Here is a 124,816-nt window from a genome sequence, read left to right on the forward strand (position 1 = left end):
GTAAAACATGAGCAGTGCAGGTGTCCCCACGCCTCTCCCCCATCAAGTCCCACAGGGATAACAGGCCTACCTTACACTGATGCATCAAATCTGCCTTTTTATTCCTAGAATACAATGGTCTGAAAGCCTTGGCCCAAACTCAAGCTGGTTTATTTCTCTGTAATTTTTCTCTGATAAGAAAAAAAAAAGAATTATCCCCTTCCCCAGGCAGGTGAGACCTGACTGCATTTGCTGAGCTCCAGCTGACCACACTGATCAGTTTAAAATGGACAGCAAAGGTAACTTTTCAGTACTCTTTCTGGTGGAGCCAGAACGTGGCTGATCCAGGATTACAGGACTGACAAGGTCACCGACAGCTGGGTGACAAGCTAACAGAGCAATAATAATTAATTACCCCTTCAGAGAGGAGATGAGCACCACACTGGTCTGACACCATGCAGAAGGCAGAGCCTGAAGAGGAACCGCGTTGTGGCCGAGCTGCCAGCCAGGACCCAGCACACTGCCCGGTCAGAGTGATCTTGTTCTCCAGATCCACGTAACACTGGTGTCAGCTAGATCTGGTGCCATGATTTGTGCATGTATCTGTGTGTGTTCTGTAGAACAGGAGTCGTTACCCACCCGCAAGACACATCCTGCCAAGTTAACACATTTTTTGATTATACACCACTGAGTGGTTCTATGGACCACTCCACACATCTTTCATTTCTGGTAAATGAGTAAGAGATGAACAGCATATTATTATTATTATTTTTTTTTTTAGATCTGACTTTCCTTGTGGGTAGCGATTCAAGAAAAGTCTAAATGCCATGTCTTTTCATAATGGATCAAGTGTCCTAGATCTAATACTGTTAACTGAAGGAACATGGGAAGAGATGACGCTTCTAAACTAAATCCACAAAATCTGTGGATCTGTCACAATCTGCGACAAATCAGTAGCATGCCAGAACAAACCAACCATCTATTCTCTTTGATTAACTCAACACAAATCCCAGGAAAAGGAAAGGAACGTAAACAGCTGAAGTCGTGTCCTTGGTAGGCTCTCTGTTCTACAGAGCTCCACTTCTTCAGGTACACAAATCCAACCCAGCTGAGCTAGAGAAGTATGAAAGTTAAAAGTTGTGAAGTTGTTCTGAAGTGAGAGATGAAGTGTTGGAAGGTTTAAAAGGGAAAAAAAAAAGAATACAGAATTTAAAAAAAAAAAAAAAAAAAGAATTTGTAACAAAAGCAACTTTAAATAGAACATCTGTTCCTTTCAGCTTCATGGCACTTCAAACAAGCTGCCTTCACCAGGTACAAGATATTGATATGAGCAAGAAAAATACAACAACACAAAAAAAACCCCAAAACCAAACAAATATCCCCCCCCCCACCCCCAAAATCAAAACAACCCCATTCCTAAACAAGGAAAACTACTGATAGTCCAAATCTGTAGGCTTCTCCAGTTACAAGCACTTACACAATATGCCCTTAAACCATAATACCTTCAGCACCTCAGACAGGATGGGAATGACAAGATAGCGTTTTCACTGACAAAGCCACTTCCCTAATCCGTGCTAGCTTTCACGGAGCACTTCAATTCCTGGCTGTAACGGCAGACTTCAGTTGAAAAACCGCCCCAAAAAAATGTGCTTTTCAAGATGCAAAAGATTATAAGCCAGCAACAGAAATAATGGAAAGACAGGTTTTGTCAGTTGATACGCAAGAACAGGTGTACAAGAGACAGCTCAGTCTTTTAAGATGAAAAATACAGAGAGAGCAGGCTAAGTATAAGATACGTCGCATCTCGAAGTGCTTTTGTGCATGATACAAAAAACAAGTGGATGTGGTTTGCTTTTTTGCTTTTGGTAGAGTTCAGCAGTCTAAGAAGAAGAAAACAGAATATAAACCCGTGAAGAGATGTGTTAAAGTAATAAGAGATCTGCACGTTCGTCACTCAAGAACTGTGGTTTAACTGCTATTTAAAAAGCAACAGCAAATTGCCTGGCTTCCTGGAATGGCCATGTGGTGTGGTAAATACGAGGTTTCACCTGGAGCTGCCAACATCGTACCAGGGCTGAGGCACTATCAGATAAATACTCAGCCTGAGCAGCGCACGATCACAAGGGTGAGATGAAGCCCTGTCACACGTCCCACAGCTCCGAGCCAACCCAAACTACTGACTGCATCAACTGCGGCACAGCGCTCCCACCAATTCCAAGGAACTGCGGCCCTACAGTGCCTGCTTTCCCAAAGGCACTCTTAAAGAACGGAAATAAATGGGACATTGGTGGCTTATTCAAGCAAATATTCTAGGTATGTCCACAGCCTACCAAATTTGAAACCAACTGCTGCTGTTCGCATTGATCTGAGCTGTCATCAGCCACCTCCACACACAAGAAACTGTTTTCAAACTAATTAACCAGTTTCTCCAAAACATTGTATTACTGAATGCTTTCATGAAGTAATTACCAACTTCACATCCCCTTCCCAATTTGAATTGCTCTAGAACCTCTAGAGGTTTAATTATTTTGATCTATAGTTTACTGTATTATTTTTTTTTAAATAGCCTTTCTAAAAGTGCAGAATTCAAGATGTTACAAGCTGAACACAAATCTCACTTTTAAAACCGGTAACTGCAGCTTTTTCTTCAATAAAAATAGTTTATAGGCAAAATATGATGGGCCTTCCTATTCTTTCCCAACCAAAAAATGTTTGGAAAAGTTTAGCGGCAATTAGACCATCAGGTTTGGGGAGCATGCCAAAGTTATAAAGAACTGTAGATGTTCTCTAGAAGAACAGGGACGTTTTCACGCGGGGTTCTGCCAGCCCTCCATCCAATCCATTTAACGCGCTTTGGATCATTGATAGGGGCACACTTCTAGCTTCTTGTCTCTGTACTGCCACTATGATTTCCATCTGTAAAATCCGACAGTAATTACAAAGAACACAACAAAAAAAGCAACTGAATCTCTAGTTGGAAGGCACTCATTTACAAAGAATCTATAATGACTCACAGTTCAGTTGTTAAAAACTTAAATATGAAAATTAAGATTTAATCAAAAATACATTCAAAGAAAGCTCAGCAACATGAAGAAGGGCTATAGGAGAGAGACAGCTGAGGAAAATGATGGGCACAATCGATACTGAGTTGTTATTTTTAAAAATAAAACTATTATTATAGAATACTACTGTCCTACGTTACCTTGTTTTCCAAGTATGTGTCATCATCCACCTCCATCAAAGTTGTGACCCCTTTGGATGCCAATAAATACCACAAATGAAACAATCTCAGTACTAAAGATTGCTCAGGATGATGAAAAATGAGGGAACGGCATAAGCTGCGTTTCAGTATCATAAACTGATTAAAGGAAAATTAAATTAAAGCAGTTAAGTAAGAACAACCAGGTTTTAAAAGAACTAATTTGTGTTTTAGGAAAAGAATTCTGAAGCCCAAATTCACAATTTTGACAAATGCTTCAAAGACCACAACACTCATCTGGTGGCAATAAATAATAACAACAACAGATACAGGCTGAAAAGCAGCCTGTGAATCAAAGCATCTCAAAAAGCTCAGTAGACTTTTCATGGGTAGGAAGTTAAAACTTAACAGCATTGGTATCTTGAAATCCCATGCTAGGACAAGTGTATGTGTAAACTAACAGAAACGAGTAAATTTTGAAGCAGGAATTATTTAGTTATACTGAGATTAGAGAAGATGGGGATCTACTGGCTCTAACAAGCTACAGGAATCAGCACCACATCATCCAAAGGGAAAAAAAAAAAAAAAAAAAAAAAACAAACAGCAATCACTAACTTCACACATATTGTCTTTGGTTTTTTAATATCAAGAAATACTTTTTACAGAACATGTGAAGACTATTCCTTTGAATTTCATTCTGTGTCAGTATCTTCTCCGTGGCCTCTCTGGTAAACTAGAGGACAGGCTTTACTTTCTCTGAATTGTTTGTTGTTTTCTAAATTTTTATCATGTATCTCTTCAAAACTCAAATGCCTTTCATTTCCAGGCTTCTGTATCAAAACGGTACAACTAAAACAGACTTTGCATTGTATAGTGTCGGTAATTTTCTTGTGTTATAAACTTAGAACCTATGAAAACCATCTTCCACAAGATACTATTGAACTTACAGCAGGGTTTAGAGACAGGAATGAACACTTCTAATAGTAATTAAAAAAAAAAAACATTCAAAGTCACATTAGCAAGGACTAGACATATTGTCTCAAGATTTTAAAATGACTCTTTTAAAAAGCCTTGTAACAGAACGGAGTTATCAAGACACAGAGCTGCTCAGCACTTGAGAGGGGAGTGGGAGGGGAAGAGATGTTTAGGGGTTTTCCCCTCATTTCCTTGCTGTGTTGCCAATCAAGCTGAGAATGTTCACCATCACACGTATAATAAGTGTAAGAAATGGAAAGTAGCACACACTTTTAGTGGTATTTCAACAGGACTGTATAGAGTATCTCCAATGTCAGAACCAAAAGCATTCTGAATAATGTCAGGTAAAAGTTAAATTGGAAAAAAGAAACCAACAGAAAGGCTATTGATACACCTTTAAAAAGCGTAACACCAAAATAACAACTGATTTCTCGGCATGAAAAAGTTCTATACAAATTTTAAAAATTTTATTTGCAGGTACTAACCTCTTGAAAAGCTCACTCTGTATTTACACTAATTCTTTTAACAAGTTTATCTCAAATTAAAGCATATTTAAAACAATCATGATTGCATTAACTTTTCTACTTTAAATTATTACCCAATTAGTGCTTTATTCACATTTTAAAAACTTGTACAATTTATTACAAATATAAAACAGTGCAGTTTTTCCATACATTATCCCAACTCTGCGACAAACACTTAAAAGACATGGAAAAAGATTTTGATTTCTATAAACATAACATTTGCATTACTCATACCCCTTTCTTGGCTGTCCTCCCCTAGCCCCGATTTAAAAAGATCAAACATACAACATACTGTAGGTTTATTTTTATTCAAAAAGTTACTGTCTCAAGACATAAATACAAATCAGAAAACAGTACAATTAGGACAATAGAATGTGGAGGACAACAGGTTAAGGTAAATATATAAAACATTTTTAGCTGGTTGAAAACAAAGCTGTAAGAACTGCTTTCACAAAGAAACACTCCTTCAAGAGTAAGAAAAATCAACTTAAGTTTAAAATCATATATACAGTCCTCTCAGCAGTTCTATTAAATGCAGTGGTGTGAAAAAACAATATAGGCAGTACTTTTAGACATGAGAGTATTTATTTACGTAAAATGAGTTAGGCAGATCTAGTTTTGAGTTTGTTGTTACCCCATGACTTAGTAAAATAATTATATTTTATCGTGACCCTTTAGATAATCTATGGTTTTTGGCTACCACAGCCGAATGAATGTTTAATTTCTGAGTCTAAAAACAGGAAGCCTTTTTGTATTCACCCATCTGGGGAGATTCTTGTATTGCAAGCATATTAAGGCATGGAATGATTAAAATAATATACCTCAAGAACTGAGAGACAACTGACAAAAAATATACATATGTAATATAAGTTAATATTTCCTTTAAAATGATGTCTAGCTGCCTAAGCCTTGCAAAATGAGTCGATGTCAAAATGGCATAGATCCACTTTCTGTTTTAGACCAAGTTTAATTTATTTGTGAATGGACACAAAATGAAGTTTAAAGCTTAGCTTTCAAATAATATTATGGGTTGTTTATGAATTTCTATTATCCAATCTAATTTACATACAGAGGAAATGTACTGTAACCTGTTAGAAGTATCTTTAACCTGAAGACTGCTTGCAAAGACAGATAGATAAAACAATATAAAATACAAATTTAAAAATCATTTTTAAAGCATGAATTCTCATGCTCTTCTATTTTTAAACATTGTTAAACTTTCAATATATTTCTGAAACCTCATAATTTTAAGTTGGAATTTAAAAGTAAGAAAAAACTAAACAAACTGCGCAATTATAAAATCAGCACCAATTTATATATATATATAATTTTATTTAAAATTTAGATCCCTATTCCCACACTCTAATAAGCTGTATAATTTTTGTTTAGAATTTTTCTGCAAACATACTACAATAAGCTTCTTTTATTTGGAGACAAAATACAGTGGCACTACTGGAAGGAATTTCACAACATTACATTTTTCTTAAAGGACAAGCAAACTTTCAGGGTTGGTAATGGGCAAGCATGACTGAGATCTGTTACTTTCTGGTAATTCATAGTTTATGGACCTTTCTGAGAAGGCTCTAGCATGAAGCTTTTGGAAGAAAAGTGTGTTTTAGAGTAAAAAGCTGTTAAAATTCTGCTTTATGTATTTTTTTCCATGATTAATACAAACCTTCTGTTGCTGAAGTTTGCATTTAATTTAAAATACTGACACTCTTCTGGTTCTATCACTGTAAGAAAACCAATCCATCTATTATTTCAGTTCACGGATGTAAACAGCAATCCAGCAGAGCTCATGATTATTTAGTACAGCCAGCAAATGTAGAGAGAGGGGCTCACATCTGTACCAAACACCTCTCAGACTGTTAGATTAAAACTCAGAGGGAATACTTCTTATGATCCAGAAAAAAACTGATAGTACATAAATAAAATATTGATTTTTTTTTTCCCAACAAAAAGTGTAGCTTATCCTTAAATTGTTTACTTGTCCTTTACATTTCTTTTTTTTTTCAGGCAAACAAAACTGCCCCTTCAATGCACTTGATCTTGAAAGCATGTCATTCTCCTTAGAGAAAAATCTGTTCAGAATTTCACTGTATCTACCACAATTTTGTATTGAAAAACTTCCTCTTCCACTTAGAAAATGACTTCACCACTGATTTATTTGCTGCTCTGGTATTAAAACATTGACACCCCAAGAACCTAAAAAAAAAGTTAGAAATGGTGTCAATTTGTAGTTTGCTACACATTTAACAAAAAACAAAGCAATTAGTATATGATTTAAGATTAAGACACTTCAAGATATGTTAAGGCATTATAAGTTTATTTTTCTTCCAAACCAGATTCACCACACTTCTGATTTACGTAATAATAAGAAAAGGGAACCTCATTCATTAGAAAATATTTTTCTCACACTTCAAATTAACTAGATCCAGTAGGAATGTGAAAAAGACTGTGCTTTAACTATTTTCAGTTATAATTGCAAAATAATTTTTAGTTAGTTGCCTAACTTAGACTCCTTTGACAATACCATTCTATAGGCCTTAACTTGAAATCAAGGACGTAGTTTCCAGCCACTAAGCCTGAGACAAAACCCAGTATGCGCTGGCGGCTGCTCTATCTGCGTTCATACAAACAACAGGTTGGCTCGCCACAGCTAGCCAGGACACAATCCTAGTACTTCCTATTAAATATATCAACTGTCAGGAAGACAATGAAAAAATGAAACAATAATCAGGTAAAATCAAAATACTGTGCTACAGGAAATTGATTAAGTGAAAAAAAAGCTTTCCTGAAACAAAGAATCAGTTTGCACTTCCCATGTGGGAGCAAGCCATACAGTTTTCTATGTCAATGGAAGTACGTGTCGCCACTGATATGCCAAAACAACCCCCAGAAGATCCAGATCTTGTGACTGTCCTAGCTTTTATAGGACTTTATAAATCAGAACGAGCCATGAACGACTTAATTTCCCTGAACCTTAACAGTGCTGTCTGCATTTATCTGTTTACAAACCAAATTTTACTGTTCTTGGTATTAAATTCACTTTAGACGCATCATACATACGCATCACACCAAGACACAACCGCCTCTTGTGCCAGCAATAACTGGACACATCAAAAAATGAGCAGACTAAAATTTTGATCATAAACCACGTGCATCTGTATGAATTCAACAGCTTTGTTATGTCTAGGTCTATTAAAAGCAAGTGCAACAACTCCAAGAATAACGGACCTTTTAAATAAATGATACGAATAAAGCAAATTAACTTTATTCAGAGAAGGGTTTTTTTGCATTTATGGAATTGTGGTTTTTTACTTTTGAAATACAGACTGATAAATTCAGTTCTGATTTAATACAGCTTCATGTTGTCCCCTAAACTATTAGCAGAGGTTTCCCCATTTAGGCAGTTAAATTCATTTAGGCGGGGTTTATGCTAAAGAGCAGCTGTGTTCTGCGATGCAGCTGTTTCCTGCAGTCCTGCTTCCAGGATCAGTACCCTTGCTGTGTCCTGCCTGGGAGAAAGCTTTGCTAGATGGTGCCCCCTTGACCGTACCAGCTCGTTTCAGCGCATCACTGCTCCCCCCATGCAGAGGAGCAGCGCACAGCCTGTTCTGCCACCGATGGGCTCTCAGAACCGGCTCCAGAAGCTTGCAGAGCAATGCGACTGTGACCGGCTGCCATCATGTGGTGACACTCCCACACTGCAGCTAAGGAGTGCCTAGCAAATCCTGGGCTCTCGTGGGATCACGAATGAGAAATAAAGTAGTAGGAAAGAAACCTAGCTAGCAGTAAATATATTCAAACTATTCTTAATTAGTTGTTAGAAACTGAAAAGCTGAAAGGTTTCTGAAATCAATGAAATGCACCTGTAGAAAACCAAATTTTCAGTATTGTCAAAATAAAAAGTGACTGGTATTTCACAGATCAATTAAAAATCAGAAAGAGGAGGGAAAGAATTATTTTAAAACAGAGTATCAGCAAACAGATGATATACTTTCTTGGTGTTACTTCAAGAACAGAACACACAACGCACAACCTAATCTGATTCATTATTACTAAAGCAAAGGCCTACTGGTACAAAATATAAGGATTTGCATTTAAAACAGTATTTAAGACTTTTTTTTCTCCCATAACAAGAACAGGTTCACGCTGCAACAATACTGTAAAAAAAAATACATAACCGTCTTCCAAATTCCACCAAGCTGTCCAAGATTCCCAGGAAGCCTTGTTGTACTGTCCTCTGCTGGCTTGCTGCAGCTTGTTATTTCCAGTGTAATTTTGTACCAGCTACACAAGGTCAAAAATGGCTGCATACATTACAAGTGGTTCAAGACAGAAGGAATCCCTCATGCAGATTTTTTAAAGAGAATAGAGACTGCAGATTTATCAAGCCGGAAAAAAGGGCAACTGCAAGCAGAAACTACAGACTTCAGATGTTTTGGACCTAAAACTTCATATGGAAAGAAAAAATACCTCTCATCTCTATAAACAAATATCTGTATTATCTCTATTATTTATTTTTCTTCATTATCTTACTTATGCACAAAAGTAAATATGCCAATTTAAAAATAATTTTTAAAAAATAATAATAAAAAAAACAGGAAAAAACCCACCACCCAGTGTTAACAATTGGTAATGACATCAGAGTCATTCAACAAAGCTCATCACAACAAGAAACTTGCCTTTAATATTGTGTATACACAATTTTTTTTGTTGTTGTTTTTAAAGCTCTTTGCTACCAATTTCTGCAAGGGTCTTTTCCATACCAGATGTGTTTTTTTCCCAGATTTAAAGGCTTTTGATTTTTACATAGCTACATATAAAGTATTAAGAACAAAAATCCTATAAACTTAGAAAGAACATTGACTACCTTAGAATTTATGAAGCTGAATTACAGCATAAAATATTTCACTGACTGTATCAGTCTGCCAAAATAAGCTCATGAAAACAACCTAAAGATTGCATTCCTTCCATTTAAAACTTGAAATAAGATAGTATTGTAACCTCAAGATTGATTTTACATTATTTTCCTCTAATTCCTCTAATATAAGTTAACCTACCGATTCATCCATGATTGAAGCAGGGTCAAAGAAATCTGGTTTTAGCTCCGTTCTTTCTCTCCTGTTCTTTGATGGTGGCTTTAGAAAACAAGCAAATAGACATGTTAACTGCAATTCCGGAAAAAAACCCAGAGATTTTAAACTATAATAAATGAAGCTGAACTCTCAAGGGGCAAATAATTTACTGGGGATAAATGTTTATCTCTCACATTATTATTACAAGAAGTGTTCTTGCTTTTTACATGGCACTTTGAACAGATGGCACTTGTACACAGATAGTGGAACGGCCATTTAAGAATGCAGAGATCAACAAAATTATTTTTGTTTCCGCAAAAGGAAATCTTGATTCAAATGTCTGTCTTTATAAGCAGAAATACAAATCCAAAATTCACTAAAAAGATAAGTAAATTTCTTACTAGGTCTATGTCCATGGTGTCAAAATCCATGCCTTCATTGAGGTCTTCAATCCGCCCTTCTGATGACATCATCACATCTTCAACAATTGGCTCTTCATCATCTTCCATTAGACTTGTGCCACGTCGACTGAAATGAAAAGAAAAAGTATATTGTTTAGGACTAAATCAAGTTAAGTTTTATTTTAATATTTTAAAAGCTAATGTTCAGTAAGGAACTGCCAACAAACAATAACTCCCATTAGATAGAAAAGAAATTAAGTCATTAAATAAATGCCTAACTACTATTAAAGAGAGCTGATATTTAACCAGAAGACACTAAGAGAGCAAGGGAGAACAACTAACAAAGATCAACTTATGGAACTTTGTGGTATAGCGCTAAAATGAGTACTCTGAAAGGCTGCAGGAATTGACAGGCAAACCAAAACTACATCTAGTCCACAGATTTTAACACAAGTATTTATGCTCAAGTGAGAAATAACATAAGTTTTGCCATCTAAACAAAAATAGTTCCTGCCTCATGACAAGGCAAGGAGGAACATCTTTGTGATAAAGTGGATGCATAATTCCATTTTCAGACATTCCCACAGAGTCCTCTATTGTCTTTCCTTGCAACTTCTACATACAACATCACACCTTCTGAGAAAAGTAAGGAGTCATTCTAATTGTACTATTTGGTGCGGCTATATTTTAAAAAATAATAATAAAAAAAAAGACAACCCAAAACAACTAATACAAAACACTGAAGCTGCATTACATGAAGTACTAGTATTAAAGAATTAAAAACAAGCAGGGGAAGATGTAAAGCTCCCCAGTATATATATCCATGGTTTTAGTTTACAACCTGTACTTTTCTCCTGTAGAACCACACAGTCTCCATTAAAGCAGAGAACTGCTAAAACTATTCCTCCCCTCCTCAGCTAAACCAGCAATGGAGCATGATTTCATTAGCGTGCATATCAAAACACACACGTGATGAATCACAATGAAGTAAATGGCACTAGAGGAAGAATGTATGACCTCTGAAGGCCAACATTAATTTAAGAAACATTAGGCTGTCTTCATCTCCACTCACAATATGGAGTACAAGGTTTTTGTGTATTTGCGTTAGGAAGTTCTACAAGAACTGGTACTACAGGATTCCTCTCAACTTTGGTGTTACCTTAGGTCAGAGAAAATCTGCATCAATCACAGACATACTGAAGACAGCAGCTTCTTTAAAAGGAATACTTTTTTAAAAATAAAAAAAGTAGTTGAACCCTAAACTTACAACTCAGAAGTAAAAGGAGAACAAAATAGTAGAATTAAACTGAGCAGAAACTTTCTGCTTCACACATTGAACACTTATTTTAAAAACAATTTTAAAGTGTTCTGTTTCTAAAAATGACTCTGCAGTTGGGAATACATAAATAAGATGTTTCACATGTTGCATTGATTATATGTACCTGCCACAGATAGCATTCAGCTCAACAACCAGTCCCCTTTACCACAAAGATCACTACTATTGAATTTTTCTGGACTTAAGTTCAAAAGTAAGCAAGAAGACAAACACATTTATTCTGCTAAATGTATCACCATCCACTTTTATCATTGCTTTTCTAAAGCAACTTAGAATTCTAAGCCACAGAAAAACACTACTCAAGAAGCAGAACATGTATCCCTCTTAAAAGATACAGGAGTAACAGTGCATTTAATAAACCCTCCCTTTCCCAAACCACTGAAGGAACATTTCACTCTCACTCACATAGCGTGTTGCAAGTTGGTTCTCAGCTTGACGTAGTTCATCGCTGCCCTCTCCTGTTGTTGTCGCGCGGCTTCTTCCTGTTGCCTTTGAGCCAACATCCACGTTACTTGCGTGCTTAAAAAGACCATTATTCTATTTTAAACACAAACTGGTTTTGTGTATGAACGCTAACACAAAGCAGACCTACTCATCTACGTACTTGTAATCGAGCGGAGCTTGGTGGTGTTCAGGCTGCACAGGATAGACACCCATATAACCTTCTTCAGGTCGCAATCTCTTGGGCTCCCTCATTATTGTGGAAGTAAGCTGAGGTGTCTGCATCATGACTGGTGTGTGCATTGTCTGCTCCCTGTTCAGCCACATACTGTCACTACTGCTGCTTTCTTCAGCTGGAAGGGAACACAGGACATCAGTAAGTTTTTTCAAACTAGTCTAAAACTGAATGTCCATATATGACTTAAATGCATGTAATTCCTGCTTACTGAGAATCAATTTCTTTACTTTTAGCTACAGTCTTGCATATGCCCTCGAAGGCCTGGAGTTATAACCACTGGTTAGAGTATTTAAAATACTTTTATACTCTATGACTAAATGCAGCATAGTGCCTTTATTTCCTTTTGTGAATCATTGTTATGTTATATACGTGCACAGAAGTTATCCTGTTTTTAAAAATACATTAAAACATACAAATTCACTCAAGCTAACAACTAGGGATCAACGTGTGTAGTTTGTATGAGTATCTACTCTACTTATGATAAGAAAAGTTCTACCTTCAGGTACTTTCCGTTTCCCTGTTGCTGGCTTTGTCTTCTTATTTCTTACTGTAGATCCTCGACTACTAATTCCACTAATTACTGACATAGTATCATCATCCCCACCAGCTAATAAAGAGTTTCTGTAGGACATGAGAGGAAGCCACACATCTTCCCTTCGTAGAGACATCTGAAAGGTCATGAACTTCTCCAAGTAAACATACCTTTAAATGGAAAAAAATAATTACAAAGCTGCAAAATATCGATAACAAGATGCTAATATGTCAAAGTAAGTAACTACTGAAATTAACACCCAGTGTTCCTCAACTAGTTAACAAGACGACCTGACAGCAAATCCAGCATACGACTTCTGTTCATCCACCATAAAATGACAACAACAAGGATAAACACAATTTACCCTTTGTGATTATACTTGACTGCATTAGTGTAAAATTATCTTTATGTGCTGGAAATACCACTTTAGGTGAAAGCAACACACATACATACATATCCAGATGCATGTTTTCTAGGATTATCATTACAAATATTAAGAATATTAAGAAAATACTTACACTGTTCTTTTGTCTTGTCTGAGAAGTTTGGAGGAGAACTCACTCAGAATATCAAGAAATGCCAAATTTAACGGTGGGTGGCTCTCACCTTGTGGATTAGGCTCCTTAAAAGCAAATTCTATGCCATCCCTAAGAGAAAGTTAAAAATTAATTCACATAAAGCACAAACTAAAGAAAAAGCACCAAGAAAGCAGTAATTCAATGCTTCCATATTCTAGAAAAAAATAGTGGACACTATTCGTAATTTGAATCTGGGTGCACTCTGTCATGATGTTTCTACTTTGCATTTCAAGTTTTCTGCATGAGGCCCACGTGACCACCACTGACCATGAAGTGGATCATTTCTTACTATTATGGACAAGACATTGAAATCAATATAGCATCAAAACCGCTATAGTTTACAGGCTTACATAACGATGCTGAAGAATATCAACATCATTTAACATTTGGGTTTAATTAGAGACAAAACTGCAGTCATCTCCTAGTTTATAAATGGGCTATATCATCACTACTGCTGATGTATTTTGCATTAACAAACCGATTTTGAAAGACTGAAAAGATATATTCATGTTAGTCAAGAAGTGTTTACGAAAACGGAAGTAATATAAGCACACAATTACTTGTGTAACATAGCAATAGCTTCTCTTGTTTTCAACTGATCCAGTCCAAACGTTAAAGCAAAACGTCGAGCAAGTTCCTTTATGCCACTGAAAGTCGGTGATGATCTGTCAAAATTATAACCATTTTCTTGAATCATTTCATTGAAAAGCTGTACGAAATAAAAAGGGAGATTTTCATTTATTAAAAAGATTATGTCTTCGGACTAACTGACACAGAGCTAAATTTAAATTTAAAAAGCATTTTACAGCTTTTTTTCTTAAATTGACAACCCCAAAAAAACAAACATGGAAGTTTAGGAAAGCAGAGTCAAGGCTACTCTTGTAGAGTCTGTACTTCAGAGTTAGTCCTTGAAATGCACATATCCAAGCACACGTCAAACTATGTCGGATGACGGATTTCAGCACTTGCCTAAATGAGGTGCTCTGGAGCTGACAATACTAAAAATAAGTAGGATTCCCCAATACGTACACTAACAGGGAAGAAATAAATGTGGCAAATTCTCATAGTTTGTCAAACTACTATTTCCTTTTTTTTTTCCCCCTCCAAAATACAAGTATAAAATTCTAAAAGGGAAACGTCTTCAGGGAAGCTGCCAAAGACACCAGAAACTGCCATTGAGGATCAGACAGTTGACAAAGCTGAACCCTCTGAACTCTACAGTCTTTTTTTTCTTTGATCAATCCTTTCCTCATACTACTGAATTTGACTGTAATTCTCTTCAACAGTCAATGTTTCTATTATTTTCTAATTTTGCTTAACACACTCAGCCTTCACTCTCTTATGTAACACAGAACAAACTAAAATCAGATTTACTAGGGCTATGAACATTAACTTTTCATTTATAGATACATTTTGGCCTATAGTTGCATACTTGTCTTCTATGTTGGTGTAGCTCACTGCAACTTAGTTATACCCTTTATCCACTATGACTTCTAGTACTTTATCTCTGGTTTATTTTTAATAAGTTTTATTTTTAATAAGTTTTCCTGGAAAAAAATGCTAGTTACATGTTTAACTTTTCACGTGGGGTTGGTTGGTTTGTTTGTTTTAGAATACTTGGGTCCCCTCATGTTACTCTTCTTATTGCCATATTAGCATTGTGTAACTGCCTTGTGATTACATGCATAATTGTACTTACTAGATTCATTTTCTCTGTCTGCTTTTTAAAATATAAGGGGCTGGTTATTCATGAGACAGAAAAGACTAATAAGGATAGCATTTAACCAATATCACACAAAAAAAAGTGAACTCTGGTGAAAAGTCAGCGAAAACTGTAGGAGAACTTAGTGTTTAGCTGCGTATTTTATGTTGCAGTTCCACCAGCGACACAAAGTCATGCTGCTATCAAAAGGAAAGGCCTCATCCTCCCTTCTGCTGGCAACAGCCATATAGATATACCAGTCTGGTGGCTTCATCAAGGACTTTTGCAGGTCAGTTCTCAACCAGAATCAAGATCTAGATCTAGATCCACTATGTGGCTCTATGACCTCTAACACAAAAAAAAAAAAAAAAAAGTGTGGGGAGAGAGAGGACAAATAGGGGTACATTTTTCCTTTCAACAGCAGAGATCTAGATTGGATTACAGTGGCTTGCAGAGACACAGCTTTATTGTTCTGATCCTGTAAATAAGATTCATGCAGATGGTTCATGTGAGCAGATGAATCCGATTCTGACCTCGACTGAATTCATCAGGTCTCCACACAAACAAGCTCATTTACTGAAGAGAGCATTAAATCATTTTTTAATTTCAAAGATGGGTGAAGCCCCTACCAAACATTAAGAAATACTGAATTACTAAAACTTCCCATTACTTCTCAGAATAGTTTAAAAAAAAAAACAAACCAAAAAACAAAAACAAAACAAAAAAAACAACACAAACAACAACAACAAAACCCCATATCACCACAATAACAAAAACGCCAAAGCAAAACAAACAAACAAAACCCCCCACAAACACAAAATCCCACCACACAGGCAGGAAGTGTTTTTCCTTCTCTATCTGTTCATCAATAAGTAAAATAGAAGTTTCACAACAGGTTTCTGACTATATGACTCAAACTATTGTTTTAGAGTTAAGAAGGTATCACAATTACATTCATTTTGTACCTACTGGCCTCTCACATTCTCTTTCCATGGAACAATATGTGGTAAGTACAAGATGACTTCTGGCAGTTTTTCAAGCAACAGTAGAAAAGGTGTTTAAGTTTAGACCTATTTATCCCCACCTTTCATAAAAAATTCTTCATCTAGCTATTAAATAACTGGACATGATCTACGGTATGGAATTTCATGCATAAAAATATTGTAAATCATTCTTACCTGCTGCAAGCTAAGAATAAGGGTTTTAGCACATTGGATTTTGTCTATCTGTCTTGTTTTACTCATTGTTTCTTTAATAATATCACCATAATCATTGTAATACTAGAAAAAAATTAAGAAAAAAAAGGTTAACTTTCAATTTTAGTTGAAAACATTACAATTACTGAATTCTTCAGAAAATAATATCTAGGATTTGCCAGCTAAAAGAAAAATTTTTTAACACTTTCATAAGGAAAAAACCTAACGTGTTCATTACGACATCATCAAAATTATAACCTAAAACACCTTCAAAATTATTTTAAAACAACCCCTCAAATCAGAAAGAGTATATCCACCTCTTTTCATTCCTGTCGTTAGTATTACTTTAGAGGCAGAATGACCTATTTATCTTCAAGGCCATGACACATTTGTTAATGACACGTACTCATCCCTTCAGGGTACAAAATTAGAACCTAACCTTTTTAGTAACTCCTATTAACTCTGGCAGGGAGTTTTCTATTTTCTCTGCTGAAAGGAAGCACTTATGGATAGCTTCATAGCCATAATTTTTCCAAAGATGACAGCTGCCTGTTCACTTCTTTAAGTATTTCAGGTTCAATACAGACCCAATTAGTTATTTAGAGATTCAAAATCTATGTAGGGTGCTCAGATAGACAAAAGAAGGCTGCCCAAACTTAAATTTTTTTAAGGTAATCACCAAGGAGCAAAGCTTTATCATGTTCACAAAATTAGAATTCATAGTATTGTGCAGCTGTGAACCCCAGGGGCCAAGAAGGGGTTTTTATACTGAAATAAGATAGAAACAGATATAAAGATCACAGGAGAGGGTCGGGGGCGGCATAGCAGGCAGGTGGTGTGTGGAATTCACAAAACTTTTTTTTTTTTGCTCTTCTACAAAGTTTAAGCTGAAATTATTTGATGAGTCTAGACATCACAGAGTTGATCCCTGTGAGAAGAAAGCCTGCTCAACTAATAACTGAATTAAAAATATACCATCAATCAAGATAAGAAAATAAATATATTAAAAACAAAGTAAAAATCATTATCAAGTCTCCTTCCTCCCTATCCACTACGCAGACAGTGGAACTGTGAAATTTATCTCAGTCATTTTTTCCCCTTCGCACCAAAAAAGAACTTTTAAAGGCCTAAAAACTGTCAACTCTGGAGTTTTGGATTTTAATATTTTGAATCAGTTATCTTGTAAGGTAAAAAATAAATAATTTTAAAATATACAGCTATTGTATTCTAGTAGTTTTACGAAGTATCACTACCAGGGTTCAGATTTACCTTCATATATTGCTTGAAAATGTCCGCAGCTGTATTCATTTCCACCACAGTATATACAATGAGTTTACAGAAAGCTGCAAGTAGATTTCTTCTTTTGTGCAATGCTTCAATTTTGCTAGCTTCATCATCCTGCTGTCCATCTAGAAAGGGTTCAGAACATGAAAACCGTCAGGATTAAATACTTCATATTTAATAACTTAATATTAAGTTACATGGGCTAACGGTCAGAATTCAGAAAATCAAGTCTCAATTCTGATGGCAGGGCACTTCACTGACCACCGAGAAGTCTCTTTTCCTGATACAGAGACATGTATATTTGAGCCTATTAAATCAAACCTTTACCGTGATTAACCTACATGTCCCCAGAACATTAAATGCTTTAATTGGCTGCTGACATTTAAAAGACAAACCCACCTCTGTGCCCATGTGCACCTCTTAATGTCAGGGAAAAAACAAAACAAAACAAACCACACAAAAAAGAATAGGCAAATAAATCTATTAGTTAGAAGGCAAATAATATAAAGGAAACAAGTTTTGTACAAACCTGCACTATTATTATCATCATCCTGATCAATGAAGACATGATCTAAAATAAAACTGAGTAGTTCAGATTGCAATGAAGAATCAGGAGTGTAAACAAGTGGCTCCAACATGTCACGTCCTCCTGTCATAATCTGATGACTGAAGATCATCAACACATCACAAAGAATTGTGAAAGCCTATTAAAAAGAAGCCTTAGTAAATACTTGCTTGCAAACTGGATTTTATTAAGGATAATGTATTTCTACTTAGAGTCCAACAGTAAACACAGGCCAACTGGAAATGAAAACATGCATAGTTTCTTACAGAAGGTTGCTGTATGAAGACTGAGTCTCCAAATAAAAATACTGCACAGATGAAGCCAACTAAATATCAAAACATTGTGAGACTAAAACATGAGGAGCCCGAAACTCCCGAATTCTTCTACCTCACAGGTACTAGATTAGATCACTAGAGAACTTTGTGGACACCAACCATAGCACAGTCTCCTCTTTTCTTTGTCTTTTTAATTGTTTTGATAACTTTTGTAAAACATTTAACAGCTAAGGTCATGCAAGCCCTTGAAATCCTAAAGTATGTCTTGCTTCCAAAAAAGCAACCACCTCTTCATTTTGCTGCCTAACTTGTGCATCTAACATCAGATTCACTGTACTCCACCTCCACAGAAAGTTCAAATGTGCCAATACCTAAGTTGGAATACTTCAAACAGACCAAGGCAACACACTGCTTAGCACTGCACTTCATTTATTTGATTCTAATCTCTTAAGTACTTCCATTTTAATGAAAAGATCTGTTCTGTAACTCCTCAAAGCAAATATTACTAATTGACCAGTCACAAAAATACATATGCTCCTCTGAAGTCCCTTGTGCCCTTTGATGAGATTAGAAAAGGAAAGCAGAACCACGGTTATTATACTCTACACGACTGAGGCAGCTCTAGTTTCTACAGCACATTCACCTGAGCCCGAGGGTTATACAGCCTTTTAAAGAGACCTACTCAGAGCTTCAGTAGTTTTTGTTACTTGCACTTTCACACCCTACACCTTGTGATTCTGACACTAGATAGCTCTCTGACATAGAACATGCCTTATTCAGTTCCAGGAATATTCTTGCTACTGCAAGAGTTTCAAAAGCTGCAGTTGCATGACTCAGTGGACCAGATATTCAACTTCAAGCTCAACCAGGTTCTTATTACCTTTAGCAGCAAAAAGGCTCCTGGCTTTCTATTTGTTTAATTAAAAAGTATACCCAGAAAATAGTTCTGTCCTTCCCCCTGAGAGAGCCTTTTTTTTTTTTTCATTTTAGCATTCTAAAGGTTGTTCAAGGCACTTGTCAGTAACTGTGCTCTTCACTGGAACCTGAAATTCCTATGAGTGTCCAGGATAGAGAACTATTATCTGACCACAGACTGGAAGAGACTCGGCTGCTACAAATCAGCCTTTTCCTTTGATCCTGTTACCCTCAAAACTCAAGACAAGTTTATTTCCCAAGATGATGTCTCAGTTCTTTCTGAAATAGAAGAAAAATAAAAACAACTCCCAAAACCTTCATGCTTGCATTTTTCTTTTAAAAAGCCAGGATTTTTGTCTCCTGCCTGAAATGTCAGGCAGGAACTAAACATCTACATTTTTAAAATCCTTGAAATATCAAAGAACTTGGTTCCAGCTAAAACTCTCCCCCACAAAGAATAACTATTATGAGGGAATGACTATAAATGTAGTAAAATGAGAACTGCTCACATCTTCTCCGAGCAGTACATCATTGCTGAGGCTTCCAAGCACTTCCTAGAAAGGTCTCCAGTATCTCTAAGCAATATTGTTAACAACTGACCAGTGTGTGAGTATACCCAAGGTTGACCACAAAAATGAAATACCACTCCCCAAAAATAAAAATCCCCTAGGTTACAGCGCATATGTGTGCATGTGTAAACACAGACAGCTCATGTTGAGTAACCATTCTTTTTCTCCCGATTCGGAGATCCCCAAAATCCCAGGACTCTGAAGAACATATTCTGTAGGCAGCACCATGGTGAAGGAGAACAGACAGAGAAGTTGCCCCTCTACGTCCTCCCAGGTTTACAGCAAGAGGAGGAAAGCTATTTTCAAAGTTCTTGAGTGGATGGGCACATCATAGTACAAATGTGGTAACATAAAAGCATTCAAAGACAGAACTGAAAAATTAACGTCCCTCTTTTAAATAGCTGTCCTTAGCTCTTCCAGCTCCGAGTCTATGAATCCACGATCAGTTCCACCGGAGGTGTGTCATGACCACATGGCGAGCAATAGCTGTGAAATGGAACTCTCCCACTGAACTTACAAACCAGAAGGCTTCTACAGTGTGCCTGCCCAGTCATTGTTTAAAGAAACAAGCAAAAACTCTATTTGAATAAAAGTTTATGCTGCCTATTTAAATTTATACTGAAAACCTACCTAGATTACCTAAAAGGAGAGCAAGCATAGAAGTACAGTGTCTATTCACACTCAAAGGGCATTCAGCCTAAACATCTGAGACACATCACATTCCCACATAAGCACTAAAAATACTAGCAAAAGGAACTTCCCAACTGCTTTAAAAGTATGGTATTAGAAGACTACAAGGATAAAAAACAGCCACTAACCTGTTCCTTAACAGCAGTGTTTACATTGGTCAGGTAGTGTTGACAGATTTGACAGAATACTCTCATCTGCTTCTTTAGACGTAGAAGATCCTCCTTTAAAGAAAAGGATTTAACGTAATAGTTTTGCTTTTTCAATTTGATATTCACATTTAGTGTACATACTTCCACAGAGCTATCCAGCACAGACCTCATATGGAGTCGAAACACTCAAGTCCACTGCATTATTTAAAAATCACTATTACAAAATAAAAATAACAAGTAGTAATTTTGTCGATTTTGTCATCATGTGTACTGCAAAAAGAAATGGAAGTTGGGATGAAAAATAAGTGTGTTGCAGTAACTTCCAGAAATAAATTGTAAAATGCTACAACTACTACCCACGTGTGCAGCATAGTAGGTGTCCTAACTTCTAGTTACTCAACCATGTGAAGATTCTAGCCCATGTAGAACAGGGGAAGTCATATTACAAAAGACCAACTGTTTAACCAGCTTCAGTCCAGACAAAGAAGAAATACCCCTGAGATAAGTTTTAAAACTATCCATGCAATCTAAACCAAAACAAGCCTCTCCATTCAAGAATGCAGGTAGCACACTGGTACAACGTGTCATTTAATCTCAACAGGAATCACGAAAGCAACAGCTGTCTCTTGACTATGATTTTAAAACACCTTCACCACATAAAACCTTTTCCCTCATTTACCATTCTGATTACTATAGTGATATTAAGAGAATTACATATGGGAATATTTTCTTTCATTTTTACAGAATCATTTGTTTAAATTTTAATAAAAATTGAACTATTTCTAGTCTTTCATTTTAGCAGTCTACATTATTAAGCTAATTCCCATACTTAGTCAATCTGTTCACAAACAGCATGCAGTTAGCAGTTAATTTTGTCACAGAACAACAAGAAGCAAAAAAACCAAAACTAAAACAAAAGTCTTCAGGCACATTTCTGTACAGTACATTTCTGTCACTTCGGGTTCTGTGCTGCTACGGTCTGTTGGCAATGAACAGAAGTCAATGGAACTTCTGCACATACCTGGTATATTGGCAGCAGTCAAACAGTTAAATAAAATAAAACGGTTGTGGTGCAGACATTAAGCCAATGAAAGCTTTAGTTTAACAAATTTTATTATACAGGAGCAGAAAACAGTCTCAATAAAGGACCATTTTCATTCCTGCATTACAAGTCACATTTGACTGCAAAACAACCAAGTTAATCTTCATTTCTAATCTAATTTCTAAGTGTTCAGCTCAGCTTCTGCCATCAGGCTTGTGATAAAGCTTTAATCACTATTATAAAAAACTCAGACCGCTGTTTACCCTTTAAAGAATAACCTAACAAAGCCTCCAAATCCTTCACTCACATAAGTGGTTCTCAACAACCTATGTATCCACTTCATATCTGACATTTTTGGTTTTGAAAACGTTAAAAGCCTTTAAAACCTAGATGGCAAACTACCTAGCCAGCAATGTTGAAGAAGTTCGCATTTATTTAACAGACCTTCAGACTGTGATTACTGCATCAGTAATGCTGTATTATTCATTGGACTAACGAACATGACGGGGGGCAGGGGGAACCCAAAGGTGTTCTCTGTTATAAAAACCGTTAGTACAAGTTTCACAGTATGCTTTTCCACTCCTCTATCTACCAGAAGCTCATACTACCACAACCTAATATGAACAAAGAAACAATTTATACATCCTCAGATTAAATAAATTTATTGTAATAATGGATTAATAATTACAAATTATAATGTATCGATTATAAATTATTAATGTTGTGAGTTCTCTGTTTTCTCCCTAGTAAATTATGGCAGATGTCTTCAACTTCTTTTTCTTAAATTAATTTAAAGTATGGCAAAGTGTTTAAAAAATGTGAAAAAATGTACTTATTTAATCACGGACATAAATAAAGGTTGTGTTAAATTACTCCAACAGAGCGCAACTTCAGCATAAATTTGGAGCAAAAAAGTACAAAATGTACCCTTCTTACAGAACTGTAGAAAGCTTTCAGAAAAAGTATGTTTCATTATAACTTTTTTTAGTTGTTGGTTTTTTGGGTTTTTTGTTTTTGTTTGGTTGGTTTTTTGTTTTTGTTTTTTTTTTTAGTTAAAGAAACCATTAAAATGTTTCAGCACTTGAACTCCATTTAAAACTGCCCAGCCTTTCAAAAACCGTCGTTCATTAGGCAGGTCACACAGTAAACCATCCCATCAATCTCTTTCAACAATGCTGCCCAGTGGATACAAGAAACCTAAATCCTTCCTCCAAGATTTTTCAAGAAGTGAAATTAGAAAGATGACATCTGCCAAAGCTTTACCCTTCAAGATTACTATACATAGGATGAGAACAGGTCCTCAAATTATTCCCTGAGATAAAGTCTGAAGTTTAACTTAATATTTTCATGTCTTTATTTAACAACACACTTAAAAGCCTGATGAAGAGCAAAGTACAATTGTGACACACTGAGCAGTAAGAATCCTATGATAGCACGCGAATTCTTATATTTCACTGACTTGTTACTGATACTTCACAGTTTGCAAATGAATTCAAACCCACTACTTGAAAGCAGTAAGACTGACTATATTGTGTTTCGTAATTGCTGTTCTACCCCTCCTTAGCACTGTTACTATGCCAGAATACCAGGTATCGCATTTATTTACTACAATTCAAAATTCTGTCAAATTAATGTCAAATTTGACATTTAAATAATAAAAACATAACAATTTAGAGAAATATGAGGTTTAAAAATCAAGCATTCCACTATAAAAACTATGAATTTCAAAGAAGAAATGCAGATTTAGGCAAGTATTGGTATTAAAAAAAGAAATCCATTATCTTAATTTCATCACAGTTCCCACTTGATGACACTGCAGGTATTTACAACTGTTTATTTACTAATACAACTGGAACAAGGCATACCTTTGTGGAACTGCTTTCAGTAATTTTTGCTAGCTGCCAAAGGATTACATAATGAGTACACTGCAGTGCATGAATAACAATCTGAAATCAAAAGGAAAAAACGTGTTAGATGACAAAGGCCAACAGAAGATAGCAATAAAAGCTATTTATTGCTGTACCTAAAGAATACGTTTAACTACAGACCTGTTCTGGCATATCTCCATTTTCAATGCCAGTTTTCAATAACTTGTAGTTGCAGCCAAACAAGTCCCATCTTGATAGGTCATGAGCACTGGAAGCATTAGAAATGAAGCAAAGATGTAACTTTAACACTATTTCTGCCATTTGATGTTAACAACTACTAAAAGCTTAACTGGTCAAGAAAAAAAAAAAATAAACCAAAGCAAAACAAAAACCACAACACAAAAAACCACACACTAAAACCAAAAATCCCCAAACAAAAACACCCTTATCCCCAAAAAATGAACAGAAACACAAAAAAAATACCAAAGCAAAAAAACCCCAGAAGATTTCAGTTCTGTATTTTTCCATACATGCAAAATACATCATGTTCTGCACAACTGCCATTCACACTAAACAAAAAAAAAAAACCAAACCTCTCCAAGTTAGGAGATCTCAAATTAAAAACAAACAAACAAGAACACCCTCCTCACACCACAAACCCTGACAGATGTTTGCAGGAGCCTGCTTACTTGTGAAAAGCAGTGATTCTCTTCAGTGTTGACAAGACTTGATATGCATCATCTTCATCAGGTTCCTCCCCCTGTTTAATAATCATAGTAAGACATCCCAAGCAATGTATGCTAAGCAAGCTAGGGAACTTAAGGAGATTTTTTTAAAAAACCGAAACAATCATCAAACTCCAAAACACACTCCCCAAACCCAAACAACACAAGAGAGAACATGAGAGAGAGCGTGTGCATGCTGCATCTAAATTATTTATCGATGACACATTTGTTTTTAGAGGAGTTAAAGAGTTTCATAGAGAAAGTAGCAGGTTATGTTTAGAAATAGTTAGCAGCACAAGGAGAAACGGAGGAGGAGGGTGGGAGGAAGGAGAAGGTAAAAAAAGAAAAAGGTCTAGGATAGCAGAATACAATGTATTATATAGGTGCTTCAATTTTCTCTGAAGAATCCAGCAGAGGCCACTGTCAGACAATAGATACTGGACTAGACGGGCCACAGGTCAGTACTTCAATCTTATTTTAATCACAGAAAGAAAAAGTCTTTGAGAAAGGCAAGGGAAGTGGTTTTTTGTTCCAATTTTCCCACCAGTTTTGATAAACTTGCACTTGGAGAAAGAAAAGGAGTAAAAAGGAAAGGGTCCAAAAAGTATCTGAAAGTACCTAAACTAAGGTGACAAACTCCTCCTCCTCAGGGTATCAGAGATACTGCAAGTGCAATGCATTCTGCCGTTCTGTAGTTGCACAACCGTATCAAAGCACTATGGATTTCAACACTTTTGCCTAAGTATTTGCCATTTTTCTTCAAGCCAACTGTCTGATATTTAATGTCCTTGCTTTACCTTTAATTCCTTCCCTTTTCTCACAAAGCGGGAAATAAATGCATTAGTAGGCACATTTCTTACATAGCCCACATATGCCTAGGGTTTCTAGAGCGGAGTCCTAGTTCAGGCCAATAAGCAAAAGGAACAGGAGCAAAGCTTGAAAAAATAAATCCGCATTTGAGAAGTGTGGAGAATGAAGTCCTCAAAAAGATACTTCCCATGCTCCTTATCACAAAGGAGGAGAAACAAGTTTTGTCTGAATGTCAGAGATCCCACACAGTGAAGTTAAATACTGTATCAGAAAATTCTCACTCTTCAGATTAGCATGGTGTGGGAACAAAGTGATTTTAAAGCTATTAACTGCATCTGCTTGCATTCAGGTAGGGAGGGGGAGTGTTTTCTAGAGATTTTGATATTTATCAACAGCAACATACAATCACAGGCAAGACTAGCAACACAAGTATGTCTGAGGAGAATCCTAGTGGCAATACAATGCTACATCTTGCAAAAACATGAGCTTCAAAACGTAAAGGTGAAAAGTTTACATAATTCCATAGTTTATCTGAAATTTATCTCAAATTCCCAAGAGACGCTTGTCAAAAGGAGATTAAAGACTCACTGTCCTAATATAAAAGAACAGTCCAAGTTCACACAATCACAGCAACGATACTGTTGTATTATTGTGCTTAACAGTTTTGAAACCCAGAGGAAGTTCCCTTTTCTAACTCATGGACTTGCATAAGGCAGCAGAAAAATACATTGGAAATATTTACAGGGACAGGAAAAGTTGACCTTGCACATTACAATACCTCTTGCAAGAAGTCTTCAAGAAGTCGATTAAACTTGTCTGCCAATTCATCTATTAACTGACTTCTTGCAATGTCAACCCTGTTAAAGATTGTGAATTCTTCATTACAGAGAGCATGGTATGTTTTTGAACAGGCTTCCAAAACATCTATATCTGTGTGCTTCTCCACAATGTCCCGAATTTGTCGCAGTAAGGCATCCAAGTGCTACAAGAAAAATGAGGCATGGAAAAAAAAAAAAAGTATTCATACATATATATACACACACGTGCATGTACGTATTTTTAATAAACCTTAAGGAATTTTACAATACAAATTCAATGCATTACTTTTATAACTATGAGACAGAACACAAAACACTTAGCAAGTTGATGAAGCTTCTGAGTAAGTTAAAAATCTTTAGAAAGTTAATTCTCAAAAGTCATTCTCAACAAGAGCTACGATAAAGTCTCTCTTACACAAAAAAAAATGCACCTACAACAGTGACTGAAATTCCAGTGCCTAAGTTTAAATTCTGGGGTTTCCCTTTCGTATTAAGTGTTATTGAATGTTACCTTACCTTTTCTAATCGCCCCGTTGTATAAATTTCCAAATCAAAGTACTGTGGCAACTGCAATAAGTTCGTGACTTTTTCTGCATCTACAGAATACTGCAAAATTGACAAGGAAAAAAGCTTAAATAAAAAAAGTCTTGGACAACATAATTTGTTATAGAACAATCAAATATTACTAGAGACTAAAAGAAAAAATGAAGACTCGTGCAAGCTATACAGTTAATTACAGAAACTACACTTGTTAGTTAACATTTCAACAACAGCCCATCAGCAAGAACTGGAATTAAACCTACCTTTGCTAGCAACTGCGGAAGTGCCACTGCAAAAAGTTCAGTAATTTTTGTCCTGTCATCCAACTGGGTTTTCTTCTCTTTTGCTGTCAGCACCTAAAATATTGGTACTGTGAGGATTTTACAACTAAAAGTTCTGGTGCAAAGTTTCATTATCATTAATGAAATCACAATTAAATACACAGACCTTCTAATACTCCTGCAAAATATCAATGTTAAAAAGGCCAATAAAAAGTTCATGACTCAAAAAATCCAAAGTAACACCTAATACTATCAAGATTATCCTGAAAACAGAAGTGACAATCTACAACGAAAGGTTTACCCTCTCTGCAACAATACGTCATGATCAGAATGCTTTTCTTGACAATGAAAGCAGCAAACTTTTCAGTTTGCTTACAATTTTTAATGATATTTACTCATTTCATATCAAACTGATCATACAAGTTTTCCATGTGTACCTAAACGTGTTTCTTACCAAAAGGTGCAGTCTTGAAAGCACTTCTGTTCCCTGTTTAATGCCTCAGTAAAAGAGGGCTGCCTAAACTCTATATACAGAGGAAATCCTATTGGTGGACAGTTCTCCTTCTAAAGAGACTACGAAATATATTCCCTTCTTTCATCTTCCTCTTTCAAATCGCAAATACTTTTAGCTTTCCCAAACATTGACTTTTGTTCTCCTTTCCAACTAATACTTGTTCCACAATCAATTTTGGATTACCTTTAACAATAAAAACAAATACAGTAGTTGAAATAGTTTTAAGCACATCCCAAAGTCCAGCAAAAGTGAAACAGCCACAGTAGTCAAGACACTGGAGGCTCCAGAGACCAAAGCTGAATTTCTCAATTCAGTCCCTTCAGGAGCAACAGCCTACAACCTTTTCCTCTTCCCACACTGTCCACACATAACCATTCCCACATCTCTAGACAAGGACGTTTTTGCTTCCTACCCTTTTCCCTGTTCCTCTTCCCACGGGAGGATGACATTCAGCTGCTTGTCGAATTGTACAAAGCATTATTTCAATCAGTGCGCTTTCCTGTCTATCCGTTAAAGCTGAAATGTAAGAAACAGATATTAACGCACAGCTTGATTTTTCATTTTCCACAAGTATTAGTATCAAAATATGTTTATTCTTTAAAAGAACGAAATAAAGGTATTTAGGCCAATAGCTCATTTCCAGGAGTGGGGGCGGCACAGAGGGTAGAGAAAAGCACCTTATAAAACAACGTAAGACAATTTTTTAAGTTGAGGGAAAATCACTGGATGAGTCACAGGATAGGATGAAACAAATACTAAGTTTTATAATTATTTCAGTTCCTTTTCATTTTGCAGACGTCCACTTACTAAGACCTACGAATTACAAAATTATGTCAGAGGGCTGGTTTGGTTTTACTATCATTAAATAAATGACGGTATTTTTCCACAGGGTAGTTTTAACACTCAATAAATGAACCAGTTTCACAAGCAACTTAGTTTCTCTAATGTCAGAAGTGCAGCCTGAACCTGTGGAACAAGAGGGCAACCGGACACTGCATGTTTATTCCCTCTCCCTTCTCTCTCTTCCTCCCTATCTCACTTTCTCACTTCCATACCAGAAGTGATCTCATTCTACTCTCCTTCACACTTTATAAGTAGTATTAGGGGTTTATTAGAGTCACATAAGAATAGAAAATATGTGAGGATTCATAAACATAAACATCTTATTTCCTTATAAATCAAGACTAACAGAAGCTACATAGCAATATAAAGATCTACGAAAATCCCTTACGTTCTTCTCCGTTGAGAGGTTCCTCCAACAGAAGACTGTTCATACATTCCCAGTCCTTCAAGAGGTCTGTTGCACAGTCCCACATGCTGTCCACAAGGTAAGCAGCGTGTTCATGCAACTAAAATGAGAACAGATTAAGATTTTTTTTTATCAGCAATTAACTTTATTAAAGAACTTCCTATAACATGGGGCATTTTTCTCGCTTGGCTCCTGTCTGTAGTGAAAGCACTGAGAAAATTTTGCAAGCTCTCTGGTTCAACAGAAGCCTCTCTTCCCCAATTAACTTAAACAGATGAATCCAGACCAACTGCTACACAGAGTAGTGCTACAAGATCCATCAGAACCTGGGGATAAGGGAGTGAGGGTGATGGTTGTGGGTTTGGTTTTTTTCCCCCCCCGTCTCCTCTTATGAATCTAAATCACAATTTCTTTCCACTTATGTATTAGCATGAAGAATGACTGAAGAGTATTTGTTAGAGCCCATCTCAACACTGTGTACTGGACAGATCCTTCAAATAAACACAACCACACAGAACAGTCTTTCAAGCCTCAGGTTGCTCAAATAATAGAAAAACCAGGACAAATTCAAGGTTATTAACCAATGTGTGTGGAAGAAGAAAAAAAAATTTAAAAAACCAATATTAACACAAAAACAACAAAACCCACAAAAACAAAACACACATCACAAAAACAAGGATATCCCTGGAACTCAACTTACTTCACTTTCCAAAAAGAAAAACACTAAAGTCTTCACAAGATTAGCATTCGGGCTTTGTCTTCCCCTCCTTTTAAGTATTCCATCATCTTCAGGATCTCTGCGGCTGAAAAGTCTAAAAGAAAAATTGTTTCAGGACACGTTTCTTATTCATTGTCTTTGCCACAGTCAATTCATATCAAGATACTGGTTTTTTTACAGACATGCACTTAATACCTTGCTGCTTGGCTCCACATTTTATTTTGAAAGGAAGTAATTTGGGATAAGTATGATTTGAACAATTTTGTATATGCCAAGTTGGTATTTCACCAACTGTTTCCAGTGGAATGGATAATTATAAACAAACACCAGTGATAACTGCAGGTGCTTGAGGTCCTATGCTCCTCTTTAAAAACTATGTTTTCTGAACCTCCCCACATGAGACTTTAAAGCAGGAAAGACATACTGGAAGAAGGTCTGGAAAGTATTAGATGGAAACTCTATTTTGCTTCCCTACAAACCTGAAATATGTGTTGAATCTGTCTAAAAAAACAAAAAACCAAAAGAAAACAAAACAAGTAACCAGTAAATTAAACAGAAAATACTTTACAAAATAGTTGTATGAGCCAATTTGAGGCAGGGGGGAAAGAAGGATCTACAATTGGGAAAATATACGTTATGATCAAAGCACAAATTTTTGGTACAAAACCACAGAAGCATTTTAAGATGTTGCACAGAACACAGGAAGGACAGGAAGACAGAGGAATGTTTTATCATATTCCCCGTTGGTACGAGCTTTTAAAAAACTTCAAAACAACTCTCCATTTCCCACTCTGAGGAACTACAACAATTCAAAACCTACAGTAGTGTTACATTTTCTGTAAATTATTGCTTAAGGTCGCTTCATTATTCAGTTTTTCCTCCTCTTACTTAAATACACACATGAAAATTTACAAGAAGAGGAAGTTAACCACAATTTCTCCATCTTACTTTTTATAAAGAAATTCCCCTGCAGCAACTGCTACTGGTCGATGAGCTGAATAAACCAGGTGGTAGACATTTTCACAGTCTTCTGCTGTCAGAACTTCTTCACTACTCCTAGGGGTGGGGATGGGAAGAAGGAAAGAAAGAAAAAAAGCTGAGTCAACAGCTTATGGCTCTAATGAGGAAGACGGAAATGAAGCAGAACCTAAACCTTTTCCTTCAATTTATCATCCTAAAACCCAAATCAAGATACCTTAGTTCCAAAGTCTTCCTAAAAAAAAAATTACTGATACAAGTATGAGCATTCAAGTAGGTTATGCACAAAAGTTCAACTACTTTGTAATGTTCAATACATCTCATATTTCTTCAGTTCAAATATGCCATGATAGCTTCAAATAAGCAAGGATGAATTCTCAGTTTCTCGACTTTACGCTTACTTAACTGTTGGCAGATAAGTTAACAGTACTGTTCTAGCCGTATTACTTTTGAAATTCTAGTTTCTTCAAGTGTAAGACACGTAGACATTTCTCTAGACTTTGGGTTATCTAAATTCTGTCAAGCTGCTGTCCTTGGCCACAGGTATGTGAAATACCTTTAAGTTTTAATATTTGTTGTAGGTCAGATAAGGAGATACATATGTACTTACTGTAAAACAAGAGTGAGTAATTTTATTGCTTGGACTGCAACATCATATTCTTTGTCAAGAGTCATAGACACAATTCTATCCTAAGAACACAAAAGAAAGTATTATCAAAGAGAGAAGAAATGTAATATAACTTTACAAAAATTCATACATACTTAAAAATACGAAGTTACACTAACCTTGAACCGACTGGTGAAGAGTTCCAATTTGGAATTAAGCTCTTTATTATAGTAAAGCCCTTGCAAAGCAGTTAGGCATTTGAGTCTTACTTCTCCTTGCTAAAATAAAATTAAGAACTGGATTAAAAGTTAAGTATAGGATACAGATGTGATCTTCAAATCATAAAAGACAAGTTTCTTTCACAGTCTGAAATAATGCAAAGACAAAGATTAAACGTTGTCAAGATATACTATCAATAATCATGATAAAGACATAAGAATATGTCCTTGTTTGTAACAAGCCAATGAAAGGGTAAGTAAAACAAAAAAAACACCCCATATCTTACTGCAGTTAGTATCTCTTTAAGTGAAAATATACTTGTTTCATTCTTTAAAGATGCACTCTAAGTGCTCCAGATATTTCTAGGTAGAATTCTATGTGTTTCCTTTCACTTAAATTAAAACTGGCAACTTTTATATCATCAACAACCATCTCTTCTTAGATCAGAATTAGCAAGTAGATACAAAGAGAAATATTCCTCCTGAAGTACAAGATCTACTTTAGCAGAGAACATGTTTTAAAGTATACGCCCAGAAATACTTTTCAAAAGCCTAGGACAACTGACTTCACATAGTTTCTTGTCACTCCACTGCCAGAGGTTATTGGTTTAAATACCAAATCCATGAACAGTACAGCATGAGTGAGCATCCCTCATTTGTTTCACTTCAAATTCGATAGCTTGAAGTCTCCAAGGCAAGAACTGAGACAATGTGATGACTCAACAATGAATCAAGGAGTATTTGTAAACTCTATCTGTTGACCACTCCAAGCAAAGAATAATCTTTAGCAGGTAGCTGGTAAGTAACAGCTTGAGGCACTCATGAGCACAAAAGGGGACATTTCCCATGTTTTTTACAGGTAGCTGAGAATGGGAAAAGGTTCTTAACTTCGCAAACCAGAGAAACTGTTAGGCTATAGAATGGATTATTCCCTGTGAAATGCACTAATTTTTTAACAGTTAAGTATTACAAAGTAAAAGTCTGTATCAGTAATGAACAAATAGAAAAAGCCATTTCCTTACAAATAATAGTAACACATACGGTCTAAAATCATTCAGAAGATGCAAGTCTATTCTATATAGATGTTAAAACACCAGTGCTTTGAGTGATAAGAAAAGCAGTGACTGATTAAAACAAGAGATCAGAACCTGGTCTGGCAAGATCAACAACCAAAAAATGCGGACTTACGCTTCATGATTCTGTTTCTTTTCCTCAAAGCAGCTTACCTTATCATGCATAGTCCATCCTACGTATTTTAAGTAGCTGTCATTGAGAAAGGCGTCACTGTACATCTTCATCCATATTCCAATCTCTTCAATGCAGATAGCTCTTATTTCAGCAATTGCATCTCTGTGGAGGTAAGTGAGGCAGTAGGATCAAAAAGATTAATAATTAAAAATAATTCGTCACCAGCTTCCAAAGTAAACTAATGAAGCTACAAATTACTTACTAAGAGAAACTTACCGGTATCTATGCACAAAAACACCTTTAAATATTGCATTCATCATATTTTCTATTTCATCCTGATTTTCCTGAAGCTGAAAGAACAAACAGAGTATATAAACAGTGAGCAGTACTTTTAGTCTGATCAGATGGTGCTGATGCTAGGCAAACTAAATTAAGTTAACAGTTGCAAGTATGGTCATTAAATCCTTTCCTGAAACATTCACAAGTCTGTTTCACAATACAATATGCTATTATGTAAGGAATTGTATCTACCACAGCATACAAATTTTAGTAATTCTGACCACTGGAAAACTGTTCTTCAGCTGTCCCTAAGACACGTTAGGATTCTGCAAGCTCCTTCCTAATTTATTTACAGGAAAACTTTATTTAATTTTCTAGTAACTTTTTAAGCCCAATGTTCAGCCCTATTTTTAATACACTTACTAAGTTTTTATGAATCCATATTCTTAGAACAATACCCAAATCACATGAACTGCATTACAAGGAGTCTTTTCTGTACGCTACAGAATTTGTAATCTAAAAAGACAGATGAAGAACTTGGCAAACGGCCACACGAGTAGCATATACTCTGTTTTGAATGCTTCCTTCCTCCTCCTCAATTACTTCGAGAGGAAAAAAAATGCAAACTGAGTAAGGTATTGCAGAAAGAAAAAAAATAATTTAAGAATATAGAGCTGAAAAGTAACAGAGGAGACCAATCCAGTCTCAGAATAAGAACACTAGAGCAAGACATGCAAATCAGTTGAAAAGTCATACATGCACTATTTTAAAACACAGAAAATTATATTTGCTTTGAAAGAGCAAGAAAGTGAGTTAAAAGAATTTACAATAACTAAATATTGTCAGCAGACAAGTGTATTCTTTTGGCAGTCTGAACTATAAAGACAGGACAAATTGAGATAACGTTAATGAGAACGGTCAAGGACTGAGGAAGTAGACATTTTGGTCGATGAGATAAAACAAAAACAAACAAACAATTCCCCCAAGCCACCCAAAAATCCCCACTAAGAAACCACCAGAGATATTACCCAGATGAGGGGCAGAGGGGTGGGAGGGCACATTCGGGGAAATGGATACAAAAGGTAAAGGACCTCTCCTACAGAAGTTTAGACAAACAGCAAGAACAAACAATTTCCATAGCATCACAAGATCCAGGAATTTATGGAAAAAAGGAAAAACTAAGGAAATACAGTAAGAATAAAAAGACTAAGCAGCAGGAGAACAGGTCTAACAAAGCAAAATATTTAGCATGTCCTGGGTCTAAATTTAACATCTGCCCACAGTAGCTGCTGAAGTAGGAATAGGGGGAAACAGAAAAAATTTCAAAATATTAAAACAAAAGACATGCAAAAAGAATCAATAAATAAAGTTAATTTTAATACTGGGTAAAGCCGAGTTATAAATTAAACAAAACGTAAAATTAAACAAAAAATTGAGTGTTCCTTCAAAGCTTACTTTCATTTAGTAAAATAAAAAGAGAAAATAAAAAAAATCAGAAAAGCTTGTAATAAATCCTAAAAGCCAATACACGTAAGAGCAACTGAGACTGGGAAAAGTCTTGATTCTCACATCACTGCCTTTTCTGTGTATCTACATATTACTTATAGTAGGACTTGTCCCGCACACACATCTTGCACAACTACATTTGGCTGTTTAAGGGATCAGTCTTTAACCGCAGGATCTTTTTAAGATGAACAGAAAACAAAGCTGTTAGGTTATCTGAATTGTCAAGAAAGTCAAAACATTAATGGGTATCAGCACAAAAGTTGAAGAGCAAAGCTGAGATGCTCCCTCTCATCATGAGAAGGTTATTTCTAATGCCTAAAACAACAACAAAAACAAAAGAGAACCAGTTCCCCAAAAACAAAAATTTAAACCTGAATTAATCGGTGCTTTCAACAAGACAGCACTGTCAGCAATGAATCAGCAAGTCCCTTTTATGCAAAAAGAAAGAAAATAGAAGTAGACTGCATTTTCAATTTTGACAGTGTTTTCTGTAGAAGAAAAAACCTTACCTAAAGCCTTTAAACATACTTTCTGCTGAGATCAATACTGACAAAATAAAAGCGGTATTTTGTCCTCCATTCTTCTATAGAAGCCAAAAAGAGTCAACTTATGGGAATTTTTGTTGCATATTTGAAATGAGTTTAGTAAACTAATCAAGAATTATCTATTACTGATTGCAGTCTCTCTTGCTAACTTTACTAAGATGGCACTATATGAAAATTTTTTAAGAGTATCCATTTATCTCTCCTTACAGAAAAACAGAGTGAGAAGCACCTTTCAAAGTAATTAAGTTTTTCAAATATTAAACACGAACAACTTAAAATAATGAAACAGAGGGACTAATAACTACCTCGACAAAAAAAAACAAATTACAGAACAAGATTAACTATTAGTTGTCATTTATCAACACTCATGGTATGTCCACCAGCTACAGACATTTACACTAACCTCCTTTCTTTTTTGTAATAGGAGTTCCAGCCGATCATTAGCTCGTTTCCCAATTATTTTATTTCGTTCTGCTTCATACTGCCGTTGCGTATTGTCCATATTAATACTAAGATTTAATGCCACATTCACTAAAGCAGTCATCAGCTTCATGGCTACAAAAAAAGCGGGAAGAATAAGTATCATTTTAAAGGTCATCTGATCTAGGAAAAGTGAAAACAAAAATATTGACATCGTCGCCTGTCAAGCCTTTCTGTATTTAGGAAAGCTTATTCACTCTAAGTTTCTTGATATGCAAAATTCAGGACTTTAGCAGTGTTTTACCAAGCACTGCACTGATACTTATCAGTACAATAAAACACTGACATTTTGTTCTTTTCTTTCTGTCAGTTTTTTAAAACTATAAGCGTTATTGTTGAATTGAGACATAGGATACGCTTCCCCCACAAAATGAAGGTGGAATGCAAGATTTGCAAACATAACCCAGGACATACTAAAAGGATTCCATATTACAATCCATGAGTGATACCACCAAAACATTCAACCTCAAAGATACTAGAAGTTTCTTCCTTCAAAAAGAAATGTCAGACAGCCAAAGCCACCATAACACATGATTCTTTTCCCCTCACTTTAATTTTAATGAGTGGCAGTTTTCTTCACATTTTCCTTTATTTGCCAAACGAGAAAAAGGACATCAGACCATTAGAAGCCAAAGAACTGACCAAAATGTAAAATACATTTGGATGGGGTTTTTTTGTGTGCTTTGATTTCTGAATCAACTCTCTTAAAAAGGGTTGTGCAGACAAATATGCCCATTTCACAAACCAGAAAGTATCGATAGTAAACTTGCTTTTCTTATGGATTTTTGTGATAACAAGGTAATAAAGGGTTTGCATTGGCAGAGCATAGACATAACATTATTAAGCATGTATCACTAACAAAGTTGATGAATAAGGCATAAAGACATGCAGATACATCAAAATATCATCACACAATGTGATTTCCAAGGATATCAAGTTGAAAAGCATGTCTGAGCTAATCACAGTAGCCAAAATTTCTGCAAGTAACAGTAAACATGGATACAAGGATTTTGTTGGCTGTGTCTATCCCACATAAAACACAATCTTCAAGAACATTAACCTTCATTTCACATGAAATGCACAAGTTATTACACAAAAATCAACAGAATAGACTACTTACGTGAACAAATGCAAACAGAATACTGATAAAAACTATTTTTTGTGTCAGAAGTTAACACACAACAGGGAATCCTCTGTAACTTTTATTCTGATACAACTCAAAAAAAAAAAGTAGTAAAGACTTGTTTTTTAAGAACTAAAATGTGTATTAGTCATATGGTACAACAGTTAAATTGATGACACAGTAGAATCAGTATATTCTCCCGAAATAAAAGTCTTTGTTGCTGTCTCCATAATAAATATCTTGGCTAGTGGGAGTCTCACAGCGGTAGCCTGATGCAGTGTGCTAATGCTTAACTGAGAGAGATGATCGATGAAATAGAACTGATCAGACAGTCAGAACAGAAGCTAGCTTTAAATCAGCCAGTTCCAGTGAAGCTAACAAGAACTATTTCCAGAATGGTAAAAAACTCGTTTCACGTAGAGTTTAAATTCACCTTGTTCAGACTAAAATCACTACAAGCCTTACATAAGTGGACTGCTGCATAATACCATCTGAGACCCTTCTTCATTAATCAACACAAGTTTAAGACTTCCTTATCTAAGAAGCTTATCCTTTGTCCATACAATGATGTATTTATTTAAAACACTCCATACTTAGCACACAAGGGATTTTTTCGTAATTTAGCATATTTGAAAAAACATCACATAAAAAGGAAAATGACTTAAAACCATATCAAAATTTAGTCGTTGTATCACTGATGAAGTATTCTTTAAAATTATTTCTAACACAATGAATGGAAATGCTACTTTCAATTACACTAGACCACGACCTCAATATACGACACAATTTAAATTTGTAGTAAAAATTGTACCCGATCTAAAACATGACTTCTCTTTGACTTAATGCAGACCATAAATGGGTTCAATTGCATTTGAGTTTAAAAAGATGCCTGAACCCTTATTATGACCAAAGACAAACCTATAGAATCAACTGAAAAGTTTCCTTCTCTTTACTTTTTCTACTAGACTTAAAGCTAACAAGAGACTAGACAGCTGGTAAAGAATGCTTGAAAATAATGCTGTGTTTTTCACCCCCCCCCCCCCCAAAAAGGCAAGATAAGAAAGCTGTCTCAAAACAAGTCGCATTACACAAAAACTGTATCACACAATGAAATACGAGTTGAATGTCAAACATCAAGAAAGTCAACCAGAACAACTCTATCCTATGCAAAACAAAACATACAACAGAAGCAATGCACAGATAAATACAAATTCACTGACCTGCCAGTGTGCTAGTGTGCCGAAATGCTCTGACTTGTGAGTCTGACAGCCCCGTAAGCAGTGAAATGACAGTATCCATCATATACTCATCATATATGATGCTATATTGACATTGTCGGACGAGTACTCCGATGAACTCACAAAAACTGGATTTGAACTTCTTCCACTGGGGACCAGCCATAGTTAGTGGATAATCTCCGCTATCCTATTAAAAAAATCAAGAAGGGAAACAGGAAACTCTTTCAAACATCTTAAAAGTAATTTTATTAAATAAAGATTAGAAAGAGATGAGTACAACTTAAAAACCAAGATCTCCACTATCATAAAAACAATACATCAGAAGAACATGATTCCACAAATATGCATTTACTTTGCAGCTTGGGCTTGCTATATGCAGAGACAACACTCTCCAAGTCCTATCATAAAAACTGGATATAACTACCAATTTCTTCTTTCTGTCCTATTCCCTTAATAATAATAAAACCCAAACAAATACAACAACAAATAAACGAAAAACAAACCCAAACCAAACCACAAACCCAAGATCCTCACATATAAATAAAATTCATACCCCCTACAAATCCACTTCAGGTTACACTAGGAAAAGAGAGCCATCACATGAACAGCTAGTTGCCATATTCAGGAACAGTCAGTTCAGGACTATAATAAAGTTTACAGTGAGATGCTTATATATGAGTAGTCATAAAATTACCTACTATAACACCTCGAATATAACAAATGTGTGTTCCTCTCCTGATTTGGGAACCTTTACAAATAATGGTAACATGACGGGGGGGGGGGGGGGGGGGCGGAAATTACAATCATTGTATCAGTGCTTCTGTGATGAGCTTCTCTATGAGGCCACACAACATTACAGGTCAAAAACGAAGAAAGCATCCATGAAAATGGATTAGAAATCTGAGAGTTCATTAGAATTGTTACAAGACAGAGTGAGCATAACATAGTGTTTAAAAAAAAAAAAAAACAACCAAAAAGCAAACAAAAAAAAAAACCCCAACAAACCCTGAACAAACAGTCCCACTTGAAGCTTTATCAATTTCACTGTCTTACAGTAATCAAAACTAGTCATGAATCGTACTACATTTTCCTCTCTGTCTGAGTTACTAGTGTTCTTTGGATTTTAACTTGGGGGAATGAAGGGATTATTCCCATATTAGACAAGTGTTGGGAGGAGGTTTTAAAGCTACCTTTACATTCTTTGGAACACAGGGTGAAAGGAATACCACTCAAAAATAAACCCACAAAAAAAAACTCCACTCAAAAAACCAAGCCATCTCATTTACCCCAACACTCAGTGGAAAAAAGTAATGACAGCTTAAAGGAGAAAAGGTTATAGTTCCCATGAAATCAAAGCATTATCGTCTTCAACTGAAAAATAATCAAATTCAAATCCCCACAATTCATAGATCAATGAATGCACTGCAATAAATTTAGTAACCATTCTAAAAGAAAACTTACATACACAGCAGGACTAGAGAGGCATCCCACACAGGCTCACAGTAGTAGGAGTTCCCACTATTCACAAACTGGAACTGGATATTGATTTCTTAAACCATTACTACAACAACTTATACACATGCAGAGCTTTACCTAATCTTACTGGATTTACTAGAAAGTAAAGTAAAATTAAGACAAACAAACAAACAAACCCCCACATTATCAGCACTTTAATAAATTACCTCATCAAATTCTTCAGTCATTTTTCGGATTATTTCAGAATTCTGCATATGTCGGAACATCTCTGCTGTAACAACTCCTACAATGTAGATATTGGATTATTAGCACTTTTAATATGAAAGAGATAGATGGCAGATGACACGCCTCCTGCTACAACATAAAAACGATCAATTTTCAGCTAACTTAGAGATTATACGTATATTTTTTAAGAAGTTACATGTATTTTTCATTTTAGTATTCCTGTATAAAAAGTGCTTGGCACCAATACGTATATTTATAAAAGGAAAAGTATGATTTTTTATTATCATTCTTTTTCAAAAGTGCGTCATTCAGTTGTATTCAGAAGTCCAACTTATGCCAGACCTCTTCATCAGTCAAAAGATTACACCAATCTGCAGTGACCTTTCAGAACTGAAGATTCTAAATAGTATACGACAATTCTGAACAGTTCCAGTGCTACTTATCATCTTCTGCACTATAATAAACACAGTGACTTCATGCAATTTCTATTTGTCTCAGCCTCAAACTGTTAGAATGTAAAGAAGGATATAAAAAACAAATAGATCTCCAACAGTTTACTGCAACTATATTGCAAAATTCATGACAGGGATTATCTCAGAAAGCATTAAAAGATTCTGTAGTTTTATATGATAAAAATAATCAAAAGGTCAGTGCTCCTGAAAGCATAGATAACGTCTGAGGAACGCGGTAGGCTCTCTAGAGATTCATGCATATTAAAAGTTTATCATGACATAGAAATGTCTGAGAAGAACAAACTACATCTAGTCCTGGTCTATCAAGTGCAGTGACACTGCGCAGTAAGGTATCTTGTATACAAGGAAAGAAAATCAGAAAATCGAGAGGAGAAGAAAATACAATCTTACTGTAGAAAGGCTACTATGAAGCTATCCCTAATATCTTTTAGATCAAGCATCCCTGCAAAGGCTATGAAACAATCTTAAAATACTCAATGATACAAAGTAGATAAATCCAAACTAGAACTCCAAGACTGAACAAGGTAAACTATCAATGTTAAAAGAGAGAGATGGTTAAGAGATAGATGGGTTTGTGAATTCACAGCAAGAGCAGAGGAAGATGAAGTAACTGTTAAGTACCAGTACTGCATTCTCTCTGGCGTGAATACAAAAGGCTTAACCTACATTTTTAAATATAGTGTAATATTTCTGAATCTCTTGCTCCCTTCTTCAGAAACACTAGCTTAACTACAAGAACCTCTTAATGCGGACTAGTCGTAGGGATGGAGCAGTCCTATAGCATATGCAGTATAAAAGCAAAGAATGAGAATCACACTATAACATGACTTAAATGGATGGGTAAACATTTTGGTATCTTACCTTTGCAGCCTGAACACTGAATAAAGAAGTTAATGAGATCAAGAAGTGCTATATCTCTGTCATGTTTGTATGACTCTATCCAGTCATCCACTACAGACTGAAAAGAAACAAATAAAAAGGCACTTAGTTTTCATAAATTGAAGACAGTGTTATTCAACTGCTTTCCTGTAAGTGATTCTTGTTACTTCCATAAATAACTTCCAACTGTCATAGTCTTCCCAGTAGGAGTAAAACCTACAAACTAGTACTGATTTGATTGTGGGGGGTGGGGGGTGGGGAGGAATTTAGGAAATATCTTAAATTAGTGTTATAAAGAAGGTCACAGTGCAAGAACAGGATAATGCTAGGAATAGGACAAATATTTTAGTTATGTAGCCTTGTTTTCAGAATTTATTTATTTTAAAGAACCTCCAGCAAAATAGTAGTTTCTCAAAACATTTTGTCTCAGTGGATGTACCATCTGTTTTTGCCAGAGAATAGACACTAACTCAGAAGAAGGTATGGAACAGAATATAAAAAAATAATTATCAAAATCCTTAAGAATGTTTTTCTTTCTTAATTTTGACAAAGAAAATATTTACTAGGAGTCACTCTATTACCCAAGTATCAACTCCCCAGTTCAGAGTAACCAGGTCTGGCAAAGGTCCATTTTGCTCTTGGAAAGCAAAAGATTTTGACTGTGTATCATTTTGAACAGTTAAAATGTCATGAAGATACACCCACTTATCATTGGTTGAAAATGCAGCGCCCAGAGCAGCAGTTACAAAAATACAGGTTTTCCACCCCCTTTGAAATACAGCGGAACAAAACAAACGACAAAAGTATCAGAATTTTTCTGTGTAAGTACATCAAAAATAGTCCATTCTTTTTTAAAAGCCTGAACTAAATCTCTGCCAAGGAATTCGGGCTTCAAGGTTCTCAGCTCTAATGCAGGAGCCTGCAAATCTCGAGAGGACTGCACATAGACCCAGCTTCCCGCATGCGTATCACAGAAGCTGTAAACCCTAGATTTTCAATCCCAAAGACAGTCTTTCTTCAAGGAGGTTGGGGAGTCACATGAGTGAGTCAGCGGGAAGGCTTCATGGCTGACAGGCTCACACTTTAACCCTCTCTCCACTACAAGACCCATGCAGCCAAGCAAACAGTTTACTGATTTAATTGACTTTATTTAAAAAAAAGTGTTAAATTTCTTAATAGACTGACTTCAGTCCTATTAGCAAAAGCAGTGGAGTTAGAAGTCTCTGCATTAGACACTAACAAGTTAAAATTTACTGACCCAAATTCCAACCAATTTGAGTGTTGCAATATTCATCAGCCAAGTCAACTTAGAGGCAATTTAAAGAGAACTTCTTAAGTTGTAGCTAGTGATTTTGCTTTGGGTGAAGAGAAGTAATTATTTCTAAGCTCTGGGAGCACTTACAAACCACAGATTTCTTGTTAAGTTCTGTGACAACTGTAGGTATAAACCAGATTTCTAGTTAGTTACAGCCACACAAAAAGGACTTTAAAGTCATGCAGTCTAAAGCAATCTTTCTTCACTCAGTATACTGAAAATTCACTTTGAATCATAGTTAAATTCTCGTCATTATATACGTGATTATTCACACCTGACATTTAGAAATGAAAGACCAGTTTGTTAAAATTCAAACTAACAATGCATGCCACCTTTTTTTTTTAAATCTTAATGCAGAACTAAGAACTACCAATTGAAGAATAAAAAAAAAAAAAACTTTATGTTTCATTTTATTAAATCCTACATACAGAACAACACTACTATATTTAAATTGTACATTCATCCAAGTCACAGAGATATCCCAAGTCTTACCTGCATAGCACTCTTGCCCATTTTCACTACCTCAAACAGCATCATGTTTTCCACACCATTCTGTTGGTGATGTCCATTCATCCGATTCGGACCACCAGGTTTCCCTCCTCCGTTTCCACTTTTCCCCTTTTCCGCTGGTCCTTTTTTTCCTTTCTTACAGGTCTGCAATCAATACACACACACAAGTTTCAATTGGGTATTATGTAATAATTTAAGAAAAAAAAAATTACTATTCATACTACAACAACTACACCCAAGGGCTTTTATTTTCAAGAACCAGATTTAAAATCTGAAGTTGAGAATAATAGCTGATCCTGACTGATAGATACAAAGAGTAATGGAAATTCTATAGGTTCCATTTCCTCCTTCCCTCATTTAAAAATCATCTAGAACCTAAAAACACAATTAGTGACAACGTATGACACAAATATTTTTCTCATGTTTAAATTGTAAAAAGAGATGATACAGATTTTATTTAAAACAGCTATAGCAATTCCCTTAATACATCCCATAAAGTCTCTTCTGCAACTCATTACCCTTTTGTTTTTTAATTTGAGCACACTTTGGCAAGTGAGGGTGAGGAAGAGGAGACAGGTGTCTTTGTGTTTGACTCCCCAAAATCAAGTATGACTTACAGAAAGTAGAAAGAAAGAAAATGTAAACAGGAATTAAATGGCTATTGTATAAAGCTATTTATCACCACCTCTTAATAGCTGGGTGCTCTGTACCAGTAAAGGTACACAGGGTGCCCAGGCCAGCCAACGCACAGCAGCCTGGCAGTACATGAGCCGTATGTGATGGGTGTCAAGCCAGGGAAAGGACAGGAGCCACTCAAGTGGGGAGGGACATCTGTCCAATGAGTGGAGAGAAGGGCTATTGACTGGGTTTAGATCTTCCCGCTCAGGTAGTGCAACCTCCTAGCTACAATTCATCGAAAAAAAAAAAACCCTTTTAATTGAATTACTGGTTTCTGTTCACTTTTCAAATTAAGAGAGTCAGAATTAATGACATCAACCAAATGATACTGTATTAGCACCAAACTTAAACATAGGATGGAACACACGCAGAGAGACTAATCAAATCAAAGCCAATCTTTTTCTCCCCCCTCTCCCTTATGCCTTCATAGCACTAAGGAAATATCACGCAAATACTCAAGATGAAGCATTTCAATGCAAATACAAATATGAACTCCCTTCACAGAACACTCGCGCTTTCCGAAAATATTCCTAGCTCATTCAACTTCAAAGTGCTGAACTCTTCAATTTGTAACAGCAGAAGTATTTAAATATCACTATAAACTGAACATACTTTTCCTTTGCCTTGTTTTTGGTTTTTTCCTTCAATATCCTCAAAGTCTGTATCAGAAGAGAAGTGTGTTTCAGACTCCCTGCAAAGATGAAAAGACAAACTATTTACACATTTCATCAGAAACATTCTTAAACACACTACATAAAGTCACATTATGCTCTCAGTCCAGTAAGTCAACTCTAACAGTGAAATTGCCTTTTTCTTCTGATCAAGTCTACTGTCAAGGAACAGATCAGAGCATAGCCTCACACTCACACCTTTTCCTGTCTACTACGAACCGTGTACCTGCGAAGAAAGCCACACAGTAAGGTTAAAAGATGTGAAGGTGGGTAGAAAATAGCAACAGGTTGGGAACCTTGCTGTTGGCACTTGACAAACATTACACCATCTCAAAAAGCAAAGAGCACTACAAATATCTGCTACAATAGTCAAACAAAACACAAGAGAGGGAAAACAGCAGAGTAAAAAACGAAACCGCTACCTTCCCTCATAGCCAAAGTGTTTCAGCAGATCTGTTCGTGCTATTAGAAACTAAGTAAGCAGATGAAAGGCCTATGTTGAAAGGTACAGAAAAAAGGTTTACATGAGGTTTTTCCATCAAGAAGATAGCCTGTAGTTGTGTTAAGGCTTATAAGGTTAAAAAATGTTAGACAATATACAAACATTCTCATTTGTTTGATTTCCTACATCATTAAAATATGCTGCATTGATACACAAATCCTTTATTGCCAACAAAGGGAGACGGGGTGTGGGAGGGTGAAATCACCTGAATTATTAATAAAGAATGCTTAGCTTATATATTCTCTATTTCTACATTTCCTGTAGAATATAACTTAAATGATGCTACTAGATCTTGTTTTAACATACACGCAGTACCATGAACTCCAGCTGCTATCACAAATTTCTGATACACACTTCCTGATTCAATTAACAATGCAACCATAAAGATGACCGGGGGCATGGGGCATCCATTCTTACAGATTTATAACACTTCAAAACAATTTTAAGGTCTCTCACTATTGGAGGTGTCTGAAAGGAGCTTTCTGCCTTTTAACAGGTATTTTGCTATTTCTGGTTTTGTTGACTATGTACTGATATGGACTGAAAGAGTCTCCAAAGGAGATGGGCAAGAAAGAAACGAAGAAAGTGAGAAATATTTCTCCTTCAAAACTTCCTAAGTGTTCTTATTTTCACAGAAAAGAAAAGAAGAAACTCCAAACATTTCACTAAGCAATGAACTGTACCAACAGATATTTAGATTACACATAAGGAGGAATTTTTTTTACAGTGAGGGTGGTGAGACACTGGAACAGGTTGTCCAGAGCCATGGTGGATGCCCCATCCCTAGAAGGCCAGGTTGAACGGGGCTCTGAGCAACCTGATCTGGCTGGAGATGTCCCTGCTCCTTGCAGGGGGGTTGGACTGGATGGGCTTTAAAAGGTCCTTTCCAACTCAAACTATTCTACGATTCTATGATGATAAATAACTGTAAAAAATAGTATTTCATATTAAATCATCCTCCAATTTACCTTTATTTCTCATTAAAAGGAGAAAACCCACACAAGCAACTTCACTGATAAAAAATTGCACCTTTGTATCTTTTTAGATTTTATACCAATTTAGTCCATTTCACAGACTGATGAAATGTATTCATGTCAATTTCTAGACAATTAGAAGGTAAGGAACTGGATTCTTTTGGTCTGCTTAAAACAACTTTATTTCCCTGTCCAAAACATAATCTATACCTGATTTTTAATCTTGAAAATTCAAATATCTGTTTCTTAAAAATTGTAGGAAGACTATCACGCTCATAAAATGATGTCAAAAACGCCAGGGAACTGATGCCTGAGGGCAGCAAAGACTGTGGCTTTAACTAAAGCATTTGGCATTAGGTATTTAATACCTGCCCCACTTAAGGTCAAATACCTCAATTACTTGCCACGCCCCCACCCCATATAGAAAGGTTTTAATGAAATAAACTTTTGTTAGCACTCCTAATCAAAGAGCTTTTTATTCAAATATTTTATTTTGAAAGACAAAATCCTGAGAAGTATATAATAAACAAATAAGTGTCTGTCACAATGGCTTACTACTAGTAAAGTTTAAAAATTGATTTTAAATAGTTAAACACTTCTAAAATACTTTTATTACTGCTGAATACTCGAGAGAATCCAGACAATGCTTTATCAACATCTCAATAGGAAAAAATCTAGAATCCTATTCCCTCATTTTGTTTCCTTGTTTCCAAAAGAAAACCAACCATACGTATTAACACTAAAAAGAGCGAGTACATTTAAAAATGGAACTACAGAAACTACAAATTCTTAAAACACTTACTGAAGGAGAGGAAAATCAGTTGGTATTTCTGGAGCTGCTATCATTTCTTTATCATCTTCTGGAACACCACTGTATTAGAAGGATATTCAAAAACCAGTCTGAAGTACAAGCTTACTTTTCTTTCTTCCTTTGCAGTGGACAACTTCTGTAATAAAGCAAATAAACAAATACAGTGAAGATTCTTCCACATATGAAGGGATAAAAAAGTTGGAAACATAGAAAACTCAGATCACACCATCCTCTGCTTCCAACCAAGCTTTTCCTGTTTAAAAATTTTCTATTTGACTCCTCCTATGACTTCACCATGAAGTATCTCCACAAATCTTAAGAGTATCACAGTAAAATAAAATACAAAAACATTTGGCAAAAAACATTTTCTGAATAGGATGAGCAAACGGGAATGGTTTTCACTAGCACCTTGCAAGTAATAGCTTTTATTTCTAATTCTATACTAGATTTACATTTCAACTGTAACACCATGCACTGCAGAGCCCAGACTTAGCAACACCAGGATATTTCTGGTCAACTAAACTAAAACCAGATTTGATGTTAAATTTAAAGCAAAATACGTGTACATTTAAGGACATTATGTACACCAAGTTTGTATCTCTAATTTGTAAACTTCCATGACATCTTCGAAAACGATAAGCTCTTATAACAAGTTCTTATAACTCAGTCAGCTGTTTCACAACTCCCTGTCTTTCGGAGTTGATAAACCAGGCTTGCAACAGTTTTAATATTTAAAGCATCTGACGCCACTCTAAGAATATCAAGGAAGATAATACTATCCACATGTTATAAAGAAAAACGTCAGAAAAAGCATAGTGTTTTATGAAGAAAATACAACATTGTGAAATACTTACTTTTAAACTTAATTATAGAATTGCCACTTATTCACAAATTTTGTTGTTTATCTAATGTTCTCATATTTAAGGAGGAAAAAACCTCACTGGCTACCTCAAATGTGACACTTAACCTTGCAGGCTAAAGTCTTCTATGTCAATTGTCTGCCCCAGGGTAACTTTTGTACAGCTAAATTAAGAAACCATGATGTTCAGGTATTTTAAACACACAATAACAAGAAGGAAAACCTTCAAAGTCTGCTGACACTACAACTTGCTGGAGTGATTAGGTATTTGAGGGAAAGATTTAATTTTGGCATGCTAAGCACATGTTGCTTAACGTCTGGTAGCCATCCTTCAGAGACTGCATTTCAATTGAGCATGTAGATAGAGACCACACTTTTTTTTCCCTGCAAGTGCTTATTCTGAATGCTAGGGGCCACTGTAGCTTCCAGAATTAAGAGGGCTGAGAGAAACCACAAACCCTGAACTTATTATGCTCTCTTTCTTCATATTTCACACATTACATAAAAGCAGAGAACCAGAGTGAAAAGAAATAGTGGCAAAAACAGAGGAGGTTCAAGACAGGCTGGTGAATCTCAAGGTAGTCTGCAACTGGTAAAGCACATTATATTCAGAACAAAGTAGAAGACAAAAAGCTTCAAGAACACTGCGCTGCAGCAGAATAGCAGCAACCTTTGTGGCCCCATTCTTCCCTTCTCTGAAATCACACCGGCATACGACCAGTGCGTTTTATCCTCTCCTACATCCTCTCCTGCTCCATGTATACATGCTCTTTAGCAACTAATCATTCACAGGCAGGGTAACATCCCCTCCCCAACCATTTATCTCTGTAGGCTCTGCCACTCACTATCACCTGATTTAATTCCCCAATAAAATGGGCAAAATATACCTCAAGATTTTTTTTCCCTGGATTATCAAGTTAAACTGCTTCAACAGCAGGTATCTGGACCCAGCGCATGGGAAACACAAGACTGCAGCCATGAGCAGGGGAGGGAAGAGTAAACCTCCCTTCTTCAGAGGCAAGGAGCTATTACACCATCCAGGCTGTCTGTAAAACCACATGCTCAGCTGGTGACATATCAAAATGTACTACACTTTGTATTTATATATATATATATATATATATATATAAAAAAGATAGAAAGATTTTCTTTAATTCCAGTCAGCAACTTGAACTAAGAAAAATAGCACAGCACACTTTAGTGCCTCGGTCACCAGGCTAGCACGTACTCACAGGTGTCTGGGAGGAGGAGAGAGGGGAAAAAAAAAAAAAATTGAAGAGATCCAGCAACAGAAGTCTTTTTTGGGGCCTGCTTGTGATTCAGGTCCAGTGCAAAGCAAAGACGCAAACTTCAAAAAACACACTGCTCAACTTCAAGTTCAACCTGTCTATCAACGTGTTATTTGACTTCTTCCAGTTTACATTTTCCAATGTTGAAAAGCAACATATCTACTACAGTGACAATCAGGATGCTTACATGCAAATTTTCTGTTATGGCTCACTAATACTACCCATCCACAATACTAAAATTACCTATTCCATAAAATTTCAAAGTACTGAGAAACGAAGCAATTTAGCCACTTGTTCACAGAATTAACACATTTTCAGCTCCCTCTATGAAAAGCTAATCTATTGTCCATCCAAATTCTGTAGAAATTCTCAATAAAGCTTCTTAACAATCAGAAATACTTTAAAGAAAAAAAAATAGTACTGAAACTATTTAAAATTATGAGTAAATTAATAAAGTATATAATCTCTACATCAAATAAGTCAAATAAATCACTCTACAAAACTAGCTGGCTGCACTTTATGCCAAGTTGAACTCCTCGTAAGAACCGTTCATCTTTGTACAAACAATAAAACATGAAAGAAAACATGGCATTGTTTGGTCAGAATCACCTCATAAAATGGGAAAGAAATACCAAGTTCTTGCTAGATGCTGAAGCATTAAGATACTAAGATTTACTTTTCAAGAACTGTTTTTCTTGAAGGAAGAAGAAACTTGGCCCTCAGGAGTGTAACTATATACTGATGTTATGAAAAACAGTAGCTACACAGGAACACCTTGCAAGAATATAGGAGGCAAGACTGTAAGGGATCTCCAGCATCAAGCTCAGACTTCAGTAATGACCAAAAAAATCCCCTGCGTTTGTTCCAGTAAAGGATATTTTTTAAAAGATTTACATACATCCAGAATATGACATGGACTTTCGATTCTCAACCAGCAGGGTCAACGTAGCCCAGCATGCCCTCTCTGGCAGTGGCCAACAGAAGTTGCCCAAGGAAGAATACATCTGCAGTTTCTTTTTTTTAAAAACAAAAACAAAACAAACAAACAAAAAAACATTTTAAAAAATAGTGATGTTATCCCTGAATATCTTCCTGGCATCTAGAAATAATGCACAGATTATTTTCAGCCAGAGAGCCTGTCCCTGTATTTTATAACCTCTTATCAATATCTCCAATCAGTGTTTGAACTCAGTATTCAGCAGCAATGGTATTCCACACAAGAACTCCCACTGCCAAACTGCATACTATCAAGACGTATGTTCTTTCCTTTGAATTTATCACTTCCCATTTTTATTTGATGCTCTCGTGTTTTGGTATGGGAGAAGACCGGGACTGGTCAGTCCTCATTATCCATAATCTCAATAAATGCCTTCCGGAAATTCAAGACTACTGCCAGCCACGTCGCCTTCACACACGTACTTGATGACTCATTCAAAGCACTCTGTTTAGGAAGTCAATGAGAAAGGAAAACTGTCCATATAACCATCCTATCATCTTAAAATATACCAAGTTCACCACAGTGCAGTCTGAAAAGAGGAAAGTTAAATTCTTGCAGATGCCATTCCAAACAGTGAAAGAGAAAGACTACGTTACCTATTAAATGCGCTCTAATAAGCAGATTATTTTAATAAGTTACATCTAAACTGAAGTGCATCATAAAAAGTACTTGCTCTTCAGTTTCTTTTTTGCATGTTCAGAATCCCAACTTTAATTTTTGCAAGCAGATACAGAAATCTCTCAAGTTTGTGAAAACTTTAAGTCACTCAACTTCTGAAATCATAATTAAATTATTAACTATAAAAAGAAAATGTATCCTGCTGAAAGATCACAAGGTGGAGCTCTAGCCTAAAGCTAACTGAAGAAAATCCAAAAGACAGGTCATCCAGAGGTTGACCTAGTTATTTCTGTGCAATAAACTTTATAACAGATTGATAAAACTGCAATAATATTGCAGCACATTTCCTTTAGATTTATATTCAGATTACATAAGGACACTAGATTTCTGTGCCCCTTCTGAAATAAATACATATACATGTTTGATTCAATGATTCTTCCGAAGACAGAAATGCACACAGCTGCTGTAGTATGGCTAGTCTCAGTTTTCAAAAACAAGCAGAAGAATTTCAAAATACACTTTAGCAGCAGAACTAATGTATCCCTTTACTGTACCTTACCTTGCTATTTAAAATTTTGCTAACAAAATGTTAATGAACTGAAAAAAACACTGAAATAACACAAGTAGTCCAGGAACATTAATGATAAGTAATGTTGCCAACGAGTTTCTATTTAAAATAATTTGACTGATAAAAGCAAGAGCTAAGCATGACGCATTGTAAGGAACTCAAACATATCTTCATGGAAAAACAGATTTAAATTTTAAAAGGTTATTTTTCCCTAATACACGAGTAATTAATTTTGGTATGGTTGTCATTAACTCAAATACACTGGCCAAATGCTGACATCTGGCTAAAGTTGATAAAATTCACCAGCATAACTCACACAATAGCACATAGGTGATCAGCACCTGTCGAGTGCCGCCTGACCTCTCACAATTTCTATTATTTGCACAAACAGGCTAAACAGATATTAATAGAATTCAGTGAGCAGCCTTTGTTAAAGGAATATGCACATACACACACACACAAAATATAAATAATCACAAGATCTGCCCAGAAGCTTATGTTTTCTACACCTGTGTAAAACTAGACTATTACTTATCAAGCTCATAGCAAGGTGTTTCAGGCAGGTGAGTTTTGTTTTGGGGTGGGTTCCCTACACATGCACCTTGGTTTTTGTTTCATTGCTTGGCATCTATTTGGAAGTTTTATAAGGCGTATCATTAAAATGGTTATTTTTCTGTGAAGGTAGAGATGTAAAGTTTAAAAATGGCTACATGGTCAGGACAAAGATTTTGGAAACACAGGATGGCTGTTCACAGATGTATTGATTTTCCCTGTAATTCAGTTAATCACCTGTAAAATCAAGGACCTCACTTTCTTAATTCAGAAAATTAGAACTTCTAAAATTGTGATGCTGTAGTGTGTGGCTAAAGTTCATCCTTGAATTATTTATCTATCCATGAGATATGCTGACACTTCAGAACCAGTTATGCAGCAGCAACAGTTAAAATGCTAGTCAGACAGAATTTAAATAAAGGATCAGAAGTACATCCAGTGTTTTCCCTTAAGTACATTAGAAGAAAAAGCTGTTATCAACTACATTACGCTCCTCACTCATTTTCAGAGACTAAAATATGTCTAAATTTTTGTTTTATAAAATTTTATAAACCTTATTCAGGTTTTTTCCCCCTGAGTAAGGATGCTTCTTCATATTACTCTTGCACTCATCTTCACGTGGATTTTTAAGCAAGATTTTGAGCAACTGCATAACATTCACTACAGGTCTGAAAGAGTGTGTTATTTCTACTAATATTACGCAACCTAATACTTCAGCTGCCAACAAGCTTTAAAGCAATTACGTAATTTGAGTAAAATACAAGAAACATACTTCAAGCAGCAGTCTGTATTGTAACAACTGCACTTTAACGTGATTTAGTTATACCCATATCGGGAGTTTTGATCATATTATGACATAATCAAGACTGAACTGAACAATAATGCAATTAATACCTTTAGATGTGTGGTTATTTTTGTGGTGTTTGCTTAACAAATTAGTCTTGTAATTCCTTTACAAGAAGGCTTGAACTAGACATCATCAATCTACATTCTTGCATGCTTACCAACAGAGACACAGTCTGTATACACAGTAACAGTCCATGGTGCCACAGTCACTGAACAGTTAACACTCCAAAGAGCCTAAATGACCTAATTTATACAGGTCTTATATTTTCAGTCTCTTTCCTCACAATTTTTTTTTTCCTAAACTTCCAGCTCTTACACCCCCTCTACACCACTTCTGTCCACACATCTCTCTCTCCCTTCATCTTTCAAGAAAATGAAAAAGCAATGTTACAGTAGTTGTTGATATTATGCCATCACACACACTACCATTTTTCTTCCCTGGTCTGCTCTTTATTAGATTTTTATATTTGCTCTTTAGTTCACGCAACAAGCCTGCTAATTAAGCGGGAAAGAGCCACCTCAGAACACGCTTTTCTGACACTGTGGGCTGCTGCCAAAAGCAAGTCTTCCTTCACACTCCTCAAACACACAGGAAAGTTTCTGCTCCCTTCTAGCACTCAAATGAACCAGGGGCAAGCAAATCACAAAAACAAAACCATTTCCTCTCCCCATGATTAGCTCTCCACTGGAATAGCCAACTCAACCAACTCCTCCTGCAGCCACACAAGTCACTAGATGCAACATCCGAGACAGCTGAACTCTGCCCCTTTACAACAAAGCCAACATCACGCTTTGGCAATGCCAGTGCATCACCAGCAGGACCGGATATATCGAAGAGAAGGGGCAAACCTGAGCCCTCGCATAGCTACTGCTAACATTCCTCCCCTTCCCCTGGGACGGGCCACAGCCAACAGTCTGCTGTTCTGTGGCTCCGGTGGGGCAGAGTAGGCAGCAAGGCCCAGATCCCTCGCTGGGGTCCCACTCACGCACTCTGCTACCTGCCGGGGGGAGAGGCAGCCCTGCAGGTAAGTACCTATCCTGTGACCCACACGTCGCAGGGAGACAGCATGTTCTACCTCTAAATTCATGAGGCACCTACCCAGTCTTAGCTGTCTCCTTCTCAAAGCATTTCCTCACTCGTTTTTCACACGCATTTCCTACACTTTCATTATACAGCAGACTGAACATATATCTACATAACTATTTCCTCCTTACCAGCCTTCAGAGAAACCCAGCTAACAGTTGATGGTGACCGCCAGACCTGAGAAGACTACCATCCCAGAAGCAGCCAAGCACACGGAAAACATAGGTCCCCAGAGGTAACACACACATTAGTAAAGAGAAAGCAAAATTTGTTTTCACAGTTTAATGCTGTGAAAGCAAAAGCTTAACAGCTTTTATTGGGGGGTGTGAAGGGGAGAATTAAGAGGGAAATGGAAAAAGTCCGGCTAAAACCTGAAGTGAAGTTTTGACTTCACAGAAAGTTTAGAGATTCGAAAAGTGAGTAACATACAAGGACCTCTGTACCATCCCAATAACTCTGCCAACCTCAACTTCACCATCAAATCATCCCCCTCTCTTTAAAAGTGTTTTTTTGGATCTCTGCCGTTTTTATTAAATAGAAACGTGAAACAACTATTATGGAAGGAAAAGAGCTTGCTACAGTGCTTCACAGTCATAAGATTACTCATTAAAGTACCATTAATAACATCAATACCTTCAATGGAGTAAGTTAAGTACTATTTTGAAATATAAATATACTGTTACAGTTTGAATAATGACGTTTTAATATTGATATTTATTAATTTACACTGTCCAGTAAAATTAGGGTTTAAACCAATTGATGTAAGCATCACAAAATACTGAAAAACTGAACAACTGTACAATAAATGCAACTGTTACCCTTATTAAAGAGAAAATACCTATACTACTCTTTAATGATTCTGCCCAACAGTATTCCTCAGCTTTGCTAAAACACATGTGAAACTCCCATATAACTGTAAAATGTTTTGGTTTAGAGGTCTTTTTAAAACCGGTAAAGGTAAGATAACAAAAGTAGAAGTTACACCTCATTGTGTCTGTCACATCTTTCCCTGCCAAAGAAGAGATGGCTTCCAGATGTTGCAGTCTGACTGCATGGAAAACGAGGCTCTGAGGAAGAATAAAAGCCAAGTCGGATGACAACCAAGACTTTTAAAAAAAAAGAAGAAAAAAAAAAAACAACCACATATGCCTACTTAAACAAGTCAAAAGAGTACTAGTTTATTTATGATACAAGGCAAGCAGGCAAGCACACCTCCCAGCTGCCTTAAGGCCCTACATATCCAAACTAAACCACAGAACAAATCAATACGCCCCTTCGCACACTGACTTTTCAAAAATAGTCCTTTGCACACCCCTTCAAAATTTTGCCTCTTGTAAAAGCAAGGGAAGATGCACACGCACTGTGCACAACAAGCAGGTAACCATTTACACAGTAAGAGCCTAAAACAGAACCAGCATTGTTCAAACGTACAGCCAACAGCAACGAATAACTTCAGTACACACCGCAGAGGTAGAGTTTTTGAACCAACAAGATATCCCATCTGGCAAGTTCTATTTTTTTTTTTCTTCCACTAATCAATGTAAGCCTGCAAGTTGCCTCGCTTTATAGGAGCCTCAGCTTCCTCTCCTACCAGATAGATTTTCCTCCTTGAAAAGTCCAAGTGACTAGGGCTTTGTGCCCAAAATTCTGCTTGGGCATTTCCAAGAACCACCGTATTTGATTATAAATTCTGAAAGGGGGACTACAGAGTACATAATACAATAGCATCAGCTGCTACTACAAGATACAGTCAGTATTAGATAACTGAAATAAGGGAAAACCCCAGAAAACAAAACTACCAGAGAGTGGAAAGCAAAATCTCTCAAGCACATCTCCCAGAATCAACCCCTATCAGCCCAGGTCACAGCACACTTCAGACAGTATTTTGAAGAGTCCACCATACTCCTCTGCACTGTGATCCCAAGCCTTCTAAGAAGGGAAAAAGAGAATAAAAGAATGGTTTGGCTTGGAAGAGGCCTTAACGATCTTCGAGAACCAGTAACCAGCTTGGTTCTCTGTTTTGTCAGCTGAGATCCACCAGAGTTTATTAGCTGAAGCTTCAGACTACATAAAAATGGTTGAACTCCTTCCAGACAGTAAGTAGAGAGACTAAGTCCAGGACAGAAAAGAACAGAAAAGCGTATAAGCACAAGTCAAACTGCGTTAGTCTTAACTGGATCTCTGAAATACTACCTGTGGGGAGGGAAGGTGGAGTGGTGGTGTGTAAGAGTGTTTCATGATCCATTCCATCCTGCTTTCTTCCCCCACACCGGCCCAGCTTTTCTTCTAACAGGCCTGGACTACACTACGGGCATCACTTTCTCAGATTCCCTATGGGCCACCTGCAGGAACGCAGCCACTCTGCACCCACTGCAGCGTGCTCTCCAGTCACCCTCTCAGTCGGATGACTGCTGTCATCATCGGTCTCACAACAGCAGTATAAAACTCTATTTATAGTGAAGCTCCAAAACCTGCCATTACCTTGGTGTTTGTCTAAACAATCAAGAGCAGTCATCCATCCTTCCCCGGCTCAACCGAAAATCTATGCCATCAGAAAGGAAAAGGAGTATTTAAGAAAAAAAAGAATAAATACCGTGCTGCATCCAAAGCAAGCAGTATGACAGCTAAAACCTAAGCCTTTCATAAGTGGATTATGGCTCTTTCAACAATCAATCTAAATAATCATCCTTACAAAATAAAATTCAAGCAACTACTCATGTATGCAAAAGTTGGCTTCACCTCTAAAACAGAAGAAATAATAAAGATTAAAACCTTGTTATCTTTCATTAAAAAGTTCTCTCTGCAATTCTGCCAACCTCAGAACATCTGTGCTCCATACATCCTCAGTCATAACTTAGAGATTTTAATACCCAACATTTTGTTCTTGTTCTCCCTCATAACATTTGGGCTAAAATCCCAATTGGTTTGTTCAGAGATTTGCAGCACTGAATACTAATTTTATATGAAAAAGCAGTTGTGATATGCATGGCTTTCCCTCACACAATTTAGAGACCTGAATATATCCACAATGCAGAATGCTAATAATCCATTAATGAATTCATTACCAGATGAAAAAAAAAACCAAACATATTATCATCACCAAGTCTAAAAATCATCATCTCTATTTTTCTTTATTCATCCTAAAACAGAGCCCTCTTAAAAAAAAAATTCAGTGGGAGATACGACTGGTGCTGAAGGCTCATGTACGGAGATCTGGAGTTAGCTATTGACATTCATTAAACATCAGAGGAAACCAGTGTGGCCACTTGTATAAATCCTAAGAACATTGCAAAAATATTGGCATTATTCAAATCAATAAGTTCTTTCAACTCTAATTGCTTACTTCTGACAGGTAACAAATTACGCCAACGGGGAGAGCTATAACATACTATGCCTGTTTTAAGAAAGCTAACATGAAGAAAGAAGTATTAAAACCAGTTCTTTTAGATACCAAACTCATTTTACTAAGCAAGCTAACAAATACTGAGAAATTCTCGATGTGTATAAAATATTCTGAAGCAAAGGTTAGTGAGACTTGTCCTTTTGAAATTATCTTCCATTGTAAGTCTCTCAAATACTATTTGGTGCATTAGGCACCAAAGGGATACAGAAGCAACCACTCCACACAGATCTAAAGTAAGAAATGTACAGCTTGTTAAATCAACCAAAATTAAACCTTAGGTTTCTTCAGTTAATCTAAAAGAGAAAAATAAAAAAATAAAAAAGCTATATACCCTTACACGTTTGTTCTGGAGTAAATTCATCATGTAAATAAAACTAGTAAGTCCTTCCTCCTTCAAAAGGCAGCTACATTCTACAGCTAAATTTGTATTTTATTGAAAATTCACTGGTCACATTATGCAAGTATCATAATCTATACTAAGTATTGTACTTGACAATGTACAATAAATAGAAAATAATTTTAAAGCCACAACTATAACACTTATTAGCTAAGCAACACAGTAGAAGCTGTTGAGAAGGTAGTTTCATCCTTTTTCCTGCTTTTTCTTTCTAAAAAAGAAACAAAAGAAGAAAAAAAAAAGGGGGGGGGGAGGAGCAGGAGTGCCAGATGTCTCTTAAACAAGCTACATGTGCTATGATTCCTCCCCCTTCCCCTATTCCAAGAGAGGTATTCTGGAACAGGATGTACCCTATAGCATCTGTTAGCTGCATTCAGAGAACTGCCCATGCTCTTAGAATCACATGAAACTCACAGATTTCTAGGACTCCAAAGCACCAATCGCTTATTAATACCCTCACCTCCAACACATGAAACAAGCCTTGCATGCCAAATGCAGTTTGGTTTGGTTTTTTTTTTCCTTCCTTATGGCTGAGACAAAAAAGCAACCTTGGGAATAAGTGAAGAAGATTTCAAGCTATTGTTTTTACCCTATCTTAAACACATAAAGAACCTCCTTTCAGTTGTCATAATTTACTAGCTCCTTTCATACAAGGCATACCAAAAACTCTTTTTCTCTGCTAAAAGTTATTTGGTAAGAATGTATAAAATGTAAACCAACATTTAATTGCAGCGTTGACTGTATTTAGAGCAGCTATATTTTTAATTCATGCAGCAGTTTAATACTGGTGATTTTGTGTGGCAAATTCAGATACATTTACTGCTGAACAACACTTCCCTAGGAGTCATAACAGGCTGCTACCAGGGGGGAGAAATCTAACTAGATCCAAGTATTACAATTCTGGAGGGGCGGGGGGATAAAAAGGAGAAAAAAACAAAAACAAAAACAAAACAAAACCCACACGAAATCCCCCCAAAAAAACCAACCAAAGAGAACAAGTTTCCACATTTCATATGCTCTGGTTTACAGACAAATCTATTAATGACAGCTCATCTTCACTGACAATTAAAGCTAATATTCCAAACTGCAAATAGGGAGGACTAAAAAGCTGACAAATTCCATTTTGCTAACTTCAATTACATGAGTGGTAACCTCCAACATCGGAATGGAAAACACTCAACTACCATGGCAGAAGTCACCAGAGGACAACAATTAAAACCTACAGTTGTCCATCAACTGCATGGAAAAATGCTTCAGTCAGTCACTACAGTTTCAGCTTTAATTTATTATCGGAACTGTATCACCTTGTGGTTTTCAGCTGACAACCATATTTGACTTATCAGTTTGAAATTACCTCTAATTATTAAAACAAGAATTACTACATTGCAAGTGCTGTATCTGTCACCATGTCTTCCCAAACAACTGTTGTGGTTTCATGATTAACTGCATTCCTACTCCTAGCACAGGTTTCCCTGTTTGGTACCATATCCGCCCCCATCTCCCCACACTCAAATCAGAAATGGGTAACTCAGCAGCCGAGAACACGAAATTCTGTTAAGTATACAGGGCTTTTTCAGTCTTACTTTAGTTTCTTTGACTTTTCTCAGTAAATAATAATTCCAACTATTATAAACAGTTGAACAGAAGATGGATTATTTAAAACAGGCAATACCTCTTTCAGATTGCTTTGATCTTTCTAGTCCATTTTACTGGTACAAGAACGTAATGCTGACATAAGTCAATATACTTACTCTAAACCACATACTTACATTTCTGAAACACAAAATTTAATCTACTTGAATTCCTCATATTAAGTTACTCAGTTTATCTAGCTACTTATTCGAGAGCAGTGTTTCCCCAACTTAATTATTTAGCCATCAATTACATAATTATTTATTGTTCCTGTGTTGGACTCGGCAGACTGCTCTTACTCACGGCTAATAGATCTTGTTCTCATAAATTATTTTTACCAATAGCTCTTGATCACCACTCAGGATTCTAACATCAAACAGCAAATTAAGTTTTTCACGTGGTAAGATTCTGCATAATAATTTACTACTGACACTAAGTTCACAGCTTCTGAAACCAAGGTGTACTTTAAAAAAAAAAAAAAAGGGCAATTACATATAGTTTGCTATCACAGGGCTGGCTATTCATTATGAGAAAAGGGAAGAGACTAAAAATTAGGTAACTGGATTATGATTCTGGCACGTTTATAATACCTATATACCAGGTGTTTGGTTTTTTTTTTTGTATAAACAAGTATCATCAAGTTGCAGATTTTTTCAAGTCATGATTTTAATGCCCCAGGCACCGATTTCAGAAGAACACTGCATCGGCAATAGGCAATAAGCTATGTTACATTAATCACTTTGTATTAGAAATGTAAACTGCCAACTTCATGTTCTTCTTACTCAAAAAGCCACTTACTGTTTAGAATTGCTCTTGCAATAAATTAGCAGCATAGAATTCTCTCACTGTTCTACCACTAATCAGGATTACAAGACTGTATCTTGTTTCAAATAGGTTTGCATTCAAAATTTTCTAAAATTTAGATGAAATACCTATACAGACATGCCACTGGAAGTTAACACCACCTGACAAAATAGCTGCATGTAATTTTCAGTTACACTAACACAATGCTTTGACTGAAGTATATTTACCATCTTTCCTTTACCTTTGCTTATCCATATACAACTAAGTAATCAGTTTTAATGTTTCAGAGTAAGGCTTAATTCCTCACCTAATCTATATGAAAAACTTCTCCCTATTTTGGTCATTATCTATTACATAGGTGGCAAAACACTGGTTACTAATAGATCAATTGATCTGAAGAAGTGACTGTAATAACCATACTGAAACACACCAAATCTATCTTGAAAGACTCAAATGTAAATAACCAAAGGGGTTACACATCTTTCCAAGATTTCTTCCTTCCACCTGTTTCAGCATCATTAGCATCACTGCTGCCTTCTTGTGCATATCATACTAAGAAGAGTTTATATATTAAGCAAACATTCTGTCTGGAGTAAGGCTCCTGTCCCCTCCAGAGCAAACACACTAGGAGCCATTAAAATGTATACCTGATCCTGTAAGATTTCATAAACTTGAAAGGTGAAACTAATATTCCATTCAGAGGATGGTTTCTTGGCATCAGAATGCCTTAGTCTTGAAACAATATAAATTAGATTTTGGCAAAAGTTAGGGAAAGACGTAATAACATTCAATCTAATTGTTAGACAAGAACATTTTTATCCGAGTGTAAATTAGGTCTGGCGGTTGTTCAGCTTGACCTCCACTTACTATAATCTTGCCCTAGGGTATGAAAATCCTAGATCATTAAATGCTATGAATTTAGTCTTGCAAGCAACCTAAAATGAACCTGCAATCAGAGCCACAGTTTTCAACTGCTGTTAAGAGGTAAAGAGACAGCAGTGATAATATATAACACCATGTCAATTTGGGCTTGTTGCTTGGTTTTCATATGTTTTAGGGTTTTTGTTTTTTTTTTTTTTTTTTATGAAACACAACTACTATTTCTACTCTTAGCATCTAATATTTAATTTCAGGGTGGTTTTGAGACTAAGGGGAAGTAATTACACTTGAAATGTAGAGGTTGAGAGAAAAAACAATCCACCATTTAAAATTTTTTATATATATATATATATATATAGTTTAGTTGGAAGTTTGGCAAGTTTTTATGAGAAAAGATAGGTTAATATAAAGCTACCCACTTCTTTCAGTTATGAGAAACACTTGAAAATACAAGCTTTCCTACAATTCTCTAGACAGTCAGCAGATATTTTAGGAACTGCTACCAATTCATTACTGTGAAACAGATGCCTGCCAAAAAAATTAATTACAGAACATAAATTTTATTACTATGTGAATTAACTTAAGACTTTATATGCTAAGCATAAAAACTACTCTAGAACCACAGACTCTGGTAAAATACACAGCCCACTAAGAAAATAAGGCAGAAGAAAAACACCCAGAAAGGTATGTAAGCACTTCTGCAGCTGATCACAGCAAGGAATAAAGGTAAGAACAGCAGACCAGCAGAGAAGGAGCCAGACAGCAACACAGGACCTTTTAAAAAGGTCAGAGAAAACTGATGATGGACCACAGAACAAGCAGTAATTAGCTACTTCTGAACTTAATTTACATGGTAAGGGAAGGTCTAAGCACATACCTAGACCCTTTTAAGGACTAAAGCACAAGAACAGCCACATCACAGCTGTTTCGACAGCAAAACAAAAGGACAAAACACAACCACCACCTGAGAAATTAAAAAAACTTTAACTAGAACCAGAAATACCACTCGATTTACAGAACTCTGCACAAGCCTCCAGGGAATTAACTCCAGTTAAGATCCATGTGTATTAATAAGAAAGCATACTAAGTGTTAAAAATTAGACATCAAGTCTTAGCATTGAATTTATACACAGTAAACGCATACTACCAGTGACAAGCTCTAAAGAAGCCTTTTCACCCTCACAGTAGTGATACAGAGAAATAGAAAGTACTCCATCAAAATTGTTGGTCACACAGCTTTCTCCAAATAAATGCATAAAACTCTTAACACTTAGGACGTAGTTAAGAAAATAATTCTGGCATTTCAGGCTGACTACAAAAAAAATCCAATCCACAAAGGACATCTTACCAGTTTAGGCCGAACACACTATCATCAGGTTTCTCTGCAGCACATACAAATACTAATCTCTTCTTCCCAAGCAACACAATTGTACGCCATTCTCTATCAGACCATATAATGATGTTATTAACTGTATGATTATTACAGACTACAAGTTACAGTCTACAGCAATGAAGGTTTAATCATTCTTTACATTACAGTATTGCTATATTTAATTCTGCACTGTAGCCCAACTGAGTACACACATTTTAGAACTGCAGTCACAGTTAGTCCCCTTGAACCTCCGAAAAGAACACATCAGGGAGAAAATTAAAGTTGTTTTTACTCTGGTAAGTGAAAAACTATACTATAAATCAAGAATTCTAATCATATCAACATATCCTCACCTGACTTGCCCAAGAATCAATTTCCTTAAGTTTAAACAGAACTGAAAAGATCATTTTGCAGAGAAAAGGGCAATTGACCAGCATTATTTCCAGAAGTAGATACTAAAATATTTTCACTTCCCCCAATAACCCTAAAGAAAGTGAAGTACTCATCAAGTTATTAACTTTACATATGAGGGGACTCTTTGGAGCAACACAAGCAGCAATTTCCAGCTCAAGAAAACTCAAAGTATGTGCTGGATTGCGATATTGACAACCCTTCAGCACTAGCATAAGAATATGCCATTAAACCGTTCCCCTTTACCAAAACAATATTCTGTTCAAAATAGGAGCTAGTATTTGTCAAGGGAGAAGAGACAAGGAAGTGCCCTGGCTGCCCATTTAAAACAAGTCTCTCACCAATTACTACATCATGGTTCATGCACTACGATTATTCCCTATCCTGAAACAAAAAAAAAACAAAAAAAAACAAAAAAAAACCACCACCACGATTTTAAGTTTTGATACTTACCATTCCCAAAATTTACATTATATATAATATTTTTTTACCCTGTTATTTTAATTATTTATAAATAAGTCACATCTCATTTTACTTAAGTAGCAATAGTTTAAAACATGTCCATCTCCAGCACAGCAGTAGAACGTAAACAAAGTATGACACTACGGGTGTATGCTGTAAGTAACAAATGAAAACATACAAATAAATATTTAAACCATCAGGGTTGAAATACCAGCTGATGTTCTCATATCACACAGCCTCTAATGTGCAATATAACACGCTACTTGTTCATAGTTCTCATCTAGGCAACATGAAGGCAAAAGCCAAAAATTCTGGATGTGATTTTTCAGTTTTTTGGAGCACACAAGACAAAAGGAGGGAAAAATAATACAAAGCACCTATCTTAAATATCTTTTTTTAGAGAGACTGACAGGTCCCTAGAAGAAAGGAAATAATTTTTATCTTCCCTAGGAAAAGGAAGGAAAAACATCTTGTAGAAAAAAAAATTCATTTTATAAAAATCTATCAGCATTTCTGTCCGCAAAACAAACAACTAAACAAAACTTATACTGGAATTATGAGTGCAGGAAAAAAGCACAGCATGTGAAAGACAACAACAAAACCTAAACTAGAGAGAAATCCTTAATAATGAGTGGGACAAATCACAAATGAGAAAGGAAGTGCTATGTAGTGACCATGTTTAAATATTCAGTACTAATGGCTGATAATCACATTCTGTAAGCAGCAGGGACAGAGGTGTGATGTTGCAAATACAGTAATTCCCCAAGGAAACAATATGTCTTCAAGATGTTCTCTAGAAACTGCTTATGGTTGATTAAAGCAGCACCAATAACACACATCTAGCTATGCACAGGCAGGTAATGACCACCCCACACCACTACTGAGAGAGGGCGAAACAGCGAAAGACCACATGACTTACCTGCATGAACCTTAGCAGTTAAAAGCCAATAAAAATTAAACCAGCAATACTGCAGTTTTCTAGTCTGCTCAATCACATGAAAGAAAGGATGAACGTGCATTTTGTCATGAGGGAAGAGAACTTACTATTAAAAACATTTGTTAGGCCACAATTAGCAAACTCCCCTCTTTCACAGGAAATACTGGTATTTGAGTATTTTTAATACAGACATGAAATCACTCAAGACCACCAGCATTTTAAGAAAGATTGAAAATATTATAATTTCATATATTAATTTCCAGTCATTTAAAACAAACCTTTTACAAACTTTTATACGCAAGAAAAATTTTGACATTGGATACAGGTTACCTGTTTTCTAATAAAAACAGCTTGAAACCAGAAAGAGTAATGAAGACCCACAACCCAAAGAAAACTGCAGAGCTGGAATAAAAAGTATTAATCTTCCTGGTCTTCCCCCAGTCATTTTATAGTAGACAAAATTTCTGCTCTATCTGCTCCAGTGCTATCTGTACTTTCATATGTGGGGAGAAAGAAATAAAGACAATGCATCATAACAGATGATACGTAGTTCTCAAAACCTTCTTCAGTACTAATGTACAGACAGCACTCACCCTTGCACCTCTAACAACCAGTCTGCCCCTGTAACACAGGCTCCCTACATCCTTTATGATCCCTTACTGATCAAAAGGAAATCATGAGCTATGCATTTTTACAATTTTTTTTTTTTTTTAAATCTCACTTCAACTTGTGACAACTGCTTGAGACTTCTGGAAGGTTTCTGTAGTTGTTCTCTAATGAACTAAAAAAAAAAAAATCTTACAAGCACATGGTGTACACGCAGCCAAAAGTAGAAATCTAAGCAGTAACTCATCAGCTGATTTATCAATGGTTAGTAAGAAAAGCTCTGTCGTGGTTCTAAAGCTACGAGCAAAATAATGTTCAGTGAAATCCATTTGCACGATGTAAGAATTATTTCTTAAAGACAACAACAGTCTTAACTATACCAAACTTACTCCTTAAAACAGCCTATTAACCTAACAGTTACCCTTCGGACAAGGCTACTTTGTTTTGTTCCCTGAAAAAGCCATAGTGATCTCAACCAATGGTGTGAAGACAAATTTTTTTTTTTTTTTAAGTTTAAGCTGCTAAGTTGCTAAGAATACTGTGGAATCCAAAACATTTTTTTCTAGAAGCTACCCACTTCAATCTCACATGCTTTGGTTTTGTGAAAAAAAAAAAAAAAACATTAAAAACCCAAGTACATACAATTTTTTTCCCCATGACCGGACACTAGCATAGTTTCCAGAAAAATGCCAGAACAAATGCTGTTGACAAGAAATTCAGGATTTCTTAGAGGAATATGAGTTTTAAAAGAGACCTTTAAGCTGGGTATATTGTACACAGAAATACGAACAGTTAAATACGGTTGCCCAAAGCGTAAGGAACGGGATGACCATCCACTACTGTCAACCTACCAAGGCATTTCTGGCTAAAAAACCTGAAACATTATAGCACATCTAGTTTTAAGCTTCCCTCACTAAAACTACATAAACCAAACAGCAAGATCACCAACACTCACACATTCTTTGAAAATTCCTCTGCTAGCTTCTTCCGTGCAGGAGCTACAATGCTCATCTAACTTAACCCTAACAAATCCAACTTCCTTCAAGAACTCAGCAACACACTTGCTCACCAATTTATCTGTGGCCTTCAACAACCACTTTTCTAAGCTTGGGGTTTCACAGTATAGTTTATGTAGCACACATTATTGTACGTCCAAGTTAGAACAGAAGCGGTATGCATTTGGGGAAAAAAAAAAAAGGCAGAATTATGTAAACAGAAAAATTCTTAGAAGCGTTTATTCAAGTGTGCAATACTGTACCTCACGCTCAGAAGTAATTCATCATTTCAATTAAAAGTTGACTCATCTAATATGGAAATCTTTCCTGAAATAGTGAAAAAGCACTTGTTTTTTATCCTCTCGATCAATACATACAGGATCAAAATGAAATTTTAACCCAAGAACTGCTTTATGAACTTGAGTGTACGACTAAGTTAATTTTGGGTCTTTACCTATAGAAGCCTAACAATGTATTTCAAGAAAATGGAGGAAGAAAATAAAGGAAAAAAAAAAAACCACTACAATCAACTCTTTTGTAATGCTACACAGGAACCTGCACATCTAACCAAATAATAGCAAGTGATGGAAAAACAGGTAGAACATTTTATTGCTCCCTTTCTAGCCTTTTGCCCTAACTGGTACTAAGTAATCAAGTCTACTTCTATAGATAGGAATGGGTCCCCTAAAAACCGGTGTGTCCCCTAGGCTTTCTTCAGTTTAGCAGTTTGGTTTGTTTTTTGGTTTTTTTTGTTTTTTTTTTTTAAAGGTCCTGATGGAGTTTCCTATGCCTTGTCAGTGGCAGCTGTTAATGTGCACCCATTAGCCTACATCTCTCATCTCTATTATTGATAGCTCCCCTGTTTCTACTTGCTGAAGACTGTTTACTTCACAAGAAGAGTCAGCAAACATCAATGCAAGAAAAAGATGTACTGCTTAATGTAATTAGACAGGGCAGCACTACCATGCCTTTCAAAGAATCACAAAAGACAGAGGAGTTAACAGTGTTAGAAGACTGATGCTATTCATAAATCTAAATATGTGGGGGCAGGAACAAGGGAGAAGGAGGAAACAAATGAAAATGGCATGGATAAAGAATTACTTCAGGAAGGTAACTGCTACCAAGTTAGAATAAGAAGATTAATACTCAGTCATGAAACGGACAGTATTTACCTACCATACAATTTAGTCTTCACAAAGCAAAATTAGTAGTACTGACTCTTCTGCAATATCTTGTGCCTTTGTTATAATTAGATTCTCAATGAAGAGAAGTTTAGTGTTCTACTAATAAATTACAGTTCTTAGAAACTTCAACAATAATACAAACTTATTAATTCTGTTTTGTATCCCACAAAGCAATACAGGTAGATAACACAGACCAATAGGCATACTCACCTATACTGTCATCACACACAGTTCACAAGGAACAACACGCAGGGGAAGAATAACTCAGCCTCTTCTACGTAACCATACGGCATTTTCAGAACAAATAACCATGTAATTCCAAAATTAAGTCACCAGAGGAAGACTATAAGCACAGAAAGATCTAACTTACAGGAAGGTCAAAACCTGCAGCATAATACTTAAATCATAGCGTCTTCCAGGTTTCTGCATAAACATCTGCCTTCCGAACCAACAGGACACAGAAGTACACTGTGAGAGTCCTTTCACTGCGATACCACAATTGTTAATACTTGGGTAAAACAGTATCAGATCACCCAGTACGAAAACTTGACATATATTACACTGGGTCAGACAACTACATTTCTGATAGTTTTGCATGAACACATGATGCCAGATGTGTCCTGGACACAAGATATGTGATTCATCATTAAACCTGTCTGAGAACTACAGGTTGATTTTACAAAGAAGCAGAATAAGTTAGCACCTTCCTAACATGTAGCTGTGGCATTTTGATTAATTGACACTTAAGAGTGCTGTCAGGCATTCTTCACAAAGAATGGGCACCAAAAATACAACGGTATTTTCAAAATAAAACCAACCCTAACTTACATAGGAGGACAAAGCATCTCCAGGAATAAACATAAACACACTATTTGTCCAGTAAAACCAATATAGACCATAACAAACCAAAACAGTGTAGTATATACCCAACAGCAACGCTAAATACTATTTCCAGTCATGCTACCAAACACCATCTACTACATTTGCTTTAAAGACACTCCTTACTGCCTTAAGTTTGTGTTTCTTTCAATGCTGATTTATCATTATACTATATCATTAAAATATTATAAACAAGTATTTTCTTACCATTTTTGACAATTTTATTTCTTGGTAGTTTATATTTCTCTCAAACTACACAATTTACTCTCCTCTCCTTTTGACCTCATTCCACGTGTATCCATACAAAGGCGTTCCCTAGCGTTGCTTTCTCAAGATTTGAGGATCTAGTAACAACACTGGTGAAATATATTTTTCACGTAACTTTTTTTGCACGCCAATAACATTTTCTGCTTATTACCATGAAACAGTATTAACTGCTCCGATTTGCTGTATCACTTCTGAACGTGACAACTGCAAGAGTAAAGCTTTTGTACAATGCCCAAAATAGCAGTATTTTTACAGCAGTATGCAGCTTAAACTGTCTGATACGTCTAACTGATTAATTCCATCATCTACGTGTTCCCTGAATAAACCACAGAATCTTCCTCCATTTTATCTGGAGTATAATCTATTCCCAGATTACTGGCTCAGGAGAACCACTTAAATAGAAGTAAAAATATGGTAAAATTTTAGCAGTCTGAGAAGACAGGTACCTCAGACTCCTCACACTCCAGACTACATTCTACTATATTGTGATATACAAAGTCCCAGTGTACAACCTGCGACACATCACAATGACATTTAGACTTGAAGGTTAAGTCTTTTGTGCAGAAACTACCACATCCTAAAAATAAAGTATGTATTAAAACCATCCTGCTCTCTAGCAGTTAAAGGTTTTACACTGTTGACATCAAGAACTTAGAATATAAAACACGTCACACATACATTATACAAAATCTACTTTTAAAACTTAAGCACTTCCACTAGTTCTACTTACTGCCCTATTTCACCATCTTTTTCCTTTTATATACCTTCTCAAATTGTCATACCTTCAGAGAAGGAAGCTGTACAATGGAAACAACCTGGCCAAGTACTAGTATTTTTTTTTAACATATTTCCTTTCAATTATCAATGAGAGGAGCACATTTTATTCAAATATAAACACATTGCATTAACTATGTTTATCCTCTTTTTTGGTAAATAATGAATGAAACTACAAAAAACAACCATGGGTTTGGTAATACAGTAAAATAGATGGGTTGCTACCAGTGAAAGGAACAGTCCCCCTGCCCTCCCTTCTCCCTGCATTTACTTCTGGCCATATCTCACAGTCAAGGGCATTTGTCAGACCCTTTGCTGAGCAACAATCTATGAATTTCTTTTTGAATGAATTAGCTTTCCAACAGTTTAAGTTGAGCTGGCTCGACAGGAGTCCTGTGGCTTGTGCAAGAAAATAGTTCTTTTTAAAATCAGTGAGACACTACAGTAGACTTGACAGACTGTCAAATTACATCAAAGGAAAAAGAGATGTCCACACTCTTTCAGTAGGCTACAACTCCTTTAGAAGTCACCACACACTGCTCCAAATCTAGCTTATCCTCTCTGGCTATAGCACTATGATGCATACTTAGTACAGGACCCAAGCACCAGTACCAGGCATTATCTAGCCAGCTACGAAACATAAGAGCCTGGTCCCAACATGCTGCTTTTCTGACAATAACAAAAATTCACATCACACTAAAGTTTTGTGCTGTATGAATAAACGTTCCAATAAGCCAACAGTTGATCACCTTTGCCTAAACCCTATATAAAATGACCACACAAGCAGCAGAAACACAAAGACGTAACATGCCTGCAGAACAAAAAAAAAAAAAAAAAAAAAAAAAAAAAACAAAAAACTCAGTAGCTCATTCTACCAAGTAGAGCCAAGAGTGGTCTCATTTACGTTCTATAATCCATTACTGTTGCAATGCTTCTTCAGTTTATCAGACATGATTAGACTCTGCCATTACTCTATATAAAGTCAGGACTAGCTTTATTCAATCACAGAGTGCACTCACGACTGAGCAGTTTAATACTGCAAGAGAATGTAATGAGAACTAGTTCTACTTCTAATGATTTTCTTCATTGATCTGTGCAGCTTCTAAAATTCATGCTACTACCAGAAAACAAATAAAGAGTTTTTTTAATCTGTTCATACTCAAGTTGTTTTGACTAACATTTTGTCAGATGACAGTGACATAGAAATACAGATTTATTCTGTTTTAACTAATTATTTGAACAGTACTAAGCCTGCATATGGAATACGCACTCTATTATGTACGGCACTACTTTTCTTAAAAAGCTAGCTACATTTTAGACACTTAGTGAAGGTCAAAAGGTGAGCCATTTAAATTTCTAAAGCTACTGAACTTTACAACAAACAGAATCATTAATGAAAATGCAAAAATCACACTAACTAAAACTCAACAGGAAATTAATACTTAACAACAAATTTCAAATTGGTGAACTGTTTGGTCAAAGACAAAACATACCAGGAAGATTAGATCTTCTCCTATATATCTTTTCTCTGTGAAATTTAGAGTCAGCTTTTAGTGTGTTTTAAGTAACAATTTGAACTTCTTACAGACTAAGAATCTTATCCTCAAAATTCTTCAAGCTATATATTCACAGAAAATATACGTTACTGGTCAGACCATTCTTTTTACATTAATTTAGGAAATTCCTCTTTCAACTCTCTCTGTTAAAAGCTTTACATCAATATGCCCTAACCACCACTTGATTTTGTCAGTGTTCTGTAAGACGCAACACAACGCCACAGAGAAGTACCCAGGCCAGTCTTGGTGCAGAAAACAAGAGAGCTGTTTTAGCACACTACCTGACCTATACTAAGATGGCCCTGATCTCAGTATTTCTTCCTATTAGGCCACATGGTTTCCAGCATTCAATTTACTGTATAGATGTGTTCTTGCAAATTTAACTCCCCAAGGAAAAGTTGGAATGACAAAATCTTGACGCTTACATCAGAACTGCTGAAGCCTCTCTTTAAAAGGATGCTTAACAAGAAAACATCCAATTCAATTTGCAAAGACACACATTCATAAATTCACGCATATTACAGTTGTAAACTACCTGAAGAAAAGAATATATTACAATCCCTTCAAAAGAAAAGCAAGCAGCAGAAAATCTGGGTAATACAGGCTAAAAGGCACAACTATCTAACTTTCTGTAAAAACTGCCACTCAAAGGGGGCATTTTGAATGAATTATAAATCTGTTCTAAATCTACATGCTTTTTTTTCAGACACTGCTGCAGCAAAATGCTTCCATACAACACACTAGTAATTTACAGCTGATCAACAGCATAGACAAAAATCAACCTAACAGTAATTTTCAAAATAGAGTACGGGATCCTAGCAAAAAATGGACATTGCTACTTTCATTTTGGTCTTGTGAGAACTTCACTGTAATCAAAATACTATCAGCTTAATAAATGTCATATCAGTTACATTTAATAAATATTAGTTATCTGAAAACTATCATTTATAATGCCAGAACACAGACAGGGAAAACCTTAATAACTTTTTAGTACAGGTATACAGCAAGTAATTAAAATAACTTTCAACTTAAGACTATGTTTTAAGATGAATGACAGTTCTTAAGAAGCAAGCTCAGAATGAACAAGCAACGCTGTGACAGTAATGTTATGAATATGCTATGGCTCTCCAGCCCAGAAAGAAATAAACCTTAATACAGCAGAAACAAGAACTAACACAGAAAAGCTTTAAATGAACGAAAAGGCCATTCTTGCCAGCAATCAGCATCCTACAACACAGACCTCCTGAAGAGTAAGTACTACACTTTATTCATAACTTTCCTCTATACCAGACCAAGCCAGAACAGTAGAGCAACAAAAATGGTATGGTAATAAGATGATAAAGATTGTTCTTAACTACTCTAGGTACAGCATTTTGTTCTTTTGACATCAAAAATGTAGGGGTCATAACTGGCTGTTACTGATTCATACTGACAAAAATTGGGCTCAAATGTTAAATAAAGATTAGTTAATATTTGCAGAAGACTTTGAACATAGAAAACACTATGTAAGTAGCAAGTATTAAGTCTTCCCACACACTCATTCTGGCATGCCTCCAAGCAGGGAAGTCCCACAGAAACATTTCAGTAGCACTAAGGAGAAATTGAGAGAGCTCAGGCAATTGCAGCCATATTCACAAAAGTCCTTCTAAGGAGCACCTGCAAAACTGGGCGGACCGAATGCCCACTAGCCCTGCTTGCTGCCTTCTATAAATTCTACACCAAAAAGTAACTCCCGTTCCAACATGCCTTACGTAAATGGATATCGAGCAACTTGAATATCTATAATCCTCCGTGCAACCTAAAACCATCTACAAAACTCAAAAACATTATATATGCAGTTTTCCCATTGTCTAGTACTTCTGACCAGACTACAATTTCATGAAGAAAAAAAAAAAAAAAAATCACAGTCTACCGTGTTGCTGTCAGTTGGATTATTCACATAGAAGCTTATTTTCAACAAACCATAGCTTCTGCTTAAGTAGACCTCTTTCTCCAGATCTGAATTCTAATATGGTGAGAAATTAAGCCATGAATCACTACGCAATAGTTTCTGATCGATCAACAATAAACCTCTTACCAAACACCTAAAGAAGAAAGCTGGCATTTCTTAGCTAGTTGAATTAAAAAAAAATAAAAAATAAAACCAAAGGATTCCACCTTGTAAATAAAAAAAAAAAAAAAACACAAAAAAAAACCCCCACAAAACAATCTGCAAGTTTTCTTCCAAGAGCAGAAGAAAACAAAATGCTCTGAACCAAGTCTAAAGTGAGGTAGAGAGGAGCAGCAGGCAATGTGTTCAGGCATTATCTGGTCTATTTCTCAGTATCTCTGAAGGACAGTATTAATATTTTAGGAGATTAAGAAAAGGTACATCTAGTTTAGTTATCGGGTACTCCCCGAGATGAGACCTGTAGCCTCAGCACACCTCCAAAAACTCGGAAGCTAGGAGGGAGAGGAGTTGGTAGGGACAGGACTGCATAACGATGGTCCACGTTCTGTAAAATGCCAAAGAAAGACGTCACGTATAGAGCTGGCACTGCAGCTTCCACAAACCACGGAAAACTCGGGAGTGCAAAGGCTCATAATAAGATCTAACCACAACAGGCTGGTAAGCATCCAACTGAAGGAGGAGGTCTAGCAGGGTTCTGACAACAGCATCTGATTAACCATGTTAAGGCTGGAAGAAAATCTTGAGGGGAGGAGACTCTTCTGTAACTGTTCCTAAATCTTCTCTTGTCCCTTCTGTTTCATTTGAGGTAAAACCTGCACTACTTCTACCCATCATGTAGACTGAAACCAAAGAAAAATGTACATGATCTTCCTGCCTGCATGAATTAATGCAAATCAACAGCAGTCCTGAATTTCCTTGCAGAGCTCTAATTGACCTATGACAGCCTATGCAACATTTCAGAAAATAAAATAAAATAAAATAAAAAATAAAAATAAAAAAATAAAACCAAGCCATAGATCACTACAAAGATTAGATGATTGCTTCTGGAACTGGCATATCGCCCAAATGGTTTTTAAGAGTAAGATCACATAGAAAAGTAGCAGATGAGAACAGGAGTAAAGTTTTATTTTCCTAGTCCTACAGTACGGAAAACATTGCCGGTACTGCAGGACACTTCAACTACTGAAAGGGGCAGTCCCCCTCAATTTTATCTTCTCACTAGTCAAAAGCCCCTGTACCTTTTCCACGCAGAAGCAGCACTCATTTAACTCCACAGATATTGAACCCACAGAAGAATACTCTTCTTCACGGTTTAGCTCCTTAAACTAGTTCACCTATGGGGTTCAAAGAGGCAGGAAACACAGGCACAAGGCAAACAACAGACGCGTCTGGTCAGGACACAGAGACGGGATCACCTGATTAGCAGCAGCTGGCCACTGAAGCCGCCCAGTCACATTGTGAAGGCACATCTTCAGCAGCTTGAAGGGATCAGGTATGGAAGGAAAAAGGAAAGAGGGAGGAAAGACTGCACATGGAGTTACACTCAAAAATTACTAACAGTTACATAACTGCCCAATTCTGTTTTTTCACATCAGTTACTAGTCTCTCCACCAACTACCCCTTTAGTAAAAAAACAATTCTCCATTTTCAATGGATTGCCAGCATCATTTCCCTCCTCCAGATCCCCCCCAAAAGGCTTTAAAGATTAATTTTTCAATTCCTAACTTCATCAAACATTTAAGGCAAATATTTGCACATTCCACATCTGATAGAACAACATATTCCAAGATTAACATTCTACACAAAAGCAGCGATTTACACTTTATGTAGCTAATAACTCAATGCCAACATATTCCATAACAGAAACAAAAAAAAAAGTGAAGGTGACGCAACTGGACGCAGAACATACTTTTGAAATAGTTCCAGAAAGCACCAACATATTCTCACACTTTCCTATCTTTCCCATCTTCCTTGGCATACGTTCCTTCATTTTGGTAATCCTTTTTCATCTTCTAGGATGCCCAATTCCTTATAAACTGTCAAGTAGTCCATACTGTAAAGGAACTGAAAAGCTTCAGTTAAGTTTCTTAAACCCCCAAGATGCTAAGAACATGGACTCAATCTTGCAACCAAAAGAAATCTTAGAACTTTTCCATGCTTCTCTTCACTGGAGATAGGGGAAGACTAAGCCCATTTGTAGGATTATGCAAGAATGCATAAATCCTCTTTGTAAACAAAACTTCCCTAACCAGTTTTTAACGCAAGGTACACTACACATAGTTTACACTCCCTTGGCACAAAGATTAAAGAACTTGAGAAGAATTCAGTTTTACAGAGATTATTACTGCATTTGGGGATGACGATGAAGAATCCTAACACCTGACCTACTGTACATGAAGGGAATGACTTACTGTATTTTCTTCTATCCACAGGGTTACTGAATTCAGAGTTTGTAAAATTGTTCTTGGCACTGTTATATCATACTGATGTATACAACCTCTGTCCAGCCACCTTTGAAAATTTTTGCTTAGCAGCAACTACTGCTCTGAGGTACAAACATACTCTAAGTGCATAACTTCATTAACGTTCATGAAACTATCACATTGTCGATTAGAAATTGAGCAGTATAACCAGAAAGACAATGCAATGCAGCAAGAGAAATAAAATGCCTGAAGGCTGATTTTTCTGATTATTTTGCAACTGCCAAGCCACAGTCTTCTAATTTACAAAATCTGCTCTACTTCACAGTAGAGTAGTAATACAGCATATACACATTACTACATCAGCAATACTTTTTAATTCATAAACATTTTCAGAATTAAACAAATACCAAAATAAATGCATTGGTTTTGAAACTACAGCTTATTTAAGTAAGTGGAATGGAAGCTCATTTAATAAAACAACAGCACCTTAAACACAGAATATTGAAGACAAAGAGTGTAATCCAGTAGCATGTGCTAAAAAATCCAAACATTTTTCCATTTTCATTGCAGTATTCGCCTTAATAAACCATTTCTAGGTTTAGTAAATCAATACGCAGAAGCCAGTGTTACCTTTTCTTGGCCAATCATTTATTAAGCAAGTAAAAACAGACCTATACCACAGATGCAAGAAAAATACTTGTGCAACTTTCCTTTCTGGTTACCATAGTTTCAAATGAACTGTAGATTCCTAGAAATAATACTTACGAGAAGGAATTAAAATATCACTGCTCAAATTTGAAAAGAGCAAGAAGAATCGTTTTGATGGATGTATGAATGACACTTCAGTGAACAGGCAGATGCTCAGGAACGGAAGTTTTATTTGCAAGACCTTGTCATAGACACAGTCGTGAAGCTTGAGGGTGGACAGCGGAGGAAGAATATAGACAGTAAATGCAACCAGAGGGAAGAGGAAAAAAGTAATTTCTATAGGCATGCATCTCTCTCTCTTTTTCAGTAATTATCAATAAAAACCACAATCAGCTCTAAACCAGATCATTAGCTTCCCAAGCCTCCATTATCAAAGAATACTTTCCAAACATATATTGGTGGGTGGAAGGGCATGAATCTTCACAGGAATTTAAGATAACTAAGATCTGAAATAAAAAAAGACCTTCCAGTAAGAACAGCATAATAGGTTGCCAGAGAGATTGTGGCAACTCCATCCCTGGGGATATTCAAGACTTGACTGGACAAATCCCTGAGCAATCCGGTCTAACTAGAGAAGCGCTAAGTAGGAGGAGGTCTACTTAAGTAGGAGACCTCCATTGGACCTTTACCTCCTCTACGACCCTGGGACCTAGAATACGAATAATTTTTTCACTGTGGCATCATCACTTCTAGGAAGTGCCCATCCACAATGTAAAGTTTTATTTCATAGAAAGTTAAAATAAAGTATTTTAGATATAGTTTTCAAAGAGGTACATAAAGCAACAATAAAAATAAAATAGCATATGGCAGCACACCAAACTGGAACCTTCCTGTAAGAACACAGTTCGCATTTCCAAATAGTACAAAATAACAACATTTTAAAAATACTTATGTCATTAATCCCAAATTATGAATATCATAATCTTTCCTTTTCAACTGTATTTAAATTGTATTTTTTTTACTCTAAATCAAGATACAATAGTCAGCAATTCTACTCCCTATTTGTCTGCCACAAGCATAGCACTGCCATATGTAGACTGTAACCACTGGTCATTCTCATTTTGCAAAAATAGTCTTTATCAAGTTTTCCCAGTTTTCTCCCTTGGAAAAAAAAAAACATCATAATTAATCAGTTCTCTGTTTCTAAGGAGATCAGAAGTGAAATGAAAAATATTGCCAGTGGTCTGGATGTGCCACCTTATTACTCAAATTAAATTTGTTGGCCACTACATTCATTACTACAAAAAAAAAAAAAAAATCTTATTCCAGGACTCATGTCATATAAAATCACCTTCAAATTAAAAAACTACTAGACACCCAAAATGCAAGCTACACGAGTTACAAAACTGTGTTCTCGAGTCTACTACTTACATGGGTTTTTACAGTTATCTATACATGCAATTGCCCATAGTAAGATAATAAAAGTAACATATACAAAAATACAGATATTCAATATTCACACCATACAAAATCTCCTCATACTGAACACTCCCTGCTGGAAGATTACACTCTGACAAATCAAAATCAGCCAATTCTATTACTCACATATTATCTGCTCACTAAGAATTGACATGGTCCAAATTTTCAGAGTTCATCCTTCCAAGGGGATGAACTGAGAGTTTTACCTAAAGGAATAACAGGTAATTGCATGAAAGACAGAAGAGTCTTATCTTGAATAGCTTGTTTTTATTTGCAAACAAAGTAAAAGTCAATCCTGTTTTTCCCAGATGAGATGCTGCAAGGAAGATATTATTTCAGAAAATTCAATCTGAAATCTTATGTTACGTAAAAAAAAAAAAAAATATGTTACAACTAATGTCTTATTTGTAACTAAGAACTACAACATTACCTGAAAATAAAAAAAATATTCATCTCCTCCTAGGTAGATCACAGGTATTAAGCAACCGGAAAATAACTGCATTAAGTCCTCTTTACTATGTGACCACACATGCTACATCACCACATTTTCCCAAGAAGCATCTAACTGGCAAGCGTGTAGAGTAAATGATGCCTGTCGCTCTGTGGGAGTGGGGTACTACTGGGGAAGGGAGGAACCGAGGAGAAACCTGCAGGTAAGGTTAGCTGTCCTGCACATCACCAAAAGCTCACTCACTGGCCAGAAGCTGAGAAGTGTTTCACCAAACCTTGGCAGCAACTCAAAGTCAAATTTGGAATACAATCCCAACTAAACAAAACATGCATTCCTAAGGTTTGATGTTTCTTTCAGTGGCCAGTAGTTTCGGAAGTGTTTTGTGCTTTCTGAAATGTCAGTATATTTGATTTATTTTCATGATTTTTCTAATAGAAACCCCTGAAATTTGGACTTCAGCTCTAGACCACCACATACATACGTATTACGTGGCAACATGCACCATTTGAGACCTTTTTTCAAAACAGAAGCAGAGGTCATTGGCTTGCTCTATCAACCCTAAGACAATAGGAACAGATGCAAAAATACTTTCCTCTTGAGAGGTGCTAAAAAATTTTGCTGTAGAAAACAAATATTCTTCCATTGCCTTCTAATGCTACACATATTCCTTCACTCTAATCCCATTACTAACGTTTACTGAAATAAAAGCAGAGAAAAGTAAAATGCATAAAAGGTCGTGTAAGGGCATGACTAACAAGCCATCTGATTCAGAGCTGTAAGAAAATAAAATATTCATTTATCTTATTTAAAAAAAAAAAAACACCCAAAAACAAAACAAAACAAACACCAACACATGCTCTCATCTCTAGATCCTTGAGTTTGGGTGGGTATTGTGATTAAACTTTTCAATCACAGATCACAATCTAACCTCCAAAATGTGCCCATCTTCTTGCATCCACTCACTCTTCTGATTATATTATTTTTCAAAAATAAGCCCTCTGAAGGGGGAGATACAGTTAATTACACAATAAAAAATGTACAGAATAGACAACAATTAAGTACACGTCTGAACATAAAGTGTGTACCTGCATAAAGTAGTTACATGACAGCTAATTTAATTTCCCTCTGAAGGCACAATGAGACAAGAGGTAACTGCATACAAATACAGTTCTATACACCCTTCATTTCTGACTCAATTTGGGATAAAGTTTAAAAACAGACTATGCCTGTGCTCGTCCATGTGACTCTGTAGCCAGTACAGGCTAGAAAAAAGCAAATTGTCACATGAAAGCCAAGGGGGTACCTTGGAGGACCAAATTTTCTCACATCTCTATAACCAAAACTGGGCGCCAGATCTCTTCTCGCATCTGACCAGTTCAGGGAAAATGTGAGATGAAAGAAATGTCTCACTTTTTGTTCTTCTCTACTCAAGATCTCACTGATCTGCAATTTTCTTCATAGCACAACACTTGGAGATACAGAGATACTAAGAAGGGATAGAGCATACTGTGAATGGCAATGGCATAACCCAACAAATTTAGGACTCTGGTCTAGTCATAGTGATCCTGGCCATCAAACTGAGAGGATCAAGATAACAGACCACGGTTTTTGTGTTGACACCTGAACAGTGAAACATCTTCCTCAACAGAGAACTCTATTAGACAACAGCCCCCCAGGCTTCCCAACTTGAACAAGTCAGCACTAGCCCTACATTAGTCTATGGTGATCTAAAGGAGGGTCACCTTCAAAAGTTCCCCTTACTTCATATTTACTCTCAAGAAGAAAAATAAAAATGAAACCACCAAAAAAAAAAAAGCCAAACCAGTCCAATTTCATTAAATTCTTACGAACTGCAACATGATACAACTTCAAGAAAATAAATTCTAATTAAAACAACGTATGATTAAAAGTACATTTTTAATTTCCAACTCTTAAAACAGAAGTTTTCATTGTTCCACTTATTAAGTAAATATCTGACCTTGTTAAAAGTCACATCAGATTTCAAAACTTAACCTTAAACCACAAAGATACACAACTTCAAAGCAGGTTTTTTTTTTTCTCCTAATAGAAAAAGCCAACTGAAGTCACTGGACTAATCTTCAAACATCAAATCTGTTCACAGAATGGTGGAAAAGTTTAACTCGTTTACTCCAGAAAAGAGTCTTTTAGAAAAAAAACAAATGCTAGAGGCAAAGCTTCAGTTATGCTGATGCAATACTGCAAAGGTTACCAAAAGATTCTCGTTCCCAAGCTTCCTTCACCAAAACAAGAATCCAAGTCTTCCCACCTCCACAGACCGCCCCCCGAGCAGGGCTTTCCCACGGGGAGCGCGCCCAGGCCTCCCCAGCGCCCTCTGGGGTGCAGGGTCGGCCGGTGCACCAGAGCAGCCCGCGGCCATGTCACACCGCGACCGACCCAGGGACCCGGATCTTGCTCCAGAAGGAGCCCAAACCTGAACAGACTGTAGAGAGTAATTCGGCACACTATGAACTCCTTCCTGGCAGGAAGGACTCCAATATCTTAACCAGGGCGTTTCATCTGCCTCTGGCCCCATTTAGTTCCACTTTTGTCCATGGCCAATAGGACAGAAGGGTCAGGAGGAGGGAAGAGGACCAGAGCAGAGCAAACAGCCAGACTGCCAGGGCCAGTGATAAAAGAGCTACAGGACCATGAAGTACTCCCATTTTTACTTACCCTTTGACTTTAAAAGGGGAGGTCATCTAAAACATTGGATGGTGTTCAATCTAAATCAATGCTGTAAACCCCTATGTCACCATTTAAGTTTTCATCATGCATAGGGAAAAGAGCTCTTTCCACTCCTCCACAGATTTGTTGTGTTATAAGCTTCCTATTTTCCAAACTAGAAGTCCAATTCTCTGCTCATCCCAGTTTCCCAAGGACTAGGTTATCACTTCATTCTCTTCTTCGTCAACAATCCTCCTATAAGGAAGCTGAAGTTTTCAGAATGTGAATGTTTAAGTGATACTGAGAAAGTGAGCAAAGCTTATTTAAGAATATTAAACTGATATGTTGATGGCTGCTATCAATCACTTTCCATTACAAGACAATTACTGAAGCAGATGAAGCTCTTAAATTCTAGCATCTAGCTGACAGAGACACAATCTACAACACACTGCTTTTCCAAGATGTTTTCTTAATTCCTCACACACAAACAAAACAAAACAAAAAATCCAACCAACAACAAGAAGAAGTAGTACCATTTTGGAAATTTATACATATAATATTCTCCTAAGTTTTCAAACTAACCTGAGAAGAAGGGGTCACACTGGAGGCAGTGATCACACTTGGTTCAAAACCTCAACTCATTTGGCAGAATACAGCATTCCAACAACACAACCAAGAAGCATAAGTAACCAGCAGAAATATTTGCTTACTTTGGGGGATTCACTTCATAAAAATAAGCAACCAAATTGTTTAAGATTTCTGTAAAACATACAACCTGTTTATGCTGGCACACAGGTTCCAGAAAACCTAATCTCTCCTGTAATATTTGCCTGCAGCAAAACAACAGAGACAGTACCACCACAAATGAAAATGACAAATGAGGACTCTCAAATCATTCCAAGTTTGAACCATAAGTGACAAAGTAATCTAATTTTTTAAAGTTCATAATGCTCTGATGTACTAGCATTATTTCATCATTTGACTAAGTCTAAGGTACTTGCTCCTGCCAACAAGAGCGTGCACTTTCAAGTGGTTTGTTGCCTGCAGCTATTTTCTACAGGAGACTGTAGTAGCATGTAATATACAAGAGAGGCTGTCTACATTATGTTTTTTTAAAAAATTATTCAGTTGCTGTTGATAAATTATACTGAAACAAAATAAAACTAAAGAGACAATTCTATTTCATGCCAATTTAACTGACAATTCTATTTACACATCTTCCAAGTGGAAATTATTTCATTCCACACATTTATGCCTTTAAAGACTTTAACATGTAAAGTTGTAATGCGATATATTTATGGAATTTGAGTCAGATTAACGGCCAGCTAATTGAATACTCCTATTGAAAAACAGAAGGCTCTTCAAGTAGCACAATGCATTTTTAACCAAATATTTTAATAAGCTATGAACCTACAAATTCTTCATCATTTCACAGAAGTCAATTTTTAAAAAAATATTAAAATATCACAGCATCATTAATTTGAACCAACATACTCAAACACGTAATTTCGTTTTTTGGTTGCAAAACATCAAGCCTTTACATCTAAAACAAAATAGCTATGTATGAATTATAACTAGCCTTCCTAAACACAAGCTTAGCAAACCCTTACATTGCTTATTGACTTGAGTCAGTATTATCTTCCTCAAACTGTAAACGGATGAAAAAGCTCCAAAAACCTAACTCTGGCCCAAGTATATAACTTAGGAGATACTGAGCACTAGGAAGTTTCACAGGAAAATTAGAGTCTCCCCCATTCCCCAGCTCCCTGCCTGTTTTGTTCATCTGTTTGAACTCAACGTTATACAACATCCAACGATAAGCTCATCACCATTAACTTAATACAAACAATAGCAACAGAAATCCACAGATTTCTCTCACAAGTTGCATAAAACCCACTTGTAGACAACACAGTAAAACGTCATTGGTTTTGCGAAAAAGGACCCACATGAGCCCCATCAGTTATGGAGCAAGATCCGAATTACTTCATATTTTTCTCCTTTGTATGACTCTGAAGCTTTTTTAGTCTTTGTTTAACTACTCAAAACAGTATGGGGACTCCAGCCCATTCAGCTCCAGTGCTGAAAGCAGCAAAGAGATGAGAGCTTACACTAACAGCATGGCGGCTGTCTTCTCACATACCCGTTTCACTGTGTAATGAAACTGTTACCACGGTCTTGAGGGCAAAGAAACAGTGTTACCCAGCTAAGAGTCCCCATACAAGATCTGCGGCACTGTGATTCTGTGACTGATCACCACCAATATTATCTGCAAAATTAAGAGTTGGGGATAACAAGCAAGTAATACCAAGAAGCCAGATCAATGTGTCTCAATTGCACAACTACTTGCGGTATTTATTCACCTGCATATAACCAACCAGCCTGCACACGGATATTTTTAAGTCCTGGACAGTTCAATGCCAGATAAACACTCCAGGAATAATAATACATACATGAAAAAAATAATGTATTTATGAAAAAGAGATTATGAAAAGGGGAAAATGTTGTTTCGAATGGCCAAGTATTATAAACCAGAAAGATGCCGTCAGTCACAAACTGAGACGGAACTGCCAAGAGTTAAAAAGAGACACCTACGCTTGGAGAACATCTTACTGTAGGAAATGCTAGGAACTCCGGTTTCTCATTTAAAACGGGACTGAGTAAAGCCCCGGGCCGCATACAAACGCTCGTACAAGGACTTGGAGGGAAGCGATCCAAAAGGCGTTTTCCTCCCCTTCCCTTTCAACAAAACCGGCCAGAACTGCGGAGAGGTGGAGGCGATGTCCAAGAGCTGCCCCTCTGCAGCAGCTGCGCTCCGGACGCCCCCGGGCAGCGCCAGCCGCGAAAGCCCCGCCGCTCTGCGGGTACAGGAAGCCCCCGCCGGGCCGCCCGCCGCGGGGCGCGGGAGGAAGCCGCCGCCTCCCGCCCGGGCGCTGGCCAATGGGCGGCGGGCGGAGGGGGGCGGGCGAGGCGGCGGCGGCGGCCCAGGCCCCGGCGGGCCCGCGTGTGACGCAGTTCGGTAACCGGCCCGCCCGCGCCGGCACGGCCCCTCCTGCCCCGCCGAGGGAGAGGACAGCGGGGCGCGGCGCAGCCTCGGCCGCCCCGGGTGACCTCCGGGCGCTCCCGCCGCGGCCGGCCGGGACGGCGGCTCCTCCCGCGGGAGGAGAGGGAAAACGCGGGGTCACGGCGGCGGAGAAGGCGCCGAACGAGACCGGACACGCCAGGGCGTGGCTCCGGGGGAGCGCACGGGAAGAGAGCGCGCGCCCAGCGCGGGAGGGGGAGGTGAGGGGGCAGCAGTGTTACCCGAGCGGCCAAAAAGTAATTTAAAAAAAAAAAAAAAAAAAAAGAAAGAAAGAAAGAAAAAGAAACAACCACCCACCCACCCACAGTAACTACAGCACAGGACTCGGCGGTTATTGAAACTTTGTGTAAACTCCGAACACCGCACCCCGGGGGACAAGAGCGAGAGCCGAGCCCGGGCAGCACAAGAAATAAATAAAAACTATGAAAAAAGGGAGCCGAGCGCCTTCACCCCCTGTTCTCCGGGGTGAGGAGGGGGAAAAAAAAAAAAAAAAAAAGGAAAAAAAATTGAGGTCCGTCGGTCCCGGACGGGATGGAGGCAGGGGCCGGGAGGAGAGCGGGGCGGGCACCCGCAGCCAGGCACCAGGGATGCGCTCGGGCGGGCAGGGAGAGGGGAATACCCGAAAAACAGGGCCGCCCAGCCCAGCCATCGGCTGCCGCTCACTCCTCGCTGCCCTGTCTCTCCACGTCCCTCACCACCGCCACAGCTGTGTATATATATATATATAATTTTTTAATCCGTGTAGAGAAAATAAACGCCCAGAAAAGTAGAAACACCAGGAAAGCTCTCGCTTCCTACCTGGGCAGAGTTCAGCTCAGTTCAGTACGTGCCGAGGAGGAGGGGGCAGAGGAGCACTATCTAAAACAAAAGTGGCGCCAAAACCCCCCAGTAAGAAGCATTCTTCTTCCTCCTCCTCCCCCCTCCTCCCCCACTAGGGCCGGCCAGAGCCCAGCGGGGTTCCTGCAACACGCGGCTCCCGGCATCGGGCGTCCCCGGCGCAAGTTGGCAAGCGCCCTTTCTTTACAAAAAAAAAAAAAAAAAAAAAAAAAAAAGCCGAACGGAAACTGCCACAACTCTTCCTCTTAGCGGGCAGCCGCCGAAAAGCTCGCCCAAAGTCACTCGGAGGGGAAAACTGGAAAACTCGCCCCACAAAGGCCTTCCCCGAGCTTGAGAGGGGGGGTCGCCAGCTCTTTTCGAGGAGGCAGCGAAGGTGGGGGGGGGAGGCGGAGGTCAGTCCCCACGTCCTCACTTGGGCTGAGGGAACTCGCCCTCGCCAGCCCAGCCACTCGGGAAGAGGCGGCCGGAGTTGCCCCAGCTCGGCCGAGCCGAGGAAAAGAGAGGGACGAGACAAGCCCCGATCCCTCGGCACTTCCCTCGGCGGGGAACCCGCCGGGAGCGGGCTGGCAGGAAGAGCTCAGCTGCTGGGCGGCGGGAAGGAGGGGGGAGCGCTGTCAGGGGTGGGAGTCCCCTCTCCCCGGCCTCCTCCGACACCGCCCCGGGGCACCGGCAGCCGCCCCACCATTTTCTCCTGCGCGCCGCGCGGCCCAGCGTTCTCCCCCCCCCCCCCCCCGCCCGAGCGCGGCCCGCTCCGTCCGCAGCGGCTCCGACCCCCCCTTCCCCTCCCTCCCCACTCCCCGAGCGGCCCGGCCCGGCTTGCCCACACACACACACAATGCCCGAGTCCTCCATCTTGCCAGCAGCCCCTGCTCGGCTCGGGAGAAGGGGGGAGGAGGAGGAGGAGGAGAAGGTGGTTCTCCATTTTAGCTCGCCGAGCTCTGGGCCCAGCCTGCCCGCCGCCGGCTCCGGGGAGGAGGAACGGGGCTCCGGGCGGGCAGCGGGGGCCACTTTCGGCGCCCTCTCGCTCTCTCACTCGCGCTCCCGCTCGCGTCCCCCCTCCCCGCCGAGGCGCGCTGGGAAAGGGGGGGGTGGGGAAGCGGGGGGCTGGAGTGTTTTCGCGGCTCGGCCCCGCCGTCCTCCATCTTGGCTGCGCGGAGTCCCTGTGGCCAGCCGGCCTAGCGCCCCGCGCCGTCCTCGCAGGCCCGGGGACGGCGGGCCCCGTCCCAGCCTCTCTCCGCAACCACGCACCGCGATCCCGAGTCCCCCCTTACAAACTTCCAGAAGCTTCGCCGCCATTTTCTAACTTACCTTGCCCAGTGTCGGCGTAGGCAGCGAGGAGGCCCAGGCTCGTAGCTCCGCTCCTATATCCCCGGCTCCGGCTAGCCGGTTGCGCGCCCGACTCGGCCCGGCCCAGAGACTTGGCGGCGGAGGGGGGGGGTTCGGGGAGGGCAGGGGCGCGGGCAGGTTATTTAATTTGGCGGCGGCGCTGGGGATTGTTTGGGGTGTTCGCTGCTCGGCGGCTGGCGAGCGAATGGAGGGCGCAGGCGCCACCTGGCGGCCACCGAGCGAGGCCGGCTCTCCTGGGCGTGGGGCGACACCTGCCGGCCGCCGGCGGCAAAGCCGCGCCGAGCGGGGTAAACAAGGTGCCGCGCATGCGCGCGGCGCCTGGCAGTCCCGTCCCCGTCCCCGTCCCCGTCCCCCCCCCCCCGCGGTTGGCGATGGCGGCGGCTCGGCCGTGGCGGGGGAGGGAAACGCGGGGCTTGGCTGAGGCGGCCGGAGCGGGGCCGGGGCCGGATAAGGGGGAGCGGGGCTGGCCGAGGACGGCAGCCTCTCAAGCACTGCGGGCCCGGCCTCCTCCGTGCGCGGCGGCGGCCCAGCCGCTGGCTCCATTCTCGGGGCAGGATCGGGTAACCGAGGGACGGGGACGGCCTAAAAAGGAGAGCTTCGGCTCGGGGCTGCCGCGGCCGGCCCCCGCGGGCACACGCAAACCCGGGGCCTGCTGTCCTTCCCCCCCCTGCAGCCTAAGAAATCGGAAAATAATAGTTCAGCAGAGGCAAAGTTCAGGTTTTTCCAGAAATAATCCATTGACCGCTTGCAGTTTTTCCTCGCTAACCGGTGCCGGGGCGCGCAGAGGAGGCGGGAGAGGCGAGCGGCCTGCGCCGTGGGGCTGCTGGCTCCTTGCCCCTGCCAAGCCACCGCTGCCTTCTCGGAGCCCGGGCGCATCTTCGTTCGTTCTGCCATCACGAACCGGTGGTTCTGATTATAAATGGACAGTTGCCGACACGGATGCAGGGTGCCCGATCAGCAGAACTCCAAGCTCGCACGGCGGTGCAAACAGAAGCAACGTTTGCTGGTGCTGATGGTATCGCTTGTGCTTCGGAGCCTTCTCCTGAAACGTTTTCTGCTTCTGCCCATCACTAAGTGCGCTCCCAGTTTAAACTGGCGTTTGCTCCTAGGCTCTGAGTGCGATTCTTGCTTTCTCCCTGCATGAAGGTTCATGTGAACCTGAAATGATCACATATAAGCCGTATTGAATACTTAAAGTAACCAGATATAAAATTTGTGATGTTTATTTTTCTAAACACACAATTCAGTAGTTCCTACTACGTTTTTTTCTCCTCTGTATTGTGTAATGCTAAGCACGTTACTCATGCTGAATAGTTGCATGTAAGCTTATAGTTAGATTAGTCAGCACAAGAATAGTTTTGTTCTGGTAATTGGTCTGTAATCATCCTCTTGTGTTTATCTAGTTTTAATTTTGAGGAGAGGGTTAGCATAACTAAGCAGGCACTAAGCTGAGTTGCTCTGCCCACCTGCCTAACAAAGGCAGGACACTTAAGAGAAGAGTATCCATCAGTTCCAGTCTTTTCAAAACTCAGATGAGGCATCGCAGAGCAAATGACAGTTTTAATGGAAGCTGTGATCAGATGAGGAGTGTTTAAAATAATAATAAGAACAAAACCCTTAGTGTAATATGAATTGATGTCACCTAGCAATTCTAGATAGAATCTGTCAGTTGATACATGAGACAGACTTACAAAAATAAATTATGTTCTATAGCTTGAATTCGTGTTTCAGAATGTTTTTTCACCTCGTGTCAAGGTTGGGAAAAAAAAATAAGAAAATTAGGAGAAAGATTCCCTTTTTGGGAACACTTTAAAATAGTATCCTGATTGCTTAGTCATAAAGCTGTGTTCAATGCTTCAGTTACAGCTACAGGTACTGATCTTTAATGTGAATCTGTTAATGGCTGGCTGGAAATTGTAGAAAAATCGTGGATAAAAAAAATAATCTGTTAAAAACAAAGCAAACAAACAAACAACAACAAAAAAACCCCAAAACACTAAATCTCAAGTAAGTTTTAAACTTGCCCGTGCTATATATGGTTCTTAACTTACACGTAGAAATAGACGGAAAGGAACTGGATCCGTTTGCGCCTTCCCTGTACAAAGTCAACTTCTGACAGCTGCCAGATGGACAACTTTTCCATGAAAATAAACTACGCACTTCCAAAACTAACACTTTGCCTGCACATAGAGTTCCAGTAATATATCCTCTGCCTGAGAAACACTAGGGCTACTCATATTGCAACTCAAATGCTAAATTTTGTAAGATTATAGCAGTCTGCTGTGAGAGCAGGCAGAAGCACAACACTGAAGTAGCTCCAGCGTCAGCTGTGCATAAAATCCCCGTATTCGCATGCACATCAGATATTTGGTCCATTCCTAAAACCCTGTAGCTCACACTGGACCTCTCAGGTGAGATTGTTTAGGTAAATGTGCTTAACAGAAGAAAACGTGGCATAGTTTTTAGGGTGTGCTTTTGAAGGAATGACTGTGCAAGTGCTGACAATACCATGAGTTCAGTCCCTTTCCACAGCTGACTCAGACCTTGGAAGCCCAGATTCATAACACTTCTGAGTGTCCTGACTCACATGACAGAATTTGCTTTTTTAAACTTGTGACAACAAAACATGGAAACACTCTGGAGAGCAGACTCCAGGTGCAGCGGCACGTTACGATCCGTTGGTCACAGAGCCTGCCTAAGAGGATTTTGCACTCTCCAGTTCATTTCCTCCCTCCCAGTTGTTCCATTCAGCTGTTCGCCTGGCTGCTCTCTGAGCAGAACTGTTGCTTTATGTGAGAAGGGGAAGGGCCATTTGTTTTCTAAAGGGACTGGTTTCATTTTTTTTTCCCTCAAACTAGATCATTTCTCGGATGCTATTTAGAGTACAACTACGTAAGCAATTCAGCCAGCACATCTGAAGGTGCAGTGCGCTCCTATGGAGGCCGGGTCTGCTCTGCTCCAGTGACCAGAAGATAGGAATTTCTTAAGCCAGCTGTGTCTTGGGAGGATTCCTAACACAACACCACACTTGGATCCTGCAAATAACCGTCATAAATCAGTTTATACAGCACACATCTAAGGCGCAAACACAACAATCAAAGGGTTTGCAGGAATGTAGGGGGCAGAAAAGTGGAACAAGTTCTTAACCATTCTATTTGTTCTCTTTATGGGGGACAAAACTGGATCTCTGAAGAGCCTAACTTCTGCATTTTCCCCATGAAACTGATTGTGCTTCTGGGACTGAGCCTTCCGGTGGGGACAACAGGGAAGACGAGATGAAAAGCAGTTACTCTGCTAGCGCACCACTTCTTTCTAAGCTAACAGTTCCAGAATGGGCTTCTACCATCTGTTCAGACTTTGTGAAGGAATGAAAGAGCATCCTGAAGTTTCTGTATCGTTTTAGCACTCTGGCATCCTTTCCAATGAAAACACAATGAAAAAAAAAAAAAAACAAAAAGGGAAAAAAGTGTTATCCAAGCATGATAAGGAAATACAGATATTTTAAATTCTGACCTTCCTAGAGGGGATTTGTATCTGATAGAAAAGAAGTTCTGAGGAAAACTATAGGAGAAAGTATTCTACAGGATTGTGTCACCTTTCTCATAACAGCTACTCTTTAAAAGCCTCGAAGTCCACCATTTCTGATCTTGAGCCCAATTCAGAGAGGATTTAACAAAGGCTTTGCAACAGGGACTTTTACTACACCTGATCCAAAGAGAGCTCTTCATCAGTCGCCCAATTAAGAAACCGAGCAAGGAGAGGGTAGATACCAATCCCATGTTGGAATTAATGGCCAGAGGTTCACCACTAGAGAAGACCAGAAGAAACTCTAGCTGCCAGATGGCTGATTCATTCTTCCAGGCAGGAGATTCATGCTCATGCTGCTTCCTTTTCTTTGAGAGCAGCGGAATAGGAACCCCCTCTGCAATTCCGTTTCCTCTTTTCTATTTAAAAACAAAAAAAAAAAAAACCCACACAGCACAGTCCTTTACCATTCCTTTTATTTTTTAAATGGATTTACTTAAAAGAATTGGAAAACAAACCAGACATTCTATACTGGATACATTCCAAGGTGACATGGTAACCTTGATGAGGTATTAAATAAGACACAGCCATATTTTTATTTGTTTAGTTGGATACAGAGAGGAAAAGGAGTCTTCCCAGTCAGATTTTGTTTCCCAGATTTCTGAAACTGGCTTAGTTACTCTAGGGAAATCTGCTCTAAATCCTTTTGGAGATGAGCTATTACATAAGAAACAAAAATAAAGACCAAAAAATGGGTTACTTCCCCCTAATTTGGAGAAGAGAGATTGTACATCAGTAGCTCCTTAGGCCTTTCCCTGTCCTGTGAATAATTTCTTTCTTTTGCAATTTACCTAAGTCTCCTAGTATGCCCCTATTTCTCCCCAGGTCTTCCCAGAACACCTCACTCAAGTCCAAATTGCCTTTAATTCAGTGAGTTTCTGCCTGCCGAGCTCTCAGACCTGTAAAGCAGCATTGAATCAGTTTGTCCCATATGACTGAAAAGGAAGGAAGTCTTAACTCCCCTTCTTTATCAGCTCTAGAAATGAGAAGAACCCCAGGAAGTCGCAAATGCCTTCCTGCTAATTGCGTTATTAGCAGCTTTATTCAGTCATCTGTGCCACTTGTTACCCAAAGCCCCACGCTCATTCTGCTGTTTGACGTGGGGTTCTCTTGCTATGTCTCATTCTTTGAGATAAAAATCCCTTAGCCATGCTTTAAAGTTTTCTTCACCAAACTGTGTGAAGGCCACGTCAGCTACTGGTAGGAAATAACGAAGAGCCCTTCTCCTAGCTCCAGTCGAGAGGAGTTGTTTCACTTGAGGCATCACCTCACCTAATGTACGGGAAGGAGTAAGCGTTACCATTCAGGCCACCTCTCTTGGAGCCAGGACACGACCTGCTCCAGTTTCCAGACACAGGGAGCTTTTGGGAGATACAACCAAGACATTCTTGTGTCCTGTAGCTAAGTCCAGATCATGAGTCAAGGACCATTTTATGAGTCGGGCCACACGACGACATCAGGGACAAAGTCTGTGGAAGAAGCACAGGAAACAGAAACCTGTTTCAAATTGGGTAAGGTGGATAAGCGGCAGGGCACGGTTAAAGGCAGGAAACAACAGATGGTACAATAGAAAGGGGCTGGGGTGAGAAGCAGGCGAGAGCTGAAATAAGGTCAACCAGGCCAAGCAGCAGCAACTAGCACTGAGCAGGGGAAGCAGCGTTAGCTAAGTGACAACTGAAAAACAAACAGTGAAACTCCATCATACTCTCCATGTGCAGGGCAGCTCATCCGTCAGGAACAGAAAGCAGTTCTCAGCAGGCCAGATTTCCTGGGGCCTCCAGCCCCACCAAGGCTGACATGGAGCCAGGGAGCTGCCTGAAAAGGGGAGGAAGGAGGCTGGCTTGTGGTTAGACGAGCTGAGAGTGGAACTGGGACAGAAGTGCATTATTCAGCTCAACCTTTGCCCAAGATCATAGAGTAAAACAATTTTAAATAATAAAGTCAAATACATTTAAGTTTAAGCTTTGAAGAAAATCCTCCGTCAAATGAATGAGACAGCTCTTTTCTGTATTTGCAGGCAAGCACCAGGTTTGGATGATGACAGTGGATTCGTTTGTCTTGGTCTGTTCCCCACAAACTACCGAGGCCAGAACATAGAGGGTTAAAGTGGGAGTGTATGCAATGGGCGTTGTTACTTACAGGACAGATGAGGTCAAGGAACAGATTACTCTTTCAGATAATAAGCTTGTATGGTTTTCTGGGGCTGACCTACCAGATTCCCAAGATCCTATATATATCCCTAACACAATTTCCTTTGGTTTAGGTTTCATCATCAACCATCTTCAAGGTTTCTTTCAGACAGTGCTTCTCAGAAGTTCCCTCTCCTTCCAGTCATGTCTGGGGCTCAAGGCCATTCTTGGTGCCTCGGCTCTGACACAGTGGGAGGTGGAAGCAAAGCAAAGTGTGATCTTGTCATTAGCTGTGATTTAGTTGTTTTTTTTTTTAAGTGGCATAATGCATGACAAGTAGCAAGGAATACAACAGTTTATGACATCTTGGTGGCTTGCACAGATGTTCAAAACCGTTAAGATAAAAATACTTCTTTTACACCGTAACTTCCTTTAGCATGATTCTACAAGTCCTGCAAAGCCTCAGTGCCAGCAGCTGTCACCAAAGTGTTTCCCCTCCATGGCAAAGGGCACTCCTGGGATGCTCACTGTAAGCGCCAAGGACAGCGATTCCCAACCCCGCTCCCCCCGGGGCATACCCTTACCTCTGTTCTCTATACTGGTTCCAGCTCAGCAGAGGTGAAGCTTCCAGCCTGGAACATGGATCTTCCTTACAGAAACGTGCAATTGCCAATTAAGCCTTTACAGAGCAACTTTACTGGAGGGCTTAATTGTGATGCAGAGATAGGAGGCAAATTAGTGTTAATTTTGGTACATTCTATTTTGCAAAACACCAAAAGAGACATTTGAAGCAACCATTATTTTTCCAGTGGCTTGTACCCTACCGACAGAGTTCCCGTACTGACTCCACTAACATCGCACGGGCTGGTTATGCAGGAAAGAGACGTAAAGTCAATCTAGGCTGAGAAGCCTATCTGTTACACAAGAGTTAAGAGGAAGAGACGGCTGTAGCTTGACATTTACTTTTGAAAAGCTTGTATTGAGAAGATTGACTCTTTGGCTTAAGTGATGACTCTCATCATAGTGTGCAAAACTAAGTAACGTAAGAGAAGTTGCGTCAAGAGTTTTACAGCAAGATCCGACTTCACAAGATCAAAAAGACATAACATGAATAAATTTAAATGCTCGCTGTCCTGGTAATTTCTGGAAGTTAGATTAATTCATTCTCCAAAACTTGTAGGTGACCATATGCTTTTCTACTAAACTTAGCTTTTCAGCAATTTTTGTAACGATTCTCCTAGATGTTTTCATAGTGGGAGCCTGCAAATGGGTTTTTCATTTTTTTTTATAGTAAACGCCATTTTTCAATTTACAGCAAAACCATAATTCAAGTATCTCTCCAGTACATTTCCAGCAAGTCTAACTCACCAAGCATTTTATCTCAGCCATCATCAATAGCTGTCTAGGCTATAAAATTGTAAATTTATAATTACCCAAAGGCAACTAAGTAGTTTTTCACCTACCTTGAAATATGACATACTCACAATATAATTAAGACAATTTTTTTCCCCCAGATTTTCCTTGGGGTTTTGTTTATCCAAGCAATTTATAACTGAAGATCTATTGTCTTCTTTCCCGTCCTAGGAAAAAGCAAGTTCTTTTGCTAAGTTGGTCACAGAGCCGCATTCCCTGAATTAATGCTCCTAGTTTTACTGTAACATTGATGTCACTATTGCTTAATAGGAACTCCCAATTAAGAAAAAATTAAAGATAAAATCTGAAATTCAGCAAAGTTTCTTCATTATCACAGGTCATTCGCCTCCTCACAGAAAGCCACATTCTAATTACAGCCCGCTAATTGCTGTACAGCAGCATCAGTACATCTCTTGAAGCAACGTGACACAGTGGCATTCAGAAAGACGGCAAGATACTGTCAACGACGTGAATCAGGGCAAAGGTATGGCAGGGTCACGTGGGAGGAAGGATTTTCTTGATCAAATTTCTAAGGTACTCAGTAAAACTTGTGCATGTAAAACCCATCAAAAAATAGTAAGAGGGAGAGTATTCACTCATACTTCAGTTCCATGAGGAATGAAGGTGACCTTGCTAGACTGGCTCTTCCCATTTGATGGTAGAGAGAAGATGACCATCACCTTCATAAAGCAGGTTCATCAGCCAAGGCCAATGCAGCTGTTCTGCACAAAACAGGCAACGAAAAGCCTTGGGGCAGGAGTGGAAGTGCTTCTCTAGCCTGCTCTTTGACACCTAGCTTTCTTACTGATAGTCGATCGTGCACAAAATAACTCCAGACCACATTATTAAAAACCCTTGTAAATCTCCCACATATCTAGAGCAGCAAATAGTTCTGCCCTTGCAAGGAACGTGGAAGCAAGAAAGATTTTCCATAGAAGCTACTAGAAGAAAGTTACTGAATACTGATAACCGGAATACATTCCATAGCTCTTCTTTCCAGGTAACTCTTTTATAGAAATCAACTCCCGAGGCATCTTTGTCCTGCTGCTAACCTCCTTTTCAAAGCACCTGTGCTGCTTCTACTCCCTGTACTTGCATCCTTCATTTCTGTATCTTCAAACACTCAGCCCAGTATCAGTGTCCATGGAATTTCTTGTTTCTTTAAGATACTGAAAATCAAAGTAATTGGAAAAAAATTTTCCTAATTCAAGCTGCCAAAATTTGATGAGTATGCTAATTATTTTCTCACATTTAGTCTGAATAGAACTCTGATTATAGTTTTTTAGGTTTTTAAAAAACCTAAAACTACAGAGCAGTTATTTTGTCATCTCGCTAACAGGCTTTTAACCCTTTAATGTTCCTAAGTGATTAAAATTTGAATTGCTATTATAGCTATATCTTTTATAACATTTATATAAAAAAAATTAAAATAAGAGATACAGTATACCTCTTTAAAGTCACCAAGCTTTGACACGAAGCATTCGTGCCATTTGCTTGCATGTTATCTGGACAATGTGTTTGCTCTCCATTTCAGGTTAGAAGGTACTATTTGTGACTTCAAGGCTTTTCTCAGACACTTCACATACTATACTTACATCCAAAATGATCTCCTTACGAGGATTTAATTTTGTAACAGTTCTAAGTAAAATTTGGTCAATCTCTGTTGAGCCACATGCCCAGTTCTGCAGCCTGAGAGTTGGATCCAGCTCATCCAGTCTCTCTCACATGACTTAGGTCAAGGTTAGGTAACAAACCATCTGCTTAAGCAAGTCAGCACAGCACGGTTCACAACGCTAACTAAACAAGCTATTTCAGGTGAGATACACCAGCTCATAGGCAAACACACTCCCCCTTTAATTTCCCTTGAAAAGTACAGAAAACCCTCCCTGTAAGTGAAAACGGCAGCTAGAAACAAGCCTGTCAGAACTGTCAGTCCGTATCTGTCCTGAAAAATCCCCACACGCATGAGTTACCTGAAAGACTAAACTCTTCACAAAGGCACAAAAAGGCAAAATAAGAACCTTTCTGTGATGAATTCTTTACGAATTTCTAGTCATCCTGTATGCCTAAGAACCAAATTCTGATTTATTTTTTAAAAACTGCAAAATTAACATATTTTAATTGTATAAGTAATGAACTTTAAATTTACACAAACAATAGATTTTATTTCCTCTCCAATTAAAATATATTTGTTATCCTTAATAAACATTCAGGTTAAATTCGTAACAGTTGTATTACAAATGAAAAAACCAACAGAAAGCAACCTTTTGTTACAATTTTTTTTTTTTTTTTGTATATCAGAATCAAATATGCTGATCAAGGAACAACACTTTATTTTAAATATTCATAACATAACACCAGCATATAATCACAGCACATATTTAAAAAAATAGAAAAAGTAGACATTAGATTTCTGTGTACTGGATTTAAAACCTTTATCACGTGAAAAACTATATTCTGTATATTCTAAATATATTAGTGCATAGGACTCAAAGATAAAAATATATACAGAGAACACACTAGTAGCTCCACAAAATAAGGAAGTCACATAATTAAGCAGAGTGATTGTAAACCAGCTGTACTTCAATACAAAGCTATGATACTTTTTTAATTGGAGAACTGAGGATCAGTCCAGTAAGAAATAGTTTATTTAAGGCGACTCTCACTAGAATAGTTCTTAATTTTTTAATTTAATGCTGCAAACTGACAAGAACAAAAATGAAAGATTTCCAACATTACTGGTGAATTATTAAAAAAAAAAGTTAAAAATAAAGCATTTTAATGAAGATAGAGTTTAATCTTCTTCATGAAAAAATAAACAAACAAACAGAAGCACTGCAAAGCATTACCAGATAAAGGAGCTGGGATAACGCTAGATGTTAAAAAAAAAAAAAAAAAAACAAGGAAAAAAAAAATTAAACAATGAACAACTTTATGTGTAGGGTGGCAATTTTAACATGAGATCACTCCTTTAATGAAGGGCACAAGGTACATAAAATCTCCTTCATTTCTGTTGAGTTCTCTTTTTAAAGAATGAAATTAATGTACATTTTATATACAGAGGGATTTTTGTGAAAAATGGATGGCTAAAACCACCTTTACTGAAGGTGAAATCTTTCAGCAGCAGGTTTACACATATTCTCTGAATTATGTCACAACCAAAGTTACAGAAATAAGACATTTTCAATCTTACATAACTTTTCTGAGAAGCTAAAATCTCAGATATAATACACATGTGTATATACATAAAGACATGTATATATATTTAAATTGTTACTTATTTACAAATTTTATACAAGGTCTGACTCTTTATACAACTGTATTTGCATAAACTTCAGTGGTACAGAGTCCTACCGAAGTAAAGCAAAGAAATAATCACATAACTAAAGCTTTGCATTACTTAGACTTTCCCAAATCAGGTCAATGAATTGAAGTTACAGAATATATATATACTTGCCTTTCAACATTGTTTTTACAGACAAAAACTTCATTTAAGGAAAATAATTTTTTAAATGTTAAAATGTATGTAGTGCTTGGCAGCAGGAAAATCTAAATACTGCCATATGATTACATCCTGGAATTAACTTAATTTTTTACATCAGATTATACATTTAAATCAATAAAGCAGGAAATGTTTGCATCCACGGTGCTATATATTTCACTAATACATAAAAACTTCCTGTCTTTTCATAATGTTTGTACGACACAGAGGGCATTCATTAAGTGCTCCAGCACATTCCTTACAGGCAACTAGGTGACCACAGGGAATGAGGACGACTGATATGTCTTTAGCCATACAGATTTTACAAAGCTTTTCTTCCTGCAAGCGTCTTAACTTCTCTTCAGTACTGAGATCTAAGGAAAATAAACATATAAAAAAGAAGTTAAAATACTTACTACTATTGAATCTGTTTGTTTTGGTTTTTTTCCCTTTACACACAAGGACAAGGGGTTTTTTGGTATGATTTTAAGTCACACCTTTAAAGAGAAAAAAAAATTACAAGAGATAGTAAACCAAGCTGCAGCATGGAATCTTGGTTGGTTTGTTTGGTTTTTTTCCCCTTCTCTCATCTCATTACATTCCCAGGCCAATGCAAGAAGGGAATTTAGCTATCTATATTTGCAAGAGCCTGAAATATGTCTAGAATTTAGGATATGCATATTTCAATCAGGAACCATTCTTTTCACAGACTTCGCATTGACAACTTTCCCAAAAATTGTACAGAAGGTGAAAGAAAGGCTTGTTGGTACTGGTAAGATATTTTGGATTTTATTTTATTCCAGAGAGTTTCCCCAATGAAAAGAATGAGAATGTTATTGCCTTCCCTGCCTCCATTTTCAAAATGCACATACGTCAAAAGCTTTAAAATTTGTAATACAGAAAGAATCAATTTTGCATTGCACATTAGCTCTTTATTATTCCAGTATGCCCCATTTGAAAACGCAAACTTCAAAAGCCTTTCCCTCCCACTTGGGGAAAGGTCTGCACAGCCAACCACAAAAAATGATGCCTGTCTTCATTTTAAGTTCTTTCCCCCGCTAATGTCCATTAAAAATCTTATTAAAAAGAGTAGGCTGGTAAGATCTCTGCCTATCATGCCAACCAGATGGTCTCTTCCCTCCCTATGAATTCACTCATATGCTAGTGTTAAAATACAAGTCTCCTGACTTAGAAATGTTGGTTTCGGTCTGTTTGCAGAGCATATTACAATGGCTTTCTAAGCATAACTTGCGTGTCCCCGCATAGCTGGAACACAAATAATTGAAAAGAAACACCATCTAAAGTAGACTTTTTCATATTGGCCAAGAAGGAAAATGCTTATATCCCACGCAAAATTTTATACTGAAAAATAAATAACCCCCCACTAAGATTTTTTTCATTTTGAGCATACTGAATATTTGACAGTATGTTGCTGTGTCTATTTCATTTTGCCACCAGAGTCCCCACATCTATAGTTCTTCATGCTTTTATTTTTACATCTCATTGTCACAATAATTTTGGCTTTTTAGTTAGCATGTATAACCTTTCCCAGAAGCACGCTAGACTATTATTTCAATATTATACAATTTTGAGGTATTAATACTACTTTTTTGATAGATTATATTTATAAATGCTGCTACACTCAAATATTTTAACATGCGTTGTTCAGTTTTTTTTAATATAAAAAAAAAAGTATCTTGTCTTTTAAGTTACAATATTGTAACTTCACCTTATGTAAGGCTTGGATCAGAGGGCAGAATAAACAGATAACAGTAAGATATATTTCATAGACTAAAGAGCCAATATGAAAGTACACACAGAGGTTTTGTAATTGAATAAGCTCATCTAGCTCATCTTGCTAGGATTTCATTTGGTTCTTCCTTTGTATTTTCTTTTAAAGCACTTAATTCTGCTACCAGATCCCCAATATATGTGTGACCTTCTCCAGGCATCTCCAATCTCTTTTCCATAGTGTTCCTCATCTCAGACAAACTGAAACTCATGTCTATGGCACTTTATACCAATGGATTAGATAATCTCTTACAGAAAACAAGAAATAAACAAAAAAAAACCAGATAAACAAAAAAAAAAACGCCAGCAACAAAAAACCCCAGAAACAATTTAATAGGGATGAATCTGATTATCAGACAGTATTCACTGTAGTACTCTAAGACACATTTGCAAATATCTAGCCAAAGGAACTGTATTTCCAATTTAAGAATTTTGCTAGTTGTAAAAACTTATTTCCAGTTCCTCTATTACATGTAAGCGAGTGCTTTCTTCTTTACTTAACAAGATCGTTCAAAGAGCAAAAATTTTAACCTAGTTTTCACTCTCATAAATGAGCAGTGTGCGAGAGATTTCTAAAATAGGTTTTGCGTAACCACTCTTACTAGCAACTGCTATCCATTCCCTGGGCTGAAGCTGCCTGACTATCTTCCTCCTACCCCTTTAACTGTCTTGTCTTTCTATTGCTCGGTATTTGTGAAAAACATTGCAGGAATGCGTAATACTGAAACACATAACAAGCTATTTAAGCCTTCTCAGCTTCCTAGACCTTGCCATTTAACAGACCGACTCTTCCTGCCTCATGAAAAGCAATGACGATTGTTTCATTTCAGTATTCTTTAACATTCATCCCATAGCACTACTAATTCAATACTTGATGCGCACTTACCAGCTATAAAAACAAGGCTGCACCCTATACATACTCATTTCTTGTTTTACAATCTTTACAATATTTATCCAACCATGATTAGATTTCCCCTAAGAGAAATAAAATTCATTCTGCAGTTGTTTAGAAGCAATGAAACAATGGAAGAGTATCATCCAACAATTTGCCTGTCATGCTTTATTTAAAAATGTAATATGGTTATTTTTAAAATTACTCATTTCCTTTACTATACATGCTAATGTGGATATTTCAAAATCAGGTGTGTGGGGGGGGATGGTGTTTATTTTGGGTATTTTCTAAATAGATACCTTTAGGAAGTATTGTCTCTTCAGCATCTTCTGTCTAAAAGTGAAATATAAACAGACACAATTACAATTCTATAGAAGGTAGATTGAAACCTATACAGTTAGAAGACAGAAAACAGCAATTTTATTGACTAAAACTATTAAATCAGATCTGTACAATGGCAAAGGGATCAGTGGTTTGCTATGCCTTTGATATTGTTCTAAATTTTCATTTTAACTCATCTTTGCTGTAATCATATGTACACGATTCTTAGTCTATCAAAGAATTCTGAAATAACATCAGTTTTAATTTTTAGTGACTGCATGCAAGTTTAACAATGCTTTACCAATAAGAAGGGAAAAATTATTTATTACACTTGAATAAGGAAATTATTCATTGTAAACCTTAGGTTCCCAGGAAATTAAAAAAATAGCACTTGTTCAGTACCATTGGGTACAACATATACAAGGTATGCTACCAGTGACCCACAGCCCAACTAAGGAGAACTGTGAGATCTATAAACCCTGAATGACAGAACCAAAACATACTTCCACGTCTTTCGCTTTCTGCCAATTAAAACAGCAGCAGGAGGATTAAGTTATATGCAGATAATGATAAGAGTAACTTCATATGAAAATTATGTTAAGACTTCTATTTTAACAAAATGATATTTGATTAATAAGCAAGACACTTACTGTTGAATCCCGACATCCATCTCTTAAGTGAACATTATTTATAAATTCTAGCCCCTTTTCCTTTCTCACAAATCCGCACCTACAAATGAAAATATTCAGTTATAATAAAACTGCACAAGCAATAAACAAAAATTGATTACAGGACTTTGGAAAGCTTTGATACATTTCCTACATCATACAAAATGCTTGCTTTTGAAATCTCTAAATGTTTAGTCAACATCAGTAATGTCATTTAAACATTTCTAAAAACAACTTAATCACTTCAGCAGTACTTATCTTTTTCACATTTTTTCATGAAACGAAAAGCTAAGAGTTGTTGGACATGACAGGTTTATAAAAGTAAAGACTCCAATGAAAAACAAACATTATGTTAAAACGTTGGTTCTTTTAGTCTTTTGCAATCAAAGAAAAGCAGTCATTGGTCAGACAAGTGCCTTACATGCTTGCTTTCACTATTTTCCAACCAGTCCTAGACACTGGGCAGAGCTCTTCCCTACCAGAAGATTTAGGGAATGCCATAACTCCTCGACAGTAGTTCTCTAGCTTCAGCAGTTATTTCACCTTCACGGTGTCCTGTTCATGGACATAGATAGCACGCTGTGAGACTGACACACTGCCACTGAAGTTGATGTGCAAACAAAAACTCCATATAAGACAGTTAATGATCTGAGAGCAAGTAATCAAATCTAACATAATGTAAGCAAACTAAAACCAAATCAAACACATATAAGGAGAAGTTAAATGTAGCAAGAAAATGTTTATTAACTATTCATTGCACCAAGCCAAAAACTTGGAATGGCATCTCCTTCAAATGGCAGAGACTAATAATTAAAAGCTGCCTGTACCACTATTGAAAAAAGGATCAGCTAAAGCATAAATACTAACTTACAGCTTCCAGAGAGCCTTTCACCACAGAAAACAAATTTGGCAGCTAACACATAAAAGACACAGATTTTATCAATGTTATACAAGTAACTCAGTCTTTATACTTGGACAACTTTTATCCACCTGTAAGAAACAATGAGTCATATACTATTTGTCCTTTCCTCAAGACAGATTTTAGACAAAATTGGCAGTCTTTCTCAAAACTACTTCTGGGTCTGTAATCCTCAATCCTTTAAAATTATGCAGAAGTGTGTTTTGAACTCAATACTACTACTGACTTCTTCAGGTTTGTTTGCAGTGCAACAGAACTTTGGTAATTCTGTATCCCAACATAAGTTACAAACTTTGGCAAGTATGATGCCATTAAAGTACCAGTTAGAATGTAGCACTTGGATAATGAGGGGAAAAAAAAAACCAAACAGAGAGGTATTCACAAAACTTCACCATTCTGCTAGCTGAGACATCAGTTAGGTCCAGACACAGAAATCTTCTCTTCCCTTTAACAATTCCTATGAACAAGCTGACATACAAATAACACTGACCTAAAGGTATTCAGAAGGTACAATTTCAGGGCAACCTGTCAGACTGATCACTTCTTAATAAGTGGGTTGTGCCCTCAACCTCTTGAAATTTTGCTCTCTTTCCCATCCACCTTAGAAGTCGTCCCTCCTACTTCTCAAAGACAACATCAGGTTAATGTCCTCTTTTGAAGCTTCCAATATAACATTATAGCGTATGTTGATGATTATATGTATAATAACAGGAGTCCAGAAGGTAGAACAGATGGAACAAGAAAAATAAGAACCCCATGCAAAAAATTCCTTAAAATCCTTTCTATTTATTGTAAAGGAAAAAAAATAAACCATGGAGGATAACTGATATTCCTTTGATGCCTAGACGACAAAAATGAAGAAGAAGGAAGTGGAAGAAGGCAACTAAAAAAAAATTAATGTTAAGCCACAGTCAGCCTTCTGAAACCTTTATTAGTAAGCTCTGTCATTAAAACGTAGAATATTGTAAATAAGACTCAGACATAGAACAAGAAAACAGTAAGAAATACCTTACCCAGGAAACCATTTGGCATGTTGATCCCATGGGTCTTCATTTTCCTTCCATTCTTGCAATCTTCCACCACAGTGGAAACACACAACACGATCACCATTACCTGAGGAAACACAGAAGAATAAAGTTACATATTTCTAGTAGGCATAATAATAAGTTTTCAACTACAGTGTTACATTATTAAGGAAAAAAAAAATCTTTATTTTATTGAATAGCAATTATATCTAAAAAGAACTCCATTTTAAAGGAGGACATAATATATATGATTTGAAACAAATGTTCAGGAGAGACTTGTGACAGAATAAGAGTCCCATGAAATATTCTTGTATTTTATGTCAGCAAGTAATTATACAGATAAAAAGATAAAGCTAAAAATAATTTAGTATCAAATAGCTAATTCTACTCATAAATAAGCCATGAAGCAGTCTACCACAAAGAAGTAAGGATGTTTACATGCCGGTTTGGTCCTCCATTTCACTATGAAGATTAATGGGCTCTATACAGCAGTAGCATAACTGACCGAAGGGATGTTAGGAGAAATTACATTCTCTCTATTCTAGCCTACTGTAATCAAAGACTGTGCCAGAAACTGCTTAGATATTGTGTTTATTGAAATGAGAGGATTCATTTTGTTCTGAGGGGGTTGGGGAAATAATCTTTCTCAGGCTACAGGAAACAGAGTTTTCAAAGAAGTCACTTGAACAGCCACGTCATCTGCTAAGCTGGTGCCCATTTAGTGCACTTCCATAATACAGATCTCACTTGGCTGTGACAAGCTAGATACTTTTAGGAATCTCATAAAAATCAATAAAAAGAGTTCTACTGGGTACAAACATTTCCATATATCACCCATACAAGAATATATCAAAGGTTTTATTTATGGCCACAAGTGAAATAAATGCAATCAGACTTAAAAGTTCTTCTGAGAGCTACTAAAAGAGAAGTCAGTTAAGATGAAAGCAAGAAATTATCCCGGATAATCCCCTTTTCTTTGTGACCTAATAAGAGCAACACTTTACTCGTACAGCATCTCTCAGTGAAGAATTACGAAGAGCTTTAACGGCGCTGTGCAATTCAATCTAATCGGGAAACCAATGCACAAAGACACTGGACTCTTGCCCAAGTCATACATGAAATGTCTAAGAGTAAAAGGTCGTCCACTAGAGTCATGGTATTCATAAAGCTTTTACAGTGGGTAGTAATGGTATTTGCTCGTTCCCAGTGTCCAAATGCTATGATAATGCAAACACATGTTACCTAAACAAAATGGCACACAACCTGGATTTTCTCGGTCATAGGTTTCTCTACAGGCCACGAGCCCACTCCTTAGACCTAAGGAACGTATCTGGAGGACAGCACTTCATTTAAAAAAAAAAAAAAACAAACTTAAATAATTGTAATTGTGAAAGATGTATTATGAGGGTTTTAACAGACAAGGAAAACGCACTTGGATGTTTTACTGCTAAAAAATGAATTTGTGGCCACGTTTATACTTTGCCATTAAAAATACTTGTTATAATGTATAGAATTTTACACAAGAACTATGAAAAGTAGTTCAGAAAGTAAAGAAACTCTGGCAAATCATTCCATATTATAATTTTTAAATGCTTATTTTTTCATAACAAGACACTTAATCATATAAAATTTGACATTTTAAGGTCTGGCTTACCTATGCTATAGAACCCAGCTTCAGCAAGTTGCTCCTTGTCAACAGGATAGATCCAAGTTAAAAATGTTTGTAAACGTCTTTCATATTTTGCCATAGATGGATTCACTGGATGCTGTGCATTGTTCAGACCACTTCTACCAAGCTCAGCAAGAACAGATTCACTTGGAACATTTCCAACATCCCGGCCCAGGACAAAAAAGCATTTGGGAAAATGCCTCTTGTGTTCTGACCAAGCTCTGTCACTGGGTTCCCAGTTTTTCAATTTTCCACCGCAACAAAAACATGCCACTTGATCACCAACTCCTGTATAATAGAATCCAGCATTAGCTAATTCCTTTGGTGTCAGCTCGCTATTGAGGGGCCAGTTGTGAAAAGACTTCAATCTTGTCTCTTCGCCGCACATAGCTGGGTTTTTAGGATATAAATTATCTGACATATCCACAACCTGTCTAGTTCTCAGAAGGTAATCTGCCTCCACATCAGATGAGTCATCCAGAGTACCCGGGAAGACTGAATTGCTGGAACCATTTTCAGTTCTGTGCTGGCAGTTCTGGACAAAAGGGCGTATATTATTTTCCAGAAAAGCAGATTCAGTAATAAATTTGCAATTGGGGGAAAGCGTTTTGTGTCTCTCAACTGCAGAATCCCCAGGTGCCCATCCTTCAGTAATTGTATGGCAACTGAAGCACTTCACTTTGTCACCTTCTCCAGTATAAACAAAGCCAGCTCGTGCTAGTGCTGATGCTGAAACCGGACAGCCAAGAGGAAATGCAACAAAAGTTCCTAGTCGGCAGTGTTCCTGTGCCCATTCCCGGTCACGGTCAGTGTCTGAAGTGGCACAAGCTTCTGAGTTATATGGGCCATTAAACATCATCTCTTCGTAAGCAGGGTTCTACTTTCCGATTTCCTAAACAAAAAAAGATATGTTTTAATTTCACAGACAGGATATATCATACCCATATGCAAGCCTGGAAACTGGCTAAATTAGACTAGCCATCCTTTATGTACTAAAATAATGCCTCTGCCTCTTACCTCCCATCTCACCCTTTGCCTGTCTCCCCTGCCATGCAGAAACAAAGGAAAAAAATCCATCAAGAAAGGCAGGAAGATCATGAAGTTCTACAGGCCAATAAAAATTTACCTGGAAAATGCACAGGTTTATACATTTAGAGCTTCAAAAGCATGTTCTACTTCTTAGCAAACAAACATTGCAAGAATGAAATCAACATAATATTTAACAAAAGCTCTAGACAAAATTCTGCCAAAAGGCTTCCGAACTTGAAATACGTGGTTACTGAAATTAAAATACTGATGTAAGCCAGATCACATTTGCAAGATTTTACAGTCCGATCCTGAAACGCAACTTGCTTCATTTTTTCCATGTATGAAGGCCATGACCACTATGGCCGTTACAGATGGGCATCAACTGATAAAAACATCATCAAAAAGAAACACACCTTTGGGCTTGTGTTATATTGTGAAGACATACATCCCAGTTTTCCTTTTAGCAAAATATCTTGTGAAATAAAGATGTTTCACTGGGCCATTTTATCAGACGTGCTCTGCTTTTAAGATCAGTGTCTTGGACTACCTAGCACTAGTGTTCATGCCCAGCACGCTGCTTCCACTTTCCCATGCTGTGTCTACACTTTCTGTCAAAAGTACAACCAGTTCCTGCGCCTCTGCCATCACCTCAGCATTTCCTCCCTTCCCTCCCTGTAGGGCTGTTGCTCTCCTTACCACCTGTCCCACACTGCTAGTCCTGCCCTGTGCCCTTCTGCGCCAGAAGCACCCTAAGAGCACCCAGACAAGCCCCTTCTTTCACAAGGATGAAAGAAAGCAACTTGGTTCCCACAGGTCCTGTGCAAGAACCACGAAATCACACAGTCATCGCCTTCATCCCAAGATGGATGAAGGCAGAGCAGAGTAAAAATTAATCTCTTGTCCTGACAAGTGCAGTGATATTATTGACTTAGAAAGTCTTGGGTAAAACACAGGCCACTGCTGATAAAACATTGCAAACTTACTCCTTTATAAGTGTTAAATTAAATTATTATGAGACTGCCCAAATTGAGTTCTTGGAAAAAAAAAGCAACAATAATTCAGCAATTAGCAAAAAGAGATGCATATAAGCAATAACAGAATATGAATTTATTTGAACAAACGTCCTCTGTTTTCTATACGAATCCTGAAATGCATCTATTTCCAGTCCTCACCTTTATAAGGCAGGTCATCAGGCAAAAATTTAGCTTCCTCAACACCTGCATTCATATTGATTATACTTTCTGTAAGTATGCAGATCTTACAATAATAATAGTAATTGCCTATAAAATACCAGATGTTGCTTCTACAGGAAGGACAAAACCTTTTAAAGTTCAGAAGGGGGAGTGGAAAATTAAAATGACTACGCATTGCAGGATCACTGCATCCTTTGCCAAGATGACAAAGATAATTAGCTTACAAGAAGGCTGAGAAAACACGACATTACAAACGCAGCATGCTTGCTTCATGTAATCATGGATACAAGACTACTGAGCACGAGCTTTAATTCCTTCTGTAAGTCAGTTCGTGACTAATGTAATGACACCAGAAATTATACTGTGGCTTTCTGTTTTAGCTTAGCAAATTCAAAAATAGCTTCTGAGTAAATTACATCGACTGACCTACAAATCTGACCTATATGCTTGTTTTGACTTTGAAGGGCAAAAAAAGAAATTAAATCAGTTATTACATGTAGTAATACGAAAGCTGTCACAATGCATGTTTTTTAATATACAAGTGTATATTGAAACCAAAAGTTTAAAAGTTCATGCTTATTTCCTTTTAAAGTCTTATTTTAAATCCTCTAGGATACAAATATTGCATCTTAACTAAAGCCCAGATTCTTCAAATCATACTTATACTGCATGAGCAAGCCTGGGTCTTGCAGTAATTTTCTGGACTCTTTCACTAAAACTGTCCCCCTCTAATATCAGAAAATTTAAGAAACTTCAAAACATTTTTTTTCTTTTAGTAAATAAGCTAAAAATTCTGTACATTTTTATTGCATGCAATTGACAAACATCTACTTTTGAGATAATTTAATTCCAAAGACCTCACTTAAGCAAGCTTCATTTTCAGAGTGTTTATAAACATGTAATGTTCATTTGTATATTTTCTCCTCTTCTCCCAGAATAACTTCTCACCTTTAAAAATATGGGTTTCAGAACTCAAAGTATCACATAGACAGTATCTGTCATATATGACACTTCCCTAGTGGAAATAACAGCATGAGTTTTAAATTATTACTTAAATCAGTTTGTACTAGTTTTACTCCACTTACTCTGTTGATCTTAGTGCTTCCTGAAAAGATGTGTTGTCTACTTTAATGACACTAAGGAACTAAGAAGGAAACACTTGAGCAAAGACAGAAAGAGGGAAGGAAGAGGATCAAAGACTAAACTGAAATATTAGAAATCAGGATGGAGATGATATTCAATTAACTGAGATGTTCTTTTTCTTGATTACTTTTAATGAACTGTGAATGCTATGCAAAAATAAACTAACAGTGCTACCTAAAATTCAGTATCTGTATCACCCTCAACTGCAATGAAAATCATAGGATAATGCCTTTCAGCCAGATATAACAGCAGTATCTGAAACAGAAAAAAAAAAATCTCTCTATGTACAGTACTGGAAGTTCTAACAATTGAGGGAAAATGTAATTGGAGATAAGTATTAGGATAAAGCTAAAAAAAAAGCCCTATACATAATGTATTCATCACTTAGAACATTGAAATTAGCGGCTTTATTCTTTCAAACAGTTTTTTTCTACAGTGCTATGAATACTTCAATACTCCTTCTGTTAACATGGTGAATTAAAAAAATTATGTCCTCAACATAGCGATAACCAAAATATTTGCCACATTTGGATTCTCTGGAGGTAAGCAATCCATCTCAATCCTCACAGTCAAAACAGCGCGAGAAGCACATACCAGAAGAGCAGTCAGTACTGACAGAAGGTCCTATCACCACAGATCAATTCTTTAATACGAAGTAACTGTTCCAAATAATATCAATCACATTATTTAATCTTTATCTTTTGGAGCATAAATATTCAACCATCGTTCCAGAAGCCTCTCAAAACCACGTCTAAATACTGCAATGACAAAAACAGGACAAATCCCTCGCACATATCTGCTAGCTGTAACAACACTCCATCCCTTTCCTCATGACAGCCCCTCTAAACACAGCTGGTTTATATTTCAGTATAATTTTATCTTGAGAGAACAAGATGTTGACATATTTATTAAGCACTGAGGCAAACTATTTGCCTGTGTAAGTACTGATTTAAATACAACATTATTACTACTTTAAATGCAACATCAAGTTCAATTATTTATATTTCAACTGTTCAAAGTGTAAAATTAAAACTACCTTAGGAATAGTACTTCTACACAGGTATTTTACCAGTTGCCTTACTCCAGTTGGTTGGAGTAATGATGCAGAACAAAATTGTGCACCATAATGGCACTCAAACATTAAGCGCAGACAAAAAATAACTGAAGGTAAATTTTTGAATGGTTTATGGCAGAGAAACATAAATAAAAATCAGTCAATGAAGATGCATACACAAGACTTAACAATACATACCAGCAGCAAACTCAAGCTCAGAGAGTATACTTTATGTATATAGAAGTTAATTATGCCTTTCTGCATAGATTTAATTAATCACATCCGAATTAAAGTAGAAGGTCCAGAAATGTTAAAAGTTCATCTTCACTTATAAAACCCAGGATATTTTTTTTACTATTATTGAAGCATTAAATAGCTTCTTATATACGCAGTGAGTAAACAAAGCCTACTTTACCCTGAAAGGCTTCCAGAGGCTGAGCTAAGTTTAATCCTGCTTTTAAACATCTGAAGGTATTTGTCACAAGACACCTCCCACTTTCAAGCTAAAGTACTGGTTTATATAGTCTATTGATTACATTATTTAAGAAAAAATAAATACAAGAATTTATAACAAAAATCTTAACTTAGTCAAAATGCAGAACTGTATACTCTGGTTTTGCAAGCCAAACATATTCAATTCAGCTTTAAAAATATTAACAGGTATGACTTCATACAAAAATACATCATCATCTCATGATCTAGATCATGGAAAAGTATGGAACTCATTTTTCTCTGTCAAGTATATTTTATTAGACGCAATTATTTCCATCCTTAACCCTAAAGCAATTAGCATTATAAGGAGTTATTTTTACTTCTTCCCTCCAAGTCAGAAATCTACTCGCACAGCCTCACGTTCCTGACCAAAGCGTACATAAACATGGAGCTTCTACTGCCTGACATGCTGACTACAAGAGCAATGTTAGTATTTATTGTTGACTGAATTTTGAAATGTGAGAATAGTGCACCAAGTAAATATCAAACAGAACACACTCCACCAGCTGACGCACAGATTATGCACGTCACTTCACTGAATTTCACTTTGTGCCTGCTCAGCTGCAATTAGATCAAGGAAGGTACATGCTGCTAACTGAAAGCGCACACATAAAGATCAAAACCACAAGAAACACAGGATTTATTTAAACAGTGTTTACAAATCTTACCATACTTACATCTAAGGATCAATAGTCATTTTAAAAAAAATTCTGCTTAGAGATTTTTTTTTTAAAACTTTATTTTATAAACCGGGTATGTATCTACGCAATGCCTTTTGACTGAGTGCCAAAGCTTACATAAATCCATCAGCTCAGCTTCATTTGTCTGTTTTTCAAACAGGTTCTACTTAGTTTTCCATCAGGGTTTATCATCGTAAGTAGTCAGTCAGCTGCTCAAGGTTATAGTAGGCTATTAGATCCTCCTAATTCTTCACTCCAGTCACAAAGAGCTTCACACTCTCTCCATCTTAGAAATAAATATAACCAGGGCAATAGAAACATACCATTTTGAGAATTATTTTCATATTTTCTTCATGAAGAAGTTACATGGATATGGAATAGAACAATAAACAAGAAGAATAGATTCACGGCAGTGCTCTCAGTAGAGTGGGACAAATTTACATCTGCCAAGGGCAGAGAAAAAAAAATAAATTGGTTTTGTGAACTTGCAAGACAAATGTCTTCAGAAGAACTTTGGCTGTATGAAAAGGAAGGAGTAAATATCAGCCGCTATAGAAAAATCTGGCACACTGTAGCCCAAGTACCTGGTCCTACAGAGACGTCACAAGTCAAACATGAGACATAATCAATTAGAACCATTAACGAATGTATAAATAAGTGTTATTCAAAGTGGCCAAGGAAGAGAAAGGACTAAAGGTCTGGAGAAAACAATTTTAGCTCTACCACACCTTGATAAGTGTTTAGTGCAAAGCGAAGTGTGAAAGAGATGTTGGCATTTTTAACTTGGATACAGGAAAACCTATCTAAAGCAAAGATTTAATTCTGACAGCTGCTGCCACAGAAATGAATTGCCTACAGATGACAGTACCTAAAAATAAGGTAAAGGAGGACAAAGGGCAGGGGGAAACAACAAACAAAAAACACACAACCCAAAAAATAACAACAAAAACCACAAAAAAAAAATCCCAAAACCAACACAGAAAAAAAAAAAAAACATACCAAACCTCAAGCATACTCAGAAGGAGATGGGAAGAGAGGCTAAACATAAAAGTAGGGAAGAGGAGAGCCAACACCAAGAGTACAAGACTTCAAATAACCCCCCCACTAAGACAAAACAAAACTATATATATAAAAAAAAAAAAAAAAAAAGGAAGGAGCAATCCTGATGGTCTCAAATTTCCCTGGCAGTTCCAGTAAGATGGATATTTTATTCATAGCATAAGCATGGAATATAATGAAATGTTTTTCATCAAAGGCAGTGTACTCCTGCAAATCACATGGGTGTCTGGGTATGATTTAGCTACCGACCTGTAAGTACAAGGTTGCTTGAATTGTACCATTTAAGCTTATTGAGATTCTGTAAGTATTCTTTCAGGTAAATAACAGGGCAAGAATAATTTTTACATTTTTGGCTTTTCCCCTCAACACTTTGGAAAATCATCCTATTAGTTTTCTGTCACGTTCCCATATCTTCTACCAGTATCTTAATTTGCTTAATTATTCTACTGTTCCCCCTCTTATAAAAGGCTTCTTAACACAACCCACTGTGAAATTATAATTCAAATTCAGTACTACAACACTACTATATAGAAGGGAGGGGGAAAAATAAAGTTTTTGAAAGACTCTTTGTTTTTATATTATATATTTACATTTTAGACATACAATTCAAGTGATAAAATATACTTTTTATATAATTATGTTTTAACTTTAGAACATTTAATTCCTTAAAGCTGTATTGTTAACAGGGATTTGATTTAGCTTCAAGTTTTTCCTCAAGTAATTAAGACTAAACTTCCATAACTCTTCCCTCTAGTAGACAATAGCTTGGAAGTCGTATTTAATACAATCTGAAGCATACCTCCATCCATTAACGTCTACCAGTATGTTTTGGTAGTTATGCAGTCTATGCAGTTAGTAACAAAAGAAACAACAAATTATTCAGTCAATGGGGGTATATTAAGTAGAATAGCCAACAGTAAAAAATGCCCAGCAAAATCTGCAGTGCCCTGGGATGCATCTCCTTTCCTGAGCATGAGCTGTGCTCCAGCCTTTAGTATTACATCCTTTTACAAATAATTTAAACTTAAAATTGAAGAAAAAGATGGAAAAAGAGGGTGCCTTTCATCAAGGGGACATAACGATAACGGACTTCAGCTACAGCACCATGATTAATACCACAGCAAAACAGCTGGATCTCCTGGATTCTAAAGAAAGAAGTTGTAAAACCACACAAGTACAGAAAGTCCATCACCTGCCTCACCCAGTGGTGAGGCTGTTCACTTCCACCCAGGTAGCACTCCCAGCCACGCCAGCGCTGCTTAGTTCATTAGTCACATTCATTTAATTGCAGCCTGATGCAGAAGCAGCATCATACTTTCTGATATCACTGGCATGAATGTTTTGCCATTAAAGAATGAGGTGAACTTGTACATATATTTTTACCTATCTATATACGGACACACAACTCATTATCTTGTAAACTTGGAAATCTCTCTTGAATTATCCTCTATATTTTAAGTTTGTCAGGAAATTTGGGATGACTTGGGAATTAATTCTAATATCGCACCAAAAGTGAAATACGAAAGCTGTACCTCTTGAAAACATTCTGCTTGCCTTTCTATTTAATAAGAAACTCTCCAAAACATAGAAGAGGAAGGACAACAAACTGCAAGATACGTGCAGCTTCATTTTACATTTTATATTATAGGACTGACATTGAATTCAAGCTTTGCAGTACGCCTTCTTCAGTCTTAACATATTTTCAACCTTCACACAGAGCTACTTTTTTTTCACATTAAAAAATCTTGCTATTTCTGGAGCTTGACTTTCAGTAGTCATGTTCAGAATATTTTGGATTAGAACTCCGCAAGATAGACAACATGCTATGAAAAACAGAAAGCAGTAAAGGACTGTATGTGTTAAATTTTGAAACAAAAAAATGCAAAGCGTACTTACAGTAGTCTTTCCCTAAGAAATTAGTATCCAATCAGACCAAGTTGAGTAACAGATTATTCAAAGCAGATATTCCTTTCATCTCTATTTTCCACCAATCTTTAGGACAAATTTCAATGTTTACATTCCTGTTGGTAGAAAAAACAAAGGTTAAAAATTTTCCTTTACACATAATCTTTAGCATAGTTTACGAAGGCACAACTCCAAAACTATGATTAAAAAAAAAAAAAAAATTAAAATTCTATCCTTTGGCCAAGAAATCAAAATTAAAATATATTCTAAAGTTGAAAGAGTCTGAGGTCAAGGAAAGCCTGAAATTCAGATGTTCTACTGAAACTAGCAAAGGATAAAAGAATGGGAAGACTCTAGAAGATCCAAAGACGGCAAAACAAAATCCTGGAATTAAAAACTAGAGGGCAGCAAAAAGGAGAAAGACTCTAACAGTCTAACTTCAGCCTTCTCTTCTGTCTCATAAGAAATTCTGAATCTGATTATACACTGAATTTTTCTGAAACTCTTCAGCTCCCAGCAGCTGTCTTGCCTGCCCTGCGAGGATAGCAACAGATGTAGAAGCACTATCAGAGGTACACAGAGGCCTGAAACTAAACTGATCTTCACAAACTGAGACATGAACACACCTTTTGTTACTGTTCTGATAACAAACGCAAGTCTGCCTTGAATCAGTGGGAGCAGTCAAAAAAACCCACAGAAGCACGCAACAACCCTCCTCAGAATTCTTTCACTTTTGCTGCTGGTTACAAAAGGCAAGGTCAGAGGAGGTACAGAACAATCATTAACTTGTTCCTTTGCCTTCATGGTCAATACTGTAGGTGCCAAGTTTTCTACATAAAGAAGTAGCTGGGCGTTCTTTAAAAGGCCCCAAAGAAAACCGCAAAGCAATCAAGTAGATAGCAAAAGTAAGCACTTAAGAAAATGAAAAATATCCAAATAAAAGCTTAATCAACAAATCCATCACATGAGAACTTGCTTTCTTAGAGAGAATACTTCACTGTTATCTTCTGTTACATGGTGATTTTTTTCACAATAAACAAAAGAGCAGTTTCAGTTAATGTATATGCTACTACTCTTTTTTAAGCTATGAGATTTTAAAGAAGTATTTGTCAAAATAGTTTTTTTTTTTCCCCACTTGCTTTTCCTTCCAAACTGGTCTACTGGAAGATCTTGTCATTTCTAATGGTTCATTTAAGAAACAAAGTCTTCCTACCTAGCTATATGAAGTACTAAAATACAATGTAAGATTGTAGCAATGAAGGGATAATGAAAGTAGTTCTGCAAAAATACCTAAAAGAAGTTTCAAAACCAAATTTATACTTTTTAGCAGATGCAGATTAGTAACAGTTTAAAAGGGCAGAAATTACAAACACTAAAAATAGTTCTTACACCCAGTTATAAGGGTTCTCGCAGGAAGACAGGAGCATCAGAGAGACAGTAGTACAGAAACAGAAATACGCTAACTGTTAAAGAGAAATATATCAGCATGACTACACAGCCATTGTGCGAACGAGAACTGCTTGAACTGAAGTTTGAATATAGCTGAAAAAAAAAATATTATCCGAGTGAACTTTTTCCTGCAGACTACTTAATAAGTGCTGAATTCTTACTGTGGTAAACCTGAACAAAACTGCATTTTTATTAACAAGAACCAGAAAGGGCATTCTAGAAAGGGATAGGTCTATTAAAAAAAAAAGAAAAAAAAAGAAAAAAGAAAACAGAAAGAATGGGCAAGGGGAGACAAGACAATATTAAAAAATGTCAAAAGAAGCAAAAATGACCACAAAAGGGCGTATTAGCATAGCTAAGTCTTCTTATGTGAAGAAAACACAACATTATATGTTCTGCTCAAGTCGCTTGTGGACCTTCCAGCCGGCAGCCGGAGCGCGGCGCGCAGACCCGCCCGGAGGGGCTGCCGGCTGCCGGGCAGGGCTCGCGGGGGGACGGGGCGGGGACGGGGACCCCGCGGGGCAGGGCTCGGGGGGACTGGGTGGGGACAGGGTGGGGACGGGGACGCCGCGGGGCAGGCCCGGCCCGGCCCGGCAGCTCATGGCGAGGGGGCGCGCCCCGTTCCCATGGCAACGCCTCCCCCCGCCGGCGACCACCCCAGTCGCTACCGCCTAGGAGAAGCCAAGGGCAGCGGCGTCCCTGCCAGCCCTCGGGACCGCGGCACCATCTGCGTGAGAGGCGGGAGGGCCCCGAACAGCGCGGAGGGACCAAGCCCCCTGCCCCGCGCGGGAAGCCCTGCCGAGTTGCCCGAGGCAGCAAAAGCCACCAGAGCGGGCAACTGGGGAGCCCGTCCCACCCACTATGCCGCGGTACCGACAGCGACAGCCACACCCTCCTGACAACTCACCGCGCCGCGTCCTTCTCCTTGCCGGTACCGGCTGCGGGAACGGCTCAGCACCCAGCGCACACTGAGAAAATGGCGGCTCCCGGCAGCCTCTCCGCGGCTCGGAGCGAGCAGGGAGCAGCGCCCCCTGGCGGGCCGGCTGGGGCGCGGCAGGCCAGCTCCCGCCGGCGGAGGGCGACACGTAGCGGCGGCAACCGGGAAGCGCAGAGCGGCAGCGCCCGCTACGGGCCCGTGCTTCAGGCTCGCGCCTCAACCCCGCATTTCAGCCGCCTCGGCCCCGCTCGTCGCCCCCGCGCTTCAGCCCCTTCCGCTTCTCCGTCCCCTCCCCGCCTCAGCTCCCGCCGCGCCCTGGCTCCGCGTCGGCCCAGCCGGGCCGGAGGCTCCCTCTCCTCCCTCAGCCCCTCCAACAGCCCCCCCACCCACCATTTCACACCGCGTTCTCCAGACCGTTTCTGGCCTGTAGCACGCTAATCCCAGCGCTCCCCCTGCTCTCACCCCCTGCGTCCGCAATTCTGGCTTGTTAAGACCTAAATCTGTCAAACACAGCGCAGTGTAACCGGGAGGGGAAGCTCCCAGGCCCTCCATGGTGGCCTGCAGCCTGCAGGGCCCTGTGAAACCTCACGGACGCTGTCCACCAGCCAACTGACAAGATCTCTACTAATAAAGTGATAAATTGGACCTAAACAAGGTGTGGTTCTTAAGAACCACCTTGGCTGAAAGATTGCATGAGAGTGCAGTCATTTATTCTGAAATTTATAGACTTCTCTTAACTGGCTGCATAAGGGAATTGAGAAATCATCCACCAGACCCTGATCTTCCAAGTCCTCACGGAAGACGTGAGGTGCCAACCGGCGATGCTTCCCAGTACAGCTTGTGCTGTATTATTAGAGTTTCTTAATCTTTCTTCATAAATCATAGGGATATTAAAGCAAAGCAGGTAATGCTACTTATTAATAAAAGTTTGCCAGGGACTATCCTTTTTTTCCCCTTCAAATCTGAAAATTCGTGTTCTCACTAGCTATTATAAATTTCATGTACTTGGACTAGAATTTTCCAAATCAGACAGAAACCTCAGGCTATTTTCTTTGGTAGTTGTAGCCAAAATAATCTAATCATTTTCAAGACTAAGATGGATATTGTGCAATATTAAAATATTCCATTGACCTTTTCCTCTTTTTTAGAAACTCAGATGCCCTCACGATTGATCCAACAAATTTTAATGTAGCTTTATGTAGGGACCTGATTCCTGCTATCCTCAAGAAAAGGCAGCTACTTGGAGTAACATTCTCCAACTTTGCTGGTTTTCCCATTGTGCATGTGATCAGTGGCAACTTACTTTTTCCAGATCATGTATCTCCGAAGACTTCTGGCAGATAATTTGGGACAATTTCCGGAGAAGCAGTCTAATTATACAACATGCCAGAATGTTTGCAGATTCCAGGGCTTAGACTGAAAGCCCTTTTGGATAAGGATTCTTTCTCACTTTGTTGTCCAGCATCTACTAAGACCCCAATTTGATTCAAAGCTTCTAGTTATTATAAGTATAGTAACTTCCATTACTATAAGCAATGAAATAGTAACAAAACTCCCTTTGGTTGATTAGAAAAAAATAATAATAAATATTCAGTAATCAACAACAATAGTAAAAAACTTAGGATGTAAGCCCACATACTACTCGCTCTTCATTAAAAAAAAAAAAAGGCTCAAAACCTAGAATGTAACATTTACTGATGCAGTCTAATGGTGATGCTGAGCCTGTAAGAAATAAATAAAATATTTCCTTGAACTAAAGGAAAAATAATTCAAAGGGTCTGAGACTTTTAAAATACAGTGAGACTAATGAAAAGGTATTGGAAAATATATTACTACAGATAGGTTCTTGTTAATATTTCTCTTAAAGAAAACAACAATTTGACTGCAGTGCTATAAACCTTTTGTAATTCCATACTGCACAGATGTGATTATGCGCATGATTAACTTTAGGCAAAGTCATCTACTTACTTTACAACAACTTAGCTTACAATCTAACGTAAGTCCTGTATTTCTAACACTTACACCTGTTCTGCAAAAATTTTTAAAAATTATGTATTTTACAGTGGCTCTTAGAAGTAATTGTATCTTTAGACTTGTTTCCACACTTCTGGCATATGGTGAGGTTACCATGGCACTCACTCCTTCATGAGAATAAATACCTTTTCCCATCCCTCACTGGTAATGTGTGGGCCAATTTCTCAGAGATTTGGCATTTCTCTCAATTTGAAATCTTTAGAGTATCTGTATAGAGCAAACCCAAGAAACTGAGTAACTTCTAAACAAGAAAACTCTACTGAAAATGTAGACCATTTTCCAGGGAAATACTGCAAAACTATCATTTAAGTATTTCTGTAATGCGAACAGAGACAGCCTCAAGAAATGTGCTATGGAAACAAATCGCTTTAGACATAAAACTCACTGAAATTTTAAAACAGACTCCTCAAATAAATAGCCTAAACCTGTCTCATCTGTAATGTCTGCACATATCATTTTTCTTTTTTCATTTGCATTCTCTATTTCCTTAAGAGAAAAACAAAACAAACCAAAACAAATGTAAAAGGCTTGAGCATTACAGGTAATATTTATGCGAGCTGGACAGAATTGATCACCTAAAAATGCCAAGATGACAACTGTACGTGTTTCACTCTGAGAAATAGCTCTATTGCAGTAGTGAAAGTGACATCAGTCTAAACTCATTTCACATCAACCCCAACAAGATGATTTATTTAAGGCTCTTTGGCATAATATGACACAGTAAGAGGTTTGTACCTTAACGCTGTAATGTGAACATGAATATTTAATCTTATAAATCCTTGTCGTACCACATTATTAATACATTCATTAGCAATGATTTTCACAAAGGCCATTACTCTTTTGAGGTTTTGATATTTTTCCAAATGAAGCAGATTGTTTTTAGAGGTCACAAGGTGTTTTTACAGTGACCCACTTACAGGTTTTGATGTCTAAATCAAAAACTTTGATAAAGCGCCAATATCTAGAAGAACTACAAGATAAGAAAACATAACTGAAAAGCAAAACATCGGCAACAAGGAAAGTAATGCTTATAAAATGTTTATTTTCTAAGCAAGCTAGTTCTTTGCTTTCTGTTGAGTTTAGCTGATTTAAAGTTCAGTTTGAATAAAGTTCTGAATCAGGCAGTGGAACTGTAAGCCAAAGAGTACAGTCATACTGTAAAGCCAACACGATGCCCTTGGTGACTCAACAGCATTAAAACTAATTGTATTACTTCGAAGTACTTTTGATTGCAGATAGACTTCTACAATGGTGGTACTTGAGCTAGAGAAAGTAATTAAACTTTGAAGAAAATTTCAAGCAACCTTTTCACGACAAACTGGATGTAGACAAATGTTCATATTTGGTGTATTCCCTCGTTCACTTGATATGGAATGAACAAAATTGTTACTAAAATTTGTTGAGTAGTCTGTATTAAAACAAACAAGCAAAATTTAGTTTACTGACTTCATATAGATGCAGCTTCACTGAGCTTTCCTGTCTGGTTTTTTTTTGTGAAAGGACTCGTAGCCACCACATTATGGACCTTAACTAACCACAGAGCAATTCCATACTTTGAATAACTTTGTCTTAGTCTTGTATTTTATTCTCAGATAACATAGAACTGAAATTTTACAGAGATGAAAAGAACTTTTAGTGAGATAAAGAAATGTCTCTCTCAATCTGATTTACATGCTTCATTAAATTATAATCAATGGATATGGAAAATCATCTTACTGTGTGGAGGTGTACATACGCATGGGCACAACATGCTTTCTGTAGTGCTGTGTCCCTGCATGACTGTATTTTTTTTCCGCTCTTGTAATTTATGCTGTGAATAATTAAAGAAACAAGCCAGTTAGCTTGAAAAGTAGATGCTATCTAGCACACATAGTGATAGTTCGTATATTGTTCTCCTAAGCCCCGTACTGCACACCACACTGCAATCCTCATTGTTTCTTCTACTCTGGGAAGTAACTTACCCTATATATTATTACATAGGGTTGATTTAAACTGCTATTCTTCATCAAAATGATCATTTTAAAAAGTAAGCACACGTCAAGTCGGGAATCTGAAGTGTCTGGGAATGATGGGTTTGATTTTTTTTTTTTTTTTGTGAAACATGAACATTTCATAGCTTGGACAATTTTCAAATTGGACAATTTCCAATTGTTTCATGCAAATATGATATTTTAATATCCTTCTGAGGGAGGAGTTGGTAACATTTTCAAGATTAATTTAATGTACCTTCTACTAAAATTTCTAGTAGAATGAAAGAAAAATTTCTTTTTAAATTACTGTTCCAAATCTGTAAATACATATCTTGGTGTAACGTGGAGATTTTCAATTTAATTTCAGAAAATTTCATTAAATTTAACAAGGACAAGTGCAAACTCCCGCATTTAGAAAGGAATAACCTCTTGCAGTGGTAACCGCTGGGGATCGCCTGCCTGGGGAGCAGCTGTGCAGAAAAGGACCTGGGAATCTTGGTAGACAAGAACCAGCAGTGTGCCCCAGCAGCAAAAGCGGCTAGTAACATGGTGGATGGTGTGAACAGGACCTGCTGATCGAGGGGAGTCATTATCTGTCACTCAGCACTCATTAGACCACATCTAGAATATTACATCCTGTTGCAGGGACCCCAGTAAAGAAAAACCCTGATCAACTGGGGTGAGGTCAGCACTCCTGGTCCACCAGGATGGTCAGGGGTGGCCAAAGAAAGAGGGAGGTCTTGTTCAGCCTGGAGAAGATATGACTTTGGAGGACCTAACAGCAACCTTCCTGTACTTAGAAGGGGGCTGCCAAGAAGATGGAGGCAGGCTCTTCACAGTGGTGTGTGGTGGAAGGGCAAGGGGTAATGTGCATAAATGGAAACAAGAGGCTCTGAGTGGGCATAAGCAAAAGCTTTTCAACCATGAGGATGGTCAAGCAGTCCTCCTCCTTGGAGGGCTTCATGACCAGACTGGATAAAGCTCTGAGCGACTTGATCTCACCTCATGGCTGATCCTGCAGGAGGTTGGATTACATTGCCTCCTGAGATCCTTTCCAACTTGAATTATACTATGAGTCTATGATTCAAAAATATAACAAATCATATAAAACAGAAAAATCAGATCGTACAAAAAGTATGATCTCTTTGACATTTTCTTTACACAATTGTGTTAAAAATTTCAATCAGTTTCAAGCTGTTTGAGTCAGATAAAAATAAACTGGACTTAGCAAACTGTTCTTTGACACAAACTGTTTAGTCAATAATGGGTCATCAGTCACAGAGGTTCATATGGGAAACTGTATTTGTTGATATATTCCCTAAGAAATTAATGTAATTTCTTATTTCCTACTAATGTCATTGACTCATTAATCGGTCCATTACTATCAGGTTAATGAATGGAGTGAAAAAAGCTATGCAATCCAGAGCTGGAATTTCAGAGGTGCAGCAGAGAAAGAAAACCAACTCCAGAAAAATGACAAAACATTGCCTTAACTAGGAACATTTTCTCATGAATATGACAGTAGAAAATTGAAAAACTGTTAAGTAACAGATGCCTGAAAGCTGTGTTTTCCCTTGAATTACATCCAATGTTCTTGCTACCACTAGAAGAAGAGATGCAGTCGTTTGATGGGAATGGGAAAGCCTTGCATTTTTATGCTGGTCCATAAAAAATCAAATCTGATTCTCTCTTCTAAAAGAGTATGACACCCATTCCCTTTATCCACAGCACTTACTGTTACAACACATTCTTCATTTGCTTTCATTGCAAGCAGGTGATAAATATCATTCTCATTACATTTTAGAGAAGGTAGTGGAAAAATTTGAAGGGAAGTTAGTAATAATTATATATCTCATATATATGATACATAATATCATATCATAGTACAGAAATAGGAAAAGCTGAACATAATGAGCCTTTTCAATTTCAGCAATGAAATTTTAGGCAGGACAAACATTCGTATAACTCCCAAATCCATTGCTGATCAGACAATGCAATAAAATACCGTCCATTTTAATTAAAAGCATCAAATAATGGCGACAGTACTGAATCCGTTATTATATGCCCTGTGGAAAAGTTAGCATTTAAGCATCTAAAAATCCAATCTTCTTTTGATGTCTTGGTATACCACTAGCTGAAATGACTAAGTTCACTTGCACGTGGTAGCAAATCAGGGACAAACACAGTGTTTACTTTCTTTCACAACTCACTGAGCAGGCGAGCAAAGATAAATGCCAAATGAAGAGGAAAATGGTTAAACAGGCAACTAGTGATTTTTTTTAGTTCTGTTTGAACTGATTATGCAAGAAATAATTACCTAGAGCTGGGACTTTGGACTTGGCAAGCATGTGGCATATGACCACATGCATGGTTTTCTAGTCATAATTCCTTCGTGCTGGAATACAAGCGCTGGCACGCAGGTACTGTGTAAGTTAGTGATATAATAAGTAGAAAAATGTGAAGTTCAAGGCAATGCTTGTCTATCCCTATGTGCTTCCACATGTTATCGTGATGGGAGAAATTTAGAAAACAAATAATAAATACATTTTTATAAGATTAATTTAACACTATTTTTTTCTAACTATATATTTGCTGGATAATCTACTACACCCTTGAAAACCTTGTATTTGCTGTTAAGCTAAGTAACTTCCTACTGCTATCCAGCTCTTACCATAGTGCCCAACACAGCCATTTGCTTTAATGTCATTGGGACAAAACATTTAGATTGCTTCTTTATTCAGGCAGGAGGCACAGTAGGTGATTTAAGACTGCAGTTGACATGCCGTGCCTTTGCAGTCATCATCATTTTTCCTTCTTTTCAAAATTTTATTTTATCCCAACATTTAGAAAGGTAAATGTCAACCTCTAGAAATAACAGAAGGAAACAAAAAGCTGTCCTAGCTTTTAACAAGAGTCTCTGACTCATTTATAGGAATCTTAGGATGCCTATGACACTTTTTCTAGCACACAAAAGCCTCATGAAAAGACAGACAATAAACTATAAAGGCTATTTTATAGAACTAAAATATAGCTCTTACTTTTTAACCTAGGAATTCCTCACAACTTCAATCACAGAAGCAAGGATAGGGCAAAATTAAATATGATTTTATAGCCCAAGAGTGAAAACTACTGTATGTCAAGAATATGTTAATCTGAAGAGGAACTGGTACACACTTATTTTAAAAACATTTTGCTTTGGCTGTATTAAGTTATTAAAACATATAAGTGTCTATGTTTTAGAGGTTATATATCATGTATCTTTATTATGTAGAGCATATTTTACATAAATCCTATTACAAAATGCGTTCCGTAATGCTATAGAAATACTGTGCAATCACACTCTTCTCAGAGTAGACACAGGTTGCAGCAAGGAAAATTCCAGTTTGACTCAAGGAAAAAAATGACTCATTGCTCAAACACTGGGACAGTTAAATCACCTCTTTGAAAGTATTCACAGCTCTGTGAGATAAGGCGCTGAGCAACCTGACAGAACTTTTTAGACCCTGCTTCAAGCAGGGCTTTGGAGCAGGTGCCCGTCAGAAGTCTCTTCCAGCCTACAAGGATTCTATGAATCGGTACCTGTAAAAGCCACAAAAAAAATGTAAATGGCTGACATAAACATATATATTTTTATATGTAATAGCTAATAGGACATGTGTAATCACTAAACTATCTGCAAGAGAATTTCTAAAATATATCTAAAATCCATTTTAGCCAAGTGTTAAATAATTTCATTTAGGTGCTTTATAAAGATCTATATCTGTTTTTTTTTCCCCCTCATATCTGTCTTAAACTGTGTCAGTAAAGCTAATGGAAAAATGGCAAGCAAATTGGGTCTAGAACAAATATATCTCAAAAATCCAAGTATATTTCATTCTTAAGTATACTTTTTCAAGTACTTTTCATTCCTTTTTTTTTTGTTATGCTGTCGTTCTAAATATGAAATTAGAAATATATAGTCCTTCATTTGATTATAATTTCTGGGAAGACTTCACTTCATATGAACTTATAAGAAAACTGTTTCACTACCTATGCTTATTTAGTATTCTTAATTATTTTTGTTAAAAACCTGAAAATAATAATTTGGTACAGAGAATTGCAATGTCTTGAAAAGTGTAAATAATTCTGAGCTACAAATCAATATATTTACATATGAAAAAATGTAATCTATTAGGACATGACTTTGCAAACCTTTATATAAGAGGAAAACTTTACTTGTGTCTAGTCTGTGCAAGTCTTGGCAGGTAAAATTACTCAACAGCATAAATGTTCATAAAAACAGGCTCTAAATGGATTGTAAATACCTTACAAAGTATCTACCACACAAAAGAATTGCAGCACATCAGCGCCCGCAGCTAATGCATTTCATTTACTGTAAAAGTTGTACCATTCACCACAATTTCAGTATAGCATTTAGTCAGAATAAATGAAATGTATAGACAGTACAGAAAATGTAGTAATGCTGACTTGGTAAAATTGTTTGACAATAATTCACTGTGCTTTAATCCCAGGCCTAATTATTGCGTAATTATTTAAGTATTTAATAAGCCATTTAAGTAATAGCCCAACCCTGAGAATAACAAAATACTCTTTTACTGAGTCACGGTTGAATGGTGGATCTACTACACTTACAGGTTTTCTAAAATTCCTTTCAGTGACATTCACTTTGTGAAGCTTTAGAAACCATGAAACCACTTGAAACTCACATTCTTTAAAAGCTATATCACACATTCATTATATTTTAAATGTGTATATTCTAAGATTCAGATATCCAAACGTATTTGTAGGCTTAAAGTTGCAGCTGCGTGCCTATGAGACAAACGTAGTGAAACCGGGTAGTTCTGAGAGACCCACTGAAAGCCATGGGAGCCAGGCATCTGACCTGCTTTTGAAAAATCTTGTTATCATGCCAACTGCATCTTTAACACCTTTGCAAATCTACTCTCATGTCATTAATTATTGTGGTTGCTAATTAAAATGTGAACATTATAGAATGCTACTTTTTATTAGGGATACATAGCACTTTACTGCTGTCACACACCCAGGCCGCAGGCCTCTGCTAGAAAAATCCACAGACTTTGAAACAGTAAAAATTGGCATTGCACTGTATTGGCACGGTATGAAGTCAACACTAGAAAAAAAAAGGATACAGGATCTTTAAAAAGAAGTTTGCAGCTCTGGCCAAGAGAGAAGGAAGACGGTATTTTCAGTGAAATTGCTCTCAATGATGGTCGAGGGGTCTAAGCATTTGCAGAAGCAGCCAGTATTTTGCAAGAAGGTGCAACACTGAACATTTGTCTCTTTTCTACAAATAAGTTGCCCACTTTAAAACCAAATTCAATTATGTAAGTCCATAATTCAGTTTACAATACTTTAATTTGACTCTGTTAGGTTTTTCCATTACTGAATTACAAAATCCAAGTAAAACAGAGGTTGGAGTTTTGCAATTTATAGCTATGGCACTGTCATTGTGTTGTTTGTATTAGTACATGAAGATACAAACATCCCTGTGTTATGATGAAAAGAAACTTAAAGTTGCTATATTGACCTGAAATTACTTTTCCTACACTTAGAACTCATATATTGAAGTGATTCTCTTCTAGCAAGAAAAGGACATGCCTCTTATAGATTTGAGAGATATTATTTATTTTAAGGCTATGCTCAATTAGATTTTCAAATTGTTTCTGTCACATACACTTCTACACTGCATGTAATAGCTCCCTTTATCTTCACCTATTGCAGTCTGTTACCAATATACAAAAGAAATGGTTTAGTTTCCTTGGATAAACTTGGGAGCTAACCTTTTGGTCCTGCAATGGCTTGATGGCTTTATTCTTCTGTATTTCTCCACAAACATCTTTTCATCCCCATCATGAAGGCAAAATTTCACATGTTCACATTCAGACTTTGCACAGCTCTGTGCTTACATAAATCCTTGCTCCTAATACCTTTTGCTAGCTTCTTGTTTTCTGTTTACACGTCTCTTAGACTTATCTTCTAAATACACCTATTGCACTCTCATGTAATACCTTCTCATGTTATTCCCCAGGCTTGCAATTCTGTGCCTCTTATCATTCACATGTCTGTTTTAAATTCATTTACTTCATGAAACTTCTAAAAATAACCCATCATAAACATATTAGGCACTTTTAAACTAAGCTTATATTTTATCACACTGCATACTATATGCCTGAAATGTAGTTTATGCCTAATTTAAGATCTATGTACTGGAGGCAGAGAATCTGTCTCCTTTATTACTTGCGTTACTGCAGAGTTTAGGGGCTGTATGGGTCCCTTTGTCGTAGATGTACGTACAGATCAAGAACAACAGCATTCTGTGTAGTACACAGCTTGACATAGCTGTGTACCGGCTGTGAATAATAATTAAAACAACAATATTCCCTCTCTCATTCAGCAGTTATATGGATTTGCTGAAATTCTACAGTTTCTGATCAGGGTTATTTTCAAAGTGAAACAACCCTACTACACGATGTACTTGCAAGCTGTGTTTCTGTTACACGTGGAGAATACAGCACACGGCAGAGAAACCACAGCAGTGCCACCACTGAAACAGGCACGAGTGCAACTTAGGCCTCATCTTTTTATTTCACGTTTTAAAATTTCAAATTCTCAATTTTCTTCAGCTTCATCATATTTGTGAAATGATTTACACTTCAATAGAGGAGGAAACATGTACAAGACAGAGAATGCAGATGAAATAAAGACTTCTTGACAGACAAGAGGAATTTCTGGAAAGACTAAAAACGTGTGCTGCCTGACCAAATGAAATATTTCTTAACTCATATATCTTTATTAGCAACTGAAAGAAATTAAGAACAGCTTGGAGAGATTTATAGAGATGAATAACATGTAATAAAAAGGGCACATGTATTAGGGATGATAATCAGAAGACAACATCCATATAGTTGTTTGTCATAAGTGTTTATATCTGTAATCAGGAGAATGTGCCATCTGTAAAAAAATCGAGTTTCAAACACAGTACAATCTATCACTCATATTCTGAATTTCTATTGGAGGCTGTAACAGAATAAATAATACGATATAATCAATTGAAGAAATGCAGGTTTAGGGTTCAATACTGTACCCTTTTACAAAAAAATTACCTCACTGAGATGTTACATTAGTGTGACCGTGTTAAAAATATCCAAGGAAGGTTAACATATAATTAGAGACAATATAGATTTTTAATAATAATTTTTTTTATTTATTTTTATTTTTTATTTACAGTTTTTATTAAAAGCATTTACTGAATTTACAAAATGTAGTAACTTGATGGATTAAATAAAGAACATAATTTATTAAAATAATACTAACTTGTCAGAAGGTAATGAAAAATGTTCTCATTTTCAAAATACTACCTAAATTTCAATGGAAAAACTAAGTTGATAATTGATTGGTAAAAATGCTGTAACAAAAGGTGAAGAAAATCTGCTTTTTATTTTGAAACATAAAACCTCTTCACCTTGCAACATGGTTCACAAGGGATGCTGAGATAGTTCATCATCATGGACAGGGCTCTCTGAATTTTGAGTGACTAGGGTTGTATGTGTGCACGCCCCCACCATGCACTGTTTTGCTTAATGCTTTGCAAATAATGCAGATCTTGAATAACAAAATACCCTGAAGGGACTAGTTGAGGGCCCCACAAGCCTCAGGGGCATGATGTTCTGAAAATCAAACCATCTTCTTTACTTCTCTTAAATTCTTTTATTTACATTCTGGTTTGGTGTGTTAGCTCTTTTGGTTGGTTAGTCCAACGCTGGCTCTGCTGCTTGCGCGGCGGTTGCTCACGCATCCGTACGAAGCTCTGCGCTAC

General features: G+C 37.5%; 2 protein-coding genes and 1 long non-coding RNA gene across 10 annotated transcripts; all 3 read right to left on the reverse strand.

Moving 5' to 3' along the window:
* Positions 1 to 4,969: 4,969 nt before the first annotated feature.
* Positions 4,970 to 84,301, reverse strand: STAG2 (STAG2 cohesin complex component). 6 transcript variants are annotated; one of them, XM_086756763.1, is made up of 34 exons: positions 84,103 to 84,301; positions 45,862 to 46,006; positions 43,525 to 43,603; positions 42,217 to 42,378; positions 40,392 to 40,488; positions 39,039 to 39,115; positions 37,339 to 37,543; positions 34,919 to 35,070; positions 32,462 to 32,535; positions 32,224 to 32,347; positions 30,959 to 31,057; positions 30,783 to 30,862; positions 30,143 to 30,250; positions 29,177 to 29,288; positions 28,459 to 28,576; positions 27,640 to 27,743; positions 26,696 to 26,788; positions 26,409 to 26,498; positions 25,853 to 26,056; positions 24,229 to 24,299; positions 23,720 to 23,807; positions 23,537 to 23,617; positions 20,609 to 20,701; positions 17,996 to 18,170; positions 17,452 to 17,591; positions 16,165 to 16,266; positions 13,845 to 13,993; positions 13,225 to 13,353; positions 12,671 to 12,876; positions 12,100 to 12,289; positions 11,901 to 12,014; positions 10,160 to 10,286; positions 9,744 to 9,821; positions 4,970 to 6,882 (listed from the first exon to the last, which is right to left on the reverse strand). In XM_086756763.1, the coding sequence occupies exons 2-34, from the start codon at positions 45,903 to 45,905 to the stop codon at positions 6,859 to 6,861; spliced, it is 3,789 nt and encodes a 1,262-aa protein (XP_086612889.1). In that variant the 5' UTR covers positions 45,906 to 46,006; positions 84,103 to 84,301; the 3' UTR covers positions 4,970 to 6,858. The 6 variants fall into 6 exon arrangements, with proteins under 6 accessions (XP_086612889.1, XP_086612888.1, XP_086612885.1 ...); XM_086756762.1 differs by lacking the exon at positions 4,970 to 6,882 and adding an exon at positions 6,992 to 8,970 and having other exon boundaries at positions 11,901 to 11,984; XM_086756759.1 differs by lacking the exon at positions 4,970 to 6,882 and adding an exon at positions 6,992 to 8,970.
* Positions 84,302 to 88,125: 3,824 nt separating this feature from the next.
* On the reverse strand, positions 88,126 to 91,272 carry LOC147599368 (uncharacterized). Its single transcript, XR_015259705.1, has 2 exons — positions 88,999 to 91,272; positions 88,126 to 88,383 (listed from the first exon to the last, which is right to left on the reverse strand). It is a non-coding gene; the product is annotated as an uncharacterized LOC147599368 (long non-coding RNA).
* Positions 91,273 to 94,110: 2,838 nt separating this feature from the next.
* Positions 94,111 to 113,035, reverse strand: XIAP (X-linked inhibitor of apoptosis). Of its 3 annotated transcripts, XM_086756530.1 has the most exons (8): positions 112,946 to 113,035; positions 110,581 to 110,705; positions 103,052 to 103,160; positions 102,020 to 102,926; positions 100,354 to 100,453; positions 98,404 to 98,482; positions 97,732 to 97,765; positions 94,111 to 95,123 (listed from the first exon to the last, which is right to left on the reverse strand). In XM_086756530.1, exons 4-8 carry the CDS (start codon positions 102,891 to 102,893, stop codon positions 94,930 to 94,932), a joined length of 1,281 nt encoding a protein of 426 aa, XP_086612656.1. In that variant the 5' UTR covers positions 102,894 to 102,926; positions 103,052 to 103,160; positions 110,581 to 110,705; positions 112,946 to 113,035; the 3' UTR covers positions 94,111 to 94,929. The 3 variants fall into 3 exon arrangements, with proteins under 3 accessions (XP_086612656.1, XP_086612654.1, XP_086612655.1); XM_086756528.1 differs by lacking the exon at positions 103,052 to 103,160; XM_086756529.1 differs by lacking the exon at positions 103,052 to 103,160 and having other exon boundaries at positions 110,577 to 110,705.
* Between the last annotated feature and the right edge of the window lie 11,781 nt (positions 113,036 to 124,816).

This window comes from Chlamydotis macqueenii, chromosome 11 (genome assembly GCF_036417535.1).
Source record: "Chlamydotis macqueenii isolate bChlMac1 chromosome 11, bChlMac1.mat, whole genome shotgun sequence".
NCBI classification, from domain to species: Eukaryota; Metazoa; Chordata; class Aves; order Otidiformes; family Otididae; genus Chlamydotis; species Chlamydotis macqueenii.

Coding starts and splice junctions, on each gene's coding strand:
- XIAP (XM_086756528.1), bottom strand. CDS start 102,893: ATGATGTTTAATGGCCCATATAACTCAGAAGCTTGTGCCACTTCAGAC. Junction 98,483..100,353: donor CATGCCAAATGGTTTCCTGG/GTAAGGTATTTC, acceptor TTTCATTTGTAG/GTGCGGATTTGTGAGAAAGG. Junction 95,124..97,731: donor AGAGACAATACTTCCTAAAG/GTATCTATTTAG, acceptor TATTTTCCTTAG/ATCTCAGTACTGAAGAGAAG.
- STAG2 (XM_086756759.1), bottom strand. CDS start 45,905: ATGATAGCAGCTCCAGAAATACCAACTGATTTTCCTCTCCTTCA. Junction 18,171..20,608: donor ACACTGCTGTTAAGGAACAG/GTTAGTGGCTGT, acceptor TCTTTTTAATAG/GCTTTCACAATTCTTTGTGA. Junction 12,877..13,224: donor AGACAAGACAAAAGAACAGT/GTAAGTATTTTC, acceptor TTCCATTTAAAG/GTATGTTTACTTGGAGAAGT.